The 129,776-nt window shown below is 31.2% G+C and overlaps 9 protein-coding genes, 3 long non-coding RNA genes and 2 pseudogenes across 16 annotated transcripts; 6 read left to right on the top strand and 8 right to left on the bottom strand.

Moving 5' to 3' along the window:
• Positions 1–9,286: 9,286 nt before the first annotated feature.
• Positions 9,287–11,677, bottom strand: LOC149893739 (uncharacterized). 3 transcript variants are annotated; one of them, XM_090068884.1, is made up of 8 exons: positions 11,256–11,648; positions 10,917–11,125; positions 10,657–10,704; positions 10,477–10,566; positions 10,242–10,344; positions 10,005–10,168; positions 9,617–9,773; positions 9,287–9,478 (listed from the first exon to the last, which is right to left on the bottom strand). In XM_090068884.1, the coding sequence occupies exons 1-8, from the start codon at positions 11,440–11,442 to the stop codon at positions 9,357–9,359; spliced, it is 1,080 nt and encodes a 359-aa protein (XP_089925010.1). In that variant the 5' UTR covers positions 11,443–11,648; the 3' UTR covers positions 9,287–9,356. The 3 variants fall into 3 exon arrangements, with proteins under 3 accessions (XP_089925010.1, XP_089925015.1, XP_089925025.1); XM_090068899.1 differs by lacking the exon at positions 9,287–9,478 and having other exon boundaries at positions 9,634–9,773; positions 10,001–10,168; positions 11,256–11,677; XM_090068889.1 differs by lacking the exons at positions 10,005–10,168; positions 10,242–10,344 and having other exon boundaries at positions 11,256–11,639.
• A 121-nt stretch (positions 11,678–11,798) lies between these two features.
• On the bottom strand, positions 11,799–16,066 carry LOC149893738 (uncharacterized). 3 transcript variants are annotated; one of them, XM_090068866.1, is made up of 2 exons: positions 16,051–16,066; positions 11,799–14,000 (listed from the first exon to the last, which is right to left on the bottom strand). In XM_090068866.1, the coding sequence occupies exon 2, from the start codon at positions 13,599–13,601 to the stop codon at positions 12,069–12,071; it is 1,533 nt and encodes a 510-aa protein (XP_089924992.1). In that variant the 5' UTR covers positions 13,602–14,000; positions 16,051–16,066; the 3' UTR covers positions 11,799–12,068. The 3 variants fall into 3 exon arrangements, with proteins under 3 accessions (XP_089924992.1, XP_089924987.1, XP_089924997.1); XM_090068861.1 differs by lacking the exon at positions 16,051–16,066 and adding an exon at positions 14,472–14,611; XM_090068871.1 differs by lacking the exon at positions 16,051–16,066 and adding an exon at positions 14,261–14,277.
• A 10,795-nt stretch (positions 16,067–26,861) lies between these two features.
• On the bottom strand, positions 26,862–27,626 carry LOC149893737 (uncharacterized; annotated as a pseudogene).
• A 16,579-nt stretch (positions 27,627–44,205) lies between these two features.
• Positions 44,206–46,052, top strand: LOC149893736 (uncharacterized). The gene is made up of 5 exons (XM_090099982.1): positions 44,206–44,339; positions 45,057–45,173; positions 45,348–45,450; positions 45,729–45,788; positions 45,901–46,052. Exons 2-5 carry the CDS (start codon positions 45,093–45,095, stop codon positions 45,975–45,977), a joined length of 321 nt encoding a protein of 106 aa, XP_089956108.1. The 5' UTR covers positions 44,206–44,339; positions 45,057–45,092; the 3' UTR covers positions 45,978–46,052.
• Positions 46,053–49,068: 3,016 nt separating this feature from the next.
• Positions 49,069–49,349, top strand: LOC149893735 (uncharacterized). Its single transcript, XR_016445232.1, has 2 exons — positions 49,069–49,135; positions 49,252–49,349. It is a non-coding gene; the product is annotated as an uncharacterized LOC149893735 (long non-coding RNA).
• A 1,340-nt stretch (positions 49,350–50,689) lies between these two features.
• Positions 50,690–51,343, bottom strand: LOC149893734 (uncharacterized; annotated as a pseudogene).
• A 5,772-nt stretch (positions 51,344–57,115) lies between these two features.
• Positions 57,116–57,568, bottom strand: LOC149893733 (uncharacterized). Its single transcript, XM_090074311.1, has one exon. The coding sequence runs from the start codon at positions 57,566–57,568 to the stop codon at positions 57,116–57,118; it is 453 nt and encodes a 150-aa protein (XP_089930437.1).
• Positions 57,569–58,431: 863 nt separating this feature from the next.
• LOC149893732 (uncharacterized) lies at positions 58,432–59,819 on the bottom strand. The gene is made up of 2 exons (XM_090074250.1): positions 58,741–59,819; positions 58,432–58,516 (listed from the first exon to the last, which is right to left on the bottom strand). Exons 1-2 carry the CDS (start codon positions 59,817–59,819, stop codon positions 58,432–58,434), a joined length of 1,164 nt encoding a protein of 387 aa, XP_089930376.1.
• A 76-nt stretch (positions 59,820–59,895) lies between these two features.
• Positions 59,896–60,447, bottom strand: LOC149893731 (uncharacterized). The gene has a single exon (XM_090074177.1). It carries the CDS (start codon positions 60,445–60,447, stop codon positions 59,896–59,898), a length of 552 nt encoding a protein of 183 aa, XP_089930303.1.
• Positions 60,448–60,638: 191 nt separating this feature from the next.
• LOC149893730 (uncharacterized) lies at positions 60,639–61,268 on the bottom strand. The gene has a single exon (XM_090074104.1). It carries the CDS (start codon positions 61,266–61,268, stop codon positions 60,639–60,641), a length of 630 nt encoding a protein of 209 aa, XP_089930230.1.
• An 8,757-nt stretch (positions 61,269–70,025) lies between these two features.
• LOC149893729 (uncharacterized) lies at positions 70,026–71,876 on the top strand. Its single transcript, XR_016449395.1, has 3 exons — positions 70,026–70,229; positions 71,270–71,386; positions 71,561–71,876. It is a non-coding gene; the product is annotated as an uncharacterized LOC149893729 (long non-coding RNA).
• Positions 71,877–94,091: 22,215 nt separating this feature from the next.
• Positions 94,092–94,931, top strand: LOC149893728 (uncharacterized). Its single transcript, XM_090073902.1, has one exon. It carries the CDS (start codon positions 94,092–94,094, stop codon positions 94,929–94,931), a length of 840 nt encoding a protein of 279 aa, XP_089930028.1.
• Positions 94,932–112,565: 17,634 nt separating this feature from the next.
• Positions 112,566–114,245, top strand: LOC145183511 (uncharacterized). The gene is made up of 5 exons (XM_090075329.1): positions 112,566–112,597; positions 113,302–113,418; positions 113,595–113,697; positions 113,975–114,034; positions 114,156–114,245. Exons 2-5 carry the CDS (start codon positions 113,338–113,340, stop codon positions 114,230–114,232), a joined length of 321 nt encoding a protein of 106 aa, XP_089931455.1. The 5' UTR covers positions 112,566–112,597; positions 113,302–113,337; the 3' UTR covers positions 114,233–114,245.
• An 8,051-nt stretch (positions 114,246–122,296) lies between these two features.
• On the top strand, positions 122,297–124,743 carry LOC149893727 (uncharacterized). The gene is made up of 3 exons (XR_016445556.1): positions 122,297–123,538; positions 124,193–124,308; positions 124,534–124,743. It is a non-coding gene; the product is annotated as an uncharacterized LOC149893727 (long non-coding RNA).
• Positions 124,744–129,776: the final 5,033 nt, after the last annotated feature.

Here is a 129,776-nt window from a genome sequence, read left to right as displayed (position 1 = left end):
TAAGTAAAATTCTCTTAATATTACTATTATCAAAAAAATCAAAATAACTAAAGTCCATTTGTGAATAGGAAGTTAAAGACCCTACATGTGCTAGATGTAGTCCATTTTTAGAAAAAGAATGACTTTCAATGTTTGTTGTAAAAGTAGGGAAAATAAAACTATTGCTGTACGTTGAATTACAAATAGTTTTAGGTTTATTAATGACTATTTCGCTTATAATGAATTTGTCAACCAGTCTTTTTAGAGTAATTGCTTCTCTTATATGCAAACATGAATGCTCAAAACTTCTTTTAACTTGCCCAGGTAAACTCTCTGCATTTTCTCTAAAAAAATTGACTTTTTCACTTATTATAAAACGATCTACTTTTCCGTTTACATTAAAATACTTTTTACCATCTGGGGCTCCTTTAGGTTTTCTATCAGACCAATAATTATATATTAGTTTACCAATGTAATTTAAAACAGCTTGATCTTTCCTTGTTTGCTCATCAGTAAACAATACATCACCAGCAATCCATAATCTCTTGATATGCTGAGGCAGTTTTTATATCTGTCATACATAACTTTTTATAGGCACTTAGTAAATGCTTGCTCCCACAACCTTCTTCACAATATATTTCATAAATCTCAGAAGTATGTTCTTTTACAAACTTTTTTAGACCATCAATATTTTTTGATAAGATTAGTTTTTCTAAATTTTCTTTTATCTCCATGCTAATACTCGATAGTTTTTTAGTTGTTCTTTATTATTATAGTAATAGTACTGTAAAGTAAATTTAAAATACATAACAAGCTCTTGTATAATTATAATAATACAATAAATAAAAGGAAAATTATTATAACATGCTTCTCTAAAATAACTAAATCTAAAAAACGAGCTGATGAGACAAGTAAATCCATTAAATTTTCTAAAATTCCTTATTAATAAGTGATATATTTGCTCTTAATTATCTAGAGAATTGTTAATATTTCAAAGAAGGATTATTTATTTAAGTTTTCTAAAAACACTCTGATAAAATTATTAGGATTATTTAAAAACTTTCTTCTGTTCATATTTTTAACTGTTATACAGTGGGTTTCATAAATATAGAGTCAGTTGATTTTTAATATAACTTTTTTTATGTTTTTTTAAAATTTAATGCAAACAAAAAAGTTAATTAACAGTGGTATTATAAACAAAATTAAAAACATGGTTTTTTCAAAAATAAAAATTTAAGGTTCTTTTATATAAGAAAAATATACAACTGTTTAAAAAAAAGAAAGTCAGGGGTGCATTTTAGTATTTCGTATGTGTACCACGATCACGTCTAGGTATAGATTCCAGTTTACTTTTGCAGTTTTAAATTTTGTATGATACTGTTTCTGGTTTTCGAGCAGTGACATATCAATTGAAGCCTTTCTTACTTAGGCATCATTGTTTACTAACACTAAGGTTAGTAGGCGTATTTGTGAACCCTTCAACAAGTTCGCGGTAAGAAATTTTAGGGTCTTGTCTTACCTTTCGATAGAGATAACTTTGGTCTCTTGGAAGTTAGCTTTAAAGGACTACCAAGCCTCGGTAAATCTTCGACATTATGTAGCTTGTGGTTTTTCAACGTTGTTTGTACACATTTAAGCGAAAAATTACACATACGAGCTATTTCTCGTTGGCTTTTTGTTTTATCTTTTAGCAGACCTACAATTTGCCATCGTACGTTTTCTGAAGCAGATTTTTTGTCCATTTCTCTTTTACTTAACCAAATAATTACCAGTGCGAATAACTCAAGACATAACTCAAATGATAACTTATATGAATATCAGACATTTCTTTTTGCAGCCATTGTGCATCCTCCAAACTTGAATAAGAGCACCTGTAGTCTCTTTAAGTGACTATAGATTACTCGCAGTACCACACACTGGTAAATGTCCTACCAACTGTCCACAAATTGAAAACACTACTTTTCTGGTTTGCGAAATAGCATCAATTCGATCCCCTCTGGACCAAATTGGTTTGTTATCAACTTTGCGCACACACAACCCTTACACACAAACCCCATTATCAACAATCTTTTTACCTTCTGTATAACTCATATTTTAAAAAATGTCTCTTGACATAATCGAGATTCTTTTGTCGACAAAAATGTCATCTACATAAGCGGACGTTCCACTCTTCACTAATTCTTCTTGATAATAATGGCACTTAAAACGGATTTCAAAATCATTGGCGCGACATTTAATCTGAAATAAGGGTATGCGTTTGCTTCAAACAACCACAAATTTAACCTGAATAGCAAACGGCCAATTACAATAAAGTTATTGAAAAGCGTCCGCTAAGTTTTGGTTTATGATCGCGATCGTTCGAATCATTCGATCAAAAGTTTGTTAAGTTTGTTATAATTCAAGTTTTATCAAACCAGCATTTTTAAGGAACTTTATCAAACTTTAAGTTATTTGACTTTTCCAAAGTTTTAGCGAGGTTTAGCAAGCTATTGAGGAATTTTATGAACTTTAACGAACATTTATGCTCTTATTCTTGTGAATCTTTCATAACTTGTTCTTATTTATTTCTCAAATCTACTGATTTCAATAAAACTTTTTAAGAAACATGAGTTAATTGGTTATTACTAAGATTCAAAGTACCTATAACTATAGTTGTTGACTTTCTAGAAGAATTTACTTATAAGTACTTGTAAAAGTAATTATAACTAATTTCTTCTAGAAAGTCAACTTTGATTTAATTTGGAAGTGATGAAATGGTTTGCATGTGATAACATACCACTAACCGCAGCAACCTCAGATGCATTCAAAGATTTTATGGCATACTGTGTGCTAAAGGAAAAGTATTTGAAATAATTTGATGTAAATGTTGAATTTTGAGAAAAAAGGTATTTATTGATTATAAAAAACTTTAAATACCATTTATTTTACTAATTACCGGCTCAATTTTTTTTTAAAGCTGCTGATTTCCTTTTTCTCGGAAAATTTTATATTTTTTTAATTTAAGTTTAAAAACGATTCAAACTATCTTTAATAATACTTAACAAGCTATAAAAAAATTTTTTTTATTGGGTATAGATAAACATGAGAAAACCTTTTCGTTTATGGTATTTTAGCAAACTTAACAAATTTATTTATCTATAGTTAAATTCACGATGCCCAAGGCATCGTAATCCATCGTGATTCATCGTAATCCATCGTGATTCATCGTGATTCACGATGCCCAAGGCATTAATCCATTAGGAATGGTGGCAATTGTTATGATAACCCTTAGTACATGAAGAATGCTTAAAAAAACACGAGACTGATTGACATCCCATTGACGTGTTTTGACCATAGCTGGCAATCATTGGTGCTAGTGATGAAGTTCCAGAGATGAAAAAGGCCCTTGCGTCATTTAAAAGGCTGGTTAAAAAAGTACACCAATCAGGTTTATGTAAAGCAAGAATCAAACGTGAGGTAAAGAATTACAACGAGCATGAAGACAAAGCTCATAAACTTCGATTGCTAATCGAAAGAATATTCAATTTTCTGCACGATGGAGCAGTACTTGTATGCTGATTGAATACATTTTGAATTATTGTGATGCTCTTGAAAGAATCAGAGGATTTCCAAGTAAAATTTATTTTAAACGTTTTTTTAAAAAGTTAAGTTTTTTTAAACATTCAAAAAAGCAATGCATTTAATTTAATCTTAATAAACGTAAAAAGCAATTAAATTAATTTAGCAAGCTTTTAAGAAGTGCAACAAACCTTAAAAAACAGTTTTGTAATTAATTATTTTTTATTTAGGTGAGGACAGCTAAGATTTCTAAAGAAGTTCCTGCAGAGGAAGACTTTGTTACCTTTGATGAAGTACTACAAACATTAATCTTCTAGAAAAACGCATCGGAGTTCCTTTTTTGTGATATAGTCCCTGCAATTTAGGCGGTATCTTGTCATCTTGAAAATTACCTGAAGATGTAATGATTCTTTTTGATGCCGTGCCAGCCAAAAATTTTCATCGTGCAAATGCTCATTAAACAAAAAATATTTCAAAAGTATTGAGTTAAGACCTTTGCTTATACTGCTGCTGCCATGCTTCATCCTCACTTTAAAGATAAGTTCAACAAGCTTTTCCAATCAAAAAAAACGTTTGTAAATTCAACGTTTGTAAAATCAAACGTTTGTAAAATCAAACGTTTGTAAAATCAAACGTTTGTAAAATCAAACGTTTGTAAAATCAAACGTTTGTAAAATCAAAAAAAACGTTTGTAAATCATAACAAACAGTAAATGACTTTTTTTAGGTGAAATTTTGAAACTGCATCATGTAAATAACTTCCAAGAAGTCAATCGAAAGTTAATATGTGAGCATCCGAACCATCAGGAATGGCTTACAACTGTCCAACCACCACAACCGCAAACAGTTGAAAATGACTATAACCGAATTATCTGGGAAGAACCATTTGATGATGACAATCTTCCTACTGATGAAAAAACAAAATTAAAAATTGAGGCAGAGTGGGAGACGTTCTCTAGAATGCTCAAGGAAATTAACTTATTTTCAGTCAAATTAGTCTTCATAAATTTAAATTAGAAAGCTGGGCATCATGAAGAAGAATTAATTTAATAGAAAGTTTTAAGTTTCTCATAAGAATTTACTTGAGTGGTAGCGACGTGAAGTGGATTTGAACTTCAACAGAGGTTGGCGTAGAGCAAAGCCAGTTGAACTTGTTGGACCAATTGGGCTTGGTTGAGCTTTTTTTTCACTTTCATTTTTAACCACTTTTAATTCAGCTAGCATTGGCAGTGTCTGTTGATTCTCGCGCCAGAAGAAAAAAGGATTTTTAGCATTTAGATTTTAGTCTAGAGATTTCTTTCTTGTTTTTGAAACATCTTTTTAGTTATATAAAATTCAAATCGTTGCTGCTCGTTAAAGTTCGAAATAAACATAAAGATTTTTAAGTTCGACTAAGTTTGTTTAGTTTAAAATTTCGTTTTGTTTAAAAAATTTTGACGTCAAAATTTCGCGATTGTTGGGAATAAAATTTCTGAAATGAAAAATATGATTGGAATTGTTCAAAATAAAAAATGTAGTAAAAACAGACCCTTAATCTGAAACCAACTTGTGTCAAAAAATGCCTTTTATTTTGAAACACCACGGCTTGCGCTAATCAATAATCACTGGTTTGTTACCCATTCTTCTCCTTTCTCTTAGCTTTTCGACCCACACATCTGCATCTCTTGTATATGCCTCAATAAAATTGTTAGCTTCTCTCCAGTCCAGAACAGGTAGGATTTGTTGTCTTTGTTTCGTTTCTGACAGCCATTAAGGGAACTTGCCTGCCCCAATTCATTTTTGTCATGCTCTAACAACCATTTTTGATCAATCTAATTCTGCTGTTCTTTTTCATAGTCTGGTTTAGGGCATGTTGGTATTCCGTACTGTGCCACTTTGTTACACAACCCGTCGGGGCTTTCTTCATCTCACCATTTCCATTTGACTCTCCAATCAACACTATTAAAAACTGCTTCATGATCTTTTTTTTTAATTTCAATTTTGTTGACTTAGTCTTTATTTTGTCCCTAAATAATTCAACCTAAACTTCGCTTTTCCTAATTGAGGAAAGAAAATTCCTCCTAGTAACTTAATGGAACTCATTCCGAGCAACATATCAACTCTAAATGGTTGGAAATCCACTAGAGTCACAATCGCTGATTGAATACACTGACGAACCTTCCTTCAAACGTTACTACTTTTTAAGTGTATCTACGTTGACTTTTGGGCAGGAACTTATTATTTAAAGTTGTCTTAAAACATCCTGTGCCTACCATTGCTGTCGCTACCATACCGTTAACTTTAAACGAATAACATATAATGCGCTGATTCTACTGTTGTTCAGGAGCAAGATAGCGCAGATTCCTTGCTCCTTCACTCGTTTCCCTGAAGTTTCCAATATTTTGATGCAATGCGTCCTTCCTCACCACATTTAAAACATTTAAAGACTTTCGGAGACAAGTTCTTTCCAATTTGGTTCAAACATTTGCAGTTGTAACATACTAAAGCAGTTTTTGTGGCATGACGTCTAGATACAGCACTAGCAGCATCACTATCAATAAAATTTACACAGTTCAAAGCAGTTCTTACTTTGGGTAAACAGTTCGTATGCTGTCTAGGCATCTACAGTAAATGCTGTTGATACCACAAACTCGAATTCTGCTGCATCTTTTTTTATCTTTGTTTGTGAAAGCATCGTACACTGCATAAGGAGCTCCTCTGAGAAGAATCGAAAAACGTATTTCAAGCTTTAGATTGTGAATTTCAGTGCATTCATTTTCGTTCATTGCACCCAAACAGCAGCATCTGAAGTGCCATCATATGTTTCAAAGATACTAAGAAGTCTTAAAATTGTTTCCATGGCCCGGTTAACTTGTAGATTTTTTTTCGCTACAAGCAAATCAATAAATCACATTAATCCTTTCTCCTGACAAAAACCTGTCTTAACAATATTTCTCGTTTCTTTTCCGTATACTTTTCCAAAAAATATCCCTAAAAAACTGTCATAAAAAAACCGCACAGACATATTTTATGACAATTTTTAATGGTAAAAATTATTAGCTTCATAACGTCATTATACGTTCCTGCAGAAACAGATGTCAAATCATCTGTTGCAGCTCAAAAAATAATCTTTTTTCTCATTTTGAAATCAAAAACAATAACCTTTTTAATTTAAATGAAAAAACAAAAAAAACAAGAAAATTAGTTTGGCGGTCATCATCCGTCCTTGTGAGGCTGTAATATAAATCTAACTACAGATACAACACATCTTTATTCACAAAATATAACTAGAAGAGAGAATAAAAAAGGTAATATGCCAATAACTAAAAATTTTAAATGATATTTCAATCAATTTTGAATTGTAATGATATATATATATATATATAGCAGAATGAAATAGACTATGCACTCTTTATGTTTGAAATGGCATTGACATTGCAACAAAATATTACCTCATTTAAACGCAACTAAATTTTTTTTTTCGTAAATCAACTTTGAAATAAACAACACGAGTGTTATTTTAAAGACTCTGCAATTTTTAAATTAAAAAAAACTGTTTTAATTTGTTTGAAGAAAGATTAGTTCGACACTAAATTAAATAACAAAGTTGTGTAAAAAACTTTTCGAAATGGTGTCTGCGATTGCCCATTTAAATATTTTATTAAACAGTCAAAATACTAAAAGCTCTTACAAAAAGCTTAAATTATAAAATTTCTTAAATTTTAATAAAGGTTAAAATAATTTTAACTCACCAGTTCAATCAAATCTGTAAAAGTATGAAGTCAGTCTTGTACAGCTACTTCTTGCTTATAAAAGCCACAGAAAAAAAGTTTGGGGTGTTCTTCCAGAAATATTAAGCTGCAGAGAGAAAAAAGTATTTAAAAACAAATTGTACATCAGTGGAAATAATTCACAACTTAGTCTTCCAATAATTATTTTCAATAAAACAATAAAAAGAAATTAAGGAAAACATTAGTTTTGTTACGACTTTAAAATTATTTGACTGTCGACTAAATCGATTAATGTATTAAATAAATTTTGAGAGCTATTTTTTTTTGAGAAAGCACCTAATGATATTTTAATGTTCAACAGTCAAATAAATTTTTTCTTATTCAAAAGTTTTAAATAAGAATTTTTCAGTGTATAACGCATTACCGAAAAAATAAAAAAAGAACTTTACCAATTGTCTTTAAAAAATAAATACTAAATAAACTTAAGTACTGATTTTTATTATAAACATTATTATTCATTATGTTAAAATAAAAAGTTTATAATGAATGTTTTTTTTGAAAAAGTTGAGAATTTTTACCCGGAGTTCAAAAGTTAAGTTTAAAGATTGTTGTATTTACATTTATAATCTTAATAACATGCTTTTATGATCAATGCTTGTGTTTAAGTCAATTGCATGTATTATAAAACTCAATTATATGCATAGCAGTAGTTGCAATAATAATAGTATTGATAATTATAATAATAATACTAATAATACTAATACTAATAATAATAATAACAATAATTAGATTATGTTGTAAAAAGTTTAACTTCAAGTATTTTTTGAAATCGAACACAAAAAATAAATAGCAAAAATGAAAAAATTTTTTTGCTTTTTCATGTTTAAGGGCTATTTTATTGAAATAGTAATTAAATTTAAAATGATTATTAAATATATCAGAGAGAAAAATCAATCAGAAAGACAAATAAAAGATTTGAAATGTTCAAAATGTTGTTGTAAAGTTTTAAAAGTGCTTACTAAAATGCTTTGCTAACTGTAATCTTATTTTAGTTTGTTTCAACTTTTCAACTGAACAATGATGAATTTTAAATATAAAACTCCAAGAGATCAAAAAAGAACTGGTGATTGATTGAAATGAATAGTTTTTGCATTAACGAAAAAATTACAAAAATATTAATAAAAAAATAATATATTATTGAGTAACAGTTGGATTTGATACAAACAGCGTAATCATTTCCAATAACCAACAATCACCTTTTTTTAAATCAATTTTTGGAACCAAGTTTGAATCAAATTCAATACTAGGAAAAAAAACCTGGTAATAAACCTGCAGATATTCATAAGATCAATTTCACTGATGTCCAAGCAAAATTAAAGAAAGCTCTATATTTTGATCGATTGAGTACTGTAAAAAAAGAGAAAGTACAGCGCTAATTTTAAAATAACAACTATATTGAAAAATACTTTTAAAAAACATTTCTTCCCGACAAGAAAGTTTAACGTGGGCCATATATGGCAATTGCATGTTAACCATATATTTCCCACTCTCCTTTATGGGATGGCGCTGATGCGTCCCATATGTGGCTTTAATGTTTATAGCAATAAAACCACACTAAATAAGAACAAATGCCACTCTTAATTTGTGCGCAAAAGTTCAAATGGCCCACGCGTGGGAAGCATTTGCTAGCCATATCATTACCACACTTCTTAATGGGATGGCTTTAGTGCGGGCCATATGTGGGTTTAATGCTTATAGCACTAAAACCACACTAAATAAGAACGAAAGCCACACTTCACCTGTGCGCAAAGGTTCATCTGGCCCACGTGTGGGAAGTATATATTAGCCATATATTTACCACTACTCATTATGGGATGGCGTTGGAGTGGCTCACGTGTGGCAATAGTACTTATATCGCTCAAAACCACTTTCAGAACGAAAGTACACTAACTTTTTACATGAAATCTGATATATATATATATATATATATATATATATATATATATATATATATATATATATATATGAAAAATAATATGCTTCTTGCTTTTTGTTATAAATTTATTTACAAACATTTTATTTATTTACAATAACTTTTCATTAAATTTATTTATTCATTCTTCTCTCGATGCATACGTCTACCACCACGATCTGCTGAGTTATGCAGTGAAGCGGTGATGGCTTCATTGACATCTTTGTCTGTAGCATTTTTGCAATGCCTTCGAACAGCAACTAAAATCAGTTTATTATTATTTATTATTTCGATTATACAAAAAATTAATTAATTTATTAAGGGTTAATGTCAACTTTATCAATAAGTACTTGTACTTGACAAACGGTTAACTCTAACGGAATAGCTACTTTGCTTACTTGCAATAAACTTTACAAAAGCCTCAATTGAATATTTGTTTGAGCGTTTCCCAGTACGACAACAACTCATCTGTAACTCATCAGTCATGAAAACATTCAAAATGTTTCGTACCGTATCAGATATATACTTTCCACCTGCTGTTGCTAGCCAGTTAATCTACATTCAGAAAAAGAAAGTAAACAATTTAAAAGTACACAAAGGTGTATAAACACATACATAAATATATATAAGTGATTACTAAAAAATAAAATTTATATATGAATTCAAATTATATAAAAAAATTGTATTATCTAAACAAAGGTTAAATATTCGAATTTTTAATTTTTCAATGGATGCAACCGGAGTTTTTATTAAAAAGTTTTTCAATAATATTTAAGTACAACTTGCAAAAAGTGAGGCCATTTCTTCATCCTGGCATTGCAACAAAACAGCATCTAACTCTTCTATGCTGCTTGATTTCGTAAAAAAACTTTCTTCAGTATGACCAATTGGCATTCGCTCTATCAAATGTTTAATCTCTTTTGTCGCAGACGTTACAGATTTTACTAAATCTAATCAAATCGAACTGTTATAAGTATTTAAAAGATAGACAAATTAATATATGTACTTTAAAAGATTTTTCACCTTTAAGTAAATTTTCAATGGAGGACAATCGGTATTCAATTGACTGTCTGATTGGTGTAAGGGTGTTAGTGGAATTTTTGGTGTATGGCATTGGCAAGAACTCCTGATATAATTTTAAAAAAAAATTCTACTTTACTTACATTTATGCATATTTAAATTTAATGATCTTCAATTATAATTATTCTACTTAACAGCAAACTTGTAATTACTAAAATAAAATTTACAAAAATCTTACTGAAGGTAAATTTATTTCATCAGGATCATTTAGTAATGACACAAAGCTTTGACTAGATTTTCCTTGGTGTTGCATCTCTCGAAAAACATTCTAATCATATATCAAAATTAAATGTCTAATAATAACATTAACAAATTTTAACTTATAGTATTGCTATCAAGCAACATGTTTAATACTTACAGCATGATGTGGTATTGGCAGTAATGGTTGGCTACCTGGTGTTGATGTCTAAAATATTTTATGCTAATTATTAAAATCTAGTAAAACTTTATCTAATTTAAGAAAATAAAAATTTGTTGATTGTAATCAACAAGAGTAAGCCATGTTTAAATAAATATTTTCGTTTCCACATTTAAAATAATTATTTAACATTTTTTTCATTAACGTAAGCAAGTTAATGAAAAAAACTTGTTTTTAATAAAGTCACTTTATAAGCTTACAGAAATGACAGCCTGCTGAAGAGATGTAGGCCTGTTGAAATCAGAATCATCTTCACTAGACATATTGCCATGAATTTGAGAAGCAAATAATGAAGGGGATAATCGTTTTGATGTTGTCTTCCTACGACATGAATTACCTTCATATTCTGAAGCAAGATCACTTGTTTCTTCAGATATTTTTAACTTTTCTAATGCTCTTTCCTCACAGTCTGTAACAAAGTAGTCAAAGTAATACAAAGTAACAAAAATGTGAGTTGATTGTGCATTAAAGTAATATTAATAAACCAGGTATAACTTAAACGCACACACACACACAAACACACATATGTGTGTTTTTACCTGCAGTAGATAAAATTCGTATTTTGTATCTTTCCCGATCTTTATTGGGAATCTGTCTCTTCCGGCGCATTCCTTTTAATGAAGTCATGCTACATTTTGGCCACATACACTCGCTGTTTCCATTAAGCCATTCCTTTGGAACATACTCCACAGTATTGTCGTTAAGGAAATGAACAATATAAAACATATCTTTACACTGTAAAAAATATAAATAATATAAACTATTTGTGCATATTATAAAAAACTCTAGGAATTAGGAAAGATAATTTCAGTAAATATCGTTTTGGGCTGGCACAATATTTACAGGGTATTTGCCACCCTGATGACACTATGTTTACAATAGAATTACCATAATTCAATAAAAAAAATTTTGCATAAGTAATAGTAGTAAAACAACTATATAAATTCCCAATACTTGCTAGGACTATAGCAATATAAATTAACAATATCAAGTAAATAAAAAATAGGTAAAACAACTCATATTTTTCTATATATAATTATTTCATAAAAAATATCTTTATTACGTAGATATAAAATTCATAAGAATGCCTATAAAAAAATAACACTAAAAAACTCATAAAAAAATTAAACATCTTTTACGCAACTGATATAAATTGGTTATACAACTAATTATGTAACAAACTGTTTTTTAAAATTAAATACAAAATTTAAAAACTAGATAAAAGTCATTTTTCAAGATTTAAATTGAAGACTATAAGTGCTAAAAGTACAAATGTCTTCAATTGTTAAACAGTTCAAAATTTGATGCTGTTCAAAAACTAATAGTTTATATAAATAATTCTGGTATTTTGATCAATAACTAAACAATTTATTAGAAGCAAATGGAATAATGTAAAATATACTATTCTCACAAGGAATACACACACATTTGTTAATTATTGAAACATTGCATACATTACTATTTGAGTGTTTATACAAACCTATATGCATAAATGAAGAAGGATATGGATGGGAATACACGTCTTCATATAAAGTCATTACATTTCCATTACACACAACATCGGTAACAAACGAAGTAACACATACTATTCCAGAAGAGGTGAGATATATATTGTCTGGTGAATGTGTAGATAAGTAAAATAAGTTATTGCAAGATGGCGATAATGTTTTGAAAATTGAACTTCTAATTACATTATTGATGCACTGTTTGAGGCAATTGGTGTTGGAATTAATGGTCTTTTTAATATGCCTTAATTTATTCTCAAAAGGAAATGATGACCAAAAGTCAAGTGGACCAAGGTTTTTTACAAACTCATCTAAATGTAAAAGACAATGAATGTTATACACTAAATTACCTTTACCATAATGATCTGCAAACGTAGTAACAAATTTCTTCAAACACCAGGAAATGTTATCCATAATTGGTAAAAAATCTGATCCAAGCATATTGAATGCTGCAAAATGGAGAAGCATAGTATGAGCATAAACACTGGGATGCAGAAAAGATCTCATGACTAATGGTGCCAAATAAATAAAAAAAGTTCTAAATTCAGTTGCTTTCCATCGGTCCATCTCAACCAATGGTCTCACTTTTCTGTGTTTAAATTCTTTAGGCATGTGTTTCCCATTTTCAACGATCTTATTTGATAAAGCAACTCGATTAGACGGTGGTATGCGAAATGAACCTTTGTACACACATGTTGAAGAAACCCATAAAAACAAAAGTTTTCTGAACACACCTTCACATAACAGATGCATGTACTCAGCTGGCACACAAGTAACAGGAGGTACAATACTACCAATTGCCGTCATTTCCTTTTGGTGATCTTTTTCTTGAAAATTCAAAAACTGTTGATCAGTTCGAGCAGGAGCATCATGATTATCAAAAACAACCTTTCCATTAATATAGCTACCAGTTAATCTGCAATACTCACACCCATTGTATCCATTAAAATACTTTATACCCTTTATAAATGCTCTTGCCGGAGCATCACTTACAATACAAAAAGCTCTAATAAGATACCTCTGTCCTGAAACTACAATTGGGTATTTTAAATTGTTCAAGTTTTCTACAATCCCTGAAAAATATTTATTCAGGTCATTCGGTTTATTTGTGCCAAAATAAAGAGATACAATGAAAGGCTCAAGGCAAGTACTTTCATTAACTTTTGCTAAAATAGGCCAAAATGATTTAGAGCAGGATTTGAATAAAGGCATCCCATCGATATTAAATGTTAACGTGATAAGTGTAGAATGAAAATGAGTAGCTTCAGCGCAAAGTAAATTATATCGATCTGAACTTATCCTAAAGCTTTGCAAACCAGATTCTATATACCTAATAAGTTCAGTTTCTAGGCCAAAGTGAACAAATTCTCCACTACCCATCTTTGAGATATTCAAATGGGTCGAAGAACATTTTAAAAGTGTTTTACATGATTTAGGTAACTCCGGATGTTATGTTATAAGAATTTTTAACAAATCATCCAATGCTTTATTTTCAACATTGTATTGAATTGCCCAAACACGAATTTCCTCTAAAAGTGACTTATTTGTAATTTCTTCTGAGCTTGTATCTATGATACTTTCAAAAGAACGATAACTACCAAGGTTAATGCTATTATTGCTACTTGCTTCTAACGAAGAACTCTTGGGCTCTTCTTGATCGTAACTAACAACAACCTCATGAATTGCAGCATCTTCCTGAGCTTTTTTGTAAAAAGTATCAACTTCTTCATTAATGACAAGCCTTTTTTTCTCCTTTGACAGCCCACTCCATTTTTTATCCTTTAAGAAATATTATGATACAGAAGTAATTAAAAATAAATTGTATTTTAAATGTATTTTATACTAAAAAAATGTAAATAAATATGAGTATATATATATACATAATATACATATAAATGTATATATACAATGTATATATATATATGCAATGTATATATATATATATATATATACATACATATATATATGTTTATATATATATATATAAATATATATATGTTTAAAAGTCTATATTTATATATTAAATTAATAGTTGATACCTATTAAATATAAATAATAATTTAAATATATATTTATATAAAAAGTATCTATATATAATATATATATATATTTATATATATATATATATATATATATATATATATATATATATATATATATATATATATATATATATATATATATATATATATATATATATATATATATAGATATGTAGAAATAATATCAATAGATACAAAGTACGCTTACATTGTTAGCCATTTTATTTAATTCTTTTATTACTATTCCCGCTTCTTTTATGCGATTGTGTAAGATGATTTTTTTTTTCTAGAAATTAAACTGAGATATTTGGAAAAATTATTTTTCTTAGTAATATTTTCCTCACTTCTTTTATGCAATGTGCATAAGGCTGATTTTTTTATTTCTTGAAATAAACTAGGATATTTTTAATAATTTATATTGGATAACAAGCCACAAAAATTGTCATTAAAATACCGCTAAAAGTTATATTGGGTATATATACCCAATATAACTTTTAACAATAATATATTATTAATATACCCAATAACAATAATATATTACCCTTTAACAATAATATATTACCCTTTTACCCCCTTAACAATAATATAATACCCTTTTAACAATAATATATTATTAATATACCCAATATAAATTTTAGCGGTTTTGTAATGCAAATTAGAGTGTTGAAAATCTATTTAACAAATCAAACTTGCATTACAAAACCACCTGAACATAAATATATATATATATATATATATTAATATATATATATATATATATATATATATATATATATATATATATATATATATATATATATATATATATATATTATAACCGTCCTGAGGCAGCCGCTCCAGGCCTCGCGCTTAGCAAGGTCTCCTAAGCACGGCCGTACCGAACGACAAAGACGTGGGGGGGGGGGGGGGAAATGGAAAAAGCGAAATTTACCGACAAGATCTTTTTTTTTTTTTTTTATAGAAGCCAAATTTCAGTTTTAACCGACAGAAGCCATAATTCGTTAAATAAGGGGGCTAATCAGAGTTGCTGTCCCAGGCGGCGTGTCGGCTCTTGGCGGCCCTGCCTATAATAAATTGAAGAATAAACTTTATTGTTATTATTATAGATTATTTTTTAAAACACTCAGTTCCTTTATAAACCTACAAGAAAATAACAATTTTGTGTTTTGCATCTACACACTACCTTTTTAGACCGTAAGAGCGCCTTAAATAACTACTTTCAAGAAGGCCTCGCAAAAATGTTATTCTCAAGGCCTCGCGTTTTCTAAGGACGGCTCTGATATATATATATATATATATATATATATATATATATATATATATATATATATATATATATATATATATATATATATATATATATATATGTATATATATATTCATTTATTTAATTTGTTGATACCGTATAAACTAAAAAAACACAAATTTGCATTACAAATCCACTTAAACATGTTAACAAAAAAATATATATATTAAATTGATAAGCGTCTGACGTAATAAAATAATATTGCGCTTTTCACAATGGAATGAAGTGATTTATTTTAAAGTTTAAAGCGTGGTATGATGTGGCAAGATAATGAATGGCCCATATCATAACCACATCTATTTTAGCATGTGTTTATTTAAAGAGTATACCGCATTAAGTGGGATAATTATGTGGACCGCATTATGTGTTTCACACGTGGGCCACACTCATCATCAGTTTATATATCAATAAACATCTAGAATATAGTTTCACGCTTTAAATCCACTTATAAGCACTATGGCCACATGTGGCCCACATATACCTTTCTTGTCGGGCAGTCACATGGTTGGAAAATTAAAACAAATATTATGTATTGTCAAAAAAATGACACATTTAAGTAATTTATATTTTTAAACTTCAAATATGAAGTATTAAATTTGTGGTAGTTAATCTTTAAAAAAACAATTCCTCTTACTGCTATACGCTTTAATCAATAAGCAACTTATTTACAACTTATTCATAAAAATTAACACACAGCTTTAAGCCGCCTTTTAGCTGATTGTTTTTTATGTGATGACGTTTTTGCAACTTTGTGTAGTAGAATACTATTTAAACAACCACAAAACTCTAATGAATTTCTTTACAAAGAAGTAATTAACGGCATATATTTAAAGACAAACAAAGTGGTGGATAACTTTCCTCTCTATGTCAATGAAAGAGGCAGAATCAGTTTTGAGTATAATAAAATCATAAATGCTTTTTACTTCATTAACTCGTTTCCTGGAGAAAGTTACTACTTGGGGTTAGGAGATGAAGCAAACATCACAAAAGTAAACGATCCAAAAAATTGGATTAAAAGGGCAGATAATAAGAATCATGTTTTTGGAGTAGTGACTAAATGATTTCAGTATCGCATAGATAAATATGTATATTTAAAAGAAAACTTAACTATTACCTGCACTAACGCTACGGACTGTCTGTTTCGTGATTTGTTCTTTAATTATAACAACCCTCATATAAAGGATCCGCTTAAAGGTTCTTTTACACCGGTAGAGAACTTGTATTCATTTAACCGGCAAGTTTACAAACATTCTAAGTTCAATGCCTCAAGTTTGTATCTTTATTATTTGAATTCTTATTGGTATATCGGGCCGAGCATTACTTCAGATCTAGCATATTGGGCTGTGTTTGATCGTGCACTAAAACCAGAGTTTCTAACAAACACATGGAAAAGTATAATGGGAGGAGTAAAAAGTGGGAGGAGGAGGTTGGTGTAACATTTCAATGTCGAGGTTCAAATAAACCATGCAGCGACGATCGATGCACAATGAATGGTGTATACAGTTTAAATCAACTTAACAAAAGCACTTGCACTTGTTTCTTTAGTTTCACTGGTGACGATTGTAAGAAAAAAGTGAAGTATGCAAAAGTGATGTTGAAGTAGCGAACATTGAAGCTGGCTCGTTAAGGGCTAAATTTTGTTTATCGTATAAGGGCTAAATTTTGTTTAAATTTTATTTGTAGTTGTATCGCGATGTCCTCATGTTTCAATAACATACCTCTGCCCCTATTAAAATGTTTAACCCTCTTTCCAGACTTGAAATAAAAAAATCCTCCCGCCCCTTTTCCTTCTTGCCTCAATACCTCCATGCCTCTTTACTTGCATTTACATTTCTTTTGATATTTTCACATCAAACCTAGTAATAAAATATGCAAAAGCTTGAGAGCATGTCTTAGCTCCCTTTTGCATTATGATAAAAAGCAAATAATTTGTATAAGGACTTAGCTATGTGAATTCATAAAGTTTCACAAATATCAACGAAATGGGCAACCTCATAAATTTGATACATAAAAAATTAGAAATTTTGTTTTAAAACATCAGACAGTGTTCGGAAGTTTTGCTTGAAGAAATGGAAGAGTTTTTCAAAAGAATATTTAAGATAAATTGTGATGGGATGGCTGCTTGCGGTGAAAATCACAAAGAATATGAGTTAAGATAAACACACTCGCAGCCAGACAAAATTATTCAGTAATACGTAAAAGCCACTAAAAAAATGTACTTTTAATGAAAGCCAATAGAAAATTAAGATAATTCTAATTGCTGCTGAGATAAATCTTTATTTAAGTCGGTAAGGCAATCGAGGCACGCATATTCGGTACAAATGTGTAAAAAGTTTGTTTAAATATTTATTGCAAATGCATGAAGAATTCAAAACTACATTTTTGTTTGAAATTTTGCCAAAGTTCGTCTAAACTCAACAAGCTGCAATCTGACCGACGTTCTATTTTGCCGATCATTTAAAATATCTTCTCGCTCTTTCATCCCTTTACAATTTTGTACCATTGTGGTATAAAATTTTTAAACCCACGTCTAATATTTTATTATTTTATTGCATGATCACTTAAGGGAGGATAGTTAAGATGATTATTCTAAAAAGAATTGGCATGCAATATATGAAGCCCTATTTAAAAATGAAGTTATGGTACTGCCAAAGATTTTAACTCTCCGAAGCATCGTGCAAAAGAAAAGATTCAAAACTTTGAAGTTTTAAAGGTCATGCAGGCACTAAAGTCACGTGGTTATTAACGTGAAGACTTTGCATGGAGACATAACTGTTACCTTAGAAATTGTGAGGGTGGGGTTTTTTTAAATTATTTATGTTAAATATTTAATTCAGTTTTTGTTATTGTTTAGTTAATGAAGGCAAGGGTTAGGGGAAGGCTTGGGTTTAGAGTTATGTGGATTAGGTATGTATGAGGTTGGGAACAAGGTTGATGGTCTGGGGAGTACTTGGTTAGGTAAGGGCGAGGTTCGTGAATAGTTTGGTTATGAATGGGCAAGGTTTAATATAAAAGGGCTAAACTTGTATTCGTCGTCCTCAGTATATTTTATAATATAATAAAACTCAACAAATTTTCTATTAATGTGTAATGGTTAGCACTCTTATATTTTTAACTTTTATATAATACAAATAATATTCGCTTACGTTTCTTGCAGTGTTCAATAATGTTTATATCAATTACTCCTCTTTCTTTTATATCTTCTTTTTATTACAAATATCTTTTCTTTAATTAAATCTTTTGGTTATTCAAACAACCATCAATCAATATTAAAATCTTCTTCTTTTCTTCCTTTATTCAACTACTTATTAAACTGCTAATAAACTGCTTATAAAGCTGCTTGTTCATCAAAGTACCATTCTTATCACAAAATTCTCTTTTTCCTTTTTTTAAAATTTTTTTTAAAACTTCCTTAAAACTTTCTTTTTAAAAATACGTCTTCCTTCTCCTTTTAAAAACTCTTCTCCCAACTGTGTAAAGAAACGACCGTACTCATCAGTCGCTCTAATCCCTCTAATTCCTCAAACTTTATTTTTATAAAATTTCATAGTTTTGTTTCGGTTGCGATTTTTATTCATCTTTTATTTATGCGGCAGTTCTTCGCATTTATATCTCCGTTCAGTTTATGTACGTATTTGTATCGCGTTGTGTTCTATTTCAATAGAATAATGCACTTAAACATCACTTTAAAAATGTACTTTTACTGAAAACCAACAATAAGTTGAAATAAAGGTAATTGCTGCTGGGGTATATGATTTTGCCGATTGTTCGGCCGACTCAAAAAATCAACAAAATGGCCGCTCGTTCGGCCATACGATTTTTTAATCTGGATAAATTTGGCGGTATGATAATTAATTTATGCATTTATAGTTGTTTATAATACATACACACTCCCCGACAAAGTTTTAAGACTCCCTCATTTTTTTTGTGAATAAAAACAACTTGCAAAAGTAATAACGTAGTTTGAATGCTCTTTATACATATGAAACAAATTGAAATGCGAAAAACTTTTAGCATTTAAAGTAAAAGAAGTGTTTGAATTTTTTTTATTTTTTAATAATAAAATTTTAAGACTAGTTTAGTTTCTTTCTTTATTAAAAGTGAGTTGGTTCACCATTGCATTTTATTCCTTTAATAACTTTATTTGACATAGAATAAATAAAATATTTGATGTCTAAAATAACTTTATCCCAGCATTCTTTAATTTTTTCTTTTAACTCATTGATATTATTAAACCGCTTTCTGTTTGCATAAACCGAATGAACTACGCTACTCCATATATTTTCGATGAATTAAAGTCTAGGCTATACGGAGAGCATTGCAAAATATTGATTTTCTTTGCTTTTAATTAACTTTTTGTACGAATTTTTTTTTCTACTTATAATTTTAAAGCATAGTAACAAATTTTTTTTAGTTATTCATACATATCTAATAAGTTATTATTTGTTAGAAAACAAATTTTCTTAAAGTAGTTCTAAATGGCTTTCAGAATCTTAGAACACTTACAATTAATACGGTCATTGATTTTCTTTTACTTCTAAAAACTGCTAAAGCCATGCAACTATTACCTATAAAAGTACGCCTAAATAAAAGTTTCTTTCCTCTTCAATCATGCCAATAATACTGATAACCATCACATCCATTTAAGTTAAACTTCCTTTCTATACACTTGACAGCACCATTCCTATCTAACCTTGTTTCAATCAAATATCTGGCAAACTCATTTTTAGTTTTTTTTTGTTTTTTTTTAAATATGCTGGTTTCCTCTTTAGTCTTTTTAAGATTATTAAATGAATTGGATTTGATTCTCATTGAATAGCACGAACACTTGCAACTGATGATAAATCAATTTTCATCTTCTCAGCTTTGATTGTTGAACTGCTTACTAACGTAAAAAATATTGATGAGCTTGCTTAATATATTTTTACGGCCTTTGTCTTCTTTATCACATTTCTATCTTTTCCTTGAGACAATTATGAACAATAGACTTTCATCTGCTTATACTTTTTTATATTCTCTTTAACTTAGAATTTTCAAAAAAACGGGATCAAAGTAACCACGCTTGTTTAAGTGATTTCAATGGCTTTGCCCGTGTTTTAATTTAACAAGATAATTTGAAATGAGTAAAATTAAAAACTCATAGTAAGTTCAACTTCTATTAAAGTTGTTTAAAGAAAAATAAAATCTGAAATGTGTTTTAAAAAATAAATGTGGTTGAAAATTTTGTTGTTTTAGAAATATTCCTAATTTCAATTTTTTAAATATGTATTTCTGTAAGTCCAATTTTTTTTGTAATTCGTGCATATGTAATAAGTTATTATTTGTTAAAAAAATATACTTAAAAATAGAATTTCAATAAATTTTGACGCGAAAATGTATTAAGCTTCCACAGTTTCCCAAAATTAGGGGTTAACCTCAATTTCTGTTTCTGGAAAAGCCCAAGTCTGTACCTCCTCCACCATATCCTAATGATGAAGTAAGATAAAAAGTGTTTCGTTAATTGGTAAAAGATGCGGAATGCTACAAGTATTTATAATGGCCTTACTTTATTATCAATTATATTGAGAATGAAGTTAGACCATTGTATATACTAGTAGTGTTTCTCACACATGCACCCATCCAATAGTTACAATTCATGAATTATTGAAAGAGGTTAAAGTTCTAACAACTTCTTTTCACAAAACATATTTATATTAACTTTACTTCCAAAAAGACTTTTAACATATAACAATATATTGCTGTTACTCGTTTTCTTCTTTTTTTACCTAATACTACATGTAACGCGACATCAATTGAATACCAGCAAAGGGCTTACAAATTTTCAATAAATTGTAAATGCAATCCTCCTCGAAAACTTTCGCGGAGATTCGCTGAGCCAAATTTCAGTCAATTGCTTCTCTTGTTAGAGAAAATAAAGTATAATGGCAATAATAAAAACATTTTCGGAAGGATCCCAAGAGGCTTTTGTTATTGAAACACGTTTTCTTCTTTCAGCAAATTTCGCAACTTTAAACAAGAAAGTACGTAATATCAAAGTATACTATTTTTTTAACAGTTTTGATACCACCAATGATTTTCTGATACCACCAATGATTTTCTCTCACATCTCTCAATCTTTCTAGTCCTTATTATTTGTATACATCACGGTCAAGTCCATCCAATCTATAAAGCTCTAGTAAAAAAAACCTGCAATAGAAAATTATTATGATTATTTCCTAATTCTTGAATGAAAAGAGCTGAATATAATCTTTACATCGTGAATGCAAGCAATTCTCTATTCTTTAAGTAAATATACAAAGATTTTTTTCAAACAAATGAGCTTTTCATCAGATAAATTTAGATTTATTTAAAACTATCCTGCTACTTTGTTGTTATCATGCAATAGGGAATCAAAAAAGTCGGGTTTGTTTGTAAATTTCTTAAGGGCTTGATGATCATTTTGTGATTGATATACTCATAATCATTTTGATTGACAATTAGCCATAGATTTACAATATCTTAGTATATATGTTTTTAGAGTGGGCTAAAGAAACGTGTCATGTCTTTGTCAATGTCCTGATTAACGTCAATGGCATGGAAAGAAGTTAATTTCTTGCAAGCACCTTTAAAAATCTAAGTCCTATTGATGGTAAGTTGACTTAAGAGTTGTAGTTAATGAGACCTTTATCTTTGCCACACTCCATGTTGGAATGACCCCTTTCAGGAAAGATAGCAATTAATAGAATCAATCTTTTCTGATGCTGAATTGTAACTGACCCTACACGACCTCTGACCCTCTATTATTTCTTTATATATATTTTTTTGTTATTGTAAGCGAAAGCGTAACGAAGATTTGTAACGAAGACTTGCAGGAACCGTTTTATATCTTGGTGCAAAAATTTCCCATGAAAAAAGAGATGTGGTATCAGTAGCCTTTCCTGGCGTTTCTTTTTGTTCCCAAAAATTGTTGGAGGTTGTTATTTATTTAATACTTCATGAGGGAAATTAGATTTATGAATAAAGATCTTTTTGTGTTGGGAAAAGTTTTTGTAGGGCTTTATAAGTTTTTATAAATTTTTTATTTATCAATTATTAAAATCTATGCAAAAAAACTTGGAAAGGAAAAAATTCATAATCAGCATTTTGAAGTATGATATGGTTTTGAAGTTATTTTAACAATATGCATGAAAGGGCTACCTTGTCCCAATAATATCCCTTTTCGATCATGCAAGTTTTCTTTCTTACTTAAAAATAATCCATCGCATGCGTCATGAAACTCTTTACCAATTTCATCTTGGTGAGAAGTCGTGGTCGCTCGCTTACCAAAGTATACGTTGGTGAGCAAGGGATCTCATATTGCTGTTTTCAATCTTCATGATTCAGACGAATACTCACAGTTCTACTGGACTGAATAGCGTCTTGTATTTTTTCTTTCGACCATAAGAAATTATAAATGTTACATTAATGTATTTCATTAAATATATAGCTTTTACATTGAAAATATTTTAATGACTGTTCCTTGACATTTGCTGCTGGATATCATTATCAATTAATGAATGTTCATAACTTCTTTAAGTACGTATACAAATGTCCATGTGATGTAGGACTGTCAGTGTGTTGTGCCTATATGGAAGAAGCGTGGTAGGAGAGTCAGACTTTTCAATAACAATTGTTAACTCATAAAGTAATAATAATACTGCCTTAATCAAATGCAAACAAAAATAAAATACTTATGACTGGTTTTTCTTCTCTTACTTATTTTCCTTTATAATTATTCTCAACAATTTCTCATCAATCTATATTCTCTTAATATTAACTTATACAAATAACAATGCATTAATACAGATAATAACGCATATTTAAAGTCACTCAAATATCTTTTCTTACCAACTCTTCCTATAATGTTCCCTTTTAAGTTTCCTTAAATTCTTCTCATAAAGTTTTCTTTAAATCTTCAAAATTTCTATTCTCATAAGATCCCCAATAAATTCTCTTAAAACTCTCTTCTCATAAAACCCTCTTTAAAAATCTCCAAAATTCTTTTCTCTCATTAGGAGAATTACTCAAAATCTCTTAAAACTCTTTCTTAACATATCTTTGAAAACTCTCAATCTAAAGTAAAACTCTTCATCAAATTTTCTCAAAAAAAGCCTTAAAAAGTCAGTAGGATTTTCTAAGCCTTTCCTTTTCTATCTGTCCACAGATGTTAATTTTAATTCTCGTACAAATAATAGATTTCTTTTTTTTCAAGCTCGATCAGTACTTTTGTTTCAACCTTTGAGTCATGGTGTTGTTTAAAACATGTTTTACTAGTTTTCTTTTTATTAGTCTTTGTCTCAGGATTGCTACAGAACTTTCGAGAATATTACAAATTAAACTCATATCATCGAGACCTTACTGACCTTGTTGAAATCTAGAATGGGTCAGTGAAAACCATTTCAGTGATCATTTGGGCCTTAAAATATGTAAATCTCGATTGCTACCAAACACGCTCAATTTCATGGAAAATCAGCGCCGCGTTGAAGTGTGTGAAACAATGGTTTCCGACTATAAAGACAAAATGAAACGCATCAACACTGGAAATGAGACCTGGATCTACACATTCGACCCGGAAACAATTGATCAGTCGTGTGAATACAGTGCCAAAGGTCAGCCGAGACCAAAAAAACCAAAACAAAGCAAGTCAAAAATCAATGTCATGTTGGCAGTTTTCTTTGATTATCGTAGTGTGGTGCATTTTGAATTCTGACAAACCGCCTAAACTGTCAGCAAAGAATACCGTTTGGGTGTTATACGTCATTTGCGTTATGGTGTGAATTTAAAAAAATGGGTTTGTGGAGATACAAGAAACGTGCTATCTACTTAAGGAACTTAATAAAGGATCGTCGTAAGCGTTTTAGTTAGGTTTGCCTGAATAAATTAAAACAACATTTATATTATAACAATAAAAAATGATAAAAAACGAGGAAAGGTATTAGTTAAATAACATCATGTTAATAACAAAAATTTGACTCGCAGAAGACAAAAGGAGGTTGCCAAACTGTCAAAGGCTAGAGTTGCAGTGGTTGTGAAAGGAAAAGACATAGAAACTCATGGTGCAAAGTCAAAGGTCATTTCGATTAAAGGATTATCCAAGTCATGTTTCTGACCTGTCATTAAATTAATTTTCCAAGAGGTTGATTTTGAACCAAATAGATTAGAAAAAAATGATAATTTCGAAATTAATGCCTGTGCAGTTGAAACCGGAACTGAGAGGAATGATGTAATGCTCAGGTCAAATAATAAACGTCCATCTAGACAGGCGGCCCTTGAAGGACAATATCTTACATAATTAAAGATATACTTCGTTGTCAACTCAACAGAGTGGGAGCGTGTTAAAAGTGACATAATTTATTTATTAATGTTTTAGCTTATTATCGCGTTGCTCTCTGCAGACCATTGTTTTTATTTTATATTCTGATGGTATTGCAGTATACTTCCTCTTCCTCTTTCGATCCGGTAAAGCACAAAGTCTTTCGTTATAAAAAGATTTTTTCAGTCTTCAATACTTTACAACCATCTCCATTTTGTTTGTAAGGGTTTATTCATAAAGTTATTACATAGTTGGAATGAGCTAAATTAAAATACACATAGTAGGCACTTCAGTCCATTTTATGATCTCGTAATATAATTAAGCTAAAATGTTAATTTTAATTTTATTGCATTCAAAATGTTAACCTTGTTTTAAAATGGGTTTAACCAACTTTGTAGCATTTCTGGTTGCCAAGAAATTAGCATTTTTATACTACCTAATTTGACATTTTTTTAGACAAAAAAACGCGTTTTTTTATTTTAGTTTTTTTTTAACATTTTTTTTTAGCGTCAAAATTTTACGCAACAACTTTAGGCAATAATCTATCTGTTATTAAACAATATACAAATAAAACAACTTTCAGTTCACAACTAATCTTTAGAAAAAATATATATACAGAAAAAATATATATAGCAGAAAAATATATATACATTAATATAGTCATACACACATTACACATTAATATAGTCATAACTCTATTACAACATTAAATTGTGAAAAAATAAAACACAAGGTTGCCCAATTTTAAATTTTCTTAAATATTATAGATACGATGTTAAAAATATTATAGATCAATATAAACGATATATATCTTTACATATATATATATATATATATATATATATATATATATATATATATATATATATATATATATATATATATATATATATATATATATATATATATTTAAACAATATAAATAATATAGGTTAATATACACGACTAATTTATAATAATATTATATAATTTATAATATATTTATAGTATAATATTACTAATGATATACAATAACTATATATGTAATTTATTTCTAATAAAATATTACTAATAATATATATAACTAGTAGTTATTTCAAATAAATTGTAAAATAGGCTTTTTACAAAACTATAACCTTTCCTTTTTCAAGTTCAACAAGCAATGGAAAAGTCCATACTTGATTTTCCTCAGTCTCATAGACCACTTCAAACAAAGTTTTTTTTAAGTTAGGAGTTGACTTGTTTACTCGAAGAACTTCACCTGTACACCAAAAGTATTTTTTAGCGTCGATTTTCATTATTTTATGTTGAATAAATTTCCCAACAAGATAATTAACATCATTTAGAATGACAGTCAAGATGTTTGTTTTTTGTTGATTTGCTAATTGAGACAGTCTTGCATTCTTTAATTTTTCACTTTAACTCTTCTTTCTCTTTTGCAATCAAAATATCTCGTTCTCTTCTTTCAATAAAAATAACTCTTCTCTCAATGGGCTCTGGAAAAGTCCTTGTTCTAATAACTGATTGTAAATTACTGAACAACTCATAGTTTGTTAAGTCTTTTCGCATACTACCATGCATTTTAGTTTTGTAAAAACATTTAGGTTCACATTTAACTTCCATAACATACCTATAAAAATACAACTGTGCTCTTAATATTTTTTTTGCTTTTAAATGTGTCAACTAACAAAACATATTCATCATCTGCTTCTTTTGAGGTCAACCACACCTTCGTCCTCAATTTTAACAACTCATTAACCGATTTAGCTTTTTTTAAGAAGGCTTTGTCTTCAGCTGTTTTTTTAGCTTTATGCTTTTCAGACAACCTCTGACTCATTTCAAACTTTAATTCTAAATGTGGCACATGATTCAGCAGTATTGAATGCAAAAATATTTTCATAACTAGTACTTAAAACTAACTTTTCGAATGAGTTAATTGTCTTATCAGTTTCTGTTGCAAAGTTAGATAATAAATGCAATTTTCAAAAAAAATTAGACATTTCAATGAAATCTGCTTGCTCGCCTTTTATTAAACCTTCCCAGTTCTTTATAACTTTAGGCAGTAACTTTTTCCTCATATCTTTAAACTTTAATTTAAACAGTGGATTAACTGGCCCAAGATCAGACATGGTAGTTTTAAAAGAACATACAAGGTTAGAAAAATCGTTTTCCTTGCTGCTACTTTCTAAAATGTCACATTAATCATCTAATGTTTTGGTTAACGCATTAATAGTACAATCTGCATCACTGCCAGCCATTTCACATAATCCAAAAGATAAAGTACATCCATTTGTGGTAGTAACTTGGAAGTTTTGAAAATGCCTATGATGTTTAGTGGTACCGTCACTGTGAAGACAATTGCCCGAATTAATTTCTACAGTGTTTATCATTTCTTCTGCAACTTGAAGTTGAGCAAGTGCTAAAGCCTCAGTCATAAATCGAGATTTTGTACTAATTGAGGGAAGCTTCTCTATATCTATCTTTGCTAGTTTTTTTAAAACAATTGTGATAACCTCATTAACTTTGTTCATGCTGACATTCAAAGAAACTAACTCCATAATAACTTCTCTTATATCATTAGAATACCTACCGTTTTGAAATTTTATTATTCTGCGATCATGGAGAAGAGAACTTAAATTAAAATCTTTATTTTCTTTGCTTAATACTCTAGTGTTAGGAGAGTCTGTATCCTTTTCAGGATTATTTAAACTGTTAGAAGAAAAAGTTTCATGTTTATTTACTACCATGCTAAACTTCTTGTTTGCATAATACAATTTTTTGCATGTAATTCTTTTTTCTCATGAAAGAGTGCAACTTTATTGTCACTTTTTTCAAGCTTAACTAACAAAAATTTAACTCTTTTATTAAGATTTTTAATGACTTTATTATAAAAATTTTTTAATTCTTTTATTTCCTTATTTTGTTTCTTTTTTAATTGATGAATCTTTGCTTTATTACTTGCATGTAATAGTTTATATGTCCTTTTAGGGTCGTTAGATGTAAATTTTTTTTTCATATTACTAATACGAACATTAGCAGATTTGAACTTATTTATACAACCAGATGAAGCAAGTTTCAATTTTTTAAAACAGTTTTTCGAGGTTTGTTGGTTCAACTTTCTTTTTTTACCCTTCGTTTCATTTTTTTCACTTGATATGCATAATTCACAACTAGTTTCCGAAATAGGCGGTTTAAAGAGCATCAGCTTATATATATCTCTTCTTTTATTGTTTTTTTTTAACGATTTAAATTTATCTACAACAATTTTAATTTTGTTGTACAAGCTCAAATTATTTTCAGTTACTGAAAACAAACTGGAGAATCGGCTTCTGAAATTCGAGCAAACCATTTTCAAAGATTTATCACTCAAGCATAGATACCAATCATATAATTCTTTATTATTCATTATGATAAGGGTAATTTTATACAAATACTTTATTATACAATTAAATTGTTATATTGTTTTTGCAAATTAGTTGGCGTAATAATTTTTGAAACAATATTAAGACAGACTGAAAGGAAGAAGAGGACGGGATTTAGCAGGTTTTAACTTAGTTTTAAAAATTAAGCTGAATACCCGAATATTAGCAAAAACTTTTAAAGTTATAAAAAGTTTTTGCTAATATTCGGGTAAAATAACTTTAAAGTTTTTTTAAAATAACTTTAAAGTTTTTTTAAAGTTATTTTAGACCAACTTATTTATCACAAAACCAAAAAAAAAAAAAAACAAAGAAAAATAATTATATATTATTTTAAAGGATCTAGCATCCTTTAAAATAATATATAAAGCAAATAAAATAACTTTAAGCTAAAATAATTACAAATACTTAATTGAAACCGCTCCTACAGCCAGATAAACTGATATTGAAAATTCTAGCAGATATTTTATGAAAGATTAATCATTTTACTTTTCGTAAAACGTTTTACTATGGCATAATAGATTAAAAAAATCGGTCTAAGTTTAATCTGAAAAAGTCTTCTTTATATATAAAAAACTTCGCAAATTTTGTCTAGGGAATTGGTCACGTGACTGAAGTGCCTACACATAGAATAAATTTGAATGCTGAAAACATTTAATGTTTAAAAAGATAAACTTTGTTTGAAACTTTTTTATGTTTAACCAACAAAGTTTTAAGGCAATCTTAGTTTTTTTCTTAACTAATTCAATAATTCTATTTGACATTGCACAGTAGTCCAGAATTGTCACATTTGAGGCAAAAATCATATCTTCACCATTTTTGAAGCTAAAACGCTAAAATTTTCGGTGAATATTCATTATACCCTGACCCACAGAAGCAGCTATTATAATGTCCCTCATCATACCTCTGAAGGACACGCCAACGACACGAAACCAAGGACAAATGACACAACGAACAATAAACATGTGACACATATTTCATACTTAATTTTCAATGAACTATTGACTATAAATTAATAGAACATTGAATTGATTCTATTGATTAGTAACCGGCATGTATAATAAGTTTTTGCTCGATTGGATAAATATCATACAAGTGCAGAACACCAAGAACACATAACATAAAACTTACATTTAACAGACTTATTTTAACACTTATATTACGAAAGAATTTTTAACTTAATATTCTCTGGAGAACATGCTTCATTTCAACATAGTGGTAGATTTAGTGTATAGCATAAATAAATTCTAAAATACCACACCAAGGACACATGACATGTGACATGCTTTTTGTAATTACACCTATATTTTTAGATCTATAAGTTAAATTTTTTTTCCATAACACATTTGACTTCCTGGTCGATTAAACAACAAAATCTTCAAGGAGACTAGACCAAGCACACATATTTTATAATTACCTAGACATGAATATTCTGTGCATATGGTTGCACAGCAAGAACATACGACAAATTAAAAAGTGTGTGTAATGTTGGTTTTACACCAAGATTATAAATAACAATGAAGTTTCTTAAATATTTCTATATTTAAACCATTTTTACTAAACTGAGCTATTTGAAAAAATGTAATTATAAAGGTTTTGAGTTTTTAAAAAATAGCAATTAAACATGTGTCACATCCCTACTGTAAAAAAAAAGTACATATACCCCTATTTTAAGCATGCAGCTTTTTACAGATTTCTTCTAATAAAGTAAATAGGACCCATACTATTAATACATCAATTAGATATGAAGAATATAATATTTTTATGAAAATTACAAAAGAAGGTCTAAACATTCTTCTGGAAGAGCAAGCTCCTTCTTTGATTCAGAACTTCGCCTCATAGAAGTGATAAAGGGGTCTGATGAGCAGAGCAATCTTCTCATTACATCTTCATTTGTAACTTTTCGAGAATATTTTCTTGTAAAATGTTCTCGAAAGTTTTTAACATCTTTATTTCTACTTTCCTGAGTTCTTCAGATAAGAGTCCAATTGGAACCGGCTTGTCTCTTACAACTTGATGTAAATGTACGATCATCTTGTGAACTCCAGCAGGCATAGGATACCATTTAAAATGTGTTACATATGTTTTAAATGTATATTTGCAATATATTTCAAGTTTATCTGGGTCAATTGGGTGCTTACAGGACAGCACACAAAGGATAATAAAGAACCTTTTAACAAGACCTTTATCAACTCCAAGTATTTCAGCAAAAGTTTCATGGCTTCTAAATGCCCTTCTTGCTGTGTTTCCATCATTGGATGTACCAGAGCCACCACTTCTTGGCACATCAACAACAAGTCCAAGTGTATTTTTAATTTTTATCTGAATTTCTTTTTTTCTGCTTGCAACTATTTGATTCTTTTCAGGTGTATTTGCATGAAAAGATCCATAATCATTATATCCTGGTCTTCTTCTCTGTCAAATATGTAACAGACATTCAAAACAGCGAATCCAGAGATGGAGAGTGTGGATTCCCAGGTCTAAAGACATCTGATTAGTTTGTCTATTATAAGTAATTTCAAAGCTATTCATTTTTTTAGGCGTTAATCCGCAAACATTGCAAACTTGTTAGTCCAAAGAATAACATTAGTTTCCTGTATTTTAAGTTGCACAGGTACAACATGAAAGAAACAAAGATTCTTCAACTGGAACTGGAATTCTGTCCTCTTCATCTTCAGTTCTCTGTTTATAAACAGACTGTTCAGTTGAACCATCAAATCCAACTTTGCTTGTAAGAAGAAGAGTATTGCAAGGCTCAGGTAGTTTTGATTTATCCATGACTTTCCAAATCCTGTTTGCAGTGTGATCCATTATTCCTTGAAGATTCACAGAAGCACTGTAGTCTGAGGTAACAATTCCGGAATCTGGAATGCAATCATTTTTAGCTTTCACAATATAATTGTAGGCAGGGTATAACATGCAACCTTTATCTAAGGCCCCTTGGCGAATAGTTTGATAGTCAGCCCTACTCATTCTACAGTCTAACATTAAAGCTAGAGCATCTTCTGGTGAGTAGCTTTTAGAGCATGATATATTGCAGGATCCATCAATTTTACTTTCCATCAAATGTTTCAGAACTTGGGCGTCTTTAATTCGTCCTTCTTTGTTGAGATTAAGAATAAGGGCATGAAACAGGATTTCATTGGTAACTCCTAATTTTTTAATAATGTCTGACGATCTTCTTTTCTTAGACCTTATTGAGAGATCTTTAGATAATTTTGATGGTGCACCTCGTTGTAAATTGTTTATTCTAACTTGCTGTTGAGGTTCATTTACAATAAATTCCATAGGTAACCATTTCTCGTAACGATTTATAAATCTTATTAAATTACTTTTTAAAGTCTTTCATAAACTTTTCAGTTGACCTAATCTGATTGTGCTTGGGATAACATTGAGAAAACAATATACTAACTTCGGTTTGTGCTTCCTCACTAATTAAACTTACATATTTATCCTCAAAGACATTTTTGATTACTTTAAACAAGTAATCAAAAATGTCTTTGTTCTTCATATAAAAACTTGGTTTCACCACTTAATAGTTATTTGATTTTTTGTGAATTTTATTTGTTTTGATTGTTTTGTTTATCCGTTTTTTCCGCTTTTATTCTGGAATATTCCGCTATTCGTTTTCACGTTTGAAACTAGAAAAAACAATATTTCAAAACATTGGGAGTCAAAGGGGAGCTGCATTTTAGTCTAAATACATCATGTTTGGACTAACCCTACAGGTACAAAAGCAAACAAAAGCAGCCAAAACTTTTTTTACATTTTTCTAAACACGCTATTTTTTCAAAAGCAAAAAATTTCAAAGTGGGCAAACCTGGGCGAAAGTTTTCCTGGTCGATCAAAGTTTTATTTTTTAACAATTTATTTAAAAAAGTGTTTAAAAAGCGGTAAATTGTGTCTTTTGTAAGCTTTTTTACATTTCTAAATTATTTTATGTTGACCATCTACATTTCCTAAGAATATTCAAAACAATTTTCATAGCTTTGATATCTGTAGGAGTCAACATGTATAAAAGTTTGTAGACAGATTTTTGCCCGAAAAAATGTAATTTTCTTCAGTCTTTGAACTTCGAATCCTCCTTAGTCAAATTTTTAAAAAAATTACGGACCTTCAAAATTGAAATCTGGTCTTCACATAACATATATAATTCAACTTTAAGATTTTTTTTATTATAAAACAATATATATTTTTTTATTTATGGCATGGTCCTGGACCACTGTGCATTGTAAAATAAAATGCTTTAATTCATCTAAGGTTATTTGATCCCATTATTCCATTATTTTTTATTTTAACTTATTGATATTAGTAAATCACTTTTGATTTGCATAAACCAAACAAGCTAAGCTACAATATATGTTTTCAATAGGATTAAAGTTCGGGCAATAGGATTAAAAGATACGATTTTCAATAGGATTAAAGTTCTTGGAGATTATTGAAAAATTTGTTTTCTTTGTTTGTTCCCAATTTTTTGGATGAATTGAGCTATGAATATTCATCTAGTAGAAATATTGTAATTTTGCTACTTAGTTTTAAAAGTAGGGTAAAAAGCTTTTCCGATGTAGTTTTATATTGTCTTCTTAATATAGTACCTTTACAAAATAATTTGCTTGAAGATCCTCTACTTCCAAAGGCTCCCCAAACCATTAAGCAATCATCTCCAAAATTATGTCAGGATAAAATATTTCCTTCTTTAATCATCCCAATAATATTGATAACCATCACACCCATCTTAGTTGAACTTCCTTTCATTAGACAATATAACAACATTCTGATCCTACCTTGTTTCAATCTAATATCTAGCAAACTTATGTCTACTTTCTTTTGTTTTTTAAAATTTATTGCTTATCTCTTTAGCTATGGTGTGATGCCATATTGTTTCATTTAACGAAAACGGAATACCTTTTCAGACCTAATAACACTCTTAAAAGCCTATAGATAATCAATACAGACTCCTATTCTGCATCAACGTTTTTATACCATCAAGATTCAAAATAATCTTTATTCTCACTAGAAATCTCTGTTTTAGAAAGTTTGTGGTATAACCGCAGTAGTATACCAAACATTTTGGATAATATATTTGCTCCTAATTGAAGACAATCATTCAAGGACAATCCTATCGTTTAAACAGGAAGTATCAAATATCAGTCTTACCTTAGTGGTTTCTTTATTCTTTCTCATAACTGGCCTGTGCGCTAGATTGTTTGCTTTTAGTGATTTAATTGTCAGGAACTCTTCCAATAATATTATCTATTTTATATTCATTAAAAAAGGAAACTTGGTAACACATCTCTCATCAGTATGCATAATATCATTTTCTAATTTATGTACCACAAACTCGTCAGTTCATTGTATTTTCTTCACACTCCAAGTTTTTTTTAAATCACCTCATAGCTCATCTTTCTCGCTACGCTCATCTTTTACACTTCTCAGTAAATTAGCATTAACGCCCAAGTTCAGGATTATCTTCTCATCAACATTTCTTTAATTAGGCGTTGAGCCACGTAATACCCATCCTAGAATAGACGAGTCACAATCTTTATGGTACAAATTACATCCAATCTTTAGGTCAATTGGATAATCTTCGGAACAATCTTCAAAATCAGTTAAATTTAACTTTGAAATGTGCGGGTAGCTTTTACACGTCCGAGATAAATCGAACCTTTCTAATATTTAAATATAAATTTGTAATATTTATAATTTTTATAAAAATAGTAAACTGTCAGTGTATATTGAGGCTCTATTTGTGCCAGTTATTTGTAGCCTTTGTACATTTTTATGCTTTACCTTATGTTTTTAGCAGTGTAATTACTTAATAGACCATTTTTCTTTATAATTATATCCTCTCGTCTCATTGTCTTTAATTTCAATCTTTAACATACATTTTAAGTAACATACAGCCTCTGTCTACCATTGTCAAATAATATTCTGAATTTCCCACGCTTACTCTCAGAGTTATTAAAAAAAAACTTTTCCTTTGCTATCTCTAATAAAATGCTATCAGATACATATACAGGAGTTGCACTAGTTTGGGTTCGCTACTTATTGGATATATAAATGTGGTGTTTCCCATTGTATTCAAATCATAAATTGTTAGAATGACAAAATTTTGACATGAGCTAACATCAAACAGATAAAACATCACTTTTGCTGTTTTAGAATTACAATTCTAAAACTCTCCAGCAAATTTTCTAGAAATTAAAAGTATTAGCTTATCTGGCTGTTTCTCGATAAGGATAGCAACTAAAGAACAGCCAAAATTTGATGTTTCTATTTTAAGGGATTTCAGATAACGCATACAGCTATCTCTATCATTGTAATGTTTTCTTAAATCTTCTAGATCATTGATTTCTGACAAAGAATCCATATATACTGAAACAAAAACATGTAAATTCCAATTTCTGCTAGTCGAGATGTTATTTGCCTTTTTAAAACTTTCTGAACTTAGTGAAAGTCCTGAAATACAGTTAGAGAGATAAGTATTTGAACAAAAAATTTAATTGTTAAAAGTAAAGTTTTTGATGAAAATTTGTGATTACAAATTAACTGAAAACAAATTAACCAGGATTTCAGGGAATAAGAACAAAGTTACGTTAACTTTCTTTGTCCAAAATTTAACGCTTCCTTAAGGCGTGTAAAAATCTAGACGAAAGATAATTATCCAAACATAAAAAAAATTTTCCTGAGAGATGATTAAAAAAAGATTTTTAAGCAATAATTCAATCTACATTATCATAAAATGAGTAACCGCTAATAATCAACTAATATTTTTAAAAGTTGTTTTCATTTGTCATTGAAACCATCAAAAATGGGAGTTAAAATCAAGGAATGTTTGCAAGCTCGGCTCATCTTTGTTAAAGACTTGTTCAAACAGATTAAACATTCAGATTTTTACAAGAAGCGATTGGAAGGCATTAGGAACCATCAGCAATTTGGCTAAAAACGTTTAGCAGAATCTTTATCTGAATTACAAATTTTTGATATCATACTTTTTAATATTAGTGCCGACAACGTATGATAAAAGCAAACTACTCTTGGACTCTCCATAACGTTTTTTTTAACTTCCCCTCGGTCTAAATAGTTAACAGTTCCTCGTCAATATTGTTTAATTTCTCGTAACACTCGCTGAGAAATTTTTTTTGAACATGGAAAAAAGTAGGATAATTTTTGAAGTTAGTTGGCATATAAAATTAGTCCTAATAAAAATAATTTAAAACGAAGGAAAGAAGACGAACAAAAGATAACACACCCTCCCATTCCTTAGCATAATTTATTACTACGTTTCGTATTAAGATAATGAAAGAAGAATCAATGAAAATTAAAAAAAATTAAAATGTTGATGTTAGAAAGAGGAGAGAAACATTTTAACAAAGAGCTGAGAAACGCAATTGAAAAAGGAAGACCTCGTGATGCAAATACACACGTTAACAGAACGGAGATGTTAATATGTATCCCCCTTGAACAAAACTCGGTTCTCTTGTAAGATGGTATCAAATGAGCGAATTTTCGGCGGGTGTATAATATACGTAAAATATATATATATATATACATATATATATATATATATATATATATATATATATATATATATATATATATATATATATATATATATATATATATATATATATGAACAAAAAAGTTCATTTGTCAGTAATTTTATTTGTTATTTAGGTTTTTAAAAAAATTATCATTTAGTCGGAAAAAGTAAAATCAGTCGTAATGAAGCGATAAGTATCGTTATCGTTTGAGTAACGATATGAGTTTCGATATTTATCGTAATTGAACGATAAGTATCGTAATGAATCGATATATATCGAAATATTATCATTGCATATTTTTTGGGTACGATATTATCGTAATATAAAAAACTTATGATACACACATTCCGATATCTTATCGCATCGTATCGTAATAAGAAAAGTTTCGATTCGCAGATGCTTTGATTTCACGAACTAAATCGCCGGTGTTTAGTGACAACCAATCCTGGCCCATCATAATCTCTTTATCTAAATGAAAAGAATGACTATGGTCGTACTCAGGTGATTTAAGGCATGTCTGACTTTTATCAGTGTTCGTTGTACAATTTGGGATTTGTGGTACGATTAGAAAATCCGACAATTTTTATAAACTTCCGGCGCTGCCCGTAACACTACTAAAAGGAGGCGTGTTTGTTTATTGGTGGATAAAAACCTAGTCTCCTGTATTTGAATTTTTTTTTTATGCGAACAAACGATATTTTAATTTTTTTTAATACTAATTTATAGTTTTGTAAGCATTATTTTTTAAAATTATGTAAGCAGGTTTAAGTAAACAATTTCAATTTATGATTATTTTTCAAGATTTTATGAGTGTGGGGCAGTATGGTTATATTTACCAGGCTAATGACAATTTTTTTGCTTGTTTTTTCACTTGAACTTTTTGAATAATTAGTTTAATTTTCTCTGAAAGATAGCTTTTAAAAAATGGTGAAAAAGAGGGAAGGTTGAAGCCCCGCTGAGGTTGAAGCCCCGCTGAATACATATTAAATGCTGTACATGCTATGCATGCATTTAATACATGCTGCTTAATACATATTCTCAAAGAGAGATTGCCAAAAAATTTGGTCTCAGTCAGAAAGCAGCTCATACTGTCAAGAAAAGACTTGATGAAGGTCTGACTTCGTCTTTAAAACGCTTAATCTCTGGCCGGAAATCATCAATAATAGCTCGTGCAAAGTGAGTGTTGTTAAAGGAGTGTAGAAAAAAACAGGAAAATGACCAGCAAGCAGCTTTAAGGTACACTGGAGCAACATAATATCAGGGCTTCCACCAGTTGTGTAAGGCATCATCTCATCCAGTCAGGTTTTTTTGCTCTGGATATTTATGTCCTAAAAATAGTGATTTTCATTAGCTTGTATCATGTTAGAAAAAAACTACAGCCTCCTCAACTTTGGAAAAATGCTAAAAAAAGGCAAGATGAAGTTAACTGTAGCATTTTTCTATTCATCTACAAGTCCTTACATGTTAGTTTTCTGATTAGCTTCAATTGTCTGGCCAAAATGTAAGCAGCTTGTTACATTTTAGAAATTAGTTATATCTAAAAATATATTGGCCACTTAACTAAAAAGTCCCATTTTCAGCCATTTGGGGATAGCTTGTAAATTTTTTAACAGTTTGTATTGATCTGATATTAACTGCAAATAAGGCTATTAGATCTAACTATATAAAAATGTAAACATTACAAACTTATCATGTTCACAACAAAAATGGCAGCATTTTTTAATAACCCTATCTTTCAATTATCAGGGTTGAATAGCGTTATTGGAAAACAGTGCCCCTCCAACCTGCCTCCTTGCCCATGTGAGGGATGTAACCTATCATAAGTCAGTTCTTAAAAAAAAAAATGATATGGTTGGTTACTTTCTCCCTGATCTGGTCTTTACTGGACAGGGGCATAACTAAAGTGGTAATAACTATATAGAGCCCTGCATTATTGTTCAAAACTAGCATAAATACATATACAGTTTAAACAACATTAAGTTCTATTATTGCTCTTAAAAAAAAACAGGCCTTTTACTTTAAAGAACTTAAATAACTGGATAGCGTTTTCTAATGCTTTTTCAAAAAAAGTTGAAACCAATGTTGGCCAGAAGATGGCGGTGATCAGAGCTCTTAGCTTATTTAATACATGAATATAATTAATGAATATAATATTTAAAAAGAATATTAAATACCAAATGTATTTTTTTTAGTAATATGTATTATTTTACTTAAATTTTATTCTTTGCAATATTCCAGCTCTCAATAATTGAGTCAAATGTTTATGATTTGTTATTCAGAACGACTTTCAAAACTATTAAGAGAATTTTTTGATAAAAATGCATTATTAAAATGCATTGTCAAAAAATATATGATATATTGTAAGTTTACATTTTTGAATGTTGATTAACTCTTAATGTTTAGGGATAATCACTCTATAGTTTAAGATATAAACGCGTTTAAACGCATGTAAAAACACCTTAAAATGAAATTCATAATCTATTAGTAAATTTTTGAATACAAAAATAAATAATGAACAAACTTCTCATATGTTTGACTTAGCTACAACTCATAACCATTTATTTTTAGACTAAACCTATTTCAGCAAAGTATGTCTTTATCACCTGGGTAAAGAACAAACTGCCAAACTAACTGGAAAAAAGCTTAAGCAGCAATTAACAAAGCTTATCCTATTCAAAAACCAATGAAAAATATTTTTATTATATCATATATATATATATATATATATATATATATATATATATATATATATATATATATATATATATATATATTTATATATATATATATAAATATATATATATATATATTGTATTAGCATGAGAAAACCAATTTTTTTTAAAAATAGTTTTCTCATTATTTTTAAAAAAAACCTTTATTTTCATTAAAGTATTAGAAAAAAAGATAAATAAAAGTACATTGTAGTATAGCATCATTCCCAAAAGGAGTCAAAGAAGAATTCTGTATTTTCTAGAACATTGCCATGCATTTATATTCAAATGGAATCTGTTAAAATGGAGAAATCAAAAGAGATTTTCTTGATCATGTAAGAGGTGTATATGACCAACTGTTGGTTACCTACAACTTAGGATTTGGAACTGAAAGTGCCAAGGTGAATTAATTTTTTTAATGTAAAATGCTAAGCAAGTGTGTACAAATTTCATTATGTGAATTTGTTTCAGCAAAAGGTTTTAAAAAAAATTCATTGCCGTTATAGGTTGGTAAGTACTGTACATTTTCCGATAAACGCCCTGAATTCAACGCCTTAATTATTTTTAATTTTAATTTGACTTACTCAAGCTCAAGTATTAAACGGTTGTATTGAACGATTTTCCGTTTGTTTATATTCCAGTCCGTCTAAGGGATCTGGAATTGTGAGGAGCAGATGGATTATATGCTGAAAAAGTAAAAAGAAAACTACAGCCTGAAACCTTTGGAAAGCGAATAAAACTGTGGAAAAGGCTGGTGTTAACTCTAAAAGTTATTTAAAATATTTACTAACAAAAAATATATATTTAATCAGATACCAAGCGCGCATTCAAATATTTTTGAAAACTTCAACTACTTCAAAACTTTTTTTAGTATCTTTTCTATGTGAATTTGATCAGTATGAGATATCAAAGAGATCTTTATTATTTAACCACGAATTAAAGAAACCTGGGTAATCAAACCCATTTTATTAGCACTTTTGTTTGAGTTTTCTTTAAGATTTTTTCTATTCTGCAAAACACCTTGTTCTTTTTTTTAATAAATCTGCTTCGCAGAAAGTTCCACGTATCTCTTTTTGTTTTTATAATGGTTATTCTTATATGTAATTAGGGTTTGAATTTTGTGCTGTATATATTGGGAATACATTTTCAGTCCATCTAACTGTGAATGTAATATTGAAGAGTGTATAGTATTATTATTTTCTTTAACTAGATCATGCAAGAGGTTCTTTCATTTATGTGTTGAATTTGGCTGTAAAATTTTTCCACATATTTTTTTTACCGTGCAATTCCATCTTTCTACTACACTCAACTTTTCTTCACATTCTTTTGAGTACAGTTCAACTAAACTTCTATGAGTTTAAAATTAGCGTAAAAATCTATTAGCCGAAACTCCCATTGCTGGACTTTAGGGTCGTCTATAATTTTGCGTCATGTGCTAGCTAAGTGGAAATAGAGATTCATGTGTCTGTGATGATTTGTTACCCGGCCTCCCTCGCAAAGGCTCTGAAATTTAAAAAGTTGAGATATCTTATTCTTTTTTAAAGGTAAAGTTTATTCGTTAAGTTGATACTGCTTTACCAAATTATTTGAGAAAGTTCTGGTGAGGAAATGCGCGGATTTTCTTATTTTGATTATAGGATTTTCCTGCCGTCTTGATGTAAAATAAAACGTATAAACATTCACAAAAATGATATCAATAATTATTCCATATGAGATAGTTGATTTATTAGCATGAAATTCTAAAATAGACAGTCCTGTGAGGTGGGAGAATCAAGAAAAAACAACGATGAAAAAAGACAAACGCAAGATGACTCGTCAAACCTTCGTATAAATAAATGATAAAGCGAAAAGGGTTATGTTAAAAACATCAATGATGAAAAGACGAACACACGCAGACTTATTCAACCTGCAATGTAAATAATTGATAAAGCGAAAAGAAGAAAAGTACTAAAAACAACGATCGGAGAGGACGTACCCAAGATCAATAATCAACCTGTCAAGTAAGTAAATGATAAAATTTACTTAATTCAGGTTGATTATAAGGGTTGAAGATGACTCGTCAACTCTTCGTATAAATAAATGATAAAGCGAAAAGGATTAAGTTAAAAACAACAACGATGAAAAGACGAACACATGCAGACTTATTCAACCTGCCATGAAAATAAATGATAAAGCGAAAAGAAGAAAAGTACTAAAAACAACGATCGGAGAGGACGTACCCAAGATTAATAATCAACCTGTCAAGTAAGTAAATGATAAAATTTACTTAATTCAGGTTGATTATTCATCTTGTGAAAGAAGAAAAGTTAAAAAAATAAATAAACAACTGGGATAAGAAGACGAACTAACAATTAAACCAATTAAGAAACATGAAATCATTTAACACGCCGCACAGTAACTGAAAACAACAACAACAAAAATGGCAATAAACCCCTCACAACTTTTTTTGTAAATATATTGGCCTTTTTTATAATAATAATAAATTACAATGATTATTTATTTAAAAAGTAAAAATAGTTTTTTTCATTAAACTTATGATGTTTTTTTTATGGTTAACAGAAGTTAAAAATTTTCAATTTAAATTTTCAATTCAATAAAAAATCTCTCATTTTTCAAGGAAATCTGAAAAATGAGAGATTTTTTATTAGTAAAAATGGAGACTTTTTAATCTAAATATAATGTATTTATTCTACATTATTTTAGAAAATTCATCTAATTTGAAGAAAAAAAAAATCGCAATCTGATTTTTTTTTTAACAGTGGTTTATTATATCAAAACAAATGAAAATGGCGGAAAGCAAGTTTTTTATGGACTCATTCACATTTTGTATTGTTTGAATTTGAGTTTTTTATTTGTATAACTTGTTTTCATATATAAAATATAGTTTCAAGCAACATAGTTTTGTCCTCATATGCTACTTAAAAATTTGTTAAAATGTCTATATTAATAATGATTTATTATTTGATAAGTGCTACATATTTGAAATAGCTTTACTTAACAACTTCTGTATTTCCTGTAATATACAAGTAACATTATTTACTTAAACATTATGGGAAACTTAATTTGATAATTGTCAAAGAAATAGTAACATAAAATGTTAAACTGCTTAAAGTGAAAATTATATAAAGTACTCAAAATGTTTCTGATATATATTAATGATTTTATTAAATTGGTGATTCTTAAAAAAAATAACAATAAAAAGATTTGATCTTATCCGGAATGTAAGTGAATTAGGAGTGGATATATTAGAATTATGGAAGGATTTACTTAACGAAATCAAATAAAGCTGAAGAAGTTAGCAAAGAGATCATAAATATTGGAAAGGCTACTTTAGCTACATTTATTTCAAAAGTGAAGAAAAAACTAATACAATGTGGTAGAAATTATATTTCATTTATAGATAAAAAACATAAATGCCTTTAAGAAAATCTTATGACAATAAAAGAAGCCACTTTGGTTCTGGAAGACCCCATATACAATGGGTGGACTTGGAGAGCGCACCAAAGGAGAAAAAATAAAAGAATTAGGTGTTGAATATTATGCTCTATTTTTAGTCTCTGGAAAAAATTAAATACTAACCTAAAATTTTTTTTTTTTTCTGATTTCAGCTGCGATCCATAATATTGCTAAAGCTGTGTTTATATAGATGGTATAACAATACCAATAGTTGCAGCTGAAATAAATGATGGCGATTCTCCCGGAAGCATGCAAATATCAAGTAGATTAACTAACCAAAATGTTGTGCATTGGCTAAGAAATTCTAAAATTTTAATCAAAAGTATTTTTTACGCGTGCAGCCAAACCTTACGAGCGCGTGAAAGCGAACGAACACGTATATACGCGTCAAAAGTGCGCGTAAAAAATGGTTTATTTTACAAATTTGGATTCGTTGACCCAAAAAACTATCATTTCCACAAATACAATGTTTGTTTACAATTTTTATCAAATTTTATTGAGCTTTTGCCGTTTTTTAATCATCCTGAGTCACTGTGCGCCGGCCTCAAAGTCCGATGAAAAAGAAAGCTCTTTTCTGAGCATTCAAACAAAAGTAGTGGTAAAATTAAAAGATTTGCGTCATCATCTTAAGCCAAGAATAGGATCCTGTAAAACGCTTTGTAAAGGTTTACTCCTTTTCCTGGCTTAAGATGATCACGCAAAGTTTTAATGGTTTGAGATTAAAATACTAGTAGATGCATTGACTTTTGATTTGTAAGTGAAAACCCCTTAATTTTTTTTTGTCTGAAAATCAAAAGAATAAAACTTACCTATGTAATGTTAATCTCGATATTGAAAACTTTATCCCCGAAAAAATATCAAATAACTGCAGATTATGCTTTCTTAATAAGGTAAGATTTAAAAAAAAGATTTGCAACAATCATCTGTTAAAGCCATCTGACATGAAGCCATGCTTTTCCAAATAGTAAGATGTCACTAAAACGCGACAATTAAAATAAAGAATTATTATTTAAGCCAGTAGTGAAACTAAACGTACAGAGCTCCTCTTTAAAATAACTTAAGAATATTAAATCTCAAAGAACGATAGAGAAGTTAATACAACATCTATGACGTTCTTTGAGGTTTAATTCATATTACTAGTTACAAACAAACAAAAAACAAATGTAAATTTTTAAAAATATTACTACTACAGTAATTGTTTGATGGTTTAATGTCGAGAAGGGTGTGTAGATACTACAGCGGTTCATTTTTCAGCCAATCAAAACTTTATCATATGCGATTGAAATAAAAAATAGTGATCAGCCGTAAAAATTATTCCCATTCTCTCCATTTATCACACTTTATTCCCACTCTCCCCGATATTCCCACTCTCCTCTTAGACAGCCGGATTAGAATTAGTGCTGTTACGACTTTAAATTATTCGACTGTCGACTAAATCGATTAATGTATTTTTCAAAGTCGACCAAAATTGACTAATTTATTTTTAAAATCGACTAAGTCGACTAAATGTTGATTTAGTCGAACTGTCAAGCAATATTAAACTATATAATATTATAATCATATAGTTTAATATTGCTTGACAATTTATTTTTTAGATGCTATGAAACAAATAGAACTTTAAGAGAGTAAACAAAAAAGCTAGGTGGTATGCAATACTTTTATAAAAAACACATGCTGTTGTTTTATCAAGAGCATTTTCTTTGTTCAACTTTAATTCATCTAATCTATTAGATGAATTAAAATCGAATAAACAAACAAAACAAAACGGAAATTAACAAAGTAAAGAAAAAAAAACACGAATGGGCATTTTGTATCATTTTTTACAACAATTAAAGCCAAAAATTAACAAAAAATTTAATAAAAAGCGGTCGCGCAGACATGTGGGGGCAGATGGGGCGGCTAAACTCTTTTTGGGGTGGCAGATTTATAAAACTTATTCGCATCCTTAACTGAGTACCATAACACATTACCTAACATTTTGTTTTAAAAAGCATTAACTGGTTACTACGATGAGAAAAACGAAACGTTAATGAAGTGGTGCTGCATACAATAAGCTAAGAGTTCAGTTAATCTGATACAGCAAATAAGATTCAATGTTCTTTACAAGATAAACTACTTATGAAGATGTCTCTTTACTAGCATCATAACAATATTATAGATTGATAAAATTAAATGAATTCGATAATAACACTAATGAAAATATCCATTGATAAAAGGTGAGTTTTTGTTATTTATAATAATCCTTTCGGATCCAGGCTCCAATGTTTTATAAATAAGTTTTCGCAACATCAAATTAGAGGAGTGCCAAACCAACAGATTAAAAGTCAAAGGTAGGTTGGTAAAACATTTTGTATTTCCCTTGTAAACGATCTTTAAAATTAGGCATCGGCGGTTTGACTTTCCGTTCATGATGAGTAATAACGAATAAAGTACAAACTTCTATATCAGTCATTTGAAATAAATCGACTTTTAGAAAAATTTTTACATTTAGACCTACAAAGTCGCAAGATTCAAGAAAAAGTTTTCGATAGCTTACATTTTGTTTCAACCCTTGAAGACATTGCGCAGAATTACTATTCGTTTAAAACCGTTAACCTAATTTTTAAAAAATAACAAGCTAAAATAAAAAGCAAAATTGTCGCACTTAAGACTTTGTTGTTTTAAACGCTTACAGAGTTCTATTTTAATAAGCTTCAGAAATTTGTCTTTTATTTGTTATTACTCGTTTACAATGAAAAAACCGCCGATGCTTAATCGAAATGTTTTAAAAGTAAAAAAATAGAAAAAAAAAAAAGGGAATAGCAAACAAATTTAAAAACATTTCTTTTTTCTATGTCGTTAAAGTTCGTAGAATAAAAAAAAACTTTGCTTTTTATGATTGTATACTAACTTAAGAATCCTTAGCAAGTTATCCATCTCATGTTGCATCATTACTGCTCCGAAAAATGGCCGTTGTTAAGGTTTCCTAGTTAAAAAATGCTAAGATTAGATCATTTTAGAATTAAAAGTCGAATGATATTCAATACTTAGACTTTTTTTTTTTTTAGCCATCCTTTAAACAGCCAAAAACTTGATCAATCAACATGGAAGTTATTTCGATCCAAGTAGTTATTTTGACTGCTTTGCTTTCAAGTGTTGTTGCTGCCCCAACGTATGAATTTGTTGTAAGTTATTAAGCTTATTCAGAGATAAAAAATGGGATTTGAGATCCTAGGAATGTCAATTTAACTATTGCTGTATTAAAATATAGATCTGTTGATGCTTGCATAATGTAATGCTGCATGCTGGCAGAGTTCTTTTTTGTGCCATCTTACCTTTTTGTTAAATCAAATGTTTAGTGCCCTGCTGGAACTGAACTAATAGGACGACAGGATTGGACTAACCAGCAGCCAGTTGGAACAGCATTTGCTGGTTTTACTTGCTGCCCTGAGGGATATTCAAGTGAGGATGATTATTAATAATGTAATTTGTTGTGCAAATCTCGTACTAAAATTTATATGCTTTTTACTCTTCGGTGAAGGCGTCTCAAACAAAATGAGAATTTAAAAAAATGTTTGGACAGCTAACATTACATGAAACTTATAAGTTGTATTATTTGCATCATACTTTTTATGATTTTCGTTCATGTATACAATAAGTTTTTCGGCTTGTATTTGCACGCCCTGACATGAAATGATCACTTATGCTCGCGCAAAATTTTTCGCAATTTCTTTTTGTAGAATTGCATTATCTCAACGAAAACTACTTTTGCTGCGAAGCTGGTTCCGGTGCACGTTGCAGTAAGAAGTTTATTTTTAAGATTTAGATTTTCTTGTGATTGTGATGGTTTTTTGGTGATTCAAATGATAAAAAGTTTTCAGCATATTTAGGTGTAATATTTTTTGTTTTAAGGCAGTAACATGTGCAGATGCAACAGCGGAGTATTAAAGGGCGGAGTTATTCCGACTATAAACAAACTTAGCAGCTAAATGACATTTCGCAAGTTTATTAGTATGACATTTCGCAAGTTTATTATAACTAGAATAAATTTAAAACATTTTAAATGATTTTTTCTTTGATTTGTTGTCATTCACCAGTTTCACATGACGTCATTAAATTGCGTCATTTTACATACGTCACACTAATAAGCGAAAAGCTCAAAAAGTGGGCATAAGTGGAATTTTTTTAATACACCATTTTCATTAATTTTTTTTTACAACTTATTAGAAAAAATATCAAATGATAGGAAAAATATATATTTTGGTTCTCTCGTGTCTACTATCCTAGTCAGAGAAGCATTTTTTCCTATCTGGTAGAAGGTAAAAAAAGTTCGCTAAAGTTCGAGAACTTTTAATACATTTCTAAATTTTATTTGTTTTTACTCATTTAGATGATTTTTTTACTTATTTTTTTTATCATTAAGTTTTATTTAGGCATTCTTTTATCTTTTTCAAAGGTAAAAAGCCTAAAATATTGAATATAGCTTTTGCCAAATGAGTAATTAAAATATTAGGTGAAAATATAAATTTTCCGATAAATATTGTTTTTGAAAATATTTTATCTCAAAAGTTCCGCAGAGTTCCACCCTGAAATGACATTTTTATCCTAGGGGATGTTATCATGGATAACTAAAAAAAAAATCAGCTGCCCCAAATTGCCTGAAATGGATTTATGGGCATAAGTGTAAAAAATATAAATCTGTGTAAAATATTTCCCCCTCCCCCCCACAATGAGGGGGTTGTAAACTGTACGTGGTCATTACTTCTGAACGCCAAAAGATTTTTTTATGAAATTTGAATTCTATTGATAAAACTAAATTTTAGTTTAAGTTTTGAAAACAATTATGTTTAAAATACTTTCCCGCCTCTGAAAGGGTTAGAGGGGGGACAGTATTTTAAGTTTTGGCCGCTTTTTGACCATTTCGCTTCACTGTGCGTCAGTTTAACCTAATTTTGGCAGCACGTTTTCTAGTCGCTATTTACAAATATCTGGAGATAAATTACAACTTTTCTAAATTAAAAATAAAAAATGCGTTATGTAAGAGTCACATTTACTAAATTAAACCACGAGTTTGATTTAAACGTTTAACGAGTTTTCAATTAAACCAGGCCTTTAAAATAGTCCCCCTATGCACTTAGCAAGTAATAGCGGCAACGGATTTTTTTTACGGGAAAAAGCTTTTGTTGAAACAAATTCACACAACGAAATTTGTATACTATCAATATATAAACTATATGATAATATACATCACAAATTCACTACAGGTAATAGTTTAGTTAATCATGACACTTTTACAATTTTAAAGCTGTAAATAGGAAAAGATAACAAATAAATATGTTATTGCAGCTTATTTTTTGTTTACTGTCTATTTTGTTTCCTTTTAAATTAAATTTAAATTTTGTCGTAAATATTTATAATCGGAATTGCTTATCATGTAAGAGACTATAAATGCATTTCCACTAATCACTTTTAGCTTACTTTTGTTTGTAAAGTGAACTTACTTTTGTTTGTAAGTGTTTGTAAAATGAATTCTAAAAGACGAATTTTCAGTTACCAAGAAAAATTTCTTCTGACTAATCTAATTGAAGACTACATATACATAGAAGAAAAGAAAACGGATAGTGCCTCCCTTAAAAAAAAAAAGAAAAATCTTTGCGGGAAGAAGTAGGGTAGGGCGGGGCTAGTTGAGCAATTTTTACTAAATCTAATAGATCTCTTGAATGGTGCATCGGATTTACATAATTTTTACACTATCAGAAAAAAACCTTTATTTGTTTGAGAAAATATTCCCTAAAGTTTACCGAGCTGCTCAACCTACCCCAGCGGGGTAAGTTGAGCTCAACCTACCCCAGCGGGGTAAGTTGAGCAGCTTTTTGCAAGCTCATTTTTATGTGAGACAAAATCCGAGCTCCTTTTATTCACCAGAAAACCGTTGTTTACTAAACGCTCGCCATGCAACAAGCTTAATGGCTTTAATTGTGATGTCAAAATTTTTGTCCTTTAATTGAGTTCTAATTTGAGGTTTGTCAAATATGCTTAACATCACTGCCCAGCCAACCAATAAGTATGGGTCCCATAAGGGTTGCCGCTGGGATGCCCATAAGGGTTCCATATGTTCACCGTTTTTTTCCCGTTATGGTTCCCATGTAGGCATATCTGTTAGTTCACAGGGTACCTTCTGGGATGCCCGTAAGGTTCCCTTAAACCATGGACCTATAAGAGATGGACGTGCAACCTATTGTTTTTTTTTCGAACCATGCTCGTTGCGCATTGTTACAAATCTTTTGTTTTAAACAAAAGAAACTAAATTATATTAAAGTCAGTCAGATTCGTCGAAACTTTTTGGCCTCCTCTAACCAGTCACATCAACTTCCTTTTAGTTATTCAAGATAACAGCAATTGAATCAGGTTTTAAGCTTAATTTTATATAACTATATATTCTTAACATTTTAAGATACAACGCTGATGATAATATAGAAATTGAGATCATTTACTTAATTACTTTAGTACATGTATAACTAGAGATGTATTAAATAATACAAAATATCAACTAGCTTTGTAACTATCTAGAGCATATTGGTTTCATGTCCAGGGAACTACTCCATCTACTATATTGCTGTAGACTTCCAGTTTATGAATATTATAGAAGTTTCTATTTTTATGTTCAACAACAGAAATATATGCAGTTAAGGATAAATTACTTATACATAAAATGAATGTAAATACAATAAAGAAAAAAATAATTTGTCATAGTTTTAATGAATTTAGCAAAGCCAATTTATGGCAAACCGCAAGAATAACTGAGTATTTAATTTTAACATAACATGATTTAACAGCTATATATAAACTAGTTTTTATTTGACGAAAAAAAATGGGTTATATGCTTTTTATGACAAATGAAATAATATATGAAATATGAAAAACTAAAACATGAAATATCTGGCCGCATTTTGCAAGATAATTATAAATTTGAATGACTTTTTTAAAGGTTTTGCTTTATCAAATGAATTATAAAAAAGCCCATTAGAAAATACACCTTTTAAAAGAATAATGTTTTAATAAAATTTTTCCCAATTTCTTTTTGTAGCTTTGCATTATCTCAACGAAAACTACTTTTGCTGCGAACCTGGTTCCGGTGCAAGTTGCAGTAAGAAGTTTATTTTTAAGATTAAGATTTTCTTGTGATTGTGATAGTTTTTTGACGATTCAAATGATAAAACCTTTTCAGCATATTTAGGTGCAACATTTTTTTTTTTCTTAAAGTGGGTAACAGATGCAAATGCAAAAGCGGAGTATTAAAGGGCGGAGTTGTTCCGACTATAAACAAAATTAGCAGCTAAATGACATTTCGCAAGTTTATTATAACTGGAATAAATTTCATTAAAAGTTTTAAAACGATTTTTTCTTTGATTCGTTGTCATTCACCAATTTAACATGACGTCAATTAAATTACGTCATTTTACAATACGTCAATTTGACCTACTTTAGGCAGCATGTTTTCTAGTCGCTATTTACAAATATCTGGAGATACAACTTTTCTTTTTAATTTAGAAAAGTACAACTTTTCTAAATTAAAAATAAAAAATACGTTATGTTAGAGTGACATTTAAAAAATTAAACCACGAGTTTGATTTAAACGTTTAACGAGTTTTCAATTAAACCAGGCCTTTAAAACACCCCCCCCCCCTCCCGATGCACTTAGCATTCAATAGCGGCAATGCATTTTTTTTTACGGGAAAAAGCTTTTGTTGAAACAAATTCACATAACGAAATTTGTATACAATCAATGTATAAATTATATGATAATATAAATCACAAATTCAGTACAGGTAATAGTTTAGTTAATCATAACACTTTTACAATTTTAAAGCTTTAGAAAAGAAAAGATAACAAATAAATATGTTATTATAGTCTGTTTTTTGTTTACTGCCAATTCTGTTTCCTTTTAATAAATTGTAAATTTCGTCGTAAATATTTATGACCGGAATTGCTTATCATGCAAGAAACTATAAATTACTAAATGCATATCCACAAATCACTTTTAGCTTACTTTTTAAGTGTCTGTAAAATGAATTCTAAAAGTCGAATTTTCAGTCACCAAGAAAAATGACTTCTGATAAATCTAACTAAAGACAACAAATACATCGAAGAAAAAAAGGCGGATAGTGTCTCCCTTAAAAAAGAAAGAAAAATCTTTGTGGAAAGAAATGACACAATTAATTAACAGCCAAAACATTGGAGTTAAAAGAGATCAAAAGAACTAAAGAAATGCTCGATGAACTCAAAGCAAAAAGCTAGAAATCAGACTAGAAATGAGAAAGATCAATATTAAAACGAATATTGACTTTAGGCTAGAACTAGAAATTCAGGCTAGAGACATACTGAGCAAGAAATTAATGCGATTTAAAATGCCAATATTAAAATGAATATTGACGCTAGGTTAAAACAATAACGTGCTACGTTGACTGGATATTTGGAGATATTGTTAAAGATTTTAAATTTTTAAACTTTAAAAAGAATCTCAGAATGGCACTTAGTCCAACTTTTACAAAATGTGTTTGGTATATACGTTAATGCACAATGCAAGTGCTTGCCTATATGGTTCAACAACAACAATTTATTTGGATTGCCAGCCATCATCACTTTCAGACTATTTTAAATAACTTTTTTATGAAATTCAAAACAGTATATGCATGCTGCTTCACTTTTTTTAAGGTAAAAAATTGCTTAAAGTTCTCAAAAAAGATGCTTACTGTTGTTTCATAGCCTGCATCGTGCTATTTTGTTGCTGCATCATCTGTTGCATGGTATTTGCTTGTGCTTCAACTTCTGTTCTTTTAATTTCAAGCTCTTCTTTTCTTATATTTACTTCAATTTCACTCTTGTCTTTTAAATAAGCAATTGTTTAATTGTCATTATTTGCTGACATTCCTGTAAGTTCTTGTCGATTGTTCCACTTCTCAGTTTCACTTAATGTCTCTAATGACCATTTACGCCTTTCTTTTGCTTGAACATTATCCGCATCAATCTTTGCATTATTTTTCACTAATTGCTCTTGAAGAACACTTTCAGATTGCTGATATCTCCTATAGACATCAGCAACAACCAAATCATAATCTATCAAGTCACATGTCATTCCACTTGCTTTTTTTTTTTCTTCTGTATCTTTTCCTTTAAACTTTTCAATCAAAAGGTTTACATGATCACAAGTCAATCTACCAGTAACTTTAAAACAAGGTTCAGGTAATCCAATAAGAGAATTGCATAATTTGTCCCATGAATCCCCTCTTTCTTTTGAACCACGTTTAAACTGCCAATGCTCGAAGGTCAAAACTTCCATTAATTATCTGGAATCATGCAGCGGAGTTCATCGCATTAAAATGGAATAGAAAAGACTTTTTTTTAAAGTTAAATCATAATTTCAATAAACATGCCAATCAAAGGATTAAAAAGCCTTGCGCATACAAAAAAACTTTATTGGATACCCCTAAAGATTACAGACTTGTTAAACAATCGCAAATTAAATGCAGTTACATTTAAAATATTACCTTGTAGGTGATGGTGAAGATGATGTAATTTTTCAACATGAAGATTCCATAACAATTATAAACTGGATTAAATTAGAACATATATATAAATATATATATATATATAAATATATATATATATATGTATATATATATATATATATATATATATATATATAAATATATATATAAAAATATATATATATATATCTCTATATATCTATATATATCTATATATATATATATATATATATATATATATATATATATATATATATATATATATATATATATATATACACAAAAGCAATACAAACTTTGTGGCAAAATTTTGTGCGTAAAAATATTAACGTTTTCAAAATTACTTTACGTTTTCAACAAAACGCTAAAGCTTTAACTTTTACGTCCGGCCTAAAACTTTAAAACGCGAGTAGCGGCTTACCCTGAGCTCACGCATGAGCATTGCCAATATTTTGTGCCTAGACATCGCAGTTGCAATTGGCCTTTTGATTTCGTAAAGTCGATATTATTTGGTCCCGGTAGCATCCTATAATCCTTTGCGCCTAAAATTACACTATTTATCGAGAGTTGGCATTCGTTAACATTTCTAAATGGGAACTGATTGAAAATTAAATAAGAAATCTTCTATTTCTATGACGCGCACATAATATAAATGTAGTTTTTTTGGACCGCACAATTTAATGGCGATCGGAATTAAAATGAAATTGACTCGTAAATATTTTTCGGATTAACAATCCGAATTTCAAAGAGAATTCAAAAAACAAAAATTCGTTAGCAGTTTGTAAGTTAATTTTCGGATTATGATTTGTAAAATATTTAACTAATGGATTGTTATAATCCACAAAGCAAGTCATATTGACATTTTGAGGATTTCACTAAACACCTGCGTATCGCTATCGAGACGTCGAAACTAACCGATATATCGATAACGATAAGCAGATGTTTTTTTCTTTAAATAGTTTTAACAGTTGTGGTTAATTCAATTAATTTTCAGGAAAGTCCACTTTTTTTAGTAATAATAAATAATTATTATGTAATTAAAATATAGTCTTGCTAAAATGTTGCCGCTAATTGTTACGAATGGAAACTTTCGGCCTCGGGAGCGCTTTCGGACGAAACCGAATCTGAACTTTCTGGTTCAACAACCTTTTACTCTTTCTGTTTCGGCCGAAATTTCGGTTCAAACCACTACGCAGTGGGTGAGAATTCACTTTTTCTGGACAAAACTAATAACTCGTTATATAAAAATGATTAAAGAGGCATTTTTGCACCGTTTTCTACTTTGAGGATTGCGGTTTCAACGGTGACGTTTGTTTAAATACTTGCTTGCTATGGATACCTAAATTGCTAAGCGACATTTTATTTACAAAAATCATTATTAACTGGACGATGGTATCAACTTTTATTATATTTTTTATATTACCCCCATAATCACCAGATTAAGATTTATTCATACTACGAATGTTGAGGCACTGTTGGATTTTTTATTTGGTTGATAGTGCCACCTGAAATTCCTAGCAACCGTTCATTTTGCAGAGTTCTTCAGCTTAAGTGAATTTCTTAATGCAAGTTTTAAGCTAGTATTAATGGGGCAATTTGATTGAAAACTATTTTATGTATTTGAGAGATTAAATAAATACCCAATTACTAATTTTAGGTGTTTTTATACAGTTCGTGGGCTCAATTTTATTTTTCTTGAAACTACCTACTCCATATAAAAAAAAGATCTTAAAGCTTTAACCTTTTTGTGTATTTAATAAATTAAAAATTGTGGTTAAAAAAACCAATTTTCTTAAATATTCAAGAGGGTATTGATTATGACGCAACAGAAAACAAAGGCGGTTTTAAAAGTTGTATCACTTCTGGATCAAATGGTTTCTTTCTGCTTGAAACTTTTTTTGTATATTTACTGATAAGTGGATCTGAGGAACAAAGAAGCCTTCGCAAAACATCCATGTTAGTTTTGTTTTGGAAACATTTGCATGAAAAATGCCTTCGAACTTTGTTAAAATGATTGTTGCGTAATTCTTGAGTTTCTTCAGAAAGCAATCCAGTAAGTAATGAAAATTGTCGTACAAAGTCATGTCCATATGATAAAATATAGTGTAATCTTTGTGGCATATTAACCATTAATAGAACTCTACTTATCTATTTGCAACATTCACACAATACACTTGGAAAGCATCTGGATTGATTTGCAATCCTGGGGATAATGTTAGTAACACAGGATAAATCATTTTCATTAAGCATAAATCAAATCTAGTAATGCTAGATACTATTTGAGCGTTCTCAAAAAGCCTTCTCCCAGTATTTCCATCAATCGATGTACCTGAACCACCCCACTTAAGGACATCAATAACAACCCCAAGTTTTTCTATTATTTGTTCTTGTATTTTTTTCTTTTTTAATTCAACAGAAGCCTTGCCCTTGTCTTAGTTCTTGTTGTTCTCTTTGAAACGAACTTTAGAGCTTTTGCATATATGCCACTTCCGTCGAGGAAGCTTCATGAAAAGTAGATAAGTTATTAATTGCAGTTAAGTTCATGCCATTTACAACTGCATCCAAAATATTAGGATCAGCTTACTTTAAGTTTTCTTGTATTACATACACTGTTCTCTAAAACATTAGCAACCAAATAAAATTTAAAAAAATTTCTACTTTGATTACTTATAACAGCAATTTTGTTTTTTTAATCACGCTTTAAATGAAAAAAATGGTTAATGTTACATATGAGAAAAAAGATTTAGCACAATAAGACTACTTGAAAAAAAATAAACGTGATTTTTTGTTTGAATTGGTATTTTAACGCAAAAACGTGGTCCTCCAAAACATTAGTAACTTTTTTAAAACTGCCCTAAAAAATGTTAATATCAATAGTTAATGGCATATCCTTTACTTTTTAGGATCAAGGAACATCTTTTTTTGTCAATCTGTTTTCGATTTCTGACCATATTGACTAAACCAAATAAAACATAAACAACCATTATTGTTTATAATGAAATTATGTGAGAAGTATTTTGTTAAACTATTTTTTCAAAATAATATGCACATCAATTATTATAAAACCATAATGAAATAATACTTAATAGAAATTTTTTTACTTCATGAAATTTAAAAAGGTTACTTTAAATATATCTTTATCGATTATATTCATATATTTAAAAGTTGTTCAAAAAATAAAAATGTGGCACAGTGAATCAACTCTTTAATGTGGCACAGTGAATTAACCGATTTACTCTATCCCGATTCATTGTGTACCACTCATAACAAATTAAATTCAAGTCTTATTTCTTGGGGTCAAGTGTTTGTAAAAGAAAAGCTAAAGTGCTAAAATGAAACAAAAATATCAATAATCCGAATAAAAAACTTCAACTTTTTAAATAATTTCAACCGTGATCTCCATAACAAATAAAAAGAAGGTAAAAAAAACTTACTTAAGCTAGCAAAAAACAAATATTACCTTCTAAAAACCGGTAGTCAAAATTTATGGGATAACGGCTATAAACAAATATGGCTGATATATGAGTATATAAAATGATGACATTATCATGATGAACAAAATCCCAATCTTTAAAAAAATACCTCTTATTCACTGTGCCCCTCAATTCACTGTACCCTACCTTTCCTATATAAATGTTTTTAAAAATATAAAAACATATTTATAGCTTATAATTTTACATACATGTATATATATATATATATATATATATATATATATAATTTTACAGGAAGGATTTAAAATAGTCATAATTGAATTAATAAAAAGAAGACCTTAAAGTAGTCATAAAAAAATGAAAAAAAAAACAAACTATTTTACATATTTTGTTTTGAAAAAAAGTACGAGATATCCGATTTTATTACCCGACTTGTGCGTAGTTCCGAAATACGGGTAGTTCCGATAACCGCGTAACAAAAATGGGTAGCGTATTAAATGAAAAATAAAAAAAAAGAAATTTTTATTTACTTTTATATTTAAAAGTTGACAGCACAATGTTTAAAAAAAAACTGTGAAGAATTGAGTATTAATTCCACCTATTCCATATAAATTTTTAGCTAATTAAAAATTATTAGTAAAATTAAAATTTTAGCTAATTAAAACTTACATAAAGCATTAGTTCCACCCACTTCATGTTAGTGTTAACTTTTAATTAGTTAAAAATTAATACTTACACGGACTGAGTGGAACTAATAAATAGAAACAAATATGATATTAAAAGAATTGAAATAAAGTTAAATTAAAAAAACACAGTAAAACAAAAAAAACAAAAAAAAAACAAGAAAAAAATGAACGAAAATACCCGATCGCGCGAAAACTTCGGTTCGAGGATCGGGTAATTTTATTACCCGAATTGGACTTGTTCCTTCTCACTTTTCAAAGAATTTCTTTCAAAATAGCAACAATAGATACCATACCAGAGGAACGGGAAACTTCAAAGTACCTTTCCAAAAAACTACTCTCTCGCGCTTTTCTATTTCGTACCGTGGTCCTTGTCTATATAACAAATTAGTATCCAAAAATACCCAACTGGAAAAATCGAATAACTTAAATACTCTGAAAACATTATTAAAAGATCTTATTTTAAACACTAACAACTTTATGAACTTTTATTAAGCCTAAAACATTCAAAACTATATATAAAACTAACTTTGTTCCGAAACCAATATCAACTCTAATAACTCTAAAAACTGTAAATAACTCAAAAACAAACAACAACAACAACAGTAATAAATTATATTATTTATCAACACTAATAAATAAATAAATTTTTATTTATCAACACTATATATTAAAAAACGACTTTATATTACCTATTTAGCAAATCGTGTACCTACTTATATTTATGTGTATTGTAATAAAATTAAAAAATTAAAAAAAAAAAAAAAAAAAAAAAAAAAAATTTTTTTTTTTTTTTTTTTTTTTTTAACTATACTTAAACTGTAAAGATTGCATTATATATTACGAGTTTATAAAGATTAAAGAACAAAAAAATAAAAAAAAAAAAAAAAAAAAAAAAAAAAAAAAATTATCGGGTAGCTTTATTACCCAATATACCAGATTATCGGGTATTTTTATTACCCGATCTTCGGGTACTTCTACGGGTAATTTTACTACCCGACTTTCGGGTAAAGATATCGGGTAATAAAATTACCCGATGATCGGGTACTTCTACGGGTAATATTCGGGTAGCTTAAATCGGGTAATACCCGACCCGAAGGCTTGGATATCGGGTAACTGAAGTTATTAAAATTACCCGTCTACGGGTACCCGCGGGTATTCGGGTCGGGTATTCGCTCCCTACCACCAATAATAAAATAGATCTTGTTGTGAATATTTCTTTGTTTTTAACTGACTAAGGAAGATCGACTCAACGCCTTTTTTGTAACTTGTTTATGTATATTCTTAATAAGAAAACAGCGTTATTTATACTAACTTTGACATAGTTGGCAATTATCCGTAACTAAAAATAAGATAATAATTACCAACTTCATACCATATATTAATTACTGTAAAAATACTAGACGTTATCGCGTGGTTTAATAAATGTTTATGATACACTCCCCCAATTGGTAGAGAATATCTACAAATTCTCATCAAAATGCTCATCAAGGGCTGTTATTTTTATAAGTTCCTTAGCCTTTGATTTCGCCATTCGTGAAGGTCTTTGCTTCAGAGTTTTTGTTTGATCTGCTGATATGTTTTCGCTAGGTTTAGAATCATTTATGAATTCCTCGATCTCAGTAGGATCTTGGCAATTTTCCAACGGATAAAGCATTTCCACTACTTGAATATTTCCCGTTCTTAGTTTAGCACCGCGGATTATATTATCTTCTCCGCGTACAAGTTTCGTTACCATACCAATTTTCCACTCACCTCTATTTATTTCTTCTCCTTTAAGCAAAAAAATTTCTCCCACTGCTATGTCCTTTTGATTATAGCCTCCTTTGCGCTGATAATTTTCTCGTAATGATCTTAAGTACTCGTTTGTCCACCTTTTCCACGCTAAGTTCTTGCATTTCGTGATATACCGCATTGCTTGTATTAAGCATGGGAATTTCGAAGTTCGAAATTCGATGATTTCGTAATTTCGGATGTTTCGATCTAAATTTCGGTCCGAAATGTATTCAAAATTGGATCGAAACTAATTTCGAGCCGAAATTTTTCCACAAGTTTTGGGTCGAAATAAATTTCGTATCGAAATTTATATTGAATTTCGAAAGACGAAATTTCGAATTTATCAGAAAAATAAATTTCGCGAATTTCGAAAGAACGAGACTGGCAGGTAAATCGAATTTCGCAATTTCGTGAATTTAGAAAAAAACAAAAATCGAAATTTGAAACATACCGAATTTTCGCCTAAATTTCGTCAAATTTGGAACTAATTCGCCTATTTCGTCTTATCTCGTCAATTTTGATTTTATTTTGATACTTTCGAAATAATTTTGTTGATTTCGTGCAATAATTAATAAAACGTCGAAATTAATTTTATTACTTTTGGTAGATTAAATTTTTCATTAAATTTCAACCAGTGGGAGTATTAAATTCGCCTCATGAGTATTAATTTCAACTCTTTTTTTAAATTTCGATAGGTTCGTTTTAATCTTGCTGGTTTCTTATTAATTTCGATAATTTTGATTTAATTTCGCTGGTTTTGTATTAAATTCGATTTGAATATAAATATTGACAATTTTAACTTAAAACTCATTATCATTTTGTTAACCAAAACTAATACTACTAGTTTCTCTGTGCTACTACTAATTTTGGGTTTTAAGGGGATTTCGCGAAATTAACAAAATTAACTGAACTAACGAAATAATTTCGACCTTCCAAAATTATATCGAAATCAATGAAATTACATCAAAATTGTCGAATTTTACTTCAATATGCTAGTTCTTTCTAATTTCGGTGATTTCGATTTCGAATACCATCAATCCGAAAATGTGGGTAAAGTACAATTTCGCGAATTTCGAAAAACCGAAATCTTTAAACATTACAAATTCACGAATTTCGAAATTACGAAATTAAAACTTATGTTTAATTTCGTGTCAATTTCGTTACTTTCAATGACCCGAAATTATACGAAATTATTTCGCGAAATTAAACAATCCAAAAAATCGAAATTTCGTTGTCAATTTCGATCCGAAATTGAAACACGAATTTCGTTTCGTTTAATTTCGTCGATTTCGAAGGCCGAAATTCCCATGCTTAGCTTGTATAGTCGATTTGTTGTTAAAATCTTCATCATCGTCATCTTCTGCATTTTCGGAAGGGATCGTAATACCTTTCCCATGTAAAATAATGTTTGGTGTTAATATCGGAACTTGAATATCGTTCTCGATATATCCTAATGGTCGGTTATTCAACGTATTTTCAATATCAATCAAAACTTCTTTAAGTCGTTCGAAAGTCAGACGAATCCTTCCAGTTGCTTTGTGTAATGATCTTTTTACCAAACCCACCATTCTTTCAAAGAAACCTCCCCACCATGGGCTTCTTGCTAAATTAAACTTCCATTTTATGTTCATTTCACCTAAATAATCGTTTATCAGCGGGTCTTTCTGCAATCGTCGGATCCATCTTGCAGTACTTACACATGTTTTAGCATTGTCGCTTATGAGTGCAGGTGTGCCCCTTCTTGCAATAATTTCTTTTATACTTCGACGAAAATCTTCATTTTCCATTGTTTTTAGTAGATCCAAATGGATTGCTCTTGAAGTTGCACAAGTATTAAGTACAATGTATGATTTTTTGTAACACTCTTTGCTTACTTTATATTCGATTGGGCCAGCGAAATCCAAACCAATAGTTTCAAAGGGGTATTTGCTTTTAGTTCGATACTTTGGCAAATCAGCTGTTAATGGAGCTAGTAATGGTTTGCACCTGAATCTTTTACACCAATTGCAATCGTATATAATCGTTTTGACTTGGCTACATAAGGTATCTGTCCAATAATGCTCACGAAACTTGGACATTGTCAGACCAACCATCCCATGGTGAGTCTGTGCATGTGCTCTTTGAATAACCAAGTTTGTAAAGGAATGCTTGCGAAGTAAAAATATTGGGTGCTCACCTTGTATACGACCCATGCAAACTAAAAGCCCATCGTGATTTCTATGTAATCGTAATCTTTCTGAAGTTTCTTTATATTGTTCGGATTTTTCAAATTCGTATTGAGCAATTTTGATCAGCTTCTGCATTGCGTTGTTCCTTTCAGTAGCTGATAGCACACCTCGACATTTTCTTTTACTTTTGAGATTGATAATGATTCTTATGATCCACGCCATTATTCTTAAAACTTTTGGTAGTTATGCATTTTTGTTGGTTTAACTTGTTTCATTACTTCATCCATTTGTGTATGAACTATATTGGGTGGCCACTCGTTTTTTTGGCAAGCCATGTTGGACCGTTGAACCATATTTGTGGAATTTTTCCATTTTTAATTTCTCTACTTCCAATATCAGCTGGGTTCTGAATGGTTGGACAGTGACGCCAGATAATCCAACTTCGTTTATTGATTTCTTTGACACGATTTGATACAAACTGCTTCCATTTACGATTGTCATTAAGGATCCAATGCAGTGCTACTGAACTATCAAGCCAGCCGTATATTTCCATAACTGGGTGTCCTTCAAGTGCCAATTTAACGTTTGTAAGAGCATTAGCTACCATGTGTCCAGAAATCAGTTCAAGTCTGGGAATAGAACAACCTCGTTTTGATATGCGTGGTTTGGCTGTAAACAATCCTTGAGTTACTTTGTTTCCTTGATGTACTACTACGTATATTGCACTGCAGCAGCCATCTTTGCTTGCATCACCAAATCCATGGATTTCAATCTTTTTTATTATATGATTCAAAACAGTTATACTTCTTGGTATTGGTGTAATGTCTGGTAACGTATATTTCCAAAGCATCCATTCCTTTGTTAATTCAGGTGGAAGTGTTTTGTCTCAAGCAAACTTTAAATCACAAATTTGTTGATATATAAGTTTTGCTGTTAGTGTTATTGGGGAAATCACACCAAGTGGATCAAAAACTCTAGCCAAACTTTCTAAAATTTCCCTTTTGGTTATGATGCTTGTTTGGCGAGTTGGTCTGCAATCCACTAATAAAGTGTCATCATTTTTGTCCCACAACAAACCAAGAATTTTTGAATAACGTTTATTTTGTTCATTGGTTTCCGATGCAGGAAAATTTGAGTGCCATTTGTGAAGCTGGAATCCTCCATTTCGAACAAATGAATTGCTGTTTGTTTCAATTTTTCGACACATTCCAGGTCAACTCCCCCAGTGACTATATCATCAACATATATGCCCTTGTTGATTATCTGAATTTCATTCTTTTTATGCGGATAATGTTTTTCATACGTCAATAAATGTTGCTTAATTACTACCCAAAGAATAAAGGGGCTAGATGTACAGCCAAACGGGATTCGAGTAAATCTTAGAGTTATTACTTCTTTACTTTTCAAGTCCGATATCCAATAGAAACGGAAAACATCACGGTCTTTAGTATCAACTCTTATTTGTAGAAAGGCTTGTTTAATGTCTTCAGCAAGACAAGCAGGTTGCAATCTGTTTTGTAAAATAACATTGAGTGGTAAGGGTTGTAATGGAGGACCAATATGTAAACAGTCGTTAAGTGAGGGTGATCCGTACTCTTTAGCTGACGCGTCAAAAACAATCCTTAGCTTGGTTGTTTCGGAGTCCTCTTTTATTACTGCTCGATGAGGCATGTAGAATATTCTCTTGCAAGTTGGTTTGTTTGGCACATACTCAATTATCCCATCCTTGAGTTGTTCTTAAATAATAGCGTTATATTTTATGAGATCATTTGATTTCTTTTCCAGTTTTCTAAGTACACTATGCAACCTTGAGATACTCCCATCTGAATAAGATGCTTGTTTTAAATGTTCTTCTTTCCATGGTAATCCAGTGTAATAAGAACCAGTCGAGTCTTGTTGTAGCTGTTCTTTAAATTCTTCATGTACTTCATTTTGATTCCCTTCCCTTTGATCTTCTAGACCAAGAACATCCAAACTATATAATTCTTTGTAACAGTCGTTGGTTGACTTTGTAAAATATAAACAGTCCGAGGTGCTTTGTCCTGGTCCCATAACCGTCCATCCAAATATGGTTTCTTCTGCAATAGCTTCTCCATCATTTCCAGTCCTGAAACCTTTCAACTTTATTCTTGCAATATCACCAGCACCAATTATAAGATGAACTTTATGATCATCGTAGTCTTCTTCGTTATGAAAATGCAATCCCTCTAAGTGTTTAAATTTCTTTTTTAGGACGGATATCCTCGGATTTTGTAGCACTGTAAGCACTATCCTTTCTAGCTTGTAGAGTTTAATATCAAGGCTGTTGCGTCCGTTTATTGAATATAGAGTTGTATAGAACAACGGAAGGTTTTGATGTACTGATCCAGTCATTGTTTCAATGTTTTTCGATTCCCAATTATTTGGCTCTAACTTTAGGTACTTGATTAGCGTAGATGAAGCATAAGAACTACCAGCTCCCGTATAAAAGAGTGCTCTCACTTTATATTTGCCAACATTCACAACAACTGTGGGATGAATAGTTTGCCCTTCGTATCCAGTCATAAGGATACCCTTTTTTGATTCGTCTTTATTAACCCCCAGTGCATATAGATGAATGATGCCTTCCTTGACAATGGTAGCAAGAATGTTTGCTACGACAGTTGGATACTGTGTGGTTTGTTGACGTGCAGTTAAAGCAGCGATGGTTTTATTTAAGATATTGTTTCCTTTGCTGTGTTGAATGAATTTTCGTACATTCGTGATTGCGATGATTTTGTGAACTGCAGTAGACACAGCCAATCTTTTTAGTTTCGTTATGTTGGAACTGTTTTTCCGTTTGATGTTTGTGCTCCCAATTATTGTGGGGTTTTGAATTTCCTTTTTTGATATTATTTCTTGTTCGTCCAATAGATGATTCTGGGTTTCGCAACGTATATTCACGTAGAGCTTCAATTAGCTGTTCAAAGCTCCATTCCTGCCATTTTGGATCTGTTCGAGTAATATCAGCTTTAACAGGGCCCAGTTTGTCAAGAGTTTTGCATACCAGTATTTCTGCTGTTTCCAATTTGTTTAAAGTTTTCAACGAGTTTATGCTTAAATTTAATTTTCTGTAAAAATGATGTATTTGATCCAAGTCGGTATTTTTTATGTAGGGAAGATCCATGATATCACGACCATGCTGACGTATAATTTCAGAAGTGATTCCATATTTTTGATTTAGTATCATTTTAGCTTTTTCATAACCATTTGCATTAAAAGGGAGTCCAGCAATTTCCTGTTTTGGCGTGTTTGATAATAGTTCACGCAAGTATGATAATTTAGTTACTGGAGGATAGCTTGTGTTGTCAATTTCTGTGCTGAATTGTTCCCAGAACCGCACCCAATCCAGAATAGCCCCATCAAAATTTGAAATTTGTAGTCTGGGAAGTTTTGTTTTACAATCATTTGTGTGTGCACTGTTCATGCTTTGAGTTGTTTCTTGTTTTCGTTCATTTAGCTCTTCTTTTACACAAGCAATTTCGTCGTGCATCTTCTTCTTTTTCGTAATTTCTCTTTCTATACGGTATTCTTCCAGTAAGGTCAGAAGTTCGCTTTGCTATTTAACTAAGTTGTTCTGTTGTTCGTACCAGTTGTCGATTTCTTCATTGTCGGCGTTTTCTTCGTCTCTTTTTAATTCTTCTATGTTTTGGATTAAGTTGAAAGTCACCGACAGTTTTACTTTGATAGTTGGTTCTAATCTATCTAGTGTGTGTATATTGTTATTGTTCAATGATATGCGTACTTCCAGACCAAGTCGCTCAACTTTTGTTAATGTTAGTTCCAATTTCCTTGATAGTGTAGCGATTCGATCTTCACGTTGCTTCGTAGGCATTTTAACACGTTCGCTGCCGAGCTATTTTAAACTAAGCGTTATTTCTTTGCCGAGCCATAATGTCTGCAATGATTAATTTTTGCCGAGGCTGTTTTGCGTGGTTTCATTCTCATTGCCAAGGCTAGATATCAACGTTTCAATAAAAAAAATATTTTTAATCTGAAATAATTCTATAGTATTTTTTATTCTGAATATAACTGACAAAAGAAAAAGCACTATGAGTATACTCGTAGTTTGGAAATGGAGAAGAAATTTTTTTCTCCAGTGCCGAACTACGAGTTTACTCGTAACACCGCAATGAGTATAACTCATTGCGGTGACTACACCTTTTCAAGATGTAATTGAGAACTTGAAAGTTGTAATTAAGAAACGTAAGATGTAATTGAGAAATACAACATGTAATTTAGAAGTCGCAATATGTAAATTTGAACATGGAAGATGTAGCTAAGAAACGCAAGATGTAATTTAGAAGATAAAAGTTGTAATTAAGAAACGTAAGATGTAATTGAGAAGATGAAAGTTAAAATTGAGAAAAGTTTATAGTACATTTTTCAAATTACATATTGCGATTTCTTATTTAGGGGAAAACCTCAATGAAGGGACAGTTTTAGCAAAATGCTTTTTAAACGTAAAAATAAAATTGTTAAATATATATATTTAAATATAATTGACAACCACCGACACTTGCTCAATGATATAGTAAAACAAAAAAATTGGGTTTGCATTTGGCTATTTTATTGGAGCATGAAATTTGTCCCATTCATTAAGTATGTCTCATTGAATGGGACAAACATAAAAGAATTAAAAATGAACGTATGTAGTTCAATCATTTTTCAAATTGGTTTATCAATTGTAAGTGTAGTTAAATATATAGATACAAACATAAAGACCGCACAAAAAATATTTTTAACTTTAAACTATTTAACTCTAATTAAATTTCAATCAAAGTAGAACTTTATCATTTTAGAATGTTATATTTCTTATTTTTATTTAAGTAAAATATTTCAGTATAAAAGTGTGTAAATAATACCCATTACCTATGGGGGTAAAAGTAAGGAACTGCAGCATCCCTCTGCTGAGCTGTAAATAATACCTTATTAAATTCATTCAATAAGTAGTATTTTGTCCCATTCAATATGCGCATCACTTTATCCAAAAATGATCAGTCACACCAAAAACACCATTAGTTAAGCTTGAATGTTTTACACACTGTTGTACTAGAGACTCCTATCTATTTAAACATGGAATTTTATTTTCCATAACTTCAAATATTGCTACAAAATTAGAAAAACAAAAACATTTTTAAAAATTACTTTTTACATTCGAAAACACAATAACATCCAATGTCATTACGGTCATAGCGCAATAGGATGGATGAGTCGGTCAGTTGAATTCTTGTTTCTATCACTCTTTGTTACAGGAATTTGAATATCCTTATATCGATGCTTCTTTAAGAATTTGAGTTTGTCCCATTCAATAATCGTCCCATTCATTAAGGTTCTCCCCTAAATGTTGGGTTTCTCAATTACATTTTAAAATTTCTTTATTACATGTTGTGTTTCTTAATAACATATTGCAACTTCTAAATTACATGTTGTATTTCTCAATTACGTCTTACTTTTCTTAATTGCAACTTTCAAGTTCTCAATCACTTCTTGAAAAGGTGTAGTAATGAAGCTTATTTGACGCATTATTATTATAAATAGTGTCTCAGTTTTTTTGCACATGCACATGCACATTTATCATGAGTAAAAACAGTTATCATGAGTAAAAAAGTTGTCATGACAATTATCATTAGTAAAAAAGGTAATTTATATTTTGTTTTCTTAATTCTAAGTTGTTGTGTTTTTTAGACTAGAATATATTTGCTAATAGAAACTAAAATATATTTGATAACTACATTCTGCTGTATGTTATTAAAAATGTGAAAAAAAATTTGAAGTACACAATAACATGTTTTTTAATGCATGAAAAAACATTTTAGTGTGAACTTCGAGTTTTTTACACAGTATACTAATTAATGTGTTTTATAGATGAGTAATTTCTTTTTTATAAATAGATAGTTTATAAATTTATCTATCTCCTATTAGCTCAACACAGATATTCCACAATTTGATCAGCACATATGATTATGGAAGATTGTGAGGATAGTGAAGATGATATTGAAGATTCGGACTCATTTCTCGCTTATACTACTACGTCTTCGAGCTTGACTGCATCAGAATCAGGTTCTGAAGATAATAACACTGAAGAAAGTAATGACAATCAGTTAACAGATGTTCATCTAGCAGCCACTGCAGAAGATTTTTTAATGCCGCCGAAAAGAGCTAGAACAACGGGTGGTCCATCTAGAAATTCAAACCAATGGAAAGATGAGCCGAATATTGTAAAACAAATTTAATTTACTGCCGATCCTGGTTAGAAGATAAACATGGAGAGCAAAAAACCATTAGATTTCTTTAGACTATTTGTTACAGAAGAGCTTATAAATACTATGGTAGTTGAAACTAATCGCAAGAAATAAATATGCAGCGTCCCCTCAAAAGATGCTCACGTTTTAAAGATTGGAAACCAATAAATTCAGAAGATATGCGGCAGTTCCTTGGAGTTCTTCTTCATATGGGGTGTGTAAAAATGCCATCTTTAGAAACACTATTGGTCTAAGAACAGTCTCTATAGATTTCCCTTATTTTCTAGAATAATGTCACGAAATAAATTCCGACTAATGTTACGGTTTTGGCATTTTCTTAACAATGAAGATTCGGGTAGTGGACGCCTGTTTAAAGTTATTGGACTTCTCAATTACTTAAATAATACAATGGATAACATCTACTGTCCTAATAAAAATATATCAATCGATGAGTCAATGATGGTTTGGAAGGGACGTCTTGTATTCAGGCAGTATGTGAAAAATAAAAGACATAAGTATGGTATCAAGTTCTATGAGCTTTGCGAATCAGAGACAACTCTCGATAAACATTTGTCGGGTCAAACGGGAGCTATTGTTTTAGATTTAATGGAAGAATTTCTGGGAAAAGGTTATTACCTGTACACCGATAACTTTTACAATCCCTTTGAATTAACAAAGTACATGATAAATCAAAAAACATACATTTGTGGTACTTTAAGAACTGACCGAAAGTCAGCAAATGATTGAAGTGACAAACAGGAGAGGAGAGAAGAAAATAAAACCCAACATTGTTAAAGATTACAATCAATATATGTCAAGAGTAGATAGGGCGGAACAAATGGTATAAAAAAGTAGCACTTCATCGCTTTTTTTTGTTTAATGCTCACTGTCTAAACAGCAAATATGGAGTAGATAAAACAATTTCCTTACTTAAGTTTAGAGAATTAGTTGTTACGGATTTATTGAGTGAACGTTCGAATGAAGTTGTGCCTCGAATCACCAATAATAGCTTCCACTACTTGTCTTCAATACCACCGAATGAAAAGAAGAAATTCCCAACCAAACCATGTCGAGTTTGCTCTAAAATAAAACGTAAAGAAAATGAATGTGCTGTTTGTGAAAATAGACCTCCGTTATGTATTGGCGAATGTTTCAGAATGTATCATTCAAAAGAAAAGGTTTACACTTAAATTTTCATGAAATAAAATTAAATCAATATCAATATTTTACTTTTATCTGTTTTAAGCTATTTCTATCTTTATCCGCATTTAAATTAGGTTCCCTGGATTTTAAAAATAAAAACTTGAATGTAATATTTTCTGATATAAAATGTGAAGCTAAGAAAAAAAAAACATGAACAGACAAAGCCAGTCATGCACAAACATTATTTGAAATAAGTTAGCATAACTACGAGTTTACTCGTAGTTGGCAAACTCATGACGCCGGCTTACTACTAGCATTCTCGTAGTTCGCAAATATCAAAGTCCCGCTAACTACGAGTATACTAGTAGTTGGCAGCAAACAGGTTAAAATTAATTTTTTTTTTTACATCAAAATAAAAGTGCAAACCCTGCTTTAACTCTTTTACACATAACACTAGACCCATACCTCCCTAAATCCTAAACCTTACTACAGCTAAATAGTACAAACAAACAGTTAAACTCATTAACCGGCCTTTTAAATAAATGATCAATAGACATCGCAACCGAAAACAACCAAAAGCTATAAAACCTCAAAAAAAAAATAGTTTTACAGAGAGGAGCGAGACGGATGGAAGGAGGAAGACTGAGTTTTAAAGAGAAGATAAAAAAAAGTTTTGAGAATGTTATTAAAATGACTTTTAAAGAGAGAAGTATTTTGTGATTGAAAAACATTTGAATAAACAAGAAAATACCGTTGGCCGTATTTTATGAGTGAATAAAAGAGAAAAAGAAGTAAGGAAGAAAGAGACAGAAGTAAGAAGAAATGTTAATCAAAGAAGAATAACAAGAAGTTTTTGGCCGTTTCAAATAAAGAAAAGATGTTCGTATAAAAAGAAGAACAGAAAGAGGGGTAATTGATAAAAACAGTACCGAACACTACAAGTAGAGTAAGAGAGTATTATTTGAATTTTATAAACGTTATGAATAAGAGTGCTAACCATTACACTATAATTGTACGTTTATTGAGTTATGTTGTATAATAGAATTTACTAAGGACGGCAAACACAACTATAACTCTTTTACACATAACACTAGACCCATACCTCCCTAAATCCTAAACATTACTACAGCAACATAGTACAAACAAGCATTTAAACCAACTAAGAAACATTCAATCATCTAGTTATAAAAATCGCCGCCCTCACACTCCGATTAAAAATTAAATCTCTTTTCTGAGCGTTTAAACAAAAGTAGTGGTAAAATTAAAAGACTTACGTCATCATCTTAAGCCAGAGAAAAGGATCCTGTAAAATGCTTTCTACAGGTTTACTCCTTTTCCTGGCTTACGATGATCACGCAAAGTTTTGATAAATTGAGATTAAATACTATTAGATGCATACTTTTGATTTTTAGGTGTAAACGCCTTATTTTTTTTTGTATGAAGATCAAAAGAATGAAACTCACCTAATAAAGTTTTTATCTCGATATTGAAAATTTTATCCCCGAAAAAATATCAAATAACTGCAGATTATGCTTTCTTATTAAGTTAAGATTTAAAAAAAAGATTTGCAACAATCATCTGTTAAAGCCATCTGAAATATAAATCTCAATGAACGATAAGGAAGTTAATATAACATCTATGACGTTCTTTGAGGTTTAACCATATTACTAGTTACAAGCAAACAAAAAAAAAAATTCTAAAAATAGATAAATTTAAATTTAAAAAAAATTAGTATTGCGGTAGTTGGTCACACTGCAGTATAAAAATCTAATCAACTGCGAAAAAATAAATTTACTGGTGTGCAACAAAACACAAGGAACATGTTGGATGGTTTAATGCCGAGAAGGATGGGGAAATACTTCAGCGGCTCATTTTTGAGCCAATCAAAGCTTTGAAACCATTTTCTGTAACACTTTACTTTCTCTTTATCATATGCAGTTGAAACAAATAATAATAACCAGCTGTAAAAAACACCCCCGTTATTCCCACTCTCCCCTTTGACAGCCGGAATAAAACTAGTCTTGTTACGACTTTGAAATTATTCGACTGTCCACTAAATCGGTTAATGTATTTTTCAAAGCCGACCAAAATTGATTAAATCAATTTAAAATCAACTTAGTCGACTAAAAGTAGATTTAGTCGAAATGTTTGAATATAATTTTTCATTCAAATATTTCGACTAAAAATTGTCAAGCAACATTAAAGTATATGATTATAATATTTGAATATTGTAATCATATAGTTTAATGTTGCTTGACAATTTATTTTTTAGATGCTATGAAACGAATAGAACTTTAAGAGAGTAAACAAAAAAGCTAGGTGGTATGCAATACTGTTATAAAAATACATGCTGTTGTCTTATCAAGAGGATTTTCTTTGCTCAATTTTAATTGATCTAATCTATTAGTTCAATTAAAATCGAATAAACAAACGAAATAAAACGGAAATTACTGTCACAGAGTAAAAAAAAAAAAACACGTATGGGCATTTTATATCATTTTTTACAACAATTAAAGCAAAAAATTAACAAAAAGTTTAATAAAAAGAGGTCGCGTAGAAAGGTGGGGGCATATGGGGCGTCTAAAATTTTTTGGGGTGGCAGGTTTATAAAACTTTTTGGCTACCTTAAATGAGTACCATAACACATTACCTAACATTTTGTTTTAATAAGCATTTACTGGTTACTACAATGAGAAAAAGGAAGCATTAATGAAGTGGTGCTGCATACAGTTAGCTAAGAGTTAAAATAATGTGATGCAGCAAATTAGATTCAATGCTCAGATATTTTGGTTGAATTAAAAAAAACAGCAATGAATGATATTTTTACGCATAGCTCAACCTTTAAAAATAACTTATCTTTACAAGATAAACTACTTATAAAGATGTCTCTTTACAAATTTATCAGCATCATAACAATATTAGAGATTGATAAATTTTTGGAGACCCCAAGTCGACTTAATCGACTTTCAGTCGATTAGTAGGAGACTCATAGTCGATTAAATCGACTATTCGATTTTTCAAAGTCGACTAATTTCGGCTCTCGACTAGTCGACCTTTAGTCGATTTAGTCGAAGTCGATAACAACAATAATTAAAAAATCCATTGATAAAAGACGATTTTTTGTTATTTATAATAATCCTTTCGGATCCAGGCTCCAATGTTTTATAAATAAGTTTTCGCAACATCAAATTAGAGGAGTGCCAAGCCAACAGATAACAAGTCAAAGGTAGGTAAAACATTTTGTATTTCCGATCATTAAAATTAGCCGTCGGCGGTTTGATTTTCCGTTCATGACGAGTAATAACGAATAAAGTACAAACTTATGTATCAGTCATTTGAAACAAATCGACTTTTAGAATAATTTTTACATTTAGACCTACAAAGTCGCAAGATTCAAGAAAAATCTTTCTATATCTTACATTTTGTTTCAATCCTTCAAGACAATTCGCAGAATTACTATTCGATTAAAACTGTTAACCTTATTTTTAAAAATAACAAACTTAGATAAAAAATAAAATTGTCGCACTAAAGCTTTGGTGTTTTAAACGCTTGCAGAGTTCTATTTTTATAAACTTCAGAAACTTGTCTTTTATTTGTTATAATTCGTTTACAATGAAAAAACCGCCAATCCTTACTTTTGCTTACCTATGCTTATCAGTAAATTAATGTATCCTTGCTTTTTAAATATATTTTTTATTTCGTATTTCAATTTTTATTATAACAGTTGTCGCTGCGATGAGGAGAGGGTGAGGGGGTGGAAGTTTGTGACCGTGGGAGGTTTGCCCCATCCCTCCCCCCCAAAAAAAAAGATTTAAGATATTAAACCTTAAGTAATTATTCAATAAAACAACAAAGTTTTATTTATTTCAAGCATTCATGACTAGAACAATCGAATCGGTCAAAAAAATGTTTTTGTCCAGCTAACTTGCATTAGATGATTCACTGTGCGCCGATGCTTAATCGAAATGTTTTAAAAGTAAAAAAATAGAAGAAAAAAAAAGGAATAGCAAACAAATTTAAAAACTTTTCTTTTTTTTATGTTTTTTTTATATCTTTTTTTTATGTTCGTAGAATAAAAAAAAACTTTACTTTTTATGATTGCTTTAGTAACTAAGTTAACAACACTTATCAAGTTATCCTTCTCATGTTGTATCTTTACTGCTCCGAAAATAAGCCGTTGTTAAGATTTCCTAGTTTAAAAATGCTTTGATGACATTTTAGATTTAAAAGTCGAATGAAATTCAAAACTTAGATTTTTTTTTTTAGCCATCATTTAAACAGCCAAAAACTTGATCAATCAACATGGAGATTGTTTCGATCCAAGTAGTTATTTTGACTGCTTTGCTTTCAAGTGTGGTTGCTGTCCCCACGTATGAACTTGTTGTAAGTTATCAAGCTTATTCAGAGATAAAAAAGAAGATTTAAGATCTTAGGAATGTCAATTTAACTATTGCTGTATTAAAATACAGATCTTTTAATGCTTGCACAATATAATGCTGCATGCTGGAAGAGTTCTTTTTTGTGCCATCTTACCTTTTCATTAAATCAAATATTTAGTGCCCTTCTGGAACTGAACTAAAAGGACGAAGGGATTGGACTGACCAGCAGCCAGTTGGAACAGCATTTGCTGGTTTTACTTGCTGCCCTGTGGGATACTTATGCGAGGATGATGGTTTATGTAATTTGTTGTGCAAATCTCGTATTAAATATTTTATGGTTTTTATCGTTTTAAATATTTTATACTTGTCGATGAAGGCGTCTCAAACAAAATGAGAACTTTAAAAAAACGCTTGGTCAGCAAACATTACATGAAACTTATAAATTGTATTATTTGCATCGTACTTCTTATGATTTTCATTCATGTATACAAAAAGTTTTTCGGTTTGTATTTGCACCCCCTGACATGAAATAATCACTTTTACTCACGCAAAATAACATGACTTCAATTAAATTGCGTCATTTTACAATACGTCAATTTAACCTAATTTAGGCAGCATGTTTTCTAGTCGCTATTTACAAATATCTGGAGATAAATTACAACTTTTCTAAATTAAAATTAAAAAAAGACGTAATATTGGAGTCACATTTACTAAATTAAATAGTGATAAGACAATCGAGTTACAGTTTTCAAATTCGTATATTTTTTTCGACTTTGAAAGCCATCAGTTTAGCGACGCTTCATAAATTAAACGAAATTGATATCCGTTAAACATTGAAAAAAAATTAATTAAACGATGTCGAAATTCGTTAAACTTCCAAAAAAAAATAATTAAACGGTTATGAAAACCGTAAAAAGTCGTAGCTAAAAAATAAGCTAAAAAATCTTTGTTCAATTTTAATTTATTCTAATAGATTAGATCAATTAAAATTGAACAAGGAAAATCCTCTTGATAAGACAACAGCATGTATTTTTATAACAGTATTGCATACCACCTAGCTTTTTTGTTTACTCTCTTAAAGTTCTATTCGTTTCATAGCATCTAAAAAATAAATTGTCAAGCAACATTAAACTATATGATTACAATATTCAAATATTGTAATCATATACTTTAATGTTGCTTGACAATCTTTCTGTTCTTCTTTTTATACGAACATCTTTTCTTTATTTGAAACGGCCAAAAACTTCTTGTTATTCTTCTTTGATTAACATTTCTTCTTACTTCTGTCTCTTTCTTCCTTACTTCTTTTTCTCTTTTATTCACTCATAAAATACGGCCAACGGTATTTTCTTGTTTATTCAAATGTTTTTCAATCACAAAATTCTTCTCTCTTTAAAAGTCATTTTAATAACATTCTCAAAACTTTTTTTTATCTTCTCTTTAAAACTCAGTCTTCCTCCTTCCATCCGTCTCGCTCCTCTCTGTAAAACTTTTTTTTTTTTGAGGTTTTATAGCTTTTGGTTGTTTTCGGTTGCGATGTCTATTGATCATTTATTTAAAAGGCCGGTTAATGAGTCTACGTGTTTACGTAATTTCCGAGTTTTTGTTTTTTTTTTTAACTTTTCTTCTTTCCATTTTACCATTTACTTACTTGACTGGTTTATCATTCATCATCGTGTGTGCGTCTTCTCCGGTCGTTGTTTTTTACTTTTCTTTTTTTGCTTTATCATTTCTTTAGATGGCAGGTTGAATAAGCCTTCGTGAGTTCGTCTTTTTATAGTTGTTGTTTTTAACTCATTGCTTTTTGCTTTATCAATTATTCATACGGAGGGTTGACGAGTCATCTTGCGTACGTCTTTTTTGATCGTTGTTTTTATCTTAATTCTCCCATCTCACAGCACTATCTATTTTAGAAATTCATGCAAGTAAATCATCTATTTTATATGGAAGAATCATTGAGATCATTTTTGTGAATGTCTGTACGTTTTATTTAAAATCAGAACGGCAAAAAAGTTTACGAAAAAAAGCATGGATTCTGCAATTTTAAACCGGACGACTGTTGTGAAGAACAAACCTGTGAACATTTTTGATAAATACGGTCAAAATGAATTGCTATTAAATGTCAAATGCGCGGGTAACAAATCATCAAAGAAACATGAATCCCTCCTTCCACTTAGCAAGCACAAGACGTAATTTATAGACGACCCTAAAGTCCATATATGTGAGTTTCGGCTAATAGATTTTTACACTAATTTTAAACTCATAGAAGTTAAGTTGAACTGTACTTAACAGAATGTGAAGAAAAGTTGAGTGTGGTAGAAAGATGGAATCGTAGGGTAAAAAAGATACGTGGAGAAATTTAACAACCAAATTCAACATATAAATGAAAGAACCTCTTGGATGATCTAGTTTTGTCAAAATAATACACTCTATACTAAAAAATTTTTAAAGCATTTTTTAAAAAATTTAAATTTCACAATTTGGTATATAAAATTTATCTAACCCACTCCTATATTTACCATAATCCTTTTCAGACGATAAATCTGTAACAGCAAATCCATGAGGTTCAGACCAAGAATCCTTACAAAACTTTTTAAACTCTTCTTTTTTCATATCACTCGAAACATGATCTTTATAAATATGATCTAAATTTTCAGAAACTTGTGGAAATAAGCAAGAAAAATTTGTATTTTCTCTTATTTTCTGTCTAAGTAGCATAAAATAACTTTGTGCTAAATAGAAACAGTACACATTAGAATGTCTTCCTCTTATATAATGCTTTTCACACTTATTTTACTTTGTTAATTGTAAATCATCAAATAACATCAAATTATTCTTATTAACATCAAGATCTTCAGGATCTGGAACATCATCAGCCGTTTCAAAAAACTTACACTCCATATCTGTTTTATCACTCACATTTTTTGAATTGTCTTCAATTATTAATTCAGGGTTTGCATTTAATTTTTCTATTTCATCTTGAAACTTAAGTAGTTTAAGAATTACATCTTTTTGTAATTTTTTCTCAAAAGATCTTTTCAATATTTTATACTCTGGTTGAAAAAGAGATTTTCCAAAAACTTGTAAATTATTATAATTTAACTATCCAGGTCTTAATAGTAGATTCAATAGCAAAGTAGTTTTTCCACAACCAGACTTCCCAATAATTATACCTCTATACAATAACTATACACTCTTCAATACTATATTCACAATTAGACAGACTGAAAATGTTTTCGAAATATATTCAGCACAAAATTCAACCTCAATTACATATAAGAATAAGCATTTTAAAAACAAAATAAAAATCCGTAGAAGTTTCTGCGAAGCAGAGTTACTAAAAAAGTAACAAGGTGTTTTGCAGAATAGAAAAAATCTTAAAGTAACCTTAAACAAAAGTTCTAATAAAATGGGTTTCATTACCCAGATTACTTTAATTCATAAATAAATAAAAAAATCTCTTTGAAATTCCCCGCTCATCAAATTCACATAGAAAAAATACAACAAAAAGTTTTGAAAAAATCGAAATTTTCAAAAGTTTCGAATACGCGGTTGGTTTCTGATTAAATATACATTTTTTTTAATAAATAATTTTAACAACTTTGAGCATTAACAGCAGCTTTTACCACAGTTTTATTTGGTTTCCAAATGATTGTTTCAGGCTGTAGCTTTTTTTTTACTTTTTCAGCATATCATCCATCTTCTCCTCACAATTCCAGTTCCTTTACATGGACTGAAATATAAACTAACGGACAATTGTTCAATACAACCGTTTTAACTGCGAAAAATGAATTATTCGATAAATTATCATTTTTTAATAAAGCGAGGAAAATCGATTTATTATTCAAAACATGAAAGCGGGTATTACGAGATATCGTATTTTAATCGTTTTAATTGGCAAATAAATTCAGGGTGGAATGCAAGAACCGAACTTTTAGGGTGGAATGCAAGTACTGAACAGAAGTCAAGCTCGACTTGAATTTTCAAGTTCAACTTTGTCAAGCCAGACTTCAAAAATTAGCTTGAGCGATTGCGTAAACGAAACTTGAAAACTTCAAGTTCAACAAATTCACATATTGATATATGTATAATATACAATTACATAAAAAGTAAATAACTTAGTAAAAAAAAAAAACAGTCTTTATATGCATTTTTCATCAAAAAAATAAATTAATCTTGGCACTTTCGGTTCCATTTCCTAAGTTGTAGGTAACCAACAGTTGGTCATATATACCATTTAAATGATCAAGAAAACTTCTCTTGATTTCTCCATTTTAACAGATTCCATTTGAATTTTAATGCATGGGAATGTTCTAGAAAATACAGAATCCTATTTTGACACTTTTTGGGAATGATGCTATACTATTATGTATTTTTATATATCTTTTTTTCTAATATTTTAATGAAAATAAAGGTTCTTTTTACAAGTAATACATACATATATATATATATATATATATATATATATATATATATATATATATATATTACTTGTAATATATATATATATATATATATATATATATATATATATATATATATATATATATATATATATATTACAAGTAATATATATATATATATATATATATATTACTTGTAATGTATATATATTTATATATATATCTATATATATATCTATATATATATATATATATATATATATATATATATATATATATATATATATATATATATATATATATATATATATATATATATACAAGTAATATATATATATATATATATATATTACAAGTAATATATATATATATAAATATATATATATATTACAAGTAATATATATATATATATATATATTGATTGGTTATGTATTATATCAAAATAATACAAAGCTCTTGTGCGTAAAAGAGTGCTCAATATTATAATAATAGAGCAATATATATATCTGTTATTTAAATGGAGAAAAGCAACATTTTAATAGTACTTAAAGTTTCGTGCCTTACGGCAATCATCAGCTATTAATTACAAATTAAAAACGTAAAAAACCGTTTAAAAACGAATCAAATTTACGGTAGAACGAATTCTGACGTAATGAGCAAAAAGACGCAATCATTTAGTCTTCAGTATCAAAAGAGGATAAAAGGAACTTGTTAGCATGTCGACATTTAGATAATATTTCGCTTCTTTTGTTGAGTAGGTTGTTTTCTTTATGCGATAAAATTTCAAACTTCTCGTGAAGGCAAAGGTTACAGGTCTTGGTTTCAGGGTTGGAAGGTTTGCATCGCTTTACAATTCTCCACTTTATTATAGGTGTGATGGCTTTTTCTTTTAATTTCCAAATTTCCTTTGAAAGTTCTGTATCATTCTTATACCTGACCGTATTAAAAGATTTTACATGGTTAGCATATCTTAGCTTAAATGGTGTCTCACTAATGCCAAAATAAACTTTTTCTTTGAGTTCAAGATTTTCGGAACTCACGATAGCTTTATAAACGATGTTGCTTAATAAACATTGATTGTTTAAAGGGCAAGTAGTTTTGTTAGTACAGTTGCAAGTGTTTTTTGGTATGCTTTTTTGGTCTTGTAAAATTTTGTGGTTATGCGAATTAATGATGGATTTTACGTTTCGCATACAGCTATAACTTACCTTGATCGAATTTCTATTAAAAATTTTGTGCAATCTATGATTTACCGGGAAGTGAAGGTCAACAAATGCAGGTAAACGGTTTCCTATTTTTGTTTCCACGTGGATTAAGAAAAATGGGGGGCAGTTCGATGTTACTATGGGGGCTTACGATGGTGCTGAAGTATGTGAATTAGTAGGAATCTTTCTATTATTTCAACTTTCTCAATATTATAAAAGTGAAGATTTCGGGCTATATCGTGACGACGGGCTAGCAATATTTAAAAACAAAAACGGCCAGCAGATGGAAAAAATCAAAAAGCATTTCGTGAAAATATTTAAAAGTAATGACTTTCTTATTTCCATCAAATGCAATATGAAAATCGTAAATTATCTTGATGTGACACTTGATCTTAATGATAATTCTTTTCGACCTTACTCGAAATGTGATAACGAACTGAGTTACGTCAACTGTGATTCCAACCATCCACCAAGTGTTATCAAAAGACTACCTCGCACTGTTGAACTAAGATTACCTTCAACTTCATCAAACGAACTTATTTTTAAAAATGCTACTCCACCTTACGAAGAGGCTTTAAATAAAGCAGGCTATAAATGTAAACTTAGTTATCAACATCATGTTGCCACCACTAAAAATACAAAACGCAAGCGAAACATTATATGGTTTAACCCTCCATTCAGTCAAAACGTGGAAACAAAAATAGGAAACCGTTTACTTGCATTTGTTGACCTTCACTTCCCGGTAAATCATAGATTGCACAAAATTTTTAATAGAAATTCGATCAAGGTAAGTTATAGCTGTATGCGAAACGTAAAATCCATCATTAATTCGCATAACCACAAAATTTTAAAAGACCAAAAAAGCATACCAAAAAACACTTGCAACTGTACTAACAAAACTACTTGCCCTTTAAACAATCAATGTTTATTAAGCAACATCGTTTATAAAGCTATCGTGAGTTCCGAAAATCTTGAACTCAAAGAAAAAGTTTATTTTGGCATTAGTGAGACACCATTTAAGCTAAGATATGCTAACCATGTAAAATCTTTTAATACGGTCAGGTATAAGAATGATACAGAACTTTCAAAGGAAATTTGGAAATTAAAAGAAAAAGCCATCACACCTATAATAAAGTGGAGAATTGTAAAGCGATGCAAACCTTCCAACCCTGAAACCAAGACCTGTAACCTTTGCCTTCACGAGAAGTTTGAAATTTTATCGCATAAAGAAAACAACCTACTCAACAAAAGAAGCGAAATATTATCTAAATGTCGACATGCTAACAAGTTCCTTTTATCCTCTTTTGATACTGAAGACTAAATGATTGCGTCTTTTTGCTCATTACGTCAGAATTCGTTCTACCGTAAATTTGATTCGTTTTTAAACGGTTTTTTACGTTTTTAATTTGTAATTGATAGCTGATGATTGCCGTAAGGCACGAAACTTTAAGTACTATTAAAATGTTGTTTTTCTCCATTTAAATAACAGATATATATATGTATATATAAATGTATATATATATGTATATATATATATATATATATATATATATATATATATATATATATATATATATATATATATATATATATATATATATATATATATATATATGTATGTATATATATATATATATATATATATATATAAAGCAATGAAAATTTTTTTATTATATGTCATATAATAAAAAAATTTTTGATTGCTTTTTTAATAGGATAATTTTTTTTAATTGCTTCTTAAGCTTTTTTCCAGTTAGTTTGGCAGTTTGTTCTTTACCCAGGTGATAAAGACGTGTTTTGCATAGTTTTCTGAAATAAGTTTAGTCTGAAAATGAATGGTTATCAGTTATAGCTGAGTCAAACATATGAGAAGTTTGTTCATTAATTATTTTTGTATTTAAAATTTACTAATAAATTATGAATTTTTTTTAAGGTGGTTTTAGATGCGCTTATATCTTAAACTATAAAGCGATTCTCTCTAAACTTTAAGAGATAATTATTAACATTCAAAGATATAAACTTATAATGCATCATATATTTTTTGACAATTCATTTCAACAATGCATTTTAACAAAAAACTCTCTTAATAATTTTTAAAGTCGTTTTGAATAACAAATCAAAAACAATGGACTCAATTGTTGAGAGCTTGAATATTGCAAAGAATAATATTTAAGTAAAATAATATATATTACTAAAAAAAAAACATATTTAGTACTCTTGTTAAATATTGTATCCATTAATTACATTCATGTCTTAAATAAGCTAAAAGCTCTGATCTCTGCCATTATGGAAGGCCAAATTTAGCTTCAACCTTTTTAAAAAAAAACAATAGAAAGTGCTATCCAGTTATAATTTGAGATCAGTAGGGTAAACTGACCTTTATCTGGCCGCCTCCTAATTATGGTCAATTTTTAGAAGTCCAAAATCTTTAACTAAAAAGGTCTACTTTTTTTCAGAGTAATATTAGAACATAATGTTGTTAAAACTGTATCTGTATTTATGCCAGTTTTGAATAATGTTTTTTAGTTCTATTTATTTGTGAATTCCTGTATATTAAGTTGTAATATATTTTCTGCTTAACATCCTATACATATATACTTATAAAATCTATATATGTGTTGTGTATAAATGATTATGTGTACATTTTTGCTAAATTTAAAAAAATGTCACAAACTTTTAAAAGAAAAGCTGACCGAGGTTATAGTTCTACAGACTTGATAAATTGTTGTGTTAAAGATGTAAAAGATTGATAACATGTCTGTATTAGATCAGCAACAAAAGAACATGAGTTTAACTACAGAATGTTAACACGTTATTGTAAAAAAATTGTTTTCACTAACCTTTCACTTGATTCTAGAATAGATCTAATAGAGTTAAGAGTCGACCTGCATGAAAGATACAAAAAAACAACTGATGTTGCCAGACTTATTAGAAAAAGAACTGGTCACCTGCATGTTGGGAGCAGCAAAAAGTTTATTTATTTTATCTCCTACAGAAGTAAAAAAGCTTTATTTCCAGCTTGCAATTAGATATGATAAAAACGTTACCAATTCTTGGTTTGAAAAAGAATGAGTTGGAAAAGATTGGTTTACTGTATTCATGAAGCAGCATTTAAGCCTTTCTATTGGGCAACCTGAAGCTACTAGCTGAGCAACCAGTTTCAATAAGCAGAATGTTGCCTTATTTTTCAACAACTTGAAATACTGTCCTCATGATTAGTCATTCTCGCTAAATGGCATTGGGAATATGGAAGAAACAGCAATAACTAATGTATAGTGATCTAAAAAAGTTATTGCAAAAAAAATTCAGATAATGTGGAGTTTTTGCTAAAGAATATTCAGATAATGAGGAAAAATAAGAAATTAATCTTGACAGACGATCAACTTAAATTTTACGAGAATGATAGTCTTCTAAGTGAATTTCTTGACATGAGTTCAACCTTTAAATGTTTAAAGCACTTTTTTTAGATGAGTAGCTGCAAATGATTTCATATGAATCAAGTTTACACTCGATACAGACAAATGTTAGTAAGCCAGTAAATCCAAATCTGTCAGAACTAAGACAATACACTGGCATTATTATTTACATGTCAGTATTACGATAACCTTTTATGTGGTCTTATTGGTGCCCAGAAATTGAAACCAGTATTGTTTAAACTGTATGACATGGAATAAATTTGTGTAAATTTGCCAGTTTATTCATTTCAATGATAACACTAAACATTTATCTCAAGAAATCCTTTAACGATAGACTACATAAAATTAGACTACTAATTAATAATCTCAATGTAAAGAGTTCTATGGTTCCTCTGGAAGCTCAATTGTCAGTAGACGATCATTTATGTTCCACAAAAGTTAGTCGTAAAATTTTTTTCCTTTGTCTACCCACATTTTTGAACACTTTCTTTTTTCAGAGATTTTACTCAAAGCTTCAGCCACATCAAGACCCGTTTTGCTTTTTAATGGAACAATCCATCCATACTTTGAAAACACGTCAATCACCATGAGCAAGTATTTTACACCGTTGTTAAATTTTGAAAACGATTGCATGTCAACCAAATCTGCCGCCCATATTTCATCGACGTCATTCACAATCACCCTACTTCTTTTAAAATGGTGAATTACCGGTTTATGAAGCTCTTCTGCAAGCTGATCCGTCCATTTCAGACAACTCTCGGGAATTTTTTTTTTTTATTAACACCCAATCCGATTTTAGCTTTGGCTTTAATCACCGGTGTAATGATTTTTCTTTCGTTAATTTCTTTTTGCGTAGGGTTGGGTATTGAATTCATTTCTTCAAGCATCATAGATCTGCCACATTCCTGTTTTGTCTGTCGTTAAAATATTTATAAGCCAGGTCGTGATGATACGCTGCATTGTCCACCCTGTCTACCGGCTTGCTCCTTTCCTGATACATGTCAGTGGAAGTCAGTCTTTTATCCAAATTTGTGCCCGGACCTGCAAAGTTTATGCCCGGAATGTGCATTTCTCCTGGAAATTTTGCCCACGGAAGCTTGATTTTGCTTGACAGTTTTTTAATCGAGTCCACCAAGTCGCCTCCTTTTTTCTCAGAAACAAACTTGCATTTTGTCATTCCGCAAGCATCGCAAGTCTCTTTCAACATATTTCTGTTGTTTCTAGACACTTCGTTCCTCAAATGAATCGTCTCGGTTTCTCTTTTGCATTTAACGAAGTACATTTTACATACAATTTTTTTTTTTTTTTAAAAAAAAAGGAATTCATTGATTTGTCATTGAATATCTGGACTTGCAAGTTTTTGGGAAATCCCTTTTCCAGCCTGAATACAAAATACTCAAAAGCTCCATCGAAAGGAAACTGCCGAAAGAAATTATTCTCGGATTGTTCAACATTCAAAATAAAATGGAAAAAATGAACTCAAGTCCTGAAGAAGTTATTGAAGTAACTTCGAAAAATTGGAACGGAGAAACAGACATGGAGTGTCAATTTTTTGAAACAGCCGACGACTTGCCTGAACCTGAAGATCTTGACGCCATGAAAAACATTTTAATGATCTTTGACAATTTGTAACTGACCAAACAAAACAAACGCGAGAAATATTACATCCGAGGAAGGCATTCCGACGTCGACTGCTTTTACCTCGCTCAAAATTATTTCATGCTCCCCAGACAAACCATCAGAGAAAAATGCCAACTTTATTTGCCTCTTTCCACTAGACCAAAAAAACGTCGATCACATTTACAGAGACCACGTTTCGAGCAATATGAATAAAGAAGAACTTAAAAAGTTTTTCAGACACTGCTGGTCTCAACCCCACGGATTTGCCGTCATTGATTTGTCCTTCAAAAAAGACCATGGAAAATACAGAAGCGGATTTGACGATTTTTATTTTCCAAATGTATAAAAAACATGTCGGGATTTTATTTGGTTGCAAAATCGAAAAATGATACACCCACCACAGGAAACAGCTCCATCAAAACATACTTTGAAAGACCCATCGAGCTGGATTTAAACAAAAAGTACGAAATGGCGCTTGTGAAGCTCGAGACGTATTGCAGTTACCCAAACATCACCTCTAAAAATAACGTTTCCAGGTACAGTCCGAACGCTGGCACAAACAGCTACACCATTTACACTAAAGATGGAGCTTATGATATAAATCAGCTCAACGACTACCTTCAAACTGAAATGAAAAAAACAAACCGGAAGTTTGTACAGATCAGACGGAGTCATTATTACAGCAAACGAGACTATATTAAAATCCGAATTGACATTTGAAAAGCCGGGATCAACGTCAAAATATTGGGTGGATTTTAACGTGAATAACAGTTTAGCTCCGCTCCTTGGATTCAACAAAAATGAATACACCTACGTGGAGAAAAGAGAAGACCCTTCAAATCTTAATAAAGTGACAAGTGTTATCGACACCTACGAGTCTGAAAATATTGTGAGAATTGAAAAAACGGCAGTGATCCGAGTGACCAACGACATTATCAGCTCGTCTTATTTAGACGGAAAAAGCACCAACGACATTTACTCTTATTATCCACAGGTTAAGCCTGCCTATAAAATTGTAGAAAAACCTTTTCACTTGATATACCTCCCCGTCGTGGTAAGCAAAATTTCAAGAATGGAAACGCAAATCGTTGACCAAAATGGAAACTTGATCATTTTAGAGGGGAAGACATCATCATCAGATATCACATCAGAGAAAGAATATCCTCAGTGATACAAGACCTTTACACAAGCAGCGCTTTCGAACGATAAAAAAAAATCCGAAAAAAAATTTTTCTTTTGCTAAAAAAATGAGCAATTATCAAAAAGTTAGATTAAATATTTTACAAGGCCAAGCTGATAAAATAAAAAAAGCCATTCAAGATGAAAGCTCACTCATCAAGATTTGGACGGAATTCACATTCTCGCAGTCACAAACTCTCAATAGAACAAAATTAGAAAAGCCTACAGCAATGACACCGGTGTCACACTTAAACTAAGCAAAAAACAACTCATGCACAACTCTAAAATTGAAGGAGGATTTATCGGTGCATTACTCCCTTTGCTTGGTATGCTCGGAAGCACTCTCGCTACAAGAGTCTTCCCAGCTCTCACCTGCAGGTGTAGGCTCTTCTGCCGGCTCTGCCATGGTCGATAAAATTGCTGGACGCAGCGTGGTTTACATGAACAAAAATGGAAAAGGAATAAAATTAACTGCAGCTGGTTCTGGCTTATACTTAAGACCTTGGTCTAAAAATGTCAACGGAGACGGACTCTTCTTAAAAAGCGGTAAAGGATTTGAATCCGTTGGATCTGGTTTATTGCTCGGACCCAGTTCTCCCTTTTCAAGCATCCCCTTTTTAGGCGCAATTCTATAATTTTATTGAAAATTTTTTATTTGACAAGAATAAAAAATCTTTAAAGAAAATACACTTTCACCGTTCCAATTTCCCCGGTGGATGAAATCATCAGCGGTTTGCCCTTCTCCACAAACACATCCAAAACGCTTGAAAAAGAAATTATTTTTAAAATTCAATACAGCTGCTCAGACCGATGCACTAAAACCTTTATTTTATCCTCATTTTTTTCTCCAAACTTAAAGCTTTCTGAAAAAATACCACGAGTTTCCATCGAAAATATCATCACTCCTTTCTCTAAAGCCACTCTAAATTCCGAGGTCGGCTTTATCATCTTACACATATCGTTAAACCTCGAAACCAAAATTCTTCTCTAAGACTAAAAAGAATAATGCTCAAACAAAATCACGTTTTGAACGCTCTCCGTCGCCACCTTAATATTGTACTCAAACTGGTCTAAAGATCTCACGGCAATTTCCAAACTTCCCGGACTGATAATCGAAAGAGTTACCGCGCTGTCACTTTTTATCGTTTTAAACGCCTTGCTAATATAAATCTCAATACCCACATGCAACGGCTCTTCAAAATCAAACACATACTCCTCAAACTGATTTGCAAAAAGATCCACTTCAAACATTAAATTTATCGTCGTTTTTGTTTTCACACGAATTCCTCCTTTGTCGATACTTAAACTCGCCATCTTCATATTATTGAACAAGAGATCAAATAACGCTTTCAATTCACCTGCATGCTTCGTTCTCGCCAAAAACATTTTTTTTTAAAAAAGGAAAAATTTATATTATTACAGTTTGCGACAATAACAAATTTATATCAGATCCAAAAGGTAAGTCACCAAAACAATCACCAAGAACCCTAATTTTTTTTAAAAGACTTTTTTTTTAATATATAACCCCAAAAAAGTTACATCGCATATATAAAAGTTAACGCGCTTATATATGCAAAAGTATCTATGGGCCAGAACCCGCATTTCTCTACTACTTGCGATAGGTTTCTAACCCTACAAGTGCCATTTCGTACTGTTTGTTTAAATCCAGCTCGATGGGTTTTTCAAAGTATGTTTTGATGGAGCTGTTTGTTACGCTGTGAAGATCTTTTTTAGATTTGACAAGCACATAGAATCCAGACATGTTTTTTATGGGTTTGGAAAATAAAAATCGTCCAAACCGCTTCTATATTTTCCATGATCTTTTTTGGAAAATAAATCAATGACAGCAAGTCCGTGGGGTTGAGACCAGCAGTATTTGCAAAACTTTTTAAATTCTTCTTTTTTCATGTCGCTTGAAACGTGGTCTTGATAAATGTGGTTTATATTTTTATCGTCTTGAGGAAAGAGGCAAATAAAGTTGGCCTTTTCTCGGATGGTTTGTCTAGTGACCAAGAAATAGTTTTGAGAGAGGTAAAAGCAGTCGACGTTGGAGTGTCTTCCTCGGATGTAATATTTTTCGCATTTTTTTTGTTTGGTGAGTTGCAAGTCGTCAAAGATTATCAAATTGTTTTTGGTTGAGTCTAAGGATTGAGGTTCAGGCACGTCTTCTTCACTTTCGAAGAATTGACACTCCATGTCTGTTTCTCCGTTCCATTCTTTAGAGATTTCTTCAATGATGGCTTCAGGACTGGAGTTTAACTTTTCAATTTTGCTTTGAATGTTGAATAATTGGAGAATGAGTTCTTTTGGCAGTTTCTTCTCAAAGGCTTTTTTGAGTATTTTGTAATCGGGCTTTTCCGCAACCGGATTTCCCAACGATGATTCCTCGAATGCTTCTTGGTAAAAGCTTGTTGTTGTATCTTTTGGTTTTTCCGATATTCCATGACAAATCAATGACTTCCATTTTGTACTGGGAAAAAAAATTTTTTCTTTATTTTAAAATGTACTGCGTTAAATGCAAAAGAAAAACTGAGACCACTCACTTAAAAAATGAGATGACAAAAAACAACCGGCCTATGTTAAAAGGGACTTGCGACTCTTGTGGAACGACCAAATGCAAGTTTGTTTCTTCGCATGGATCATCTTCGACTAAAGGAGGTGATTTGTTGGAATCAATCAACAATTTTACAAAAAACGTAAAGCTTTCGTGGCAAAAAGTTGCAGGAGAAATGCATATTCCAGGAATGAATTTTGCAGGACCTGGCACAAGAACGGACTTAAGGCTCACACCAACCGGCATGTATCAACCTTGGAGCAAGCCGAAAGACCGAATGGAAAATGCAACGTTCCACCACGATTTCACTTATATGCATTCCAAAGACCCAGCCGTCAGAAAATTAGCAGATGAGATGCTGCTTGAAGAATTGGACTCCATTCCAAACCCCACTCAAAAAGAAATCAACGAAAGAAATATTATCAAGCCCATCATCAAAGCCAAAGTTAGATTCGGATTGGGTGTCCTGCAAAAAAAAAAGCCTCTGAAATGGACGGATCAGCTAATAAAGATAATGAATTGGAAACAGTGAGTTTTAAATTGTTGATTTTAAATACAAAAGGTGAAAAGTGTTTGCAGATAGTTGTTACAATACATTGGGTGTAATTATTCAGTTGTTTCAACATTATTTATTGATCTTAAATCCTTGTCTTTCCTGAAGCAGCAAATGCAAAATTTTTTAACAAAATCACTGTTCTTTTGCATGTTTAGGCTTCATAAACTGGTCATTCGCCATTTTAAAAGAAGAAGGGTGATTGTGAACGACATCGATGAAATATGGGCTGCAGATTTGGTCGACATGCAATCGTTTTCAAAATTCAACAAGGATGTAAAATGTTTGCTCATGGTGATTGACGTGTTTTCAAAGTATGGATGGATCGTTCCGTTAAAAAGCAAAACGGGTCTTGAAGTGGCTGAAGCGCTTAAAAAAATATTTGGTGAAAGAAAGTGCATCAAATTGTGGGTAGATAAAGGAAAAGAATTTTACAACAAGCACGTGAAAGCGTTGGGTGTTCAATTGTATTCCACTGAAAACGAGGAAAAAAAGTTGTGTCGTTGAGCGATGGAACAGAACGATGAAAGAGAGGATGTTTAAATATTTTTCAGCCGACAACACTAATAAATGCATTGACGTATTAGATAAGATGGTTAAAAATTATACCTGCACAAGACACTCTTCCATCAAAATGACTCCAGTGGAAGCCAGCGATGAAAAGAATTAAAATAAGGTCTGGATGAACCTGAATGGTAAACAGAGAGAAAGAAAAGATCCAAAATTTTCTATGGGTGATCAAGTGCGGATCACAAAAAAGAAGTCTCATTTTGAAAAGGGGTATACGCCGAGATGAACTGAAGAGGTTTATACCGTGTCAAAAGTTCAGTATACTGATCCTCCTACGTATAAAATCGCTGATGCTCACGGTGAGGAAATTCAAGGCACTTTTTACGAGCAGGAGATGCAAAAGACGCATCAGAGCATATTCAGAATTGAAAAAATCGTTCGCAAAACCAAGAGCAGATCATTGGTAAAATGGTTGGGATATCCAGACTCGTTTAATTCGTGGGTGGACAATAAAGAATTGATCAGTTTGCTTTCGAGCGACATTGGTCATTTCCTTACCGAAAAAAATTTTCAGGTTCATTAAAAATGAGCAAGATGATGGTTTTGTTTGAGCCCTTTATAAATGAGTATTTTAAGACGGAAGATTACGAAGAGTCGTATTATTATTCGCCTTATGAAGAAAAGTACTATTACAAGATTTACAGCTTTGAAAATGATTTGGATTTCACCATTATTCGTCGAATGGATGAATTTGAGTTGAAAATAAAGTGTGGAGGGATTCGTTTTGAAAAAAGCGGAATGGTGTTGGAGGATATGTTCGAATATGCTCGAAGAAAAATAAATAAAGTCAAGGAGCAGAATAAAGTCAAGGAGCTGAATTTTGAAGTGATTTGAAGAATTTCCACGGATCCAAAAAGGATCTAAAAAAATTTCTTTTCCATTAAAATAGATGAATTTTGTAACGATTGAAAATTTTGACGAGAGCAAATTATTGGCTGGGGAGATTTACGCAGCTACCAAACCCATTCAGTACCAAAAGATTCCTCTGTATTACGAGTATGCCAATGGAAAAATGTATACAAAAGAAAAGAGCATCACTTCTTTGTTTTGCAAAAAGGAGAACAAAATGATGGTAAAAGCAGATGAATTGGCATATGTTCGTCAAAGGTGTTTTGCTATTGCGTCTTTGAGAATTGAAGGTGTTTTTATTAGCTCGCAGATCGAGTCCATTCAAGTCAAGCTTCCAGAAATGTTCATCACTAAAAATGCTCCTTCTGTTCAAAGCATTATGAGCGATTTGGATTTGGTAGAGGTTGAATCTGAAGAAGAAATGTGAAAATAAAAAAGGATTTAAAGAAATTCTTTTTTCATATAAAATGAATAGAATTCCCGAAGTGGTCATTGCAAAAAATGAAAAAAATTGGACACCGCTGCACGTGGCATCTCAAAGGGGTAAGATTGACAATGTTGAATGTTTGTTGCAAAACGGAGCCGAGGTTAATGCACAAAATGAAGACAATCGGACACCGTTGCATTATGCATCTCTAAACGACAACATTGGAGGTTAATGTGCAAGATATTTGCAATAATACACCTCTTCACTGCGCATCAGAAAGGGGTTACATTGGTGTTGTCAAATGTTTGTTGCAAAACGTAGCCGAGGTTAATGTGCAAAATGAATACAATCGGACGCCGTTGCGTTTGGCATGCTCGAGAGGTTATCGAAAAGTTGCTCAATTGCTGTTGGAAAACGGAGCCGAGGTTAATGTGCAAGATATTTGCAATAGTACGCCTATTTACTGGGCATCAGAAAGGGGTCACATTGGTGTTGTCAAATGTTTGTTGCAAGACGGAGCCGAGGTTAACGCGCAAGAAAAATACGATTGGACACCGTTACTCATAGCATGCATGAGAGGTTATCAAAAAGTTGTAGAATTGCTGTTGCAAAACGGAGCCAAGGTTAATGCAAAAAATGAAGACAATCGGACACCGTTGCACTATGCATCTCAAAGCGGTAGTTATAAATGGTTAAATTTTTGGTGCAAAATGGACCCGCGGTAAACGCGTTAGATAAATATGGTAACACGACGTTAGTGTTTGCTAAATCAAACGATGATGTTAAAGTAGCCAAATTTTTGTTGGAAAAAGTAGACGAAATAAACGCAAGAAAAAACGATAATTGAGAGAGCCTGATGAAAAGATCCGTATAATTTTTAAGATCCTTTGGATCAATGGAAATCATAAATGATTTTTAAATTTTACACGAATTTAAAAATGATAAACGTCGAAGGAATAAAATTGCCAAACGAGGCTTTGAACATGGGAGACTCTAGAACAGGAGGATTTCATTGGGTGTGCTGGTACAAAGACGGTGATAAGAAATGCACTTTTGATTCTTACGGTCAACCTCCTCTTGTCGAACTTGTGAATTATTTAAAATGTCCCGTTTATTATAAGAGCGAAAGGGTTCAGTTTGGCAACACCTCTTATTGTGGTCACTTGTGTCTTTACGTCTTGAAAAAATTGGACGAAGGAGCCGATTTTCAGGACGTCATCAATACCTTGTGGTGATCCTTTGGATCCGTGAAAATTCTTTGAATTTTTTAAAAAATAAAATCTGAGGCATATAAAAAATGATTGACAAATTTGGTAGATCAGAATTGGGTCGTTATTTATACAACCCTTATTCAACCTCTATTTCAAGCGATCTGTATGTCAGGACAGATGGAATCAGTACCATCATTGCAGATTTGGATTTCAACTCTCACAAAATCATTAACCTGGCAGAACCGACCACTTCGCACGATGCCGCCACCAAAAATTACGTGAACACGCATTCGTCAGGTGGTGGAACGGTAATTGGCACAGCAGACTTGGACTTATATTTTCACAAAGCGATCAATTTGAACGAGCCGACCAATCTTTACGACGCTGCCACAAAAAATTACGTCGACGTCAGTTCGAGAATGCTCATCAAAACGGATGGATCGAGCACCATCACGGGAAGCTTAGATTTAAATTCTCATAAATTGATCAACGTCTCTGATCCAACGGCTTTAAAAGACGCAGCGACAAAAGGGTATGTGGACACAAAAGTGGCATACAACAACATCTTTTACACAGACATCAACATGACGTCACATAAATTGACCAATTTAGCAGAGCTCACTTTATCCACGGATTTAGCCACAAAAAATTACGTCGACACGCATGCGGGTTGAGTAGGTACGGCAGACATGGATTTGAATTCTCATAAATTGATCAACGTGACGAATCTGACAAGCGCGCAAGACGGGGCGACGAAAAGTTACGCAGACGCATTGTCTCAAAAATCAAACTTTTTAGGGTTCGTTCCAAACTCAAGCTTTTCATTTTTGGGATTGAAATCTCAAATTGTCGCAGGGTTAACCACCGCTCCAGTCTTCAGCTATGTAAACAGTCCTGGCGTTCTTAGAAGATTATTGATTACTCTTTACGGAACCGGAACAGGAGTTCCCGGAATGGTTTTCCTTCAAATATTGGCAGACGGAGAGCTTGTTGTCGGAAACAGCTCAACATCCACAGAAGTAATTGGATTAAACACCACTGCCCTTGCTTGTGACTTGCTTTTTTCTTCTCTCGGCGGACCGTTTTACTCCAACTCTTTGCAAGGATGCAACGCGTACAACACCACCTCGTTGGGAGGATATTTCACGCTCGACTTGCCGTTCACATCAAACCTAGCCATCAAATTGGTCAATAACAACGCTGCTGCCATCACTTACTGGATTCAACCTTTCATTTCCACATTCACCACCATCCCTCCTCTCCCTTCCTCCGTTAAATTGTACTCGACGACGTTCAGGTACCTCAACACCACTTACGGAAACGAATATGTTTTGCTGAACACCAATGGAAAAGGAAATGGTGTTTTTCTAAAATACATCCGGATGCACATCATTGGAGCATCTGGAAACTGATGGGAGTCAAGAGTCAGAATGTACGACGGATATGCATCTCCTGGCAACGTCCTCAGTCCCTGGACGTTATACAGCGCAAACAATTACAACACTTTTCCTGGTTATGACGGAAACAGCACATGTTTCTTTTCCTCGTCTGGATTGGAAGATTTTTATTTGTCCTCGTGGAACGGATCAAACGTGTCTTCGTTCAACAACAAATCGATGGGGCTATTGTATCAATCCAACGCTTCCATCGCATCCACCACCACCATTTCGTTTTACAGAAATTTTGCAGAATCAGATTCCATGCCTAGCGTCTCAGCGGGAAGAAGATTCGTCGTAACGCTCAACTCTGGTTACGCGCAAGTTGGTCAATCCGGAAGCTTTTACTTTCTTCTAGGACAAGCCTATTATTACGCCTAATTAGGTTTAGCTGAACCATAAAAAATTCGATGCAAAAATAATATAAATAAATTTCAGCACAAATGAAAAATGCCTATTCACGAAAATTATTGTGTTGAAGAGTTTGATCCAGTGCTTCAGAGAAATGTCTTTCACGTTTACCCAACAAAAGAAGGAAAACTTTTGCGAATGATGAAAACTAAAGAAAGGATTTTTTCTAGACATTTTCTTGAAACGAAAAAAGAAGACGAAGTGGTATCATCGCAAGAGAGAAGAGAAAGATTGAGAAAAAAGTTTCCTTTACTGCTAAAAAGATGAGAAGAATCATTTATTGTGACGAGAATAAGTTGAAAAGGACAGTTTATTTTAACGATCATTTGGATCATCCTCCTAGAAAGGTTCGTTCCAGATGCGAAATATTTGCTCAAAGAGACATTAAGTTGAACCGTTTATCAAAGCAGACAATTGTTTTTATGTTTGGGATTAAAGTGGAAAGCTGTGTTGCTTTGGTGAATTTGAGGCATGAGCTAAATTTAAAGCTTAATTATTTCAGTCACTTTTTAATTTTTTCAGAATTGGTAGATAACTTCTTCATAGAAATTTATAACAGAAGCGACAAGGACGTTGTGATTAAAAAGGGAGAGAGTCATTGTCTTGTGAATTTCTTTTAAGGGAAGAAAATTTTTTATTTCTCCTTAATAAAAAAATGGATCAATAGAGTTATAAAAAATTATATCCGGTTATTCCTTCTGCTCCAGTAGATGATGGAGGACACGTTTACCGTCTTCAAAAAATAAGCGATATCCAAAAAGAGATAGACAACGAGAGGAAGAAGAGAGTTCATCTCAGCAAAAAAAACCATCGCGTTTTCAGGATCATTTCGAATGTGGACAATACGATGCAGGGATTGTGCATAGCATTGGGTGCAACTGGAATTGGCCTTTTGGCAACGATTATTGCCAGTCCAGTGGCGATTGCGTGCGAAGGCGTGGCAATTGGAATGGGTTTTTTATCCATTGTTGGCGGTCAAGTGAACAAAAGAATGGCATTGAAAGCGGAAAAGCACGAAAAAATAAAAGTGTTGGCAGAGTCAAAATTAAACACGATCAGCGAGCACATTTCCAAAGCGTTGATGGATAATAAAATAAGCGATTCAGAGTTTCAATTGATTCTTGGTGAGCTTCAAAAGTTTAAAACCATGACGAAGGAAATACAAACCAAAACCAAAAGCATCATCGATGAAGTGACTAAAGAAAACTTAATCCAAAAAGGACGAGCAGACGCGATTCAAACGTTTAACAATTTGTTTAAGAAGGGATCTGAAAAATAATTTCTATCGTATTTTAAAAACCATGTCTCTTTTTAAAATACAGGACCCGAACAAAAGAGATGAAATTGTGAGAGAAAATAATGACAGAAGAAAGAGGATTTATCAGAACAGCATCAACGACAACATTTTAAATGCTGATTTTCAGACGGATGTGAGCAAGCTGTTTAAGCCGATTATCCAAAGCAACGAAAAGATGCTCAATAAGATAAAATCCGAGGTTAAAAACGAGGTTAAATCTGAGGTTAAATCTGAGCCTAAGGCTTTTTTAGAATCAAAAGGATCTATTTTTCCTGAGAATGATCAATTCATAAAAAGTTTGTTTGATCAGGACACAAGAGCAAAATTTAAAGGAAGCTTTAAGAACAAGTTTGAATTGAGCAAAAGCGATGGTCAATATACGATTGGAAAAATGGGAGTGATGTTTGAAGGCAACGATATGATTGTTGGAGGTGAAAAGTATGAAGGAACAAAAGGTCTTTGGGAGCTCATGACCAATCCTAACATTTCAAAGGATGTGACTGCAGAGATTAAAAACTACAATTAATTCATCATCCCTATTGAAAATGAGCTTAAATCTTACAAGAGCTCTTTAGTGGCTGAAGATACTGGTAAAGAAGATCCTATTTCAGTTCCTACTAGTTATGATCTTCAAAGGCTTGATCAAATGCATGCTGAAGAAGATAAAAAGAAACAGTTAAAACAGAATTATCGCAAAGCCCTGGAGAAACTTGAAAAAGATAAAGATAAGATTGGGATTGATCAATACAATTACATTAAAGTTCAAATGAGAAAAAAATACGAGGAGAAGAAAAAAGGTTCAGGAGTCGTCATTCTTCCTAGCGATCCGAATGCGTTGGTGGAAAAGCTTGAATTGAGCGTGGCTGCTTGTCGTGCTGGCAATACGGGATCTTGAAATGAAGCTGTGAGCATTTGCGATGAGCTGTTGAGGCAAAAAGTGATTAGCAAAAACCAGTACAAATCAATGATGAAGGTCATCGAGATCTAAAAATTCAAAGAATTTTCACGGATTCAAAGAATCTAAAAAATTTTTTTCGTGTATTTAAAAAATGATCATTTACAGAAACAGATATGTTAAGAAACACGTTTTTGGAGGAAGTGGAATCATGGACACGTTTCGAAATTTTTTAAAAAGAGCAGCAGCGTCTAGCGCATCTAGAGCAGCGTCTACTTTGGCTAGCAAAGTTGCAAAAAGCGAGTTGGGAAGAGAAGCGATTACAGCTGCAAAATCTGCTGGAAGAGAATTGGCTTCTTCGGCGATTGTGACAGCTAAAGATGTGGCTATTGATCAAGGCAAAAAAGCTCTAGAAAAGTTGTATGTCAAGACAGGAACTCCGAATCCTCAAAAAAAAGTTGTTGCTCCGCTTACTCAAAAAAGCAAAGACATTATTTCGGGAATGGTTGCATCTGCGGCATCTCCAAAGGTTAGCAGCGATTATTCCTCTCTTGGAGGGTCTCTGTCCAAGAAAAACGCCATTAGGATTCAAGACCTGGTGAAGATGGGAAGAGGTATTAAAATTGTCTGAAAATCGCTTTCACGCAAGTCATGAAAAAACTTTTTTTCTTTGGTGTAGAAAAATGGCAGATATTTTAAACATTACAGAAGAAGTCATCGTTGATGAATCCATTGAGAGAAATGAATTTCACGAATATGAGCCGGTCAGCATCAATTTAAACACTCCCGGTGAGATAAGAATCAACATTGAGCAGCAAGATTTGTTCACGCATCCCTATGAAGCTTACTTTTTGATCGAAGGAAGGTTAACAAAAGCAGATGGAACCTCCTATGCGGATGCGGATGCAGTTGCTCTTGCAAACAACGGCATCATGCACCTGTTCAGTCAGATTTCTTATCAGTTGTCGAATCAAGAGATGGAAACCGTATACAGTCCAGGTCAAGCTACCACCATGCTGGGTTTCGTAAAATATCCGGTAGAGTTCCAAGTGCCGGAAGGAATGAATCAGCTGTGGCAAAGAGATACCACTGCCCTCGCCGATCTTGCAAACAACAGCGGTTTTAGCTCAAGACAAGACTGCATCATTAAGAAGCCAGCGGATAAAAGCACCTTTTTATTTAGCATTCCTTTGAATCACATCTTTGGCCTTTGCGATGATTACGAAAAAGTTCTTTACGGCATCAAGCACACCTTGACCCTTGTAAGAAAAAGCGACACTGATGCAATTTTTAAGAGCGCAGAAACAGCCGCAGGAAAAGTAACCATGAGCAAATTATCTTTGTTCATGCCTCATGTCAGCCCATCTGTTATGGCAAGCAACAATCTATACAAGCTTATCGAGGCAAAAGTGGAGGCTACATTAATGTTCAGATCTCGACAATGCGATACCATTGCTGTTCCAGTGTCCAATACGTTCAGTTGGAGGTTGAGCTCTAGATCTGCCAGTGAACGACCGAGATAAATCATTGTTGGATTCCAGACCAATAAAGATGGCAGTCAAGATTTAAACCCATCCGTTTTTGATCACTGCAATTTGAAAAACATGTATATCACCTTAAACAGCGAAAGATATCCAGCTGTCGATTACGACATAGACTTTAACAACAACAAATTTTCGAGGATCTACAGGGACTCGTGCAAGATTTTCCACAAAATTTTTGGAGTACACGAAATACTCGCTCAACCGAATTTGACAGCTCAAAATTATAGGTACCTTTGTCCTCTTTTTGGTTTTGACGTGAGCAAGCAGGCTGAGAGGTTAAAATCAACCGTGTTGGACGTGCAAATTAAAGCTACCTTTAACGCAAACGTTCCTGCAGACACTCAAGCCTTTGCGATCGTCATTTCTGACAAACTGCTATCCATCAAATCCGACGGCAACAAAATGAACATTATTTATTAAGTGCTCGCACTCAGAGAAATTCGAAGAATTTTTCAGCATCGAAAAATAAATTGGTCCTTAATAAAAGGATGACTTATACTAAAAAGGATTTGAAAAATTTACTTATCGAAAACGGTGTTTCCAAAACGTCAAAAAGCAAAATGGGTTTGGCGATGATAGCGTTGGAGAACCATCTGATCGATAAAAATGTGATGATGGAGGACGTCAAGGCGATAGACTCCAAATACGAAAGGCTCCGTTTGATCCGAAACAATCCCGTGGCTGTAAAAATAACTCACGCTGAAACAGGAAAAGTGATCGAATACGGCTCTCTTTACAAAGCGATGAAAGAGACGGGACACGGCAACAATTATTTGGAGAAGCGAAACGGTAAAGTGGATGAAAACGGATTTAAAATTGAAATTCTAAAATAAAAATGTCGTTTCACCCGTTTTTTCTAGAGTGTAGCAAAAGAGAGCCTGATGCGGTTAAAAAAAGACAGCTCGAGGCTCTTGCGTTCAAGGCTGAAAGCGGCTCGTTCAAAATTCCAAATATTTACAGGGATGAAAAAAGAGACGAGCTTTACGCGACTTTGTGGGAAGAAAATGAGGATGACTTTTCGCGGATGGAAAAAAAAATCAAAGAGCACAACAGAGAGTGGATCAATTTGAAAAAGCGAGAGAAGCTGAGAGCGATTGACAGACGCGTTCTTGAATTGGATTGCGATTGGGAAGAAAAGTAAAAAATGTCTGCAAATCTAAAAATGGACGCGATGCTCCAAAAATTCGAATATTTTCCAAAATTTGCTGAAAAATAAAAAATTGAATGCGAATAAAATAAATTTCGACAAATAAAAAAGATGTGTAATATTCAAAGTAAATTTATCGCTGATGAATTTTTTGGTGAAGATGAATTTTGCAAACTATTTGAGAAAAAAATAGAGTTGACTCAGGAGAGAAAAAAATTGATAATAAAAAGAAAAGTGTTGGCAAAGCAAAGAAGAAAAAATTCAACATGTAAAGAAAGAAAAAGAAAGTTGGTTAAAATGGAAAAAGAGTTGGCAGAGGAAAGAAAAAATTTGGCAGAAAGAAGAAAAGAGTTGGTGGAAAAAATGAGAGAGTTGAAAAAGGAAGGAGAAAATGAAGTTGATAAACTCATTGAAGAAATCAGACAGCAAAACAAAATGTTTGAAAAGATTTTTAATCTCAAATGGAGGGCTCGTGCAAATTTGTGTACACCGTTAATGAAAGATGAGCTCAAAAATAAATACATGCCAATTCACGAAATGATTAAAAACCTTTCCCTTCACAGAAGTCAGACGATAGTGAAGTTAATGGAAATTCCTAAGGATCAAATAAGTAAAACTGACGAGTACAAGATTAAAAGACTTCTTCGTGGCGGTCTGTATTACCTAAATGATTTATTAATAGGGATGGGAACAAAATTTTTTGAAGAATATGAAGAAGAAGAAGGCATGTTTATGAGTGACGAACACGCTCTACAATGGATGAAGACTCAAATTGACCTCATGATGTTTTCTATTCCATCCTCTGAAAATAATTTTAATTCTGAATTTTTGCTGAAAATACAAAAAATTGAATTCGAGTTTAAAAAATTCTTGACAAAATAATAAAACGATGGAAGATGAATTTGATGAATTTGATGAATTTGACAGACCTGGACTGCTTGCAATGTTGTTCAATGGTGTTATCGAAAGTTTCATGATGGTGGTCAATACGATCAATATGATTTTTACATGAGTGCTGGAAATTTTTAATTCTTTTTGAAGAATTGAAAAAAAATTGAATTTGAGATAAATAAATTTTAACATTAAAAAAAGATGCTTTACACAAAAAAGGTATTAAAAGATTTGCTGGTTAAAAATGGTGTTACCAAAACGTCAAACAACAAAACAACTTTGACACTGGTCGCGATTGAAAACCATTTGATCAATAAAGATGATTTAATGGAGGATGCGAGAGAAAAAAGAACCGTGGGAAGACCGAGAATACGTAAACAAAAAGAGAAAAAACTTGTCGATTCTAAATGGAAAAGACTTGTTGAAATTAGAAATCATCCTTTCACTTATAAAATAGCCCATGTGGAAACGGGAAAAGTAACTGAATATCATTCTCATTACCAATTAAGAAAAGAAACGGGTCACTACTGGAAATACTTTGACAATAAACACGTTTATCGAATAGAAGTGATTATGCCATGAAATTTTAATTTAAATTTGCTGAAAATTTAAATTCTTACCAAAAATTGAAAATGAGTTAAAGAATTTTTTTCCCCTTATATAAAATGGATAGAATGAATATGAAAGAATTAAAAGAGATGGCTAGAGGCTTAGACCTCAAAGGCATCTCAAGACTGAGAAAATCCGAGCTCATTGAAGCTATAAAAAATACAAATCCCATCGTTGGGCATGGTCCTGTTCCTCGTTTGATTGCTCAAAGTCCTCAAAAACCTATCATCGCTCCAAAACCATCATCAATTCCACCGAGACCTGTTGTGCAGCCTATTGCTCCAAAACCTGCTCATTTGCAAAATCCACCAAGAGCTGGCTGGTTTTCAAGAATTACAACGGCTGTCTCCAACGGTTTTAACCAACTAAATGCTCTCGTTGATCCATACGTTCCAACTGCAGTGAAAAATGCAGCGAGCAGCGTAAAAAGCGGAGTGGAAAAAGCGATAAAGTCTGTCAAAGGTATTGTATTTGGTGCTCCGGACCCAATTGTTCAAAAACCGCGTGAAAGACCTCCTCTTGCTTCTCGTCCTGTTAAGTTTGTATTGACTAATCATTCGCTAAATCACATCACTGAGCAATTTTCTTACACCCCCTCTGTTCGATATGAAGACCCTGATGCCTTTTTAAACATGGTTAAAGAGGTCGCTATCAAAGTCATTAAAAAAAACACAAAAACGAACCTTGTTTTAATCTGCAAAATGACGCGTGTGAATATTGCTACTGGAGAAGAAAATCTTCGCACTGTGGTCTTTCCGTCTATATATGAAATTATTCTCGAATCAACACACAAAGGAGAAAGCTTTGAAACATGGAAAGAAAGAATTCTTGAAAACATGTACAATTACAACAAGGAAGGATCCAATTGGAGAGTTAACAAAATTTTAAAAGTAGAAGTTAACATGATCGATTGGATCCCTTTCAGCGGTTCTTCCTACATGGAGCTACCTCCTAAACTTAAAAGTAAAAAGACGATTATCAACATGAAAAACGATGACAATAAATGCTTTATGTGGAGTGTCACCAGATTTCTTAACATGAAAGAAAAAAACGGTGAAAGAATTGATGAAGACTTAATTCTAAAATCAGAAGAGTTGAATTGGAATGGAATTGAATTTCCTGTTTCTCTTACTCAAGGTATTAACAAGTTTGAAGCGAATAATCCAGATATTAGCATCAACGTCTTTGGGTACGAAGAAAAAATAATTCATCCTTTACGAATATCCAAAATTTTTGATCGAAAGTATAATGTTGATTTGCTGCTCATTTCAAACAAAGACACTAACCATTACTGCCTCATTAAAAACTTAGGTCGACTGGTTGGTTCTTCAGTAACAAAAGGAAAAAGAAAACAACATTTTTGCAGAAATTGTATCTAAGCTTATAACCAAGAAGAAAAGCTTCAAAAACATCGAGAAGACTGCTATAAACACATCTCGGTTCGAATTGAACTTCCTAAAGAAGGGACAAACGTTCAGTTTAAAAACTACAACATGTCCATGAGAGCTCCGTTTGTGGTAAATGCCGACTTTGAAAGTTTCGTCAAACCTGTCAACACTTGCACACCTGACTCAAAACAGTCATACACCAAACAATATCAAAAGCATGTTCCAAGTTCCTTCTGTTATTACATCAAATGCTTTGACGAAACCATTTATAAAAAAAAACCAGTCATGTACACAGCAGAAAGCGATGAGGACGATGTTGCTCAAAAGTTTGTCACCATGCTTGAAGCAGACCTTACAAAAATTTGGAACAATATCGATTTACGACAACAACAATGGAAGAAAAAGAAAATATCGACTGATGAAGATGAAAAGAAGTTTAAAGATGCAACCGAATGTCACATTTACAAAAAAGATCTTGATGGTGATAAAGTATGGGATCACTGTCATTTGAATTGAAAGTACCGTGGAGCTGCTCATAACCAATGCAACATAAATTATCAAAACAAACTAACTAAAAATCTAACCGATGAACAATGCAAAAACGTTAGAAAATATTTTCCTGAAGATAAACAGTTCAACTTGATAAGAAAAAAAGGCATTTACCCTTATGATTGGGTGGACTCCATTGAAAAGTTTTCCGAAACGCAATTACCTCCTATCGAAGAATTCCATTCCAAACTAAACGATGAACTAGCAACAGATGAAGACTATGCACATGCTCAAAACGTTTGGGATGTATTTGAATGCATCACGTTTAAAGATTACCATGAGCTGTACAACATCTCAGATGTGCTGATTTTGACAGATGTTATTGAAAAATTTAGAGACGTGTGCATGAAATATTACGATCAAGATCCCGCCTGGTATTACACCTGCACTGGACTCGGTATGGAAGCTTGCTATAAAAAGACTAAAGCTAAAATAGAACTTTTTAGCGATCCTGATATGCTTCGCATGACTCAAAAAGGAATACGCGGTGGGATAAGCATGATCTCGAACCGACTTGGAAGTGTCAATAACAAATACATGGACAACTATGATCCTCCACAACCTTCAAAATTCCTTCAGTATTTAGACGCCAACAATTTATACGGATGGGCCATGAGCAAACCTCTTCCCGTTGGAGGATTCAGATGGATGACTGAAGACGAATTGTCCGATTGGAAATCGGTTCCGTGCATTCTGGAAGTCGATTTAGATTACCCTGATCACCTTCACGATTTACACAATGATTACCCTTTGGCTCCTGAAAGATTAACCATTGGAAAAGTAGACAAACTTGTACCCAATTTAAACAATAAAATAAAATACGTTATCCACCATGAAAACTTAAAACTTTATAAACGATTGGGTTTAGTCATCACCAAAATTCATCGAAGTTTCACCTTTAGAAAAGAACCTTGGATGAAACCATACATTGACTTCAACACCGATAAAAGAAAAGATGCCCCCAACAAATCTGATAAGGAATTTTTCAAACTCATGAACAACTCTGTCTTTGGAAAAACCATGGAAAACATTGAAAATCATGTTGACGTTAGACTTGTCACCACAAAAAAAGAAGCCTTAAAATTATCCAAAAAACCTTAATTCGAAAGCTTTACCATTTTTGATGAAAAATTAATCGCGGTTCACATGAAGAGAAAAAAGTTGGTTTACAACAAACCTGTTTACTTAGAAATGAGCATCCTCGACATCAGCAAGACTCTCATGTTTGAACACCACTATGACTACATCAAACCTAAATACGGTGATCGCGCAAAATTACTCATGACCGACACTGACTCACTCTTTTACGAAATTGAAAGGGAAGATTTTTACAAAGACATTGCTGACGATGTTGAAACCAAATTTGACACGAGCGACTTTCCTAATAACCATCCTGCTATTGAAAACGCTGGCTTCAAAGTTGGAAAAAATAAAAAGATCATTGGCATGTTCAAAGACGAAACCGGTGGAAAACAAATCACACAATTTGTTGAACTTAGACCCAAGCTCTACTCTTACAAGATCCATAAAGATGAACACAAAAAATGCAAAGGAGTCAAAAAGAAAGTCGTTGAAAATTACATCAAACATCAACATAACTACGACTGATTAATAAATGGAGAAGAAAAGCTTACAACGATGAACGTTATCCGCTCTCATCATCATGAAAATTACACAAAAGAAATCAACAAAGTCGCACTCAGCGCTAACGACGACAAAAGGATCATTTTGGATGATAAAATTAGCACCTTGGCTATTGGTCAATATAAAACAAGACCCGATTACATCGCTGAAGATCATTGCGGTAAGAAGCTTTTTAAAATCATCTCATGATCCCTGGAAAATCTTCGATTTTTTAAAACTTAACAATATTTTTACGGTAAGAAAGTTTTTTTGAATAAAAAGGTAAGTCAACTTAGAAAAAAAGACACCATCTTGAAAATATAGAAATAACAAGATTATTTTTATATTTCTTTATACACCATCTTGGAAAAAACATCGAACCCCCCATATATAAGGGTATCAATGAGCTAGAACCCGCATTTTATATCTACTGTAAATATATATATATATATATATATATATATATATATATATATATATATATATATATATATATATATATATATATATATATATATATAGGGGAGAGTGGTGTACCTTGGAGGTGTGTGTACCTTGGAGGCACATCAATTCTGCTGCCATCTTGAAAGATGAATTCAAACTGAAATTATAGTTGCATGTATTGGCCATTAAAGGCTCATAATAAGTTGTTTTACCACTGCTTAACACATTTATTGTTTCAATAAAAATAAAAGTTTGTTTTCAGCACCAAAAGTAGTTTTTTTAGGGCGTATTCTTTTTTTTCTACGACGGTAGGTATAAACTTTATTTTAAAACTGATTATCAGAATTTGTAAAGCATGTTTTTAGCTACATTTATGGATGTTTGAAACTGCTTAACTCTTAACCTATAAATATATGGTAGCGATTTTGTAAACACTATGGTAGCGGTGTACCTTGGAGGTAGCTAAGTTTGTGTACCTTGGTGGTACCACCAAGGTACACAACATTAGCTACCTCAAAGCTAACATTGTGTCTCCTGATATTATCGCTATCATTGTGTCTCCTGATATTATTCTACCTTACCCAAAAGCTCAACCACGAAAACAAAATGGAAGAGGTCGTCCTAAGAAAAAGTCTTGCATTTTAACTTCCTGCCCTGTAACACTTCAAATTGAAAAAAAAAAAGATGGCAATAAAATGAAAGGCAAAGCTCATAATAAACAACCTGTTTTGAAAAAAAAGCTGAGTTTTACTTTGGAGCAAAGTACAGAATTGGAGGAAAATGTAGATGTTGAATCTGACATAGTATCTACTCAGTCAGAAATAGACTTCGAGGTTAAGATTCAGATTTCAAAGAAATCCAGTCTGGAGTTTTTATCTTGGCACAAATTCATGGCAAACGTGCTGTAAAAAACTTTGTAGCAGAGGTGCTAGAAGTTGCTGACACATTTTTTAAAATTCAGTACTTGAAAAAGGACACAAACTCACAAAGATTTACTAGAGGTTCTATATAAACTATATAACTACTATAACAGGAGGATCAACACGACAGCTGGAAAAACTATCATTTGGTATTACCTTTGATAACCTAAATGTAGAGTAGACAAATACTAAATCAAAGTGAAAGACTTTTAAAATTTACTTAACTTTAATTTAGACTTTAGTTATTACTCTTTTCTTAATAAACTTTATTTCTTTTGTAAGTTTTTAATACTTCTAAATTTGAATTAGTTTAAATTTATAATCATATATAGCTATATAAATTAATAAACAGTTTATATAACTTTAACTAGTTTGATTAATATTATCTGAAATGAGGCTGATTTGAAGTCTAATTATCCTATAAGTAAACATTATATCAAATTTCTACCATGTTGAGTACTTAATTTGTTAAAACAATAATACCTCCAAGGTACAACATACATACCTCCAAGGTACACCACCGGTGGTGTACCATGGCTGTATTGTTAGCATAAAATATGTCTGGATGTTTAATAAAAAATCCTAGAGTAACTTATATCATCAAGTTAAAGAAAATATATTGTTACAGATCATATCGTAAGTATATTTTTTCATATTTGTCAAAGTTTGAAAATACCTCCGAGGTACACCACTCTCCCCTATATATATACATATATATATATATATATATATATATATATATATATATATATATATATATATATATATATATATATATATATATATATATATATATATATATATTTATATATATATATATATATATACATTTATACATATAATTTTGATTATATTCATCAAAAGTGACATTTCTTGCTGTCTGAAAATTCGTTTTTTAGAATTCATTTTACAACCATTTAAAAAGTAAGCAAAAAGTCTATAGTGGATATGCATTTTGAAACTTTTATTCTTTTATATGATGAGCAGTTCCGATCATAAATGTTTACTACGAAATTTTAATTTTATTAAAAGAAAACAGAGTAGGCAGTAAACAAAAAACAGTATATAGTAACACATTTATTTGTTTTCTTTTCCATTTTACAGCTTTAAAATTGTAAAAGTGTCATGATTAACTAAACTATTACCAGTAGTTAAATCGTAATTTATATTGTCATATAATTTATATGTTGACCGTATGTTATACAAATTTCATTACGCGCATTTGTTTCAGCTAAAGGTTTTTTCCGTTAAAAAAATGCATTGCCGCTGTTGGTTGCTAAGTGCATTTTCCGATAAATGCCCTGAATTCAACGCCATGATTAATTTTCAAGTTCGACTTTCTCATCTGACTTGATAGTCAGATGAGAAAGTCGATTAGTCGATAGTCAGATGAGAATTTTCAAATCTGACTTGATAATCGAACTTGAGATTTCAAGTCGAACTTGAGATTTCAAGTCGAACTTGAGATTGCAAGTCGAACTTGAGATTTCAAGTCGATTTTGACTTTGAATCCTAAATTTTCACACGTCAACAAAAAAAATTATTACTATGGCTGCCCAAAGTTTTAAAAAAGAAACTCTGATCAGGTGGTTTAGTATACACTTTTATAGCATTTCTTTAAAAAGGCTGTTCAGGATAAAGTAACTACTTGACGCGTTGACAAATTACAAAACAAAATACACCAAGTTAAAGGAAATTAGTTGCCGGCACGAACAGGTTTTCATCATTTTTCCAAGATAAACATTAGTAAATTTGGGAATTTTTTTCGTGTGAACAAAGTTCCGTCAATAATAAAATAGACCTGTAAGTATAATTTTAAAATTGCTAAAAAAAGTATAGCAAAATATATAAAAGCTTAAACTTCCATATCGTTATCTATTTCGAAATTTTTTTCTTTCATTTTATAGAGTCGATGAGTAGAGTCCAAGGTTATTTATGGGTATGCGATAAAGGTCATAGCAAATAAAGAACGCCCAATTTTTAAAAAAGTTGATCGATAAAAAAAACCGGAAGTTCTGCGAAATATAGAAAAGCGTAAATAAAATTATTTGTCAAAGTCTGATTTCATTCAACCCCTTGGTCCTCCATTCACCAGGCTTTATTTTGTATATTTTTTGAGTATTTTTTCCGATATGTCGCCATTTTTTGAATCGACTACTCTATAAGCTCCATAATATATATTCCACTATGCATTATTTTTTAGTAGGTGTATTTTCTAATGGGCTTTTTTATAATTCATTTGATTATGCAAAACCTTTTAAAAAGTTATACAAATTTTTAATTATCTTGCAAAATGTGGCCAGATAATTCATGTTTTCGTTTTTCATATTTCATTTATTATTTCATTTGTCATAAAACGCACATAATAACCCGATTGTTTTTGTCAAATAAAAATTACTTTATATATAGCTTGTAAATCATGTTATGTTAAAACGAAATACTTAGTTCTTTTTGCGGTTTGCCAAAAAATTGGCTTTGTTAAATTCTTTATAACAATGAGAAACTATTTTTTTCTTTATTTTATTAACATTCCTTTTATGTATAAATTATTTATCCTTTTCTGCATATATTTCTGTTGTTAAACATAAAAAAAGAAAATTACATAATTTGCATAAACTAGATGTCTTCAACAATATAATAGATGGAGTAGTTTCCTGGACATGAAACCATTGTGCTTTAGGTAGCTACAAAACTAGTTGATACTTAGTATTATTTATTATATCTCTAGTAATACATGTACTAAAGTAGTTAAGTAAATGATCTCAATTTCTATATTATCATCAGCGTTATTTCTTAAAATATAAAGAATATCTAGCTATGTAAAATTAAGCTTAAAACCTGATTCAATTGCTGTTATCTTGAATAACTAAAAGGAAGTTGATGTGACTGGTTAGACGAGACCAAAAATATTCGAAGAATCGGACAGAGTTTAATATAATTTAATTTCTATTGATTAAAACAAAAAGTTTGTAACAATGCGCAACGAGCATGGTTCGCAAAAAAAAACAATAGGTTGCACGTTCACCACTTAAACTTGGTTTCCAATAGTTGTAGTAATATCGTACAACAATGGTGCAACATTCGTTTGATTTGTTGTGTGGTAAATTGTTGTGCAACGCAATTTTTCCATTGTATTGAATTAGCGCAAAAATCTTTCAAAAAAACAGTGTAAACAAACAAGAAATAGCCTTCTTAAAAAAAAATCTCTTTCTAAATTATCGACTCTTTGCTATACTTTCAACTTTAAGAGGCCGAAAAATTTTAAAAAAAGAAAGCATATGTTTTTGGGTCAGAGAACTATTTAAAAAACGCATAAAGCAAGGTGCGTTTAGTTCTATGGTGCAAGAAATGATGCTCTTTGATAGGGAACTTTTTTATCGATATTTAAGAATGTCTCCTAACAGACTTGAACACCTTTTGTCATTAATCGGATCTTCAAACTTGTTGAAAATCCGAAACTTGTTGTGCTATATGGGAAGTTCTCAAAAACATACTTCTCAGAGCCCCAAACGACATAAAAGAATGTTAAAATATTATTAAAGAGTTTAATCAGAATTGGAACTTTCCACAATCTATAGGAGCTGTTGATGGAAAGCATGTACCCATTGAGGCGCCTTCAAAATCAGTTTCTTCTATTTACAGCTACAAACGATTTTACAGCATGATTTTATTAGCCATTTGTGATACTAAATATTGTTTTACAATGGTTGATTTTGGGGCTTATGGAAGAGATAATAATGCTGCCATTTTAAATGCAAGCACATTTGGTAAAGCATTTATTGAGGGAAAATTTCATTTACCAGAAATGTCTGAAATCGATCCTAAAGTTCCTCCAGTCCTTGTTGGAGATGATATATTTGCACTTAAACCATGGTTAATGAAACCATACCCAGGTAAAATAATAACCGTTCAGCAAAGAGTTTTTCATTATTGCCTATCAAGAGCACGGAGAACAATTGAAAATAGCTTTGGAATTTTAGCTGCTAGATGGAGAATTTACAAATCTCCAATTAAAGCAAAACCATCGAAAGTGGAAAAACATTATACAGGCTACTATCTGTCTTCACAACTGTTTGCGTTTAACAGAAGGAGCACAATATATCCCTACTGGTTTTGTTGATAGTGAAAGTAATTCAGGAATTTTTGTTCAAGGAGATTGGAAAAAAGAAGTACGAGATCAAGCATGTTAGCTTAATTTCTCGAAATCAAAAGGTAATAGATCTGTTTTTGATGCAATTGCAATAAGAGACACTTTTAAAGGTTATTTTAATTCATGAGAAGGAAGCCTTTCGTGGAACCATGTTCAATCATGTGGCCACAATCCATTTAACAACTGGAGAATATGTAATATACTTTAATAAACTTTCTTTTAAATCAGAGTATGATATATATTTAACAAAGCAATACTATTTTATTTCTTGAAATATCAGATATGCCCCAATAGCTATTTAAAGATTAATAAAAGACGTGTGTTATACCTTCATGATTTTGTTTAAAATGTGTAATTTTTCACATCAATTGGTTAAACAAAATAGTAAGCTTGGCTTAATATTTACATTATTTATTCACATTAATAGGTCAAACAGAGAGGGTAGATTGTTACACCTTTATCTGGATACTCTAATTTGGGAAGAAGAGCTTGTATTTGAACTTTAGCCAAAGCTTTGGCATAGTTGTTTAACCGCTTTAGCTGTGGAATTAATTATTTCATAAATAAATAATCTTCATCCTGCTCTTCTTCAGTCGGATTTTCAACATTGAAGTTAATTATTTCTGATGTTTTCACTAAAAATTTGTCAAGTAAATCATCAGGATCTAATTTTTTTCTTTTTCTTTTAGTTTTTTTATTAGTAAGAAGTGTCGATTCACTTGACTCTACTTGCACACAAGTATTTATATAATCGTTTTTTTCAGTGACATCTTCAGATAAATGATTTTTTAGCTCCTTGTCAATGGGTGATGAATATTTTCTACTTGCTCACAAACCACCTCAACGTTTTCCTCCAAACTCGTTTTTTTCTAATCTGGAATCAGAACGTGAACAAATATTCGATGTTGTTTTGCGATGTTCTATAAAAGTATTTAGCCAATCGAGCTGAAGAAACTGAGGTGGAACTGATTTCCTTCCAGAACCTGACGGGATATTACTTTTTGATTTCAGCCACCTTCCTAACTACTTCGAATGCTTTTATGCTTTTCTTCCGTTTGATTAACCGATAAGTTTAACAGACGACCAATTTCTTCCCATACATTTTTCTTTTTCCATTTATTTTTAAATTCCTTATCAAACTTGTCATACAAAACTGGAAATTTTTCATGTTCGTTCATAAAATCTGCCTTAGAGATTTTTTCTAACACACAAGATGGATCCGTCACAAAGCTTTGTAAAAAATGGCGATATTTTGCAAACTTTATTGTTGTACAACAGTTATTATGTTGTTTCCAATAAAAAAAAAAAATAAACTGCGCGTTTTGCACAATAAACAAAATACTGTTGCAGAAACAGTTTTTTTTCAAAACTCACAACCGCAGTTGTACAACATAAAATTTTTTGTACAACCGACGTTAAGTTGTGCAACTTACACTAGAAAATGTTTCCATTATAAAACAAAGTTGTTGTGCAACTGTTGAACGACATTCCTACAACTATTGGAAATCAAGCTTTATAGGTACATGGTCCGTCTAAAGGATCTGGAATTGTGAGGAGTTGATGGATTATTTGCTCAAAAAGTAAAAAGAAAGCTACAGCTTTTGAAACAGTTTTTTGGAAACCGAATAAAACTGTGGAAAAAGCTGCCGTTAATGCTGAAAATTATTTAAAATGTTTACTAAAAAAAATGTATACTTAATCAGCAACCAATCGCGCACTAGAAATTTTTGAAAATTTCGATTTTTTCAAAACTTTTTGTAATATCTTTTCTATGTGAATTTGATGAGCGTGGAATTTCAAAGATATCTTTATTATTTTTCCATGGAATCTGGGTATTCATACCCATTTTATTAGCACTTTTGTTTAAGCTTTCATTAAGATTTTTTCTATTCTGCAAAACACCTTGTTTCTTTTTTTTTATTAATTCTGCTTCGCAGATTGTTTCGCGAATTTCTTTATGTTTTTATAATAGTTATTCTTATATGTAATTGGGGTTGAACTTTGTGCTGTATACATTGCGAATACATTTTCAGTCCATCTAATTGTGAATATAATATTGAAGAGTGTATGGTATTGTTATTTTGTTAAACTAGATCATCCAACAGCTTCTTTTATTTATGTGTTGAATTTGGCTGTAAAGTTTTTCCACCAATTTTTTTACCGTACGATTCCATCTTTCTACTACACTCAACTTTGCTTGACATTCTGTTGAGTACAGTTCAACTAAACTTATATGAGTTTAAAACTAGAGTAAAAATCTGTTAGCCGAAACTCCCATTTCTGGACTATAGGGTCTACTAAACATTACGTCATGTGCTAGCTAAGGGGAAGGAGGGATTCATGTTTCTGTGATGATTTGTTACCCGGCCTCGCTCGCAAAGGCTCTGAAATCTAAAAAGTTGACTCGAGATATTTGATTATTTTTTAAAGGTACAGTTTATTCATTAAGTTAATACTGTTTTACCAAATTATTTGAGAAAGATCTGGTGAGGAATGCGCTGATTTTCTTATTCCGATTATAAATACCAAAAACCGCGCATTTGACATTTATTAGAAATTCATTTTGACCGGATTTATCAAAAATGTTCACAGGTTTGTTCTTCACAACAGTCGTTCGGCTTAAAATTGCAGAATCCGTGCTTTTTTTTCGTAAACTTTTCTGTCGTTCTGATGCAAAGTAAAACGTACAAACTTTCACAAAAATGATCTCAATGATTCTTCTATAAGAGATAGTTGATTTATTTGCATGAAGTTCTAAAGTAGACAGTCCTGTGAGGTGGGAGAATTAAGACAAAAAACAACGATCCAAAAAGACGTACCCAAGATGACTTGTCAACCCTTCGTATAGCTAAATGATAGAGCGAAAAAGATTAAGTTAAAAGCAACAACTATGAAAAGACGAACACACGGAGATTTATTCAACCTGCCATGTAAATAAATGATAAAGCGAAAAGAAGAAAAGTAAAAAACAACGACCGGAAAAGACGCACACACGACGAATGATCAACCAGTCAAGTTAGTAAATGATAAAATGGAAAGAAGAAAAGTTAAAAAAAAAAAAAAAAACTGGGAAAAGACGTAAATACGAAGACTCATTAACCGGCCTTTTAAATAAATGATGAATAGGTATCGCAACCGAAAACAACCAAAAACTATGAAAGCTCAAAAAAAACAACAGCTTTTCAGAGAGGAGGGAGAAGGATAGAAGGAGGAAAACTGAGTTTTAAAGAGAACAAAAAAAAGAGTTTTGAGAAAGTTTTTAAGAAGAATTTTAAAGAGAAATTTTTGTGATTGAAAAATCTTTGAATAAACAAGAAGTTTAATGAGTGAATAAAAGATAAAAAGCAGTAAGGAAGAAAGAGACAGAAGTAAGAAGAAATATAAATCAAAGAAGAATAACCAGACATTTTTGGCCGTTTCAAATAATGAAGAGATATTCCTATAAAAAGGAAGAGCAGAAAGAGTATTAATTGATAAAAACAGTATCTAACACCACAAGTAGAGTAAGAGAGTATTATTTGTATTTTATAAACGTTATGAATAAGAGAGTGCTAATCATTACACACTAATAGAATGTTTATTGAGTTATGTTGTATAATAGAATTTACTGAGGACGGCATACAGAAATTTAATCCTTTTACACATAACGCTTGACCCATACCTCCCTAAATCCTAAACCTTACTACAGCTACATAGTACAAACAAACTAACAGTTAGAGCAACTAAGAAACATTAAATCATTTAGTTATTAAAAACGCAGCCCTCACAGTCCGATTAAAAATGAAATCTCTTTTCTGAGCATTCAAACAAAAGTAGTAGTAATATTAAAAGATTTGCGTGATCATCTTATGCTAGGAAAAGGATCCGTAAAATGCTTTCCATAGGTTTACTCCTTTTCCTGACTTAAGATGATGACGCAATGTTTTTATAATTTAGGATTAAAATACTATTACATGCATACTTTTGATTTTCAGGTGAAAACGCCTTTTTTTTTTTTTTGTATGAAGATCAAAAGAATGAAACTCACCTAATAAAGTTTTTATCTCGATATTGAAAGTTTTATCCCCGAAAAAATATCAAATAACTGCAGATTATGCTTTCTTATTAAGTTAAGATTTAAAAAAAAGATTTGCAACAATCATCTGTTAAAGCCATCTGACATGAAGCCATGCTTTCCAAATAGTAAGATGTCAATAAAACGCGACAACTAAATTAAAGAGGTATTATATAAGCCAACAGTGAAACTAAACGCACAGAGCCCTTTTTTAAATTAAATTCAGAAAACTAAATCTCAATGAACGATACAGACGTTAATAAAACATCTATGACGTTCTTTGAGGTTTAACCGTATCACTAGTTACAAACAAACAAACAAAAAAATCTTAGAATAGATAAATGTAAACTTAAAAAAAAATTAGTACCGCGATAATTGGTCACACTACAGTATAAAAATCTAATTAACTGCGAAAAAATAAATTTAGCGGTGTGCAACAAAACACAAAGAACATGTTGGATGGTTTAATTTCGAGTAGGGTGGGGAGATACTTCAGCGGCTCATTTTTTAGCCAATCAAAACTCTGAAAACATTTTCTGTACCACTTTACTTTCTCTTTATCACATGCAAAACGTCCTCGTTATTTCTACTCTCCCATTTGACAGCCGGAAAAAAATAAGCGTTGTAACAACTTTGAAATTATTCGACTGTTGACTAAATCGATTAATGTATTTTTCAAAGTAGACCAAAATTGAAAAATATATTTTTAAAATCGACTCAGTCGACTAAAAGTTGATTTAGTCGAAATGTTTGAATATAATTTTTCATTCAAATATTACGACTAAAAATTGTCAAGCAACATTAAAGTATATGATTATAATATTTGAATATTGTAGTTATGCACTTTAATGTTGCTTGACAACTTATTTTTTAGATCCTATGAAACAAATAGAACTTTAAGAGAGTAAACAAAAAAGCTAGGTGGTATGCAATGCTGTTATTGTAACACATGCTGTTGTTTTATCAAGAGCATTTTCATTGTTCAACTTTAATTCATCTAATCTATTAGATGAATTAAAATCGAACATACGAACAAAATAAAACGGAAATTGCTATCACAAAGTAAAGAAAATAAACACGAATGGGCATTTTATATCATCTTTACAACAAAGCAAAAAATTAACAAAAAACTTAATAAAAAGCGGTCGCGTAGATAGGTGGGGGCAGATGGGGCGGTTAAACTTTTTTTAAAGTGGTAGATTTATAAAACTTTTTCGCATCCTTAACTGAGTACCGTAACACATTACCTAACATTTTGTTTTAAAAAGCATCAACTGGTTACTACAACGAGAAAAAGGAAACATTAATGAAGTGGTGCTGCATACAGTAAGCTTAGAGTTAAGTTAATGCGATGCACCAAATTAGATTCAATGTTCAGACATTTTGGTTGAATTAAAAAAACAGCTATGAATGATATTCTTACGCATGGCTCAATCTTTAAAAATAACTTATCTTTACAAAATAAACTACTTATAAAGATGTCTCTTCACTAATTGATCAGCATCATAACAATATTAGAGATTGATAAAATTAAAGTGAAAGAATTGAATGAAGTGAAAAAAACGAAGTGAAAAAATTGAAATAAGGATTTTAGTATGATAACCCGACTAATTCGACTTCTAGTCGATTAGTGGGAGACCCATAGTCGATTAAATCGACTATTCAAAGTCGACCAATTTCGACTTTCGACTAGTCGACTTTTAGTCGATTTAGTCGAAGTCGATAACAAAACTAATTAAAATATCCATTGATATAAGGTGATTTTTTGTTATTTGTAAAACCCTTTCGGATCCAGGCTCCAATAGTTTATAAATAGGTTTTTGCAACATCAAATTAGAGGAGTGCCAAACCAACAGATAAAAAGTCAAAGGTAGGTAGGCAAAATATATATTGTATTTTCTTTGTAAACGATCATTAAAATTAGGCATCGGCGGTTGGATTTTCGGTTCCTGACGAGTAATAACGAATAAAGTACATTTGAAACAAATCGACTTTTAGAATAAATTTTACATTTAGACCTACAATGTTATAAGATTCAAGAAAAAATTTTCGATATCTTACATTTTGTTTCAACCCTTTAAGACTTAGCGCAGAATTACTATTCCATTAAAACCGTGAACCTTACTTTAAAAATAGCAAACTTAGATAAAAAAATAAAGTTGTCGCACTAAAAACTTTGGTGTTTTAAACGCTTACAGAGTTCTATTTTAATAAACTTCAAAAATTTGTCTTTTATTTGTTAATATTCGTTTACAATGAAAAATCCGCCGATGATTAATCGAAATGTTTTAAAAGTAAAAAAAATAGAAAAAGAAAAGGAACAGCAAACAAAATTAAAAACACTTCTTTTTTTTATGTCGTTAAAGTTCGTAGAATAAAAAAACACTTTACTATTTATGATTGCATTAGTAACTAAGTTAAAAACCCTTAGCAAGTTATCCTTCTCATGTTGTATCATTACTGCTCCGAAAATTAGCCGTTGTTAAGGTGTCCTTGTTTGAAAATGCTAAGTTTTGATGACATTTTAGAATTAGACAAGTCGAATGAAATTCAAAACTTAGATTTTTTTTTTAGCCATCATTTAAACAGCCAAAAACTTGATAAATCAACATGGAGATTGTTTCGATCCAAGTAGTTATTTTGACTGCTTTGCTTTCAAGTGTTGTTGCTGCCCCAACGTATGAATTTGTTGTAAGTTATCAAGCGTATTCAGAGATAAAAAAAATAGGATTTGAGATCCTAGGAATGTCAATTTAACTATTGCTGTGTTAAAATATAGATCTGTTGATGCTCGCACAATATAATGCTTCATGTTGGCAGAGTTCTTTTTTGTGCCATCTTACCTTTTTATTAAATCAAATATTTAGTGCCCTTCTGGAACTGAACTAAAAGGACGAAAGGATTGGACTAACCAGCAGCCAGTTGGAGCAGCATTTGCTGGTTTTACTTGCTGCCCTGAGGGATATTCAAGTGAGTATGATGATAAATAATATAATTTGTTGTGCAAATCTCGTCCTAAAATTTATGTTTTTTACTTGTCAATGAAGGCGTCTCAAACAAAACGAGAACTTTAAAAAAACTTTTGGTCAGCTAACATTACATGAAACTTATAAACTGTATTATTTGCGTCATACTTCTTATAATTCTCATTCATGTATACAATAAGTTTTTCGGTTTGTATTTGCACACCCTGGCATGAATTGATCACTTTTGCTCACGCAAAACTTTTTCCACTTTATTTTTGCAGATTTGTATTTTCTCAACAAAAACTACTTTTGCTGCCAAGCTGGCTCCGGTTCAAATTGCGGTAAGAAGTTTATTTTTAAGATTTAGATTTTCTTGTGATTGTGATGGTTTTTTGATGATTCAAATGATAAAAATTTTTCAGCATATTTAGGTGTAACATTTTTTTTTTTTTTTTTTTTAAGCGAGTAACAGTTGCAGCTGCACCAGCGGAGCCTTAAAGGGCGGAGTTATTCCGACTATAAACAAAATTAGCAGCTAAATGACATTTCGCAAGTTTATCATAGCTGGAATAAATTTTGTTAAATATCTTAAAATGGCTTTTTTTTTGAGTTGTTGTCATTTACCAATATTTGTTGTCATTCACCACTTTCACATGACGTCAATTAAATTGCGTCATTCTACAATACGCCAACTTAACCTAATTTATGCAGCATGTTTTCTAGTCACTACTAACAAGTATCTGGAGATAAGTTACAACTTTTCTAAATTAAAAATAAAAATACGTTATGCTTTAGTCACACTTACTAAGTTAAACCACGAGTTTGATTTAAACGATTAACGAGCTTTTCAATTTAACCAGGCCTTTAAAACAGCCCCCCGATGCACTTAGCAACCAATAGCGGCAATGCATTTTTTTTTACGGGAAATACCTTTTGTTGAAACAAATTCACATAATGAAGTTTGTGCACGATCACTATATAAATTATATGACAATATAAATTACAATTTAACTACTGGTAATAGTTTAGTTAATTATGACACTTTTACAATTTTACAGTTTTAGAAAGGAAAAGATAACAAATAAATATGTGATTATAGTCTGTTTTTTGTTTACTGCCAATTCTGTTTCCTTTTAATAAATTGTAAATTTCGTCATAAATATATATCATGGGAATTGCTTATCATGTAAAAGACTGCAAATTACTAAATGCATATCCACTAATTACTTTTAGCTTACTTTTTATGTATTTGTAAAATGAATTCTAAAAGACGAATTTTTAGTCACCAAGGAAAATTACTTCTGATTAATCTAATTAATAAAAACAAAGAATCGAAGAAAAGAAGACCCTTAGAAAAAAGGAAAATCCTTTTTGGGAAAAAGTAACACAATTAATCAACAGCCAAGACATCGGAGTTAAAATAGATCAAAAAGAACTTAAGAAATGCTCGATGCACTCAGCAAAAAGCAAAACAATTTCTTGATTTGTAATTAACAAAAAAAAAACACAAGGATTATTTTTATAGACAAATAGTCAGTAAACAAAAGACATGTTTTAGACATTTAAAAGACGACTTGTGCTCATTTAGCAAACGTTATTTTTACAAAAAACGTTCTTAAGATATGAAATAGCAGGACAATGATTTTCTGGCCTAACTGTATGGTTATCAGCAAAGTTTATACAGTGCTGGGCTTCTCTCTGTCAGGATTTTACTGAATATTTTCTTGTCGATATCTTTTTTAAGTTAATTATGTGAACAATGATTTTATGTAAACAATGATTTCCTAACCAATTCTTCGGATTTTAGTGAAAGAAAAGAGCTAAAAAAAATTGGCTGAGTGCAGGTTTATTTAACTCTTTCTATGTACATATCTTTCTAAAGAAAAACGCTATTTACATTTTCATAGCTCCCCTTGGTCCGCCTATTATTTCCTTTACGGCATCACAACCGCAATTATCATTTTTCTGATACATAAATAAACTTAATGTTACCACATAACTTATTAGAACCTTTGCAAATATAAAAATGAGTTTTTAACAAGCAAAAGTAGCTACTTAGGTATATTGACGTAATGAATTTAAAAGATTAAGTCAGAGATGATAAACGGCAGAAATCTTCTCGCCTCCACGTTTCTTCCGCTTCCCTAAACTTTTGTTGCCTGCAGAATGTTCCCAGCTAACACAAAACGTTCAAGAAACGTTCGCAGAACGTTAGAAACAGTTGAGCACGTTCTAAGAATGTTCTAAGAACGTTTCCAACGTTCTTCGAACGTATTTGATCGTTTTGTGTTAGCTGGGTTCTGGCTTCCACCTCCAGATGCTTCCGCCTCCCAATTGAAGGCCGCCGTTAGAACTTTGTTTTGGAGGCAGAATTTTTTGGATGCCACCGCCAATTGGGAGGCGAAAGCCACTGAGGGCCGCCGTTAGAAGATATTTTGGAGGCAAGTTAATTTGGAGACCGCCTTCAGTGGCTTCCGCCGCCCATTTGGCCGCCGCAACCAGAAGTTTTATTTGGAGGCAGAATGTTTTGGAGGCCACCGCCAATTGAGAGCCGGAAGCCATTTACGACCGCCGTTAGAAGATATTTTGTCGGCAAACGTATTTGGTGCCGCCTCGAGTGGCTCCTGCCTTCCAATTGGCTGCTGCCGCCAGAACTTTTTTATAGAGGCAGAATGTTTTGGAGGTTGCCGCCAATCGGAAAGCGGAAGTCACTGGTGGCTGCCGTAAGAAGATGTTTTGGAAGCAAGATGATTTGGAGACCGCCTCCAATGGCTTCGGCCTCCCAATTAACTGCTACAGCCAGAACTTTTTTATAGAGGCAGAATGTTTTGGAGGCCGCCGCTAATTGGGAGGCGAAAGCGATTGACGGTCGTTGTCAAAAGATATTTTGGAGGGAAGTTGATTTGGAGGCCACCCCGAGTGGTTTCTGCCTTCCAGTAGGCTGCCTCCCAGTTGGCGAAATTTTTGTCTCCCGCCGCCTGAAGTTGAAGACAAAGAGGCAAAATTTTCATTAAAAAAAATTCAATCTTTAAATTGCTTGTTAATTTTAAAAAGTTTGTTTTTAAATTAACAAGCAATTTAAAGATTAATTGGATTCAAATATTTTTTTTTTTTTTTTTTTTTAATACAACTTCAATAAATTTACACATCGTTACATTAAAACTACATGACATCATATAATGCAACGTAAATAAAAAGAAGAATATAACATAATATTACCACGCATAACATCATAATAAAAAGTGGTTTAGCAAGTATAACGCATCATAATAAAACGTGGTTTAACAAGTATATTTAAGTATAACGTGAATTAGTAGAGTTTCTTATCATAAAGACTATCAGTATTTTTTAAAAATAATAGAATAAAAATAAGAAAAAGATAAAAAGACAAGAAATTTTCTTGTTACTTCAAATATATATATATATATATATATATATATATATATATATATATATATATATATATATATATATATATGTTGTTGTAAAGGAAAACTCGTGGAAGTCTATGGAGACTTATCATGGAGTACCTTTTCAAATAGTTAAATAAAGTCTATTTCATATTTATATATAGTCAAAATACAGTCAGTGATACACATAAATATTTCAGAATAGATTCTGTTGTTAAGTTTAATACATATCAATATAATTGTTGATGTTAAGTATGAGGTGTTTTGTTTTATTTTTTAAGTTGGCAGGATTATTAAATGTTTTGGGTTCTATATTTTTTGATATTATTTTCTTATACAGGTACAGACCCCGGTAGGAAATAGAAAACCGTGAGAGCTTTGTTGTTCTTTTAGGCAGTGTGAAATTGCCTGTTGCTCTTGTTATATATCTGTTAGAGTTAACTTGAAAGAAGTTATTTAAAAAATGCGATGGGACTAGTCCAAGTTTGTACTTTAGCATAAATAATAGATTTTGTTAGATGTTGATTTGGTAGACATTTAGTGCATTTAAGGTTTTTAGTAAGGGTTCGTTATGGGTGAGTTTATCTTTATCATAAACTAGTCTTGATGCATGTTTTTGACTTATATAAATAGTACTCAATTTGGATTTGTGTGTACTTCCCCATGTAATATTAGCGTACGTAAGATAACTTTGGATGTAAGAAAAATAAAGCGATTTAAGGTTATGTTGGGATAACATAACCTTAAATCGCTTTATTAATCGCTGGGATAAAATATTGAAAAATTGAAATTAAAATTGCGTTTTATATGAAATTTATTGTCAAACTGACTATTTCAAAAAATTATGATTTTGTCAGAGTGGTTTATTTTTTATAGCTATCAACAAAATTTGAAGTTTTATATTCAAAACTAGAGTTAAAAGTAGGAAACTTTATGTCCATGCCATTGGCTAAAAAATCTTTTCCACGAAAATTAATAGAAAATAAATTGTCAGTTTTTGATGGGATCAAAGTTTGAACTTTTGAACAAGTCGCTCATCGGTTGAATTAAATTTGTCACTTTTCAACCATAACATTAAATTCTTAATTTTACTCATTAGATTGTTAAAAATTCTTGACAAACCCAATATTCTTAAATGCTCATTAAAAATTTTAGAAATTAGTATCGGTTATATTTGATTTTTTCCAATGATCAAAGTTTTTATGAAAATTGATTTTTTTTTTTTTTGAAAATGCAAAAATGCGCTTTCGTCGAATCTAATATTATACTAAGGAGATGTTTTTTACTTGTTAAAATATCCATTTTGCTATAAAATTTTTATTACTACGTTTTTTTTAATTCCCCCAGTAAAAACCTCATAAAACTTTTACGGTCATCACCAGGTATTTATCCCCAAGTTAGAATATTTTGCGGCAAACATGTACTTTGGGGCTAACGTGCATTTAGCGGCAATTGAGAGCTTACGATAAGAAAACTGCAACGGCAACTTCTAAAATTTATGATAAATATTTGACACTAGGCATCCGCAATGGATGAGATTCCCTGAAATGCCGTTATCAATCTTTTTACGCAACGTCAAAATGTTTAAATTCGTGTTTTCTGAAAACGGGTTATAAATGGATCAAAGTACTACTTGCTCCAAAAGTGTAGGATATATAAGTATAATATAAATTTAGGATATTTACATAAGTATAAATATATATATATATATATATATATATATATATATATATATATATATATATATATATATATATATATATATATATATCGAGTAGTCTGTATGGGTAGGAAAACCGTTTTAAAAAAATACACAGTGCTTCTACCGGAGTAACTTTTAACCCGTTATAACATACAAACTCTTGAGGTAGTTGAAGTACATTGAGTAAGCGATATATATCACTACGTAGAAATCTAAATTCACTTTTGCATTCATCATCAGACATGATTTCTAAAAAAATTGTTTATAACTCCGAAACGGTAAATCTAGATTCTTAGACAAATTTAATTTGTACAGTAGTAAAAATTCCTCGTCGTCTATGATAATTAATACTAATGCTAGTATAAACTATTTCTAACATTTCTTAAAGGAGCAATTTTTAATTTCTTTTTGTTAATTTTAAGATGTTTTCTTTTTTTTTGAAGCGGAAATTCGTAACTAATTTTATTAGAATACCGCAACTGCAAGTCGCAACCGCTCGATCCAGACCTTTATCGTCTCCGTTGCCGTTGCAGTTTTCAGATCGTAAGCTCTCTAATATGTATTTTGCGGCAACATGTATTTTGCGACCTCGTTGTGTTTTGTCATTACTTTTAATCGCTTTAAAGATTGCGGTTTCTTGAAAAGCATTAAAGAAGCGATTCCATTTCGAACGAATAAAATTAAAATTTTCTCTTTTAGGTTTTTAAATGCATTGTATCATTAAAAATTAAACGCCGCAACTGAATTAGTTGACGTTTGTATTTTTTTAAAAGACAAAGTAATCCAAAGACAGTTACTAGTAAATGGTGTTGATAAATCGAATTTTTGAAGAAAAAGAAAGCTATTCATAATTAACATTAATGAGATGTGTCATCTAGGAAAATCTGGCGATAAGGTAAACAGTTCATATATTTATAGTTGTTTATACTACTTATAATCATTTTATGTCACCAATTCTGTGATAGTAGCTTAATTTGGCCTGCACTTTAGTTGTGTGGTGCAGTTTTTAACTTAAAAAAAATTCAAAATTTTTGAAAATAACATGTCACTAATGGCAATCGAGTCAAATCAATCATAACTTGCATTATGTTAACTTTTTGAACTGAAACGATTTGTAACAATGTTTTCACTTGAAGGTTCTTTTTTTTAGCTTTTTGAAAGTTCTTACATTCTGAAATAAAAGTGGCAATGGAGTTTACCATTCTTTACCAAAAATTTTTGAATATTTTTTGTGGTTGAATTGATGCCTATGCGGCCAGATAATGCATTTGCCTCATTGAAAATATCATTAGCATCATTCAAAATTTTAATTATGTGGTGTTGCTCTTCTTTATACCAAATAACTTTTCTCTGAAAAAAAATTTTAAAAAAGATTCTTTAAAAGTTTTGTATATTTTTTAGTTGAAAACTGTACCATACAAAAGTACATGCCAAACTAAGCTAGTATCGCACCACTATAAACGTGGTGCGATTCTAGCTTAGTTTGGCATGTACTTTTGAAATTACGTAATTGGAAACTCATTGCAATTATTTCAAACAACTATAAATATATAAACTGTTTACCTTGTCGCTTTCTTACTAATTATTTACCCTATAGATTTCCCCACGCGATCCAAAGTTTAAAAGTATTGATAAAATACGTGGTTGCAAAATAAATTTGTACATAAAAATACAGTAAAAATTAATTATGAGATTTTTAATAAGTAAAATAAACGTGGGAGTAAAAATCTCGTACTTTACCGGTATCATTAAGCTTTTTTTGAAAAGCGTCTCTAGACGATGGAATTTTCATCGTTCGAATTTCTTATTCATTAAGATTCGAGTAATAAGAAATGGTTATTTTTATTATTTATTTTTTTAGTTAACCTTTTTTTCTTAGAGATTGATCGGGATGATTTAAGCTTTATGTACAGAAAAATGCAAAACACACGAGTAAAAGAATATTTTTTCACTGAAAATAACAGATGGAAATGCAAAATGTCCGCAGAACAAAAGCCAGCAGTTCTTGCCGGAAATGTTTCTCATCTCAAAAAATATTTGCATTCAAAACACAAGGATATTGCAATAGAACTAGGAATTTCGGAAAGGAGGAGAGTTCGAAATAACAATAATTATGAGGGTAACGGTGAAGAAAATGTTATTTTTGTTTCGCGTAAAAAAGTTAAATTTGACTTCGGTAAAAACGGTACAGTAAGAGACTTCATAAAATCGATTCTGATGAGAAATTTGCCAATGACAGTCGCTGATGACATGGGGAAGAATGAGATGGTTAGAAAGGCTCTTCAAGCATTTGGTGTGAGATGGAATCGTCAAATAGCAAAAGAATTTATTCCTAAAGCTGCTGGCCAAATTTATGAAGTTATTGCAAAGGATATAGAAAATGTATATCCGTCATTAATGTTTGACTCAGCATCTCGTTTCAATACAAATGTTTTTTCTGCAAGTATTCGGTATACAAAAGATGGAAAATTGCACGAACGAACTTTGGGAATGCTCACTCAGCACGGACGGCAACTTGGAACGGTTTTAGCTGATCAGCTAATTACTCTGATTGCGAAAGTAGGGAAAGGGGGCAGATGATATTTACTCCACTTAATTTAATCAAGGTAAAACATGATCAAAGGTTCTGATGCTATCAGAGAAATGCAAAGTCAAATGATCGTTTGTAATGAATTTGTTGAGGAAGCACAACATTTGATTTTGAAGATTTCGATCTGCTTTACCGAGTCAATTTTGAAGAAGAACTTGTAGAAAACTCTGAAGATACAGACAATGGGATCGAAAGGCTATCACATACTCAAGAACAAGAGAGTAAAGTAAATGTGTTAGAAAACAATATTGGTGCAATCTGTACCAAAATGTTTTGTGGAGCGCATGTTTGCGAATTAGCTGCAAAAGACGTAAGAGAGCCGTTTGAAGCCACTCTTGCTGAAATAAGAAAATTTATAAGAAATACATAAGCGCCTAAATATGATGCAATTTTTGCTGATCTCAAGAGACCACGCAAAGATATTGCTCCGAGATGGAGTAGTACTTACATCATCCCAGTGGGCACGCGATGTCAAACCGACGTCGGGTTTACGCTGGGTTTTCATCGGCGATGTCAACCGACTTATTACAACGTTGTTATAACGTCGCGATAACGACGTCAAAACGACGTTGTCTTACCAACGTTGTTCTGACATCGTGCGATGTCTTTTGACATAAATAAGACGTAAATCGACAATTTTACAAATAAATAAAATTTACATACGGTGGTGTGACCTAACAAAGTACTATGCTTTAAGTAAGTCCTAATTTAAGAAATGACAAATTTCGTATATATAAAAGAAACATTGGCGGAAAATATCTTTGTTATTTTAACTAGATATCTAGTTAGATAAAATAACTAAATTTTTTTCTCTAAATGTTTATTTTATGTAAACACCTCGGTAATTTTATTATATATTTTTTGAACTGGAAGTTTGAATACCGAAAAATAAACATCTTACTGGAAAAAAGTAGTTATTCTACCGGAAAAATAATTATTATTGGAAAAAATAAATTTACCGGGAAGATATAAATTTAACACTAAGACTTTATTGACAGCCATAACATATTGACAAACCATAAAACGCATGCTCTTTATGGCAAGCGAAAGTTAGTTTATTTTTTTACTTGATTTAATTAATTGTGACTTTAAAAGATGTATGTATGTATGTATGTATGTATATATGTATGTATGTATGTATGTATGTATGTATGTATGTATGTATGTATGTATGTATGTATGTATGTATGTATGTATGTATGTATGTATGTATGTATGTATGTATGTATGTATGTATGTATGTATGTATGTATGTATGTATGTATGTATGTATGTATGTATGTATGTATGTATGTATGTATGTATGTATGTATGTATGTATGTATGTATGTATTATGTATGTATGTATGTATGTATGTATGTATGTATGTATGTATGTATGTATGTATATATGTATGTATGTATGTATGTATGTATGTATGTATGTATGTATGTATGTATGTATGTATGTATGTATGTATGTATGTATGTATGTATGTATGTATGTATGTATGTATGTATGTATGCATGTATATTTAAATTAGTAAAAAATATTTATCTGAATTTTTTTTATTAATTCATTACTGTACTGTTTTTAAGGTTATTTGTATGTGTAAATTCAACAAGAGTGCTAAATGAATAAAATCAGAGTAATATATTTTATTTAATGTGATAAATTTAAAATAAAACTACAATAATGTTTACTACTTTAAGTTTCATGCTTATTGCAATCATCAGGTAAAAAATACATTATTTGAGCTTTTTGTGAATAAATGTTTGTGGTTTGCACATCTTTATTTCCATTCTTCTTCAGATACCCCAATATACACTTTGTTAGATGTATTAGCAGTTTCATCATGCTTTACAGATCTTGTCTCTGTTGTTTCGATGATCTTGTCCCACTTTCTTGTTTCCATGTTAATTTTTTTGGATAGGCACACAGTGGGATAAACATGAATATTCAAAAATGGATCGATATCACAATCTATAACTTTTTCAACAGCTATTAACATTATTCTTTAGTTGTCTTACATTAATAATTGGGGAGCCCAAAATCAAGAAATTAATAATCTAATTAATGATGCTCTGCGAAATGATTCTGATGACAATATACAATTTTTTAACAATGAAGTTGAATCTCTTTGTTCTGAGTCAGCTAACAGTAGTAATTGATCATTATTTATTAATATTAATAAATATCATTATTATTGTATTAGGGTGAGTGGCCCTAATACAAAAATAATGATAAAATAATAACCAGTTGGTACAGTTAAGGGATCTAAGTTTGTGAATGACTTTGTAAATAAGAGGGTAGACTTTAGAATACATATTAAAATATATAAGAATTTTGTTACGTGATATTAATGTTGTTTTTTTAAGTTATTCGTCATCCTAATAAAAAAATAATTCAATACATCCCTCAAATCTTATCAAATCAACATCACAACAACCATAAAAACTGTGCAACATAATAACAAACACAAAAATTTGTCAAAGCGTATTAATGGTAGAGTGACTTTCAAGTTTATAAAGTTTTATTTGTCTATGCTATTGTAGTTCATGGTGTTAATTTTGTTAACAATTTCTTTTATGCAGACTAAAAAAATGGCTATTTATGAGTTATTTCAAAGTACGTTTTGAATTTTTGAAAAAATTTTTTTTTACCTTGCATTAGCAGAAAAATTTTTAAAAAGTCAGAAGTTCTCACTGGTTATGAAATATTTGGAGACCTGAGTGTGCTACTGACATGTATATTTGATAGTTAAGAATATTTATTTATCAATATATTGATTCCAAAAGCAATATCTTTTGTTTTTAGAATCAACTTCAGAGTCTGATACAGAGAATGAATACACACTTCATTTGAGAACCAGAAATCAGAGACAGACCATTACTGTTATTAAAGGAGATATTGGGTAAACCATGAGAATTGATGTAAGTTTCCTTGCATATTTGATAATTAAGAATATTTATTTATCAATATATTTTGATGATGATATGAATACAACCAATAAAATGACTGCAATATCCCCCATACATCGATGGCGAGCTGGACATGTCATATTGGGAAATAGGCTTCCTCCACAACAAAGAACTCAAATATATTTACTCTTAAAATTATTTTTTCATCATTTTAAAATTTTTTCTTTCTTTTTATAGTCTGATGTCGCACAAAGTTATGGCTTGTTTTAATATGAAAGAGACTAAACGCAAAAAAAAAAAGAACGATGTTCAGGATAAACAAAGTTTTGAAAAGTTAAAAGTTTACAACCTTATCATTGGACGTGTCCAGAAAGATACTGATGCAAAATAGAAAGTTGTTTTTTGTAATGAATGCATTTACGCCGGAAAATATGAGCTATTTTTTAATTGTATTTATTATGTTGGTTTAACATCGCTCTACCACTTAATGACATCGTCTTTACATCAGTAATCTGACGTCGTTCCGACGTTGGTTTAACATCGCTCGACGTTGAATGACATCGGAATTCCGACATCACCCGATGTCTTTTTTTCGACGTCGCCCAACCTTTCCATTTCCAACGTAAATCCGATATCGATCCGACGTCAGCTCCGACGTCGATCCGACGTTGTTCCGACGTCGCTTTGCCCACTGGGATGTTATCAGACATGTTTGAAAAACTCGCGATATATTAACAAATCGGGACTAATCGAAATAAACGCGAGCTAAGATTAAATGATGAAACCTGGAAATTTATTGAGGAATATGCAAGAACATTCGAGCCGATATTTTATGCAATGAAGGATTTTCAAAGATCAGACTATACCATGTCGGACTTCTTTTTACGATGGATGAGAATGGTGATGAATTTAGAAAAGATTGCCGATGGACAAAATAATTTAACATCTAAACTTCTAGAAGCTTTAAATTTACGTTCACAAAGGTTTTTTGAATGTGATGCTTTCATCGCTGCTCTCTTACTGGATCCTCATTTTGCATGGAATAGTCATGAATTTTTCAACGATTTATTTAAAGCCGTAGAGTAGATCATCTACTGAAGATTCATCACTTTGTAAACTGACAAAGACAACTTGCTGAAATTGCTTGACAGCCTGAAAATAAACGAGATGAAGATGAAGAACGTTTGACTGAAAATTTACGAGATGAAGATCAAGAACGTTTGACTCAACTTTCAGGTAAAGATTTGACTATCATTAAGTAATTAATATTTAACCAGTATTTGATATCAAGCGGTTCATTAAATAAATTTTATTCAATTACATTAAAAAAATCAAAAGTTTCCACACTGTATATCAATAAAAGTTCAATACTACTAAATAACTTGATATTAATGGTTTTCGTCATCATAGAGTATTATTCGTTTCTTCCATTTTTTTTTTTTTTTTTCTTCACAAATTAAACGAAAATCGGATGAAACATGAAATGCGATTTAAGTAGTTAGACAAAATTTGGATTTGCTTGACAAAGTCAAATTCTCTTTATTACGTTAACATATGTAAAAAAAGATTCTATTTAATGTTAGTTGTTTTAAATTGGAATAAAAAACACAACCAAAACTTTAATTCTTATCTTTGAAGACTCAGTAAAATTGACTTGTTTCGATGATTAAATCGATTTTTATTTAAGTTTATATAATAATAAAAAAAAAATTACGAATGAAAAACGGTTGTAAAATATTTTAAAATTCAAAAAATTTATTGTACCAAAATGTTTTATTCGATAGCTTTTGAAAAAACCAATTCTGACTAAGTCATAATCTTGTTAAAATACTCAAAATATCGCAATTAATACTATAAAACGATTTTCAAGATTTCCGTATTTTGGGGAGGCGGACGCCAATGGCTGCAAAAGAAAAGTGTAGTCGAGAATATTTCCGTCTTTTATAAACTCTGCTGATAACTAAATATGTATATTCAACTAGCATTAACATTGCTAACTGAAACATTCGAAAATAATGACAAGGCAAATGTCCTTGATTAATAAAAAAGCATTTAGCCCCTAACAAGTTATAATTAAAAAAAACCGCTATGAAAACAATCACAATGTTTTGGTGCTTGAGGTCATTAAAAAATACTTTTATAGTTTTTTTTTTCTGAAAGGAACGTCATTTGTTCCGGTAGATGATAAATTGCATTAGCTCAAAAACCAAAGTTTTCTTGTCTGACTTCCCAAAGTTTACGGGAAAAAAAAGTCAGACGAAATAACGCCTACGAAAAATCTTGTCTCTCTTTCAAAAAGATCTTCAGGGTCTGCCTGTTTTGCAAAAGAAAATTGCCTTCTTCTTGCTACGCTTAGTTCGAAAAATTTTTGTGCTTGTCGAGTTCGTCCGGCAAAGTCTTTCTGCTTTCGAAAACGCTTTTTGCAAAGGCTTTTATTTTTCTGACGCCCTTTTTCTTGTTTTTCATGTAGTACACGGTGTTGTTGTTTTTTTTCGCAATATTTCGCTCGCATAAAAAATGCTCCCATTTCTTTAACGAGTCCACGTCAAACTTGTTGAACGCCATAGAATTCACTACCGCGGCATAAAAGCACAATCCTTCTGCGAACAGCGACCAATAGTCTAAAAATGTTTGTTCTTTTTTCCGAGCGTCAAATTCGCTGGCGGTTTCGTTGTTGTTGTAAAAGCTCTTCGCTTTTTTCGGTTTTACTTCCTTATCGTCGTCGTTGTCTGCTGCTGCTGCTGCTGCTGCACTGCTACTACCTGCGAGTAATTTAAGAAAAAAAATTATAATCTTATTATGTACCATATATGTAGCTATGTAGTATGTATGTATAATTATTTACCTGCTAGTGCTGCATTGCTGCTGCTGCCGCGTTGCCACGGTCCTTCAATCTCCCATTGACTTAGTACTGTTTTGACGTTGAAATTTTGTCTTTGTTTGCGTTTTCTGTCTCGATCTTTTGGTTTTTCTTTTTTATCTTTCGACATTGACTCTTTCTTTTTCCGTTTTCTCTCCTCGAGCACTTCTTTCGTCATCAACTTTTTCTTTTTTCATTTTCTCTCGTTGTCCTTTTCTCTTTTGATTTCGAGCTCTTCTTCGCTCATCTCGCACGCTCTTTTTCGTCCGCCGATCAGCTGTCTCAGCACTTTGTTGTTTTGGTGTTGGTGCACGTACGACATGGCTTCGAAACGAAGCAAGCACAGCATGCTCCATCCGCTTTTTTGCATGCCTCTCAAAGTGGCGCTCTTTTCGTGTACTCTTTTTTGATGGTTTTTTAACGAGTGTTCATAAGACAAAATGTTGACGGAATACACGGGACTCTTGTACTCTTGCAAACGAATCTTGTAATACTCGTCGTCCACGTCGTATTCCACACCGAAACAATACGCCATTTTTACGTTGTACTCGACATAATGCGCCAAGTTGAAGCACGCCAATTGATTGGATTCGAAAAAGTTGCTTTAACAAACATTTGCAATTTTTTCTCAATGTCGGAAAACGTTTCTGATGCTCAAACGATAACCTCTTCGTTGAAAATTGTTCGTCCGTAAAAACGTTATCGTTTTTGTACACGACCCTGTTCAGCACGTCTCAATTTTCAAATAATTTTCTTTTGATTCTCATTTTCTTTTTTTTTTTTTTTTTTTTTTTTGCCTAAAAAAAAAAACATACAACAAACATTTAACATTTTTCGTAAAAACCAATCACTTTTTTGTTTTAAACGCATTTGTATATTTTACTACCCAAGTACAACCAACTTATATCTCTGACTCGAGACAAGGCAGTTTATGCTTGTCCGGGAGCAAATTCGTACGAAAGATACACATGCGCTTTTTGAACGGTCGTCGCAAAAGCCAAAGCCAACGGGTAGTTTTCTTCACTGGAAACCATTGTTTCACCTTCAAATTTTATTTCTTCGTATTTTTTAAGACCCACGTACACGCACCGCTCGTCAATTTCTGTCACGGTTCCCAAAGAACCGTTTTTCAGTCGCTCGTTAATGTTTTAGTCAGCATGACGAAAGCGCCGACTTTGACTTCCAAAATTTGAGGAATCTGAAAGGCGCACCATTTTGCGTTTAGCTTGTCCAAATAGCTTGAATCAAACATGCTGATTTCGTCCACGAACAACACTTCGACGTTTCACCACGTTTCTTGACTGTTTTCGCTCATCTTCTTTCCACCGCCACCGATTCCGATTCCGCCTAACTAATGCAGCGTCGTTCCGTCATCAATCAAGCTCGCTGTAATTCATTTGACACTGTACTCCTGAAGAAAGCAAATACCGATAGCATTTTCGAAGCTAATAGCTTATACCGCATCCGGCGCTTCCCGTCAAAAAAACGTTTTTCTTCGCGTCCACGTTCTTCATAAACAGCGATTCTTCTTCTTCTCTTACCATTTTTTTTTAATCAAAAATAACATTTTTTTGGTGCAGTTTTAAAGGCGTTTAAGTTGTTTCCGCTGCGCAAATTTTCATTGTTATCTCGCGAACATCTGCTCTTGTTTGTTGACTCGTCGTCTTGGCAAAACATGACATAACGAACATTTGCTCATGTTTGTTGACACGTCAGTTTGGAAACGGAACAATATTTGTTCGAACTTTCAACTTTTACTTATTCATGGTTTAAAAGTAGCAACGTTTTTATTGTAAACACATCCGTTTGTTTAAACAGCTGTTTCAACATTTCGAGCGTATATAAACCCGTACTTTTTTCTCGAAAATCATTCAAAAACAAATCGAGAAAGAAGAAGTAACTCATCGAAAAGAAGTAGAAGATTAAAAACAAAATGGCCGGTAAAAAGAAATTCGGTTATCCCAACTTGTCAGAAGCCACGTGCTACATGATTTCAAACGTGGACAAAGTCGTTAACGACTCTGCAAACGGTGGAGTGATGTTCAAGCCCATATCGTTCCTCTCTTTCAACTTGACACTCTTTCGTTGGACAAAGTCTACACTACCGTCGATCTGTTTTTTTACAGCAAGCCTGTTAGAGTCAATTTGCCTTTGAAAAACGATTGACGATGGACAACCATCAAAAACACCTTGCCCTCGTATTCGTTAATCGAATTTAAAAAACCCGTCGAAAACCACTTGCTCATCTTCAGAGCGGAGAAAACGTTCTGTCACAAGGATCCCTCTGTCAAAGGAAGCATGCTGTTAAACACTAACAAGGAAAGGTCTTTCGAGATTCGCGAAGAAATGGATCTCTTTTGTGTGCAGCTCGTTGATCCTTCGAACGCCGAATCAATGCAAAAAATCATCAACGAATGCGTAATTTTTCAAAATGTCGTTTGGGAACGTGAATACAATGAAAATCCTTGAAAAGCAAAAAAGGTGTAGAACCCAAAATTTGCCGTTCGCGATGTGATTGCTTTAGAATTTTGTATTGACAACAACAAGCGCTTACGAAAGTTTTTTACGCCTTTTTATCCTAAAGCAGAACACACTGCCAATGTCGACATTACATTGTAAA

The sequence above is a fragment of the Hydra viridissima genome, unplaced genomic scaffold (genome assembly GCF_058129835.1).
Source record: "Hydra viridissima isolate aposymbiotic clone 2 unplaced genomic scaffold, HvirCarnegie_v1 scaffold_1, whole genome shotgun sequence".
Lineage (NCBI taxonomy): Eukaryota > Metazoa > Cnidaria > Hydrozoa > Anthoathecata > Hydridae > Hydra > Hydra viridissima.
This window is presented reverse-complemented; position numbering and strand designations above follow the sequence as displayed.

Bases quoted from the DNA above. Each gene is read 5' to 3' on its own strand.
- LOC149893739 (XM_090068884.1), bottom strand. From the start codon at position 11,442: ATGTTTTATATTGTTCATTTCCTTAACGACAATACTGTGGAGTATGTT. The intron at 10,169-10,241 runs GTGAAAAATCTT...CGATTTGATTAG, and splicing joins CATTGAAAATTTACTTAAAG to ATTTAGTAAAATCTGTAACG. The intron at 9,774-10,004 runs GCAAGTTGTACT...TTCTGAATGTAG, and splicing joins AAGAAATGGCCTCACTTTTT to ATTAACTGGCTAGCAACAGC.
- LOC149893731 (XM_090074177.1), bottom strand. From the start codon at position 60,447: ATGCTTTGGAAATATACGTTACCAGACATTACACCAATACCAAGAAGT.
- LOC149893733 (XM_090074311.1), bottom strand. From the start codon at position 57,568: ATGCGGTATATCACGAAATGCAAGAACTTAGCGTGGAAAAGGTGGACA.
- LOC149893728 (XM_090073902.1), top strand. From the start codon at position 94,092: ATGGCAGATATTTTAAACATTACAGAAGAAGTCATCGTTGATGAATCC.
- LOC149893738 (XM_090068866.1), bottom strand. From the start codon at position 13,601: ATGGGTAGTGGAGAATTTGTTCACTTTGGCCTAGAAACTGAACTTATT.
- LOC145183511 (XM_090075329.1), top strand. From the start codon at position 113,338: ATGGAGATTGTTTCGATCCAAGTAGTTATTTTGACTGCTTTGCTTTCA. The intron at 113,698-113,974 runs GTGAGTATGATG...TTATTTTTGCAG, and splicing joins CTGCCCTGAGGGATATTCAA to ATTTGTATTTTCTCAACAAA. The intron at 114,035-114,155 runs GTAAGAAGTTTA...TTTTTTTTTAAG, and splicing joins TGGCTCCGGTTCAAATTGCG to CGAGTAACAGTTGCAGCTGC.
- LOC149893732 (XM_090074250.1), bottom strand. From the start codon at position 59,819: ATGGCGTGGATCATAAGAATCATTATCAATCTCAAAAGTAAAAGAAAA. The intron at 58,517-58,740 runs GCATGGGAATTT...TAATGTTTAAAG, and splicing joins AAATCGACTATACAAGCTAA to ATTTCGGTTTTTCGAAATTC.
- LOC149893730 (XM_090074104.1), bottom strand. From the start codon at position 61,268: ATGCCTCATCGAGCAGTAATAAAAGAGGACTCCGAAACAACCAAGCTA.
- LOC149893736 (XM_090099982.1), top strand. From the start codon at position 45,093: ATGGAAGTTATTTCGATCCAAGTAGTTATTTTGACTGCTTTGCTTTCA. The intron at 45,451-45,728 runs GTGAGGATGATT...TTCTTTTTGTAG, and splicing joins CTGCCCTGAGGGATATTCAA to AATTGCATTATCTCAACGAA. The intron at 45,789-45,900 runs GTAAGAAGTTTA...TTTTGTTTTAAG, and splicing joins TGGTTCCGGTGCACGTTGCA to GCAGTAACATGTGCAGATGC.